General features: G+C 42.1%; 1 protein-coding gene across 2 annotated transcripts; it reads left to right on the forward strand.

Annotated features, from left to right (window-relative positions):
• The first annotated feature begins 34,157 nt into the window (after positions 1-34,157).
• RADX (RPA1 related single stranded DNA binding protein, X-linked) lies at positions 34,158-86,539 on the forward strand. Of its 2 annotated transcripts, none has more exons than XM_075835866.1 (14): positions 34,158-35,134; positions 45,029-45,171; positions 46,386-46,578; positions 55,057-55,165; positions 60,917-61,008; positions 63,083-63,205; positions 64,586-64,693; positions 67,649-67,816; positions 68,698-68,834; positions 70,331-70,518; positions 77,242-77,330; positions 78,469-78,759; positions 79,946-80,095; positions 84,314-86,539. In XM_075835866.1, exons 1-14 carry the CDS (start codon positions 34,588-34,590, stop codon positions 84,448-84,450), a joined length of 2,475 nt encoding a protein of 824 aa, XP_075691981.1. In that variant the 5' UTR covers positions 34,158-34,587; the 3' UTR covers positions 84,451-86,539. The 2 variants fall into 2 exon arrangements, with proteins under 2 accessions (XP_075691981.1, XP_075691980.1); XM_075835865.1 differs by having other exon boundaries at positions 34,160-35,134; positions 70,328-70,518.
• The last annotated feature ends 40,345 nt before the right edge of the window (positions 86,540-126,884 follow it).

Here is a 126,884-nt window from a genome sequence, read left to right on the forward strand (position 1 = left end):
CGTCCAAGAAAAATAAAAGAATGTTCAAAAAACGATGCCAATCTAAAGTAGACATATGGGAAATGTGAACTAGTAACTATTTTGGGTGGTATAACCGTCTGTTTTACAAGCAGATCCATTTAAATTCTGAAAAATGCAATTTTTTCAAAATTTTCTCTACATTTTGCAATTTTTCACCAATAAACACTGAATATATCGACCACATTTTACCACGAACATGAAGCCCAATGTGTCACGAGAAAACAATCTCAGAATCGCTTGGGTAGGTTTAAGCATTCCGACGTTATTACCACATAAAGTGAAATATGTCAGATTTGAAAAATGGGCTCTGAGCCTTAAGGCCCAAACTAGGCTGCGTCCTTAAGGGGTTAAAATGTGAAAGTCTTTTACCTTTATAACTATGTATAGCTATCATACACAGTTTACAGTCAGTATGTCATTTTAACGCTCACTCCATGTTATTCTATGAACCTCATTATATATTTGATGACATGTATGTAAAATAATTGGGTTTGCAGTCAGTAACTGAACTAATTTTTCCCAATACAGACTCAAATAATAAAAGCAAAGAAAATGGACGTTCTTAAACGGTAGATTCACTTCTGGCTACAATATTATGAGGTTGCTTAAAGAGGACCTGTCATCTGCCCCAAAAAGCTGCAGTTTACATCTCAGTTAGATTGTAGGCTCTTCACATATTCTGATGCTTTTAATTTTTTTTCTTGTAGCCCCCACCGTTCCTGAGATATTGGGGCCGTTAGTTCTGGTGTCCGATATGCAAATGAGGGCTTTAACTGTCAAATGGGCGGTTACACCTTATCAAGTGACAGGTGTTACCCGCCCACTTGACAGTCCAAGGTCTTATTTGCATATCGGGCACCAAAACTAACATCACCGATATCTCAGCAATGGTGGGAACTAGAAGAAAAAAATAAAAAGCGTCAGAATCTGTGAGGTGCCTGCAATCGAACTGAGATGTCAACTGCAGTTTTTTGGGCAGGTGACAGATTCTCTTTAAATAGCAATTCCCCCAATACAGTGTTACTATTAGAAATGTTCCCTTTAAATGCTGAAGCAATCTTAGGACACACAATTAGGGCATGTCTAATTCCCCTGACTGCATGTTCTACAGCTAAAGGGAGTGAGTTAGATAATGACAAATTATAATGGAATTTATATTTATGACATTCCCTAATATTCCCATTGGGAATCCACACTGCAAATGTAGCCTGTCAGCAGATTTGACCCCTGATAAGGTGTTAGCAACGCAAAGTAGGTCTGACTCTTGGAGTTCAAAAATCCCCATGTTCGCTCCGAAAATGCAAGCGTATTTGAGAAACTAATGTTTTATTCAAGCACGTGCCATATGTTAATGAAGCATAAGGAGTCCGGCAGCAGTGGCCTGGTTTATCGATAGCATCACCTCCCAAACCCCCTCTGCTCTTGATTGACGTCTCCTAGAAAGGACATCAGATGATGCAGAAGAAGTCAATCAAGATTGGAGGGGAGGGGGCTTGGGAGATTCTGCTGAAGAATGAACATCTGGCGGACTCTTTAGGCTTTATTAGTATACGGCGTGTGTAACATGAGATATATTTCTTTGCATGTATTTTTAGATATCGATTAAACAAATATTTCATATTTTTAAAGCTTTAGGTGGCAGAAATGCCCACCATTGCCTATGTATACTGTCTGTTTTAAACAGACCCATCAATTCCCAACACTATCTGCAGCTACATGAAGTAGACACACATTTCTTCTAACTGTTGTCATTATAGTATGTGTCTAAAGGTGTCCGCAGTGAGTGGACTGCAGTGTGAATACTGACTTGTGGAGCGTGAGCACACACATGATGATGTGGGGGAAGTTTGCGGCTGGAACCTTCTCCGCTGTGTTTTGTTTGTGTTCTGCGAGTGTGTGTTTCTCATTATAATAATGGTTCCAAAAATGAAAAACGTTACTAGATATGCCTTTAGTTGAAAGATGAGAATATATTCGTATTTGTAAGGGTCCTAAATTCTTCATATGGCAGGGATTCTCAGAGAATGTAAAATAAATGATTTGTGGAATTGGCTTAAAGGGGTTGTCCAGAATTGGAAAAACATGTTTGCTTTTGTCCAAAAACAATGCCACATCTGTCCATAGGTTGTGTGTGTTATTGAAGCTCAGCCCATTCACTTGGAGCCGAGCTGCAATACCGGTCACAACCCATAGACAGATGTGGTGCTGTTTCTGGAAGAAAGAAGCCATGTTTTTCTAATCCTGGACAACCACTTTAAAGTATAATGCTGGGGGGGGGGGGGGATAAAATATCAGTTTTTCCTTATGATAAAGGGGTTTTATGGTTTGTTGCCAATAGAGGTCATCACTGTGCAATTAAAGGCTATATAAACCTTTGAAAGGCAATATTTTTTATATATAAAAAGGTGTATCAGTGTGTTATGTGTAACTTTGTAAATACTTTTTATGATTTTTTTTACTTTTTTAGATACAGCTGCTCTGTATTCTCTATACAGAGCGGCTGTATCTATCGCTATTCACTGAATCCGTCAGTCCCGCGGACCTGACGGCTTCAATGTCGGCGGCTCCTGCGTTATGAGCAAAGATGTGATCGTTTAAAGTGGATCCTGCTTGTCAGAGACACGCAGGATATGCTGTCACTGAACCCGTCAGGTCCGCGGGATTGACGGATTTAGTAAATAGCAAACGCTACAGCTGCTCTGTACAGACTACAGAGCAGCTGTATCTAAAAAATATAAATGATATGCCTTTTTATATAAAAGAAAATGTTTTGCCTTTCAAAGGTTTACACAGCCTATAACTTACTAATGATTATCTGTCACTATGTTTGATCTCAAGAGGAACAATGTTTCACATTGGTCAAATGGTTAAGTCTACCAGCCCCGAACCTAATGCCCAGTGTTTTAGCGCCTCATGGATATGCGCCATTTCTCACATGACCAGCTAGAGCAGTGACACCCAAGACACCTTATTGTGCTTGCACAGTTCTCCCCATAGGGCAAAATAATGCTGGTAGCCAGTGGCATGAGGGGGGATATGTAGAGGAAATATGTAGTAACCATAAAACTAGGGTTTTAACCAAGGAAAGTACCTTACAGACATAAACTATAATTGCATAATAACAAATGGAGAAATGGCAGTATAAGTGAAATTGTTTTTAATTTAGTCATATATTACCAGGAGGAATAACAGAGGAATCTCAAAATGCATTTCTAAGAAAAAATGCTCCAGAATTGCTATTTTATGGGGAATGCAAGTATTACGAAGGCAGTCAGATGAAGTACATTTTTATTTTCTATAACCCAAATGCCAATGTAAAAAAGACATATGGCATACATTTGGAATTGTCTGTAGCATATACATTTATTTTATTCTGTTCAGTAACAAGACATAAACATGGTAAATGTATGGCACAAGGACACTCTTTTGACATATGTTTCCCCATAGAATCCATATGGGAACTTTGCATTATTCATTTGTGTATTACATTTTTCAGCCCTGTATTATACATAGATATACAGATGTATACCTCAGTCATACGGCCCAAACATGGGGTTAACAGGGCCTTAGGGTATGTTCCCACGTAGCGTAAACACAGCAGATTTTCGGACTGGATTTTCTGTCTGGAAATTCCGCAGGGTTGACAGTGGCAGCAAAGTGGATAAGAGTAAACAAATCTCATGTACATGCTGCGTATAAAACCTGCAGGAAAAACGGTCGGAATTTGACATTATAAACGGAATTAATTCCCCAGCACGTCAATTGTTACTGCGAAAAAGCAGCAGAATTTCCGTTTAGAAAATCCAGTTGAAAATTCTGCTGTATATACGCTATGCGGGAACATGCCCTACTGCCTCATGCACACGACCGTGTGTGCCGTTCAGCGAACATATCTTATCTTTCCACAGATAGGAGAGTCGGATCTATTTTCACGGACCCGATTCACCTGCTAGAGTAAATGGGTTCGTGAAAACGATTGGGTGCCGCTCGGATGCCGTGAAAAACGTCCCGAGTGGTACTCAGTCGTGTGCAACTGGCATTAGTGTGTATTTAGACAGGTTTTATTCATGTTTTTTGTTGCATTTTTCGTGAGTTTCATGGCAAAACTGCCTATATTATGCAATTTTGCAGTTATTTACATCAAAAGAAAAAACACCCTAACTGTATTTTTATACTTTGGCTCGAATTTACCCTTTAATGAATTGAATCTGCAATAATATAAGAACCATATAATAACCAATAATGGAATAGCACATAATAGCAGGAATGGTATGTGTATAGATTTATGATAGATAAAGGGAGGGACGTTTTGTAGAAAGTGACAGCAGTCAGATCAAAGTGTTTGTTTACTAGAATGAAAACGAAAGTTGAAGAAAGTGTAGGAAGATGGTGGATGATAAAGAGGAAGGATCGCTGGATCCTGAAATATACAGCTTCAAGAAAGTTTCCATATTTCATGATTTAGCTTAGAAAACGTGGTATAAGACAAAGTCGACTTGTCGATTACTACCCAAAATAGGAATGGAGACGCCCGAGTACTTAAAAATGGCACAGTTCCCAGTTACCCAAAATACTCTGTATTTAGTCATTGATCGCATCATGTTAACGGCCGGATGTGTGGTATGATTTTACTATAAGATTACATAACACTTATCTTGGAAATTACACCCTATAATGGCTGAATAATGGCAGTAACTTTACTTATAAGTAGTGCAGTCCGAGTCACTTTTATTTTGGGACACTAAATGTGCTTGAGCATCCAATGGTTCTCTATATGAAAGTTTCTTTAGCTATGCTGCCATCACACTTACTTTTTTTTTTTTGCAATATTTTAAATTATTCAGTAGGTTAATAACTTACATGTATTTAATTACACCTCCCTGGAACAATAATCTCCAGAAGTGAAGCTTCATCTTTCATTCAACTTTGGCTCTATAGGCAGCAAATGTATGTATTGTAGTGTGCTCAGTACTGTACAGGGGTTATGCGGGGGACCAAAAATTATTAGCAGTGAACTCACTGCAGTATGTGGGTACACTCGCTAATATACATTCCGGTCCCCCGTCGCGCTGATTCTGAGATTTTCATAGATTTTTATAGTGTTGGCGGGGGACCGGATGTCTAGTTGCAGTTTTCTTTGATGATGATACAACTCTTTGTCATGTGACCGACCCTCACCTCAAGACCATATAATTGAAAAAAATACAAAAAGTCCTTTGTTATAATCAAATAAACACATACAAACAAACACCATTAAACACAATAAAAACGTATAACCCTCGCAAGATGAAAGATGGAATCAGAACATTAACGCAGCGTCTCTATTTCTCGATAATCTGGGATGTCCATGCATTACATGGACAGCTCATTGATTTTTAATGGGAACTGTGTAATGATTCATTTCCCCTTTCGATAGATGATAAATGTTGTTTCTGGGAAAAACCCTTTAACGTAGTTAGACCTGGAAGTAGCTGAAAAAAAATACAAGCGAGTTGGACATGCCCCGACTTGTCCAGACACCCACACCCAAGTTTCTATCAGCATCAAAGTGCAACAGATTTAAAGGGGTAGTGCCAACTTAGAGATTTATGGAATAAGATGCACGTCCCACCTCTGAGACACGCACCTATATCGAGAAGGGGTTCACTCGAACCCTATTTTGTCTGGTTAGTGCTGCTGTATGTATTGACCTTGCTGCCAAGGGTCTACTAACATAATGCGGTAGAATCGTGGTTTATTTCGAAGATTTCTGCAAAACAGCAACACAACTTTTTTTGCAAAATCACGGCAAAACGACTTCATTTTGCCACAATTTTGTGCTAATCTCAGGAATAAACTACGATTTTATCACACTGTGTGAATAGACGCTTAGTTGTTACATAAAACAAAAAAAGTATTCAACAGGAGCGAAGCAAAAATTTTCCTGTGACTTTGGATTTGAATGTCGATAAGTATTTAAAGGCTATGGACAACTTTTGAATGTTGTTTTTATCACATTCAACTGATTTTGAGGTAAAATCATTTACCCAATAGGTCTTTATTAAAAATGTTGTTATACTTGTACGTACAGTCTGCATGTAGTGACATAGGGTACATTGCAAGCTACTCTGTCCCGTTCCCAGTCAAAACCGTCAGTGTAGTGCACTGACAGCTCGCTCTTTAGCCCACCTGTCTGATCTCCTGGCTTGCATAAACGCTCATTATATCTGAATTGTTTTTAGCACAACCTGGACCCAAATCAGGGGAGGCTCCTAATTGTATGTTTAGACGTTTAGGTTAATCTGCGTTTTTCAGTTGTGGTTTTGCAGGCATAAACCGCAGCAAAAAAGTTCATACAAAGGAATGAATTTTTTGTAGTTCACCGGTTGCGGTTATCATGTGTTTGTTTTTTGAGCTACGTTGTGTTTTGTTACAAAACTGCACGCTCTATCTGCTTGGTATTTACAAGATTATGCCATTTTTTTATCCCATAGACTTGTATGGGAAAAACCGCAACCACATTAAAATCTCAATTAATCTATTGTAATTTGGTAATCACTGCAAAACCGCGTTGTGTAACAACCAAAATAAAAATCGTGAAAAGAACTACTCATGTAAATGTACACTTACAACTAGATATTAACTGCTCAGGCAGTTTGGCCGTCCATATGTTTGGTGTAATTCTCAGCGTAGACTGTTATTGTAATGGCAGGAAGGAGGTGAAGGGAACAAGTGAGCCCTAATCTACCCACCGCCCTGTCCCTGCCTACTTGCAACGACCCGCCCTAGGCGACGGGGTACAACTTGGCGGTGGTCCCTACGCTGTCTAAGTGCAAGGGAGTACAAACAGGGAACACGCAAGGAAAGGGGCAGTAGCCCACGGAACGCCGCGAGGAAACGGAGCAGTGAATGAGTCAGTCAGGATCAGGATGAAGTGGAGTATACCAACGAGAGCACGGAGCAGGAAGCAAGCCAGGGGCAGAGCGAAGCAGGATAAGCGGGAACTGAAGCAAGGCAGAAGCAGGCTGGAGCAAGGCAGCAGTGGGGCCAGGAATCCAAGAAGAATAACAAGCAATGAGGAAGAGAAAACGGCAGGTATAAATGGACAGGGGGCGGAGATAACTCCGACTGACCAGGCCGCGATAGGCTCTCCCACTCCTGAGCCTGCCACCCTGGTTGGTGGGAGCCGGTGTCAGTCTAAGAGGTCTGGCCTCAGGTGTCGACTGATTAATCCCGGGAGTATACCCAGACGTAGTACCTGGCAGATCCTTTACAGTTATATAGAGTGATAGGCATAATACCATAATGTGACCACTGTTTTTTTTATTTTTTATATTACTCTTTATTACATAATGTGAAAGAAATATACACTCCAGATGATGTGACCGGTGTTAGTTTCCCTTATATCTTCCAAAAATACACTTGGAAAATTGTCGCCTGACCCTGCTGTGCGCCCAATAGATAAGATTTTCTCTTTTCTGTATGATTCTTCCCCTTTATAAAACAACATAACTTCCGCTTCTCTTCAGCACATCCTATGACACATGATTATAACTAACTTCACAGTCTATTCTTTTTATATTTAAGTATGCCAGATATTATGTAACAGGAAGATGGGGACAAGTCACAAGTAATTATAGATCATATCTCTACGGCATTACACTAACACAAAATGTAAAACCTCACAAAAGTGCTGCATATAAGAGGCCCTCTATCACAATTTGTAGGATTAGGTGACATATTTCAGATTTCTTCTTCTTTCGCACAATAGAACTTCTGTAGAGTTCTGCTCTTCATACTACACAGAGTATAAAGGCCTTAATAAACAGACCGATCATCAAGGGAACGGAATGATCATTGCCAATCGTCGTGTAAAAGGGCCCAGCCATCACCCGACAAACAAGCAAAAACCAGTTTTTCAGTTGATCACATCTTTTATGTGGCAGTAAAATTCATCGTTGTTGTTCGCACATCTCCCCATGTACACAGGAGAGGTGCTGACGGCAACTGTGCAAAAAGTCCAATGATTGATCCATGTAAATCCTATTGACGTTCTATATCGATCGGCGCGTGTTGCTAGTGTAAAACCACTCTGTCACCAGGGAAGCCTCTCAAAGAATAGTAAAGCATGTCACATATAATGTTATATACTCTATATTGGCTGCTTTTCTTTACTGAGCCCTCTTGAATATTCTGTAGTGCTGAAAGAGATCATGTGGCTCAGAGTCCTTCAAGTGTATATTCACATGTTGCAGGCATATCGTGGTTTTAGTCACAATTTTTACTAAGTCTTTGCATATCGTTACACTTTTGTTGTGATTTTGTGGAAATTGTGGAAAAAAACCCCACAAAATGACTGTGGTGTTTGAATACACTTGAAGGCTGGATTCACACATGTAGCTTTGATGTCGTTTTTTTAAATTAACCAAAAGTGGATACAAAAGAAAGAAAATTTATCAGTATTTTTACTTTACTTTCCTTCCTTTAGTATCCACTTCTGGGTTTTGCATAAAAAAATTCACCAGAAACTGCATCAAACCCTTTTAAAAAAAATTCCAAGGTGGTTTAGTGGAGCTCCTGGTTTCATATCCAACCAGGTCCAGGTCAACATGTACATGAAGTTTGTATTCTCTCAAACTTACACTACTGTGTAATGCATCATTTGCCCTGTAGAGGCACTGCAGAGGAATAAACACTTGCTGTCAGGTTCCCACACAAATTACAGCTGATCACTGTGATCAGCTTATCATAGGAGGACCTTCTAACCTAAATAGATTGTACAAGCCACTTTTTAGAGAGAGAAGTAATTTGATTGGGAGCCCCTCTTGAATAGGGACTTGTGTGAGATCATACTTTCTATATATTTCAGTATTATTGGTGGATTTTACTGACGCCTCAATTTTGGGGTATATTTACATGTTTTGTTTTTCTGCAACCACTTTCATCTTATGTAAACATACCCTCAAGGTACCTGTTCTGGATAGACTCCCTTTAAAGATAACATTTTCTAAGTTCATCTTCTGACATGTCAGAGGATTACATCTATAGACAGTCCTAGTTCAAAGACATTTGTTATCTTTAGACGTCATATGATGAATAATCAGATGAAGAATTTGGGTGGAATGTGCTGCTGATATCCAGAATCGGATGATACGCCAGCTCCAAGTGAAAGGATGTCCATACATGATCATTTTAATCCATGCTATAGTACATTTTACATACGAAGCAAAGTCCACAACATTTTAACAATGTATTTAGTTTGGTTTGCATAATTAATCCTAAACTTTTAAATTCAGGTTGCGGTCAATATGAAATTTTTTTTTTGCCGCAATTGCTGATTATTTTGCTGCGATTTTAGAAAAAAATGGCAAAGTGGCGCAGTTTGTACATGAATCATGGCAAATAAAGCATTTTGACCGCGACGTAATAAACCCAATCTCTAAGGAGATTTTCCGCTGCAGATTTTGCAGCAAATTTGTGGCAATTATGCAACTAATCTGCTGCAAAATATATGTGAGGGTTCATCCAGATGTGGCGGATTTTGCAGTGGGCTTGCCGCAGTTTTCAGCCTTTGCACTGCAAAATTGCTGAGATCCTCAATGAAGATCCGTGGCTTCTTCGCAACAGGCTGAGCATTCTGCGTAATGTAAATTCTGCACCGCAAGCTATTTTCCACACCATTGTTTTCTGTAACGTCTGCACTAAGTAAACTAAAAAGCAATAGAAACCAAAGAAAGAAAAATCTGCTGCGGATTTCCACTGTGGCCTGTCCGCAGCGAAATTCTGCAGTAAATACGCCACATCTGAGTGTGCCCAACAAGTGCTTAATAAATGTTCCAAATAGTGAAGCATAACTATAATTTGTTTTACAGTATTAGGGCTTTTATAGGATTTATAAAAATATATGTAAAAGCATTTACAACTGAACCTGCTGAGTAAGTGAATTTTGTAAAATAAGATTGTTAAATTAAACGCAAACAAAAAAAAACATTGAGTCCACGTTTCCTTGTGAGTTCTACAAAATTCCCTTTTATGACTGTCATTTATCTACTGTGACTTTATAACACAGAAAATACTTTGTGAAACTCTCATGTTCTATATTGAATGAAACAAGAATGAGAGTCAACCCAAAAAGTTAACTTTTCACCTACAGTATGACGAGCAATACTGAAATCTCACATCTTTTCTATCTTTGTATATTTAAATTGAACATATGTTCATAACACTTCTGAATTATGTGAAATCACTTCTCAATTAATAATAAAAGGATTCTGCCAAAAGCACATCTGCTTTGTGTGTTATTGTTTTCTTTCGGTAAGTGGCAAATATCCACATGGGCACTGCCTGACCATCAAAAGAAGAATATTTTTTTCTGCCATTGCGTTTGATTACTAACGACGCAACTTAATTGGCAGCGAAGTCTCATAGGACTCCACTATAAGCTTGTCTTTCAAAATGTGAATATTGGAAGTGGCTGCACTGTTTGTTTATTGTGGTAAAATACACTTTACACTATCTCATGGGAAACCGAATTAACTGTGCCTCAAGCTGCAGCTGTACAAAGAGGCTGTGGTGCGCCTTGGAAGTTGTCTGTACAAATGGTAAGAAATGTAAAGCATAATTTACATCCTACATGAATACACACTGCTTGGATTATAATAAATTTTCAAAAATAAAAGTAAAAAAACATGAAAAAAAATATAGAAAAGTGGCATACATAAAGGGCCATGGAGCATAAAACACAAAAAAAGGTTTCTCCCTACCCAGCTCACATTGCCCTGGGCAGGAAGGTCGACATTCGTTTGGCCCTCATTATACTATGTGGCCAAAAGTATGGACACCCATCCTAATTATTAAGTTCTGGTATTTCTGCCACACCTATTGCAAAATCCAAATCCCCATAGACAAACCTTGGTAGTAATATGTGTCGTTCTAAAAAGCTCAGTGACTTTGTAGACCACGGAGCTTTGTTGCATCACTCACTACAAAGTTCTAAACTGCCTCTGGAAGTGACAGTTCAAGCATCAGGAGCTTCATGAAATGGGTGTCCATGGTCGAGAAGCTGTACTCAAGCCTAAGATCCCCATGCATAATTCCAGGCATAAACTGGATTGGTGTAAAGCACACCGCCACTGGACTCTGGAGCAGTGAAAACGTGTTCTCTGATGTGATGAATCACGTTTCACTATCTGCCAGTCTGATGCATGAATCTGGGTTTGGCGTATGCCAGGGGAATGCTACCTACTGGAATGCATAGTGCCTACTGTATATACATCCACAAGGGAGAAAAGAAAACCTGGACTGCACATCCACTTGCTATTGCGGCTCGGCAAATTAAAATGTACGAACATGAGGTTCTTAGTAAACGTTTTGATCAAACTGTATAAGCCCACTTGCCACTTCACGGTGACAACTTTCGAGTTGGTCCCTATTCTACCAAGTGTAGTATCCCATGGCAACCAATGCCGCTGCAACACCGCACCTGCAGAGGAAGCAACCCAGAAGACCAACAGCACCCATGCTGCCAGTCTAAGCCACCTTGGCTATGGACCACGTTCCCCTACAGATACAGCACCACAGCAACAAAAGATACCACACAATACAACAAAAAAATGAACAGATGGAAAAATATATACTGTACATCCACAAGGGAGAAAAGAAAACCTGCACCGCACATCCATTTGCTATACTTGATCTATTACGGCTCAGGAAAAAAAAAAAAAAATGTACAAACATAGTGCCTACTGTACCTACAATTTGGTGGATGAGGGATGAGATGAAGCAAAAGACACGGCGCCACATGGTGCAGGTTACCCAGGTGAAAATGGATGGATGAGAAGAGTGATACTCACCTGGTAACGATGTTAAACAAGCGATGGAGAGAAAAGGTGCTGCTGCTGCCAGGACTCAAGGCCGGTGATTCAGAAGAAAGACGGCGAAGAATATGCTGGGTGAGCTGGAAAAGAGTCTACGAGGGCGCTGCTGCACATGGATAGGACCGAAAGGACAAAAACTTCGGAGTGATGATAATAAATAAAGTTTATTAATAGTATGACTACGCGTTTCAATGCCGTACCGGCATCTTCATCAGGTCATGAAGGAAAGCACACACATCACTGTTTAAATAGAATGTAAAAGATGAAAAAAACCCGCCAATGTGAACGAGGACAGGGCGTTCCACTGACGTCAGAGTTCAAAGGTTAAAAAATGACTGATAACAACGGTAGTAAGATAAGAACATATAGTAGAAATAGTTGCAATAGTAAAAAAGGAAAGATAAAAGATATAAAATGAGAAGCGATATAAAAACAATGGAAGTAATAGCAAGGAATGTATCACTAAGGCTACTGGAACCCGATGGATGGCTGCCCGTGAAATAACCAGATAAATATAGATGCTGGTGTAAATGATACATGTATAGATAAAAACCACACATGGATGCGTGGTATGGGAATATAATTTTTAGGTGCAGAAAGTGACATTTGAACGAAAGACAAAAAGTCGGCAACAGTTCTAAAACCACAAAATGCGAATGAAAGAGCTATAAAATGAGAATAAAAAGGGTGACAACATCCATGGACTGAACTTTGGGCATAGTGAGCAAGTCAAAAACGTAGAGTATGTCATATGGTATACACACCTATGTACATAATGTAGTGTAATGACTCAATACAAATTAGGACCGAATAGCAGAAAGTGAGAATGATTTTGAGGATAAAGAGTACAATATACAAAATGTAAGTAATCCACATATTAGCACAAATATCAGAAATGTCAGAGACGTGGTGAGAAATACCCTTATATGCTCTAAAGAACTAAGTCGGCAAAAGCCGGTAAATCATAATTAATGGCTCAACGAAATTAGAAAAACGTAATGTCTCATGTATGAAATTTATATTTAAAATGCAAAACATAACTGAGGGGGACCGGATGTCTAGTTGCAGTTTTCTTTGATGATGATACAACTCTTTGTCATGTGACCGACCCTCACCTCACGACCATATAATTGAAAAAAATACGGTACAAAAAGTCCTTTGTTATAATCAAATAAACACATACAAACAAACACCATTAAACACAATAAAAACGTATAACCCTCGCAAGATGAAAGATGGAATCAGAACATTAACGCAGCGTCTCTATTTCTCGATAATCTGGGATGTCCATGCATTACATGGACAGCTCATTGATTTTTTATGGGAACTGTGTAATGATTCATTTCCCCTTTCGATAGATGATAAATGTTGTTTCTGGGAAAAACCCTTTAACGTAGTTAGACCTGGAAGTAGCTGAAAAAAATACAAGCGAGTTGGACATGCCCCGACTTGTCCAGACACCCACACCCAAGTTTCTATCAGCATCAAAGTGCAACAGATTTAAAGGGGTAGTGCCAACTTAGAGATTTATGGAATAAGATGCACGTCCCCCCTCTGAGACACGCACCTATATCGAGAAGGGGTTCACTCGAACCCTATTTTGTCTGGTTAGTGCTGCTGTATGTATTGACCTTGCTGCCAAGGGTCTACTAACATAATGCGGTAGAATCGTGGTTTATTTCGAAGATTTCTGCAAAACAGCAACACAACTTTTTTTGCAAAATCACGGCAAAACGACTTCATTTTGCCACAATTTTGTGCTAATCTCAGGAATAAACTACGATTTTATCACACTGTGTGAATATACCCTTAGTTGTTACATAAAACAAAAAAAGTATTCAACAGGAGCGAAGCTTAAATTTTCCTGTGACTTTGGATTTGAATGTCGATAAGTATTTAAAGGCTATGGACAACTTTTGAATGTTGTTTTTATCACATTCAACTGATTTTGAGGTAAAATCATTTACCCAATAGGTCTTTATTAAAAATGTTGTTATACTTGTACATACAGTCTGCATGTAGTGACATAGGGTACATTGCAAGCTACTCTGTCCCGTTCCCAGTCAAAACCGTCAGTGTAGTGCACTGACAGCTCGCTCTTTAGCCCACCTGTCTGATCTCCTGGCTTGCATAAACGCTCATTATATCTGAATTGTTTTTAGCACAACCTGGACCCAAATCAGGGGAGGCTCCTAATTGTATGTTTAGACGTTTAGGTTAATCTGCGTTTTTCAGTTGTGGTTTTGCAGGCATAAACCGCAGCAAAAAAGTTCATACAAAGGAATGAATTTTTTGTAGTTCACCGGTTGCGGTTATCATGTGTTTGTTTTTTGAGCTACGTTGTGTTTTGTTACAAAACTGCACGCTCTATCTGCTTGGGATTTACAAGATTATGGCATTTTTTTATCCCATAGACTTGTATGGGAAAAAACGCAACCACATTAAAATCTCAATTAATCTATTGTAATTTGGTAATCACTGCAAAACCGCGCCATTTGTGTAACAACCAAAATAAAAATCGTGAAAAGAACTACTCATGTAAATGTACACTTACAACTAGATATTAACTGCTCAGGCAGTTTGGCCGTCCATATGTTTGGTGTAATTCTCAGCGTAGACTGTTATATAGAGTGATAGGCATAATACCATAATGTGACCACTGTTTTTTTTATTTTTTATATTACTCTTTATTACATAATGTGAAAGAAATATACACCCCAGATGATGTGACCGGTGTTGGTTTCCCTTATATCTTCCAAAAATACACGTGGAAAATTGTCGCCTGACCCTGCTGTGCGCCCAATAGATAAGATTTTCTCTTTTCTGTATGATTCTTCCCCTTTATAAAACAACATAACTTCCGCTTCTCTTCAGCACATCCTATGACACATGATTATAACTAACTTCACAGTCTATTCTTTTTATATTTAAGTATGCTAGATATTATGTAACAGGAAGATGGGGACAAGTCACAAGTAATTATAGATCATATCTCTACGGCATTACACTAACACAAAATGTAAACCTCACAAAAGTGCTGCATATAAGAGGCCCTCTATCACAATTTGTAGGATTAGGTGACATATTTCAGATTTCTTCTTCTTTCGCACAATAGAACTTCTGTAGAGTTCTGCTCTTCATACTACGCAGAGTATAAAGGCCTTAATAAACAGACCGATCATCAAGGGAACGGAATGATCATTGCCAATCGTCGTGTAAAAGGGCCCAGCCATCACCCGACAAACAAGCAAAAACCAGTTTACTTTTATGTGGCAGTAAAATTCATCGTTGTTGTTCGCACATCTCCCCATGTACACAGGAGAGGTGCTGACGGCAACTGTGCAAAAAGTCCAATGATTGATCCATGTAAATCCTATTGACGTTCTATATCGATCGGCGCGTGTTGCTAGTGTAAAACCACTCTGTCACCAGGGAAGCCTCTCAAAGAATAGTAAAGCATGTCACATATAATGTTATATACTCTATATTGGCTGCTTTTCTTTACTGAGCCCTCTTGAATATTCTGTAGTGCTGAAAGAGATCATGTGGCTCAGAGTCCTTCAAGTGTATATTCACATGTTGCAGGCATATCGTGGTTTTAGTCACAATTTTTACTAAGTCTTTGCATATCGTTACACTTTTGTTGTGATTTTGTGGAAATTGTGGAAAAAAAAACCACAAAATGACTGTGGTGTTTGAATACACTTGAAGGCTGGATTCACACATGTAGCTTTGATGTCGTTTTTTTAAATTAACCAAAAGTGGATACAAAAGAAAGAAAATTTATCAGTATTTTTACTTTCCTTTCCTTCCTTTAGTATCCACTTCTGGGTTTTGCATAAAAAAATTCACCAGAAACTGCATCAAACCCTTTTAAAAAAAATTCCAAGGTGGTTTAGTGGAGCTCCTGGTTTCATATCCAACCAGGTCCAGGTCAACATGTACATGAAGTTTGTATTCTCTCAAACTTACACTACTGTGTAATGCATCATTTGCCCTGTAGAGGCACTGCAGAGGAATAAACACTTGCTGTCAGGTTCCCACACAAATTACAGCTGATCACTGTGATCAGCTTATCATAGGAGGACCTTCTAACCTAAATAGATTGTACAAGCCACTTTTTAGAGAGAGAAGTAATTTGATTGGGAGCCCCTCTTGAATAGGGACTTGTGTGAGATCATACTTTCTATATATTTCAGTATTATTGGTGGATTTCACTGACGCCTCAATTTTGGGGTATATTTACATGTTTTGTTTTTCTGCAACCACTTTCATCTTATGTAAACATACCCTCAAGGTACCTGTTCTGGATAGACTCCCTTTAAAGATAACATTTTCTAAGTTCATCCTCTGACATGTCAGAGGATTACATCTATAGACAGTCCTAGTTCAAAGACATTTGTTATCTTTAGACGTCATATGATGAATAATCAGATGAAGAATTTGGGTGGAATGTGCTGCTGATATCCAGAATCGGATGATACGCCAGCTCCAAGTGAAAGGATGTCCATACATGATCATTTTAATCCATGCTATAGTACATTTTACATACGAAGCAAAGTCCACAACATTTTAACAATGTATTTAGTTTGGTTTGCATAATTAATCCTAAACTTTTAAATTCAGGTTGCGGTCAATATGAAATTTTTTTTTTGCCGCAATTGCTGATTATTTTGCTGCGATTTTAGAAAAAAATGGCAAAGTGGCGCAGTTTGTACATGAATCATGGCAAATAAAGCATTTTGACCGCGACGTAATAAACCCAATCTCTAAGGAGATTTTCCGCTGCAGATTTTGCAGCAAATTTGTGGCAATTATGCAACTAATCTGCTGCAAAATATATGTGAGGGTTCATCCAGATGTGGCGGATTTTGCAGTGGGCTTGCCGCAGTTTTCAGCCTTTGCACTGCAAAATTGCTGAGATCCTCAATGAAGATCCGTGGCTTCTTCGCAACAGGCTGAGCATTCTGCGTAATGTAAATTCTGCACCGCAAGCTATTTTCCACACCATTGTTTTCTGTAACGTCTGCACTAAGTAAACTAAAAAGCAATAGAAACCAAAGAAAGAAAAATCTGCTGCGGATTTCCACTGTGGCCTGTCCGCAGCGAAATTCTGCAGTAAATACGCCACATCTGAGTGTGCCCAACAAGTGCTTAATAAATGTTCCAAATAGTGAAGCATAACTATAATTTGTTTTACAGTATTAGGGCTTTTATAGGATTTATAAAAATATATGTAAAAGCATTTACAACTGAACCTGCTGAGTAAGTGAATTTTGTAAAATAAGATTGTTAAATTAAACGCAAACAAAAAAAAACATTGAGTCCACGTTTCCTTGTGAGTTCTACAAAATTCCCTTTTATGACTGTCATTTATCTACTGTGACTTTATAACACAGAAAATACTTTGTGAAACTCTCATGTTCTATATTGAATGAAACAAGAATGAGAGTCAACCCAAAAAGTTAACTTTTCACCTACAGTATGACGAGCAATACTGAAATCTCACATCTTTTCTATCTTTGTATATTTAAATTGAACATATGTTCATAACACTTCTGAATTATGTGAAATCACTTCTCAATTAATAATAAAAGGATTCTGCCAAAAGCACATCTGCTTTGTGTGTTATTGTTTTCTTTCGGTAAGTGGCAAATATCCACATGGGCACTGCCTGACCATCAAAAGAAGAATATTTTTTTCTGCCATTGCGTTTGATTACTAACGACGCAACTTAATTGGCAGCGAAGTCTCATAGGACTCCACTATAAGCTTGTCTTTCAAAATGTGAATATTGGAAGTGGCTGCACTGTTTGTTTATTGTGGTAAAATACACTTTACACTATCTCATGGGAAACCGAATTAACTGTGCCTCAAGCTGCAGCTGTACAAAGAGGCTGTGGTGCGCCTTGGAAGTTGTCTGTACAAATGGTAAGAAATGTAAAGCATAATATACATCCTACATGAATACACACTGCTTGGATTATAATACATTTTCAAAAATAAAAATAAAAAAACATGAAAAAAATATAGAAAAGTGGCATACATAAAGGGCCATGGAGCATAAAACACAAAAAAAGGTTTCTCCCTACCCAGCTCACATTGCCCTGGGCAGGAAGGTCGACATTCGTTTGGCCCTCATTATACTATGTGGCCAAAAGTATGGACACCCATCCTAATTATTAAGTTCCGGTATTTCTGCCACACCTATTGCAAAATGCAAATCCCCATAGACAAACCTTGGTAGTAATATGTGTCGTTCTAAAAAGCTCAGTGACTTTGTAGACCACGGAGCTTTGTTGCATCACTCACTACAAAGTTCTAAACTGCCTCTGGAAGTGACAGTTCAAGCATCAGGAGCTTCATGAAATGGGTGTCCATGGTCGAGAAGCTGTACTCAAGCCTAAGATCCCCATGCATAATTCCAGGCATAAACTGGATTGGTGTAAAGCACACCGCCACTGGACTCTGGAGCAGTGAAAACGTGTTCTCTGATGTGATGAATCACGTTTCACTATCTGCCAGTCTGATGCATGAATCTGGGTTTGGCGTATGCCAGGGGAATGCTACCTACTGGAATGCATAGTGCCTACTGTATATACATCCACAAGGGAGAAAAGAAAACCTGGACTGCACATCCACTTGCTATTGCGGCTCGGCAAATTAAAATGTACGAACATGAGGTTCTTAGTAAACGTTTTGATCAAACTGTATAAGCCCACTTGCCACTTCACGGTGATAACTTTCGAGTTGGTCCCTATTCTACCAAGTGTAGTATCCCATGGCAACCAATGCCGCTGCAACACCGCACCTGCAGAGGAAGCAACCCAGAAGACCAACAGCACCCATGCTGCCAGTCTAAGCCACCTTGGCTATGGACCACGTTCCCCTACAGATACAGCACCACAGCAACAAAAGATACCACACAATACAACAAAAAAATGAACAGATGGAAAAATATATACTGTACATCCACAAGGGAGAAAAGAAAACCTGCACCGCACATCCATTTGCTATACTTGATCTATTACGGCTCAGGAAAAAAAAAAAAAAATGTACAAACATAGTGCCTACTGTACCTACAATTTGGTGGATGAGGGATGATGGTCTGGGCCTGATTTCAGGATTTGGGCTAGGCCCCTTATTATTAGTGAAGGGTAATCTTAATGCTACAGCATACAGCAAACAATTTTATGCTTCCAGCTTTGTGGCAACAGTTTGGAGTTCGGACTTTTTCTGTTCCAGCATGACAGGGCCCAGGGCACATAACGAAACGAGGTCCATAAAGACAAGGTGTGACGTGTTTGGTGTGGAGGAATTTTAGTGAACTGAACAGAGACCTGATCTCAACCCCATTGAACACTTTTAGAATGAAAAGGAACAACGATTCCGAGCCAGACCTTCTCATCCAACATCAGTGCTTCACCTCACAAATGCTCTTTTGGCTGAATAGGCCCAAATTTCCACAGACACACTCCAAAATCTTGTGGAAATACATCCCATAAGAGTGTAGACGGTTATGGCTGCAAAAGGAGGCTCAACTTATAGTTTTGAAATAGAATGTCCAACATGCTCATATAGGTGTGAAGGTCAGGCGCTCATATAGGTGTGAAGGTCAGTTGCCCACATACGTTTGGCCATTTATTGTAGTTCCAATCTTCTGAGACCCTGCACAGATTTCTACCACCCATAGGGAGTTTTACACTTTGTCTCCTGGCCACAGGCTGGCTTATAAACTTATTACACTGTAATTTAGGTGAATACATTATTTAAAAAAAAAATAATTGAAGAACTTATTAACTGCTAGTAGCTGTGTTTGAATGGAAAGACGTATGTTGTATGGTTGTCTCTGCAAATGGAAAGTAAATACAAGCAGCAAATCCAACTCAGCAGCTTCATTTGTGACTAAAATCCAACAATGAGCCCCAAACATATGCATACAAAGGTGTTAAAATATGGAAGTGCCGCATTGATTCATTCATAGTAACCAGTAACAACTTGACAAGGCATTTTTATTTTGGTGCCGCATGCAAAACTCCCCCTTTATGTTTTCTATTTACACAATAAATACATTCCTATTTCTCCAGTACATAGGCGGAATATGCTGCAGCGGCTCTTATTCACGAGAAGTTGTATTTTCTGAATTCTAAGCAAAAAAAAATATGAATGAATAAATAAAACCTACAGACTGAATAAACGTTATTGTTATCTGGCTTTGCTTTTATTATATAAATGCTTTTAGGAAAATGTCACAGATATGGAAAATAATCCACTTAACATTTGCATTCATTTTGCCAAGGAGGGCATTTTTTGATGCATAACAGCAGTTTAGCTTTAAAAGCTTTTATAAATTTATGTTGCTTATACTTTATAAAGCTCTACAACCTTTTTTTTTTTCTGCTTTTCTTCTATGGTAAAGTAATGGGATATAGATGACTGTATTTTTGGGGGACACAACCATCCATGGGTACTGTGACTACCATATACCTACTAATGAGGAATTTTATGCAGCAGAATAGTAGCTAGAACCCACTAGTTTGTGCATTTTTGCAGCCATATAGCTCCAAAGTATATTAAATAGAAAGTGTAGCAGCTTTGTAAATAGTCTTGATCAAAAAATCTCCTTAATTTTTGTGTATACAGCTCCTATGCAGACCTGTGTGTTTCCATGGTAACATACTACAACGAAACTTGTGTGTAGTCTGATCTCAAATTATAAATAATAAGGAAACCCCCAAAAAGGAAAACATTCACCTGAAAGGACTCCCACATAGTGTTTTTTATTCGTGGGATTTTTTCCTGCATTTTTTTTTTTTGCTGCGGCCAGAAGTTGGCTGAAACGCTATAATAAAATATATAACACACTACAAACAATGTTTTTTTTGGCCAGTGGTGTTTTCTTAAAGATCGACTTACCTGCAAACGCTGATGCTGCTGCAGAATCAACTGAAGCCTCTGGTGCCGATGTGGCCGACACGATGCAGGACCTGTGAGTGAAGTCACAGATCTGCACTGCCAAAAGCTGGGCGTTGTGAAGAGAAGTGGATGATACTTCTCTTCAGAGCGCCCAGCTAGTAAAAGTATTAAAAACGCCCCGATGTACGCACATAATACACGCCCACTTGGACTTTTACTTTTAAACACACCCACTTGGACTTTTGCAAGCCTCATTTGCATAACTACAAAAATGGTCATAACTTGGCCAAAAATGCTCGTTTTTAAAAAATAAAAACGTTACTGTAATCTACATTGCAGCGCCTATCTGCTGCAATAGCAGATAGGGGCTGCAAAATCTGGTGACAGAGCCTCTTTAAAAACAACATGAAAGAGGCTTGAAATTTAAAAATCTGAAAAAATTGGTGTGGAGGAGGCCCTAAAGATATTTCCACATTTATAATACCCTCTTTGTTCCCATGCCGATGGTTCCCTAGCCCTTTGCCAGTCTTTGTGAACACCATAGCAGAGGTGACATGTGTCGTCCTGCCACATGGCCCAGGGTACCAATCACAAGTCGTCACGGTTACTTGTTGAGTTGACAGGTCATCGCTGTAGCATTGCTGCGAACCAGAGGACTCTCAGCGCAGGACCATAACGGGATTTTAAAGGTAAGTACATCATATTTTAGTAATTTAACCCGTTTAATTTTTTTTAGGAAAGTGGCAGAAGAATATGAGTTGGTCAGCACAGGAGGATTTGAAAGGTTAATATGTTATCTTTTATTTTAACCCACATACTGCTTTTTTTAAATAATTTACAAGCCTGGAAACCCCCTTTAATAAGACTACGAACACTGTCTGTATAAATCAGCCCTGCATATTTGCTCAGAGAATCAGCAATCTCATATTTTTTTCCACCACACATCGCTGAATAGGTACTTTCCCAAAAAGAAAAAAAACAGAACATTTTCATTTACGGCAGATGACTATAAGCAAATGGTTTGACTCAGAATATAAAAAGAGGTAAACATTATAGCTAACTAATGCTAGAAAGCATATAAAAAAAAAAATGTACAGCGTTACACAGTTGGAATGTTGAAAGATAGAAGATAGTTGTAAGGTCGCTTAATTGTAGTCATGTCCGCGATTTCACAACGATTTACTCCAATTTTCTGTCTCCTAAAAGTCCCAGCCGTAAAGTAACAGATGCAAAGCCTGAGACCACTGCTCTACGGGAAGATTCTGACAACAACATGAAAACATAACATTTTCTGTCAGGAGACCTTCATTACCATCCACATCAATGTCCACACATATACACAAATATTTGGCACTATTCAAGGCAGGTAGGATATAAATATTGATGTAGATAGTGAGGAAAATTCACACAAGGTCTCTATGAAATATTACCGACTGAAGGCCCCATGCACACGATCATAAAATTGCCCGTAATTACAGACCGACGGACACTTTCCTGTATATTTACTGGAAGGTGTCCGTGCCGTAGAAGCTTGCCGAAAAAAATAGGAAATGTCCTATTTTTATATTTTACGGATAGTGCTCCCATACTTTATAATGGCAGCACAGCCCGTAAATATGGCTGGCTATCCACGGCCGTCTGTGCCTGTAATTACAGGTCGTAATTACGGGCACGGTCGTGTGCATGGAGCCTAAGAGACCGATGAATCATTGTTTATGTTGTATGTCAATGTAATTGTCTAAAACATAACACTTGATGTTGCATACTAGTACCAGTGGTTTAACTTTGTTTAATTGTCCTGAAGGTCGGGCAGCGATGCCTGTGAGGACATGAAGGAGCAATAACCATAACATGGGGTAGTCAGGGACAGATTATAGGGAGGATACACAGGAACCAACTTGGGGACCTAAAGGGACCCATCCTCCCTGACCAGGCTGGTTCGTACAATCCTGTTAATAACATAACAACTGGATCGGGAGAATTGGTTGTCCAGCAGGTGCAAGGGAGCCCTCAGTTAACGGCTTCACCTTCCACCTGGTAGACTACAGGCTAATTTTATCTAGTAGTCTGCTAGGTGTCCTATTTCAATATTATTGCACCCGTCTACATGGAGCAGCCACTGGTAGTCATGATCCGTGATTACGGCATGGACGGGTCATGGGGTGTCTTCCACACCCCGTCCGCAATCACGGGGTGTGGTGCTATCAATAGGGGGCATGTGGCACTATCTACGAGGGGTGGCACTATCTACAGGGGGCACTGTGTGTGTGCTCCTTTACTTTACAGTGTTTGACACAATTATATTCGGAGGCAGAGTGTATGGTGCTATTATATTTAGGGGCACAGTGTATGGCACCACATGTTGGAAAAGTGAGGAGCCAAAGACATGAGTGGCAAATTATGCAGAAATGGGGCGTGGCCGGGAGAAGTCATCATGAGATGTGGACCAGATGGAGAAGGAAAGAGGAGAAAAAAAAACTACTAGAATCTAAGAGGATGTTCCCTGTGAGTCACTGGATTTATAGAGAATCTGTCTGACATGTTTATTATAAGAAATTCTTGTATTTCACAAAAATCTTATTAGTCAAGTCTAATACTCAAATGGGTGTTACCATTCCCCTTGTCAGGAAGATGTGCACAGTGTAATGATGTCAGCGATGGTTGGAGACTGTCAGTATGTAGGGACACAGCCCTTTGACAAGGGAAATCGTAACACCCATTTGTTAATGCTTGTGCAAAAAGGTGGTGTTCACTATAGACACGGCGCGGCGTAACAGCCCAGGGCCTATGGTCTACTTATCCGCAATTGCGGATAGTATGCGGCCACAATAATGCATGGTTTTGTGCATGAAGCCTTTATATTGGTAGGGAATACACTTCTCAGCTATGGGACCCTCACTACTCATGAAAACAAGGTTTCCCTGATGGCCTTTTACCGATTCTATCCTGTCAAGAAGAGGTGTCCACGCATGTGTGTGACTCTCTCCATTGAAGTAAAAGGGAGTCGCTGTCTCTATAACTTCTTCTATATGTGGAAATGATGGGTAACAGGTAGGGTCAAGAATGCCAGAGGTTGAGTGAAGGCCCTGACAAATCTTAATCTGGCCCTGGATGTAGTTACATAACTGCTTCGTCTATAGTTCCCTTTGCACGTGCGGATAAACATAAAAGCCCTTGAACTTTGAGTGAAACACATGCAACTAGATAGAATAGGAATGGTAGAAACAGTATTATATGCATGAGGGATACATCTGTTCTTTTTTTAAAAGACAAAACATCAGAATTGTGTACATTGTGACCAATGACACAAGAAATTAGCTGATTATAGAAACATGCACAAACATGCACAAACCATGGCACGCGGGAACGCCTAAAAGACGCCAATGCATGTCTTCGGCATGTTTTTCATAGGAGAAATATTTCTGTAGAGTAAGCAAGAAACAGTTTAATCACAAGCCGGATGCCCGGCGGGATCTGACTCATTGTACATTTTAATAGAAACTAGAGGAATTAGCTGTGATTCCCCTAAACGGATGCATGTATCACATTGCTGGGTGAGCTCACAAAATTCCCCTTTTCGAATATAAAAAGAGCTAAGTAATAAGTTAAATTCCTTTTGGATACCGGCAGCTTTGTTCACTCATTCAGTTCATTTTTGTGCTTGATAACAGTCCACATGATTATTTTTATTATCATCATCATGGCCTACTTATAGCATGCCAACATTGTGTAAAATTGTAGAAAAATGCGCGAACAAAAACGAAAAATGACAAATACCTCCATATCAGCAATTATGTATATACATAAAGCTCATTCTCACATCATAACAAAACCCTTGTAATGCTGTCCATAGACACAGATTTTCTTAGTACAGATCATGAAAGTTATCTGTACATATGTGGTTAATTCTAGTATCTAAGTATACAGGGTGTAGCACCGGATACCGCTGACGACCGGCATCTCTCTCCTTCCAGCGGCCGATACATGCTCATCGGTGTCTCCCTTCCCAGGGACGCCGGCGCACTCTGCTCTGCCTTCTCTCCTGCTCGGTGCCTGTTGGGTGCGCGCACTCTTGCTGCTTCTTAAATGCCCAGCGCACGCACTAGTAAAATTTCCCCAGTCTATCCCTGCACACCCAGGGCTTCATAAGTGAGCCTGCCACCTGCCCCAGTTGGACAAACCTTGTGTTATTCTGCGAATGTTCCATATCCTGTGTCTGTTACCTGTTGGTATCCTCTGTCCGTTACCTGTTGGTATCCTGTATCCTGAGTTCATTACCTGTCAGCATCCTGTACCCTGTGCATGCTTCCAGTAATCCGGCACCAGCCTGCTTCCAGTAATCCGGCACTAGCCTGCCTCCAGTAATCCGGCACTAGCCTGTATCCTGCTACCACCATCTACCCGTGTCTGCCTAGCTTCTGTTTGGCCAGCAGCTACTCCGCTGGGACCACCTCAAGAGGCAGCGATCTGGTAGTCTCGAAGACCAGATCCCTGTACAGGGCTTTAAGGGTAAAAACCGTGTAGGCTGCTTAGACAATGCCCTTAGAGGTGGCCCTACGCCAATCTGACGGAGTAGCCCAATGGGTCCATAAACTGCTGGGTTTAATATGCTGTTGTTGGGGAGTAATTTAAATGGCATGTAAAAGTAGGGGGTCCTTGTTAACTGTTTTGTTTTTTTAATTGATCGCCTATGCTGTGGCCCCCTGAACTCCTATTGAGGACCTATTTGTTTTCATAGAGCATCCTTTAAATTGGATCTGTCCTGTTTTCTGGGACCTAAAAATAATTAGCAAACAGCAGGAAAATGTATAAAAAAAACAAAAAAAACCATATACTCACCTGTTCATTCCCCCGCCACTCCAGCGCTGTCGCTTTGGTGGTCCCCCACAAGTCTCTATTGGCAAACCTGCAGCAATTACATGCCGGTCTTGGACGTGACCGATGCAGCGAATCACTGATCCTTCAATTCTTAAGATGTTTAGCTCTAGCAAATACCTCTCAAACAAAGGCATGGCTATAGGGTACACAGGTTGGAGACCACTTCTATAGGGGATACAGGGGCGTAGCAATAGGGGGTGCAGAGATGGCAGTTGCAAATGAGCACTGGAGCCTGAAAAAGGGTCTAGGAGATTCAAGTTATGCCTCTTAGGCTGTGTTCACACAGAGTTTTTTGCAGGAGGAAAATTCCTCTGGCAAAAACTGCTCCAGATGGTTTTTGCACAGTGGTTTGACAAAAACTCGTCAAAACACTCGTCGAGGCGTTTTTTTTCCTCTTTCTGACTGATTGAAATGGGGTTTTGGAGGCAGAAACCGCCTCAAGATGGGTCATGACGCTTCTTTTTACCGAGACGCTGTTTTTTTACTCGCGGTAAAAAAACTCGTCCAACTCCCATTGAAATCATTGGGAGGCATTTTCGGGCGGTTTTTGAGGCGTTTTGCGGCGCAGTTTCCACGACAAAAAACTCTGTGTGAACAGGGCCTAAGGAAGGGTTCACATGGAGTTTTTTGCAGGCAGAAAATCTGCCTCAAAATTCAGTTTGAATTTTGAAGCAGAATTGGCTCTGCCTGCACGCCGATTTTCGCTGCGTTTTTCACCCGCGGCCATTGAGCTCCGCAGGCAAAATATGCTGCAAAACGCTTTCTCTGCCTCCCATTGATGTCAATGGGAGGTCAGAGGCGTAATCGCCCGAAGATAGGGCATGTCCCTACTTTTTCCCGCGAGACGGTTTTTCGGCTTGCGGGAAAAAAACGCCTCCCATTGAATACAATGGGAGGCATTTTTGGGGTTTTTTTGGCGCCTTTTTCGCGTCAAAAAACTCATCAAAAAACCTCAGTGTGAACTCCCCCTTAGAAGATGCATCAGGGAACCCTACCAGCAGTAAATAATAGCAGTAATCTGACAGTAAATATTTATTTCTTCTCTTCTCTAATTTCAAACCCACCACTAAACAACTGGAGCTAGTCTCCACAATAACAAGGGGACGAGCAATGTGGAATCCCCTACTAGAAAATGATTTGCTATCAAGGGGTCCCTTTGGTCTAAGCTCACATTGCTGAACAACCCCTGATGTTTTAGTGTGTTTATAAATCATTCTATGTTGAATTGCATGAAAAATGCATTGCATTATAGGGATTCAGCCAATATGGTAGTGTCTGACAACACAGTGTTGTCTGATTTCAGGGAATTACGATGTTCTGTTCCCACGAGCCTTTATTTCACGCGTCACTGTCAAAATACGGCGTGTAAAAGGCTCGTCAAAAGAAGTGCAGGACACTTCTTGGGACGTTTTTGGAGGCGTTTTCATTGGCTCCATTGAAAAAAGCTCTGCATTTTCAGACGTTTCTGGTCACTGCGTGTGAACATACCCTAAGGGTATGTGCACACACACTAATTACGTCCGTAATTGACGGACGTATTTCGGCCGCAAGTAGTCGACCGAACTCAGTGCAGGGAGCCGGGCTCCTAGCATCATACATATGTACGATGCTAGGAGTCCCTGCCTCTCCGTGGAACTACTGTCCCGTACTGAAAACATGATTACAGTACGGGACAGTTGTCCTGCAGAGAGGCAGGGACTCCTAGCATCGTATATAACTATGATGCTAGGAGCCCGGCTCCCTGCACTGTGTTCGGTCCGGTACTTGCGGCCGAAATACGTCCGTAACTTACGGACGTAATTAGTGTGTGTGCACATACCCTAACAGTGGATACAATGGCCAATGCACCACCAGGCATCATTAAGGCAATAGACGACAAGGTATCAAAAGGAATCAAGCTGCTAACAACATGGCACCAAAGTATGTATCCTGCGGTAGAGAAATTAGATAAATTTTCAGTTTTGTGGATTCATAGAATTACACTATAGAAAAGAATGTGAAACACTAGCGTGTGGATTTACTAGTAATTGGCAAAGTTTTTACCACAGGAAATCAGCCCTAAGCACTGTATATACAACAGAACTGGGCAAAGATTTAGGCGTCATGCACATTACCATAAAAATCGTCCATAATTGCAGAAAGTAAGTACAGTCCGCAATTACGGACTCATTCACTTCTATTGTCCATGGACACCTTCCCGTTTATTTACGGGAAGGTGTCCGGGCCGTAGAAGTGTGCCGCATAAGATAGAACATGTCCTGTCTTTTGCGTTTTACGGGCCGTGCTCCCATACTTTGTATGGAAGCACGGGTTGAGAATGCAGGCCGCTGTTCGCGGCCATACTCGCAATCGCATGGCCATGTGCATGGGGCCTAAACCAGCAGGTTGCCTTGGGGTGGATACCATATAGTGCAGAAGATTAATTATTAACGTGTATGTATGGAACTCCAATAAAAGACATGAGAATGCAGGGAATGTTGGAGCTTGTAATGAATGACAATTTAATACATAAACAACGCAATTTGTATATATTAGAGTCATGAACTATTTCTTTAGAATCAAATACAATATGCCCAGTGTCTCCAAGTCTTGAATAAAGAAATACAGTTTCAAATAAACGCCTGTATTGTGAGTGAGAGAGCTGGACAAATATGATGGTTGACTATGACTAGTTTTATCGTAGTCTTATATAGGCACTAAAACAGACTCAACAGGCCAGCGCTCCATTCTTTTTTATGGGACTTCCGGGACCTCTGCCTCTGGCAGCCCCTTAGAAATAAATTGGCGCGCTGGTCGAGCATGCACACCAGAACTCCATTCTCATGGAGCACTTTGGGGGACTTTCGGTTCACCGTTCTCATCATTGGGGGTTCCCAGCGGTCGGACCCCCAGTGATCACACATGTATCCCCTATCCTGTGGATAGGGGATATATATGTTTGTGGGAAAACCCCTCTAAGTATGACAAAGGTGATAATTTTACCCAGGACCGGCCTTAGGTGTTTGCGACCACTGGCGTAGCTATAGGGGTCGCAGCGGTCGCAATTGCGACCGGGCCCAGAAGCCAGGGGGGCCCACGGCCCCCCGCACCACATCAATAAAAAGTTACTATAGTAACTCGGGCCGCGGGCCCCTGTTACTATAGTAACATACTTTACTTACCTTCCTGGTTCCGGATCGCTGCTGAGGTCCTGACGTCAAGCGCTGTGCGCAGCGCATGACGTCACAGCGCTATGCGCCGCACACAGCATCGAGACTACAGAACTCCCGCCGCGGCCGAAGAGGAAGGTAAGGTTAGCCCTGACTGGCGGGGTCCGACTCCCGGGACCCGCCAATCAGCTGTTTTGAAGGGGCCGCAGCACTCGTACGAGAGCTGCTCCCCTTCATTCCTGTCACTTCATTCCGGTCACACTGTGAATCGGTGTCGGCGATTCGCAGTGTGAGCGAGTAGTGAAATGAAGGGGAAGCCGCTCTCGTACGAGTGCTGCGGCCCCTTCAAAACAGCTGATTTGCGGGTCCCGGGCGACACATCATCTATTGATGGCCTATCCTGTGGATAGGCCATCAATGTTTAGGGACTGCACAACCCCTAAGCCTACGATGTATCAGGCTTAGGGGGCCCATGAGACAGGATCACAGATTGTGTGATCCTGTCTGCTGGGCCCTATATCTAAGCCAATCACATGGTAGGCTTAGATACATGGCCCATGCGTGATCCTGTCTGCTGGGCCCTGTATCTAAGCCTACCACACTGTAGGTTTAGATACAGGGCCCCAGTACACAGTAATCTTATACTGTATAAGATTACTGTCTGCTGGACCCTGTATCTAAGCCTACCTTGTGGTAGGCTTAGATACAGGGTCCCACAGACAGTATCACACATGGGCCCTGTATCTAAGCCTTAGGGTATGTGCACAGACACTAATTACGTCCGTAATTGACGGACGTATTTCGGCCGCAAGTACCGGACCGAACACAGTGCAGGGAGCCGGGCTCCTAGCATTATAGTTATGTACGATGCTAGGAGTCCCTGGCTCGCTGCAGGACAACTGTCCCATACTGTAAACATGTTTTCAGTACGGGACAGTTGTCCGGCAGCGAGGCAGGGACTCCTAGCGTCGTACATAAGTATGATGCTAGGAGCCCGGCTCCCTGCACTGTGTTCGGTCCGGGACTTGCGGCCGAAATACGTCCGTCAATTACGGACGTAATTAGTGTGTGTGCACATACCCTAACACATGTGTTACTAATCATATTTTGTGTGTTTTCTTACAGGTTCGGTCGTTGGACTACGGCAGATTCCAGGACTACTTCGATGACGGCTTTTTTTTTATTAATAAAATGGTTAATGAGGGCTGTGTGGGTTTTTTTTTTATTTCAATAAAATATTTTTTCTATGTCTTTGTGTTTTTTTTTTAAACTATATTACTACCGCCTTAGTAATGGCCGCCGGCTGATTGACAGCATCCATTGCTAAGGCGGGGCTTAGTGTTAGCAGGTACAGAGGCTAACACTAACCCCCTTTATTACCCCGGTACCCACCGCCACCAGGGGTGCTGGGAAGAGCCGGGTACCATCCAGTACCTGACCATCTGTAGTGATGGTCGGCCACTGGGGTGGCCGCAGGCTGGTATTATCAGGAGGGGAAAGGCAAAAACAGTGGCCCTTCCCATCCTGGTAATGCTGCCTGCTGCTGCTTTATTGTATCTGGCTGGTTATGAAAAATGGGGGGGACCCCACGTCATTTAAAAAAACCAAAAAAAAAATAATAATTGGAAAGAACGATTTCGGGTCCCCCCCAATTTTCATAAACAGCCAGATGCAACACAGCAGCAGCAGGCAGCATTACAAGGGTGGGAAGGGCCACAGTTTTTGGCCTTCCCCAGCCTAATACCAGCCTGCGGCCACCCCGGTGCCTGCCCGTCACTACAGATGGTCGGGTACTGGTTTGTACCCGGCTCTTCCCAGTACCCCTGGTGGCGGTTGGTACCGGGGTAATAATGGGGGTTAGTGTAGCCTCTGCACCGGCTAACATTAAGCCTCGCCTTAGTAATGGAGGTTGTCAATCAGCCAGCGGCCATTACTAAGGCGGTGATAATAAAGTTTAAAAAGATACAAGCACATAGAAAAAATATTTTATTGAAATTAAAAAACACAACCCTCATTAACCATTTTATTGAGAATAAAAAAAACGCCGTCATTGAAGTCCTCGAATCCGAAGTCCAACAACCGAACCTGTAAAAAAAACACAAACACAAAAATAATCAGTAACACATAAAGAAGCAAAATTATTATTCTTACCTATCCTGGGTCCAGCGCTGGAGCCGCAATGTCAACGAGCTGGGCCCTGTATCTAATCCTATCATGTGTGATACAGTCTGCTGAGCTGTGTATCTAATCCAATCATGTATGATACTGTCTGCTGGGCCCTATATCTAATCCGATCATGTGTGATACTGTCTGCTGAGCCACTGTATCTAATCCTATCATGTGTGATACTGTCTGCTGAGCCACTGTATCTAATCCTATCATGTGTGGTACTGTCTGCTGAGCCACTGTATCTAATCCTATCATGTGTGATACTGTCTGCTGAGCCACTGTATCTAATCCTATCATGTGTGGTACTGTCTGCTGAGCCACTGTATCTAATCCTATCATGTGTGGTACTGTCTGCTGAGCCACTGTATCTAATCCTATCATGTGTGATACTGTCTGCTGAGCTGTGTATCTAATCCTATCATGTGTGATACTGCCTTCTGAGCCACTGTATCTAATCCTATCATGTGTGATACTGTCTGCTGAGCCACTGTATCTAATCCTATCATGTGTGGTACTGTCTGCTGAGCCACTGTATCTAATCCTATCATGTGTGGTACTGTCTGCTGAGCCACTGTATCTAATCCTATCATGTGTGATACTGTCTGCTGAGCTGTGTATCTAATCCTATCATGTGTGATACTGCCTTCTGAGCCACTGTATCTAATCCTATCATGTGTGATACTGTCTGCTCAGCCACTGTATCTAATCCTATCCATAGTTTATAGGGTCGTAGTGCTATAGATATGCTATGCTGTCTCATATACACACTTTTTTTTGGGGCGGACACATATGTATTGGGGCTATTTCCCGGACATTTTAAGCCCTGAGGGTATGTTCACACGGCTGCGTCCGTTACGGCTGAAATTACTGTGCTGTTTTCAGGAGAAAACAGCACCGTAATTTCAGCCGTAATGGCATGTGCAGGCGTCTTTTGCTGCGTCCATTACGGACGTAATTGAAGCTGGTTTTCCATGGAGTCCATGGAAAACGGCTCCATTTACGTCTGAAGAAGTGACAGGCACTTTTTTACGCGCCGCCTTTTGACAGCGGCTCGTAAAAAAAATGACCGTCGGCACATCGTAAGACCTATTCAAATGAATGGGCAGATGTTTGCCGACGCTTTTGAGCCGCATTTTCGGACGTAATTCAATGCTAAAACGCCCGAATTACGTCCGTAAATAGTGTGTGTGAACCCAGCCTTAGTGATGCCCCTGGCTGCTAGTGCTGCATTGTTGGGTCACTTAGGAGACCCAGCGATGCAGCTGAAAGCGGACCGTCGGCCATGAGAAGTTTGTGGGGGGGGGCCCAGTAAGAATTTTTGCATCGGGGCCCATGAGCCTCTAGCTACGCCCCTGTTTGCGACCCCCTGCTGAGCATCACAAATCTTAATATTCATTGTCTAGCAGTTTTTTTGGACATTTTACAGCAATATTATTAGATTGCTTTATGTATTGAGCTGTTATTTGGTTACTTTATGTTGGTATTATTTGAGCACTGTATGGTGGAATGTACTTATGTATTGTGTGGCAGTACGACTTAGGCACTGTACAGTATATTATTTTTGCTGTGTATGGCTGGAGCGGTACTGTAAAGTAGGTTTTCAGACAACTGTATGAAATTGTTATTTGGGTTCTATACTGTATGGCGCTATAATTAAAGAGAACCTTTCACCTCCCCAAACATGTGCAGCTAAGTGCAGCATGTTATAGAAAAGGCTTCACAAACACACTCTCACTTAAAATTAGTTTCTAACTCCCTCCGTTATTTACATATCGGTGCCGTTATATTTCGTGCCCGATATGCAAATAAGCCCTTGAACAGTCAATGGGGCGTTTCTAACTAGCTAAAAGGCAAGGGGGCGTGATGTCTCCGCTCTGACACTGTCCAATCAGCTGCGGACAGTGTCAGGGCGGCTAGCGCTGTGTTCCCTCCCATGTTTTGGGAGGTGAAAGGTTCGCTTTAAAGGGGTTTTCTCATGACAGACATTTATGGCATATCCACAGAATATGCCATTAATGTCTGAAAGATGCTGGTCCCACCTCTAGGACCCACACCTATCTCTAGAACGGGGGTCTCCCAATACGACTGGTGAGGTGGCAAATCAGTGCAGAGGAGGACAGGATTCCGGAAACAGCCAAGCTCACTGACCTACGCTGTTTTTATAACACCTATAGAAGTTAATGGGAGCTACGGAAACAGCGTATCTTGCTCTGCTACGCTGTTCCCGGAATGTCCATTCACTTCTATGGGAGTTACAGAAACTCAGCTGTTCGCAGAATCCCATCCTCTAAACTGATTCACCACCTTACCAGGCAGGATGGGGTTGGGGAAACCCCATTTGGGAGATGAGTGTGGGTCTCAGATGTGGGACTCTTATCAGGCATTTATGGCATATCCTGTGGATATGCCATAAATGTCTGTCTTGAGACAACTTCTTTAAGCCCTGCACGGTTATTTATACACTGTTTGACAATACAGCATATGGGGCACCAACAGAAAGAAATGCACAGGGCATCATCTAACATAAGGCTGACCCTAGTTTTGCTAAATGCTTGTTTTCTGTGCCCCCTTTTATACCATTGCCAGGGTTGCAAACCGTCTGTAAATTTACGGACAGTCCATAAAAATAGAGAATTTTTGTATAATGTCGGCAATACAAATATAAATTAATGCATTAGTGATTTTTTTTAAGCTAGGCACAGCATTGAATCGTGCGCTTCTGCTGCGTCACTTTAGCGATCGGTGGGGTCTCAGTGCTTTTTTTTCTTTAATAAAACAGTATCAGTGTGATTGGTGCAACTTTCTAAATACTTTTTAAAAAAAATGATTTTTACTTTTTGAGATACAGCTGCTTTATATCCTGTATACAGAACAGCTGTATCTAGGGCTAAAACCTGTATCAGTAAGGTCAATGGCACTGACAGGCAGTGTCAGCGGGTTGGGGGGGTTTAATTGCGTGTGAGGGGGAAGGTGGGGGCCCAAGTTGTGTCAACAGCCCAGGGCCCATGCATATACCATTATACTCTATGGTGACAGATGCCACTGATCCGTCACGTTAGCTTTTCCCGACGTTCACGCTAAACTTATGGCCAAAAGGTGATGACACGGGGCCAAACTGCCAATTTCATAGGATCCCAATTAAAGGAGTATTCCGTTGAGAAACATTTCTCTATCCACCGGATAAATTATATATGTAAGATCCGGCGGGACCTCCAGCAAAAGCTAGAAAACTGTCCAAACAACGAGGTGGGCATCGCCGCCCATCATGTAATGCCAGTTACTAAGCTATGTGGAGAATGTGGCACTGGGCACCACGTACTAAACAGCGCCCACTTTCATCTACTTCTCATTCTGTTTCTGTTGATTGCTGCTGTCCGTCCTGAATCTGGGAGTTATGCGATGTTTGGCCCGGCCTAGTATGCTTCATCCTGCTTTGCAAAACAGTCTGAAGGTGTCTGTCACCCAGGGTTAAGCGGTGTTTGGCCAACCCAACATGACGTGCTATTTTCAAACGCTCTTCTGTACGACACTTGTTGGAGGAGACTGCGGTACGGTACAGCTGCCGTCACTCAGCTTTATGTGTACAGTTCTGGGAGAACATGTGCGAGCCGCTCTCTGAGTTTGATGCAGAGAGCCCCGGTCCCTCCGCTAGGCGATGTCCCAGTCCTCCGGCAGGACAGGCCTCAGTCTCCTGGCTGCTGCGTACCCGGGAACATCTATCACAGAGACTAAGAGTAGCGGTGCGGGAGCCGGTGCCGGTGACCGTGCTGGCCGTGCAGCGTTACTTGGGGGACAGCTTGGGCTATTGCTACGATGTCACCTTGTGGGACGGAGCCGAGCAGGACACTTGGCTTCTGTCCACGGAGCTCAGTTATCTGGTGCAGAGGAACCAGCTACACTGCGGCTGCACGGTCATCGTCCTCCGCTGCTCGTACCGCTTCTTGGAGAAGAAGGTGGCCAGCGGACTGGTGTGTATCGAGGAGCTGGAGCCCGGGGAGGAGGGGACCCCCTGGGATGTAGCGCTCCGGGGACCGGCGAGCCCTCTCTCGGGGCACAGGAAGCATTATCTGCCACTGTGGAATAACGAAGACCCGTACGGTGATATTTGGAGCAGACGCGAGCAGGAGCAGAACGTCAGTGTGGACGGTGAGACTGGCATATTGTCAGTGCCCCGGTGATGTCATAGTAATGTGACGTCATAATATAGCGATGGTTCTGCCACCCAGCAATGTATTTGTTTTGTGTATAGATCGCTATGGATGTGAAGAACTTGTCACTTCATAGTTTCGCCCTTGGGCTGAATTTGCACGCAGCGTTTACTTCGTATTTTCACGATGTTCTTTTGTATACTTTTGTGTATTTTTTTTCCCGCTGTGACAAGATAGAATATGATAAGCCAACGTACTCGTGAAGTTTGTTGTTTTTATCAAAGGGCCAAATATTTTGTGATTGGAGTTTTTCTATTTATTTTTCTCCATAAAGTTCTCTATAGAACTTCAAAAACGTCTATATTTAGATAATATAAATAAATAAATAAGAATGCATGGAAAACATGTCTGATATATTTTTACAAACCTTCTTTACATGTTTTAACGGCCTGAAAAGTTCTTAGTGGCCAGCAAATTTTTTTTTTCTGTTTTTGCCTTTTTTTTTTTTATTGACGTGGCTGTATGAGGCCTTGTTTTATGCGATAGAATTTATTTTTTTTATATTTTTTTTTCTTATCCGGTTTTGGGGTAGAAAAAAATTAATTGTGTAAGTTACAGCATTTTTTACGATGTGACTATAAGAAAGTGTTTCTCGGCGTTGTATTTATCCAGTTCATGTTTAAATCTGTTAAATTTAATTCTTCAGGTTATTACGGTAGTGTAGATCCCTAATATGTGTAGGTTTTTTTGTTTTTATGTAATGTATGGGCAATAAAACATATCTTATGCAAAATAATGCCTTTTTTTTTGCAACATTGAATTTATTTTTTTTGTTAACTTTTTTTTTTTTTTTTAAATCCCATTTGTTCCAGTTCAGTTTGACGCTGATTGTGACGTGGAATTCCTTCAGGAATTTTGAGGCAGATTTTTCTGCCTGCAAAAAAACCTCTGTGTGAACAGGAATACTTTATTTACAACTTTATCTGTTACTTCTAATGTATTAGCGTACTCTTGTATGCCAATACATTATACTGTGTCGCTATGACATCACATAGTGTGCCCTGAACAGACAGCCCTGGGGTCCTTCTACGACATTCTCCGGACTTCGATTGCGTTACCGGGTTTCCAGTGACGTGATCAAAGCGGAGAGTTTCCTTTGATCATGACGCGGTCACGGACCACTGTGATCAAAGGGTTAAGCAGCTGGGTTGGAATTTTATCTGATCCCGGCTGTGCTCAGGAGGCTGCACTAAGATCAGGAGCTTTAAGTTACAGCCCCTGCTTAGAGGACGAGCGCTCCCAGGAGCGCTCATCAGCCTCCTCTACAGCAACGCCAGAAGACGTCGCTGTAGACGAAGGACCTGCACCGCCTGCCATCTAAAGACGGTGGGCAGTCGTTAAGGGGTTAAAACACAGAAGGAAAAAAAAGTGTTTGAAAAACAAAGCATGCTTTTCTGGTGTTCTTTCCATAGGCTTTTCTAGAGGACGCAAAAAACGCCAGGACAGGATAAAACATGTACAAAATGACACCAGAAGAATGCCACCGAAAACTCCTTCACACACAGCACGCTTCTTTTGTAGTGGTTTTCTTTTCTGCGTTTCCTTCAGCAAAAAACAGTACGGCCAGATGTTAGCTGGAAGTCTATAGGGAAATATTGAACGCACTTCTTTTTTTTTTTTTGGGCAAAGTGTTTTTTCTTTTTCTTTTTGCAATTCTCATTAAGGCAACAAGCACACTTCAGTAAAATGCTTCAGCTTTTACGGATAGCACACTGCCCCATTCATTTCTATGGGGCCATGCACACTTCCGTTTTTTTAGTGGAACCGTTTGGCCGTTCCACCAAAAATAGCACAGGTCCTACTTCTGTCCGTTTTTTGTGGATCAGTCTCAGCCATTCTGTTTATTTGATCTGTTAAAACAACGGACTGCACATAGAAGCCATCCGTGTGCTGTCCGTGTTTCGCGGATCCGTGATTTGCAGCCGTATATTTGGTAACAGACGTGTGCTTGAGGCTTAAATGGTTGGTTTGGCATTTTTTGGCCTCTCTAAAAAAAAAAGGCAGAAAAAAATGTTTGGTTACAAAAAACTACACCCAATGAAAGCTTGTGAAATGTATGGCTTTTTTTTTAAAGGCTAGAACAAAACGCCACAAAGTGTGTGAAAGGCTAAGGCCCTGTTCACACCGAGTTTTTTTGATGCGGAAACCATGCCAAAAAACAGCCGAAAATGCCTCTCATTGATTTCAATGGGAGGCAGACGCGTTTTTTTTACCGCGAGCGGAAAAAAGAAGCGACATGACCTATCTTGAGGCATTTTCCGCAACCAAAACCCTATTTCAATCAGTGGGAGACTGAAATAAAACGCCTTGACGCGTTTTTGTCAAACCACTGTGCAAAAAACTCCTGGAGCAGATTTTACAGGTGGAATTTTCCTCCTGCAAAAAACTCTGTGTGAACATGGCCTGAGGTTGGGTTCCCACGGGTCGGATACGTTGTGTAAATGTCCGTCCTGTAACCCGCATTCCATCCAAAAAAAAATCGCACCACACCACAGAATTTACGCTGTGGAAGAAAGCGCTCATACTTACCTCCTCTAGTCCAGCTGGCAGAGACGGGACATGTCTCTACAGAAGCGGCAGGAGATTTTTTTTTTTTTATTTCTAGTTGCGATTTTTGCTTTTTACATGCAGCTATTCCGCAGCAAAAAAAATCAACATTTGCGATTTGTTGCAGACTCTAATTTTCTCTTTGAACTCCATGAGCAAAATCTGCAACAAATGCGCAACCATTCTGCAGTATAAATTGACATACCGTAAATTTCAAAATCTGCATAAGTGGTAAATTTCTGCGCCAATTTTTTGCAGCATGGATGAGATTTGATAAATTCTCATCCACTTTGCGGTTACTGTAATACACTTCAGACTTTTAGCCCGCAATTCCGCTATGTGTGAACATAGCCTCAGACTGGAATTATACATCTTTTTTTTTTTTTTTTTTGTGCAGTTTAGACAAGTATTTCATAAAAAGCTCTGTGGATTTCATAACTCCTATAGAGTTATTCTGCTCTGCACTGATCCCCGAGCCCGGATGCGGTGACCAGCAGCTGTCTCACTAGGTGGGTCAGGGAACCCCTGTTCAGGGGATAGAGGTAGGAGCCGCATCTATCCTGTGGGTATGCCATAAATGTCATGAGTCCACCTCTTTAACCCCTTAGGCCCCATGCACACGAACCTGCTTTTGCGGCCGCAATTCCCCCGAAAATCCACGTCCGCTGCCCGCCGACCCGAAAATCACGTCTGTGCACATGGCTACTGTTCTTTTTATTCCCTCTTAGGCCATGTTCACACGGGGCGGATATGCTGCATAAAAGCACGCAGCGTATCCGCCCTGTGTGCCAGAGGGAATTCCGGGCGAAAAAGCGCACCAAATTGTGGTGGTTTTTCGCCCGGAATGTCCGTTGCAGAAAACTGTATCCCAGGATTTAATAAGGTGACGTTTTTTCGACACCAGACCAGCGTCTTCGGCAGAACATGTACATAAAAAAAACAAACACAAAGTGGTTTATAAACCCCAAAAGACCCAAAATTGTCATGAGTGGCAGTTGCAACAGCCACTTAAAAGCGCATTAAACTAATGTATTTCAGAAAAGCTGTACAAGCAGTGATCTTAAGCTGTTGAAGAAATATATATTCTGTGCATAGAAATGGAGTGTTGTATATTGAAAGATGATACACAAATCAATATTTATAGTTAGTTACTTTATTTTAATTAACCACATTAACTAACTGTATCTGAAGGGGAATGTGTGCAGCGCTATTGAGCCGGCAATGGAGAACTGCCCGGCACGTTAGGTTTGCACAATGCCTAGAAATATCAATACTATTTCGATGCTGTGAACCCTCAAGTGGTTCAATATCGTCAATTCATGTATTTTCATACGAAGATGTGCGGCCGCACAACTTAGCATGGATGTAATGCAGCTGGCGCTGCACTAATGAGCGCCTGTACTGAAGACAGAGAACACGATGGGCGCACTGCAAAATGCCCCCATGTTCTGTCTTCAGTGCCGGCGCCGCCGCTCGTTAGTGCAGCACTGGTCACATCACCTTATGCTGACCGCACACACGCTTATTGTCAGGAGCAGGGCAATGGCTGTATTACACAGCCACAGCCCCGCTATAACGGCAGAGATCAGAGAAACCTCTGATCTCCGCTGCTATTCCCTTGAATGATATGATCAAAGCTGACCGCAGCATTAAAGAGGAAAATGAGAAGGGGATGCCCCTTAGATTGCGTCACAGGGGATCCCTGTGACTCGATCGAGGGACATACCATATATGGGCAGACAGCTCAGGGTCCATTGAAGGACCCCAGGGCTGTCTGACTATTTCCTGTTAGGACATACCCAAGTATGCCCTAACAACTACCTGTCTACTATCAGTACACAGGCTAATGTACTGGCGTATAGATATATGCCAGTACAATAAAGTTTAAAAAGTAAAAAACCAAATGTAATGTTAAATTTAAAAAAATACAATTTTTTTTGCAATAAACATTAAAATAAAAGTCTCAATGCATAAAATATACACACGTTCGGTATCGTTGCGACAGTAATAACCTGCACAACAAAATTATAGCGTAATTTATGATGTGTACGCGTTGGAAAAAAAATAAACTGCTTGCTTTCACTTCATTAATGTGAGGCACGAGGTGTTATGAATTTAATGCCTCACATTAATAGTAATTAACCCAATCATGTACCTCATACATTAACCCAATGTTGTCCGTTATGACTGAGAAACCTCATGGGGTTAATTACTATTAATGTGAGGCACATGGAGGTTCAAAATTCATCACACCAAGCACCTCACATCAGAAAGTGGCAAAGTATCGTTTTGGTATCGAGAATCGCAATGCTACACAAAGTATTGGTATCGAAGTCCAAATTCTGGTATCGTGACATCCCTACGGCAACATGGGAGCTAATTCAGACGTAAACCATAGAGAGAGAGAGAGAGAGAGAGAGAAGGATGGGGACCGCAGTTGCGGGCTACACGCAGAAGTTAAAACCGTATCTCAACTCTGAGATCAGTATATAGGAGAGCGCAGGGATGGATATCTCCTCATATCATTGATGCCAGTGTAGGTGAGAGGCAGCCAATCAAGAACCAGCAATTGGCCAAGCCCCCTGTTGCCTTAGTGCAGGGATGCTGGCTCCGCTAATACACTGAGAGCCAACCAATCAGGCGTAGGGGGTCTGCCGAGCCCCTGGTTACTATAGTGACAAGACGCTAACCTGGTGAAAGACGCTGATGTAGGGAGATAAGACTCGGACATAGGAGTAGAACTTTAGCATGGGGAATAAGACGTTGGTGCCCGAGCCATTTGTTATTGGGGGAAGGGCATGTTAATTACAGATTTTAGTCACGGGGCTAATCGCATGTCGACATCTTAAAACCACCAAAAAAAAAGGGGGAGTATACCCAAGGTTCAAAGACTATATAGCTCAATATCTTAACCCTTTCATGACCAAGGGTCATTGATTACCCCTGTGTCCAGGTCAAATTTTCCATTTCTGATATGCACTTCTTTAAACGATAATATCTTTGCAACTGCTTTGAATATCACAACTACTTTTACTTAGTTTTTTTTACAAGACTTATGAGGCTTTCATTTTTCTAGACTAGTTTAATTCCATGTTTTAAATTTTTATTCTGAGCAGACAAATCACTAAAAATGTGAAAAAAAAACCCACCTGTAATCTTATATATAATCGGGAAGGACGTGGTGTCCGAAGCACAGTTAAGGGCACCACGTGGTTTCCGAGGCACAGTTGAGAAGACCCATGACATCACGTGAGGGGCGTTCCAGCTATTCAGGAAGAGGTGCGGACGGTGGGAGAGAGCCTGGAAGTTGAAACAATAACACGTGGTGAGCCGCAGAGCGGGCCCGTAATGTATTGTATTGTGCTGTATGTGTTTGCGGTGGAGAGAGGACAGCACAATACAATACATTCCAAACTGGGTTGCGACTCCCTTGGGGGTTGGATGAAGGCCTCCGGGGGGGGGGGGGGGTTCGTGAGCCACTCACCAAGGTTCCTTTTCCAACCGTTCTCCTGGCCGCGTGGCTCCCACAGAAGTCTATGGGGCCGTGTAACGCACGGCTGTCACTCGTATGTGATCCGAGTGATGGCCGTGCATTCTGCCACCCGCTTACTCCTCCTCACAGTTCGAAGTGCATGTGAGGAGGAGGGTTTTTGTTGCTCCCTGTAGGAGCTGAATCTCTAATCCCTGGCCACAGGTTCAGCCGAGGCTGTGGCCGGGGATTCCCCTCCAGGAAAGGTCCCGGACTTCACTGTCCATATATGGCGCTGTGGCCTGTTATTCCGATCCAGGAGAAGTCTCTGACTTCACTGTCCCTATATGGACAGTGACGTCAGGGACTTTTGGAGCGGTCCCCTACAGGAAGGTAGAGGGGGAGTTGCCATCTATGGGGGGTGGCTATGTACAAGGATGCTGTGTGGCACTACCTACAAGGGTGTCTGTGTGGCATTATCTACAGAGGACAGGGTGTGGCAGAAAATGTACAAATAAAATTAATTCGTTTTTAAAACGGACAGGGAAACAAAACGGGTTAAAAACGAAAACCCGTAAAGGATGCAAAACGGCCGAAAAAAAAATTAACCGAAAGTGACGTTTTTATCGGCCGACACTTGGACCCTGTTGTGTGAAAAGAGCCTTACTTAGGACTGCAGGTAAAATCTTCATTATCTGTACTCTGTTATTACTGTGTTATCTGTGGTGTTACCTGCAGTTCTATGTAACATCTACTACATTATACCTCTACCCGCGTTTTTCTTAGGTTTAAAATTTTGGTAATTTTGGATTTAAAATCTTTTTTTTAAATTTATTTATTTATAATTTTTACAAATCTTTATCATTCCTTTTGCTAGCAAACCCGTGTAACGAGTTTTCTATACTAGGATGGCGATAGATAGAGAGATATATACATATATCTCTGTCACCCTGGATCGCTGTGAGCGGATAAGAGGGGTATAAGGCTATATTCACACAACGTGTAAAAAAGGGCAGTTCACAACGGATCAACTGTTAGTTTTTCAAGGCTGTCTCAAATTTTTAATCCATTTCCCGTCCGTCTGACCGTGTTTTACCAACATTTGCCATCTATTTTTCATGGATGTCAAAAAAATGGATTGATTGTTATTTTTTAGTTTTTGATTTTTTTTTTTTTGTCGCGGTCTCCTGAAAACACCACAGTGCTCATGTAGATAGTGATGCAATACCACTGTAGATAGTGCCACATAGTGCTAGTGTTTCCCCTATAGGTAGTACCCATATAATGCCATGGTGCCCATGTAAATAGTGCCACACCTTCTGTATGTATCAGCACCCACATGTAACTGGCACCCCCTTCCTGTAGATAGCTCACTGTAGGAGCGGAATCCATCTGGCCGGGGATTCCGCTACTAGAGGGAGCCCCTGATGTCACTGTCCATATATGGACAGAGATGTTAGGGGCTAACTCTAAAAGCGGAATCCCCTGCCTCAGCATCGGCAGTGCTGTGGCCGTGGATTCCGCTCCAGGATCACTGTCCATATATGGACAGTGATATCAGGGGCTCCCTCTAGTAGCGGAATCCATGGAACAGAGCGATCTGATACCCGTGATTCCGCTCCTGGTGGGTGTTTATGTGGCACGATCTACAGGGGGGTTGCTATCTACAAGGGGGGCACTATTTACAGCGGGGATTGAGAGACGTCGGGGGCTCCCTCTAGGAGCTCCTAAAGGGAGCTTAGGTAGCGCTATCTGCGGGGACTTTTGCGCTATCTACAGCGGGGGGATGTAGTCCTGGGGCTCTTAAAGCCACGGCAGACATGAGTTCAGCGCTGCTCGCACTGAAGCAGCACTGCACTCATTAAACCCCGTTCAAGGCTGTCAACGTTTATACACGTGGCAACTGCACGGGACATCGGCAGTTGGAACGTATATAGCCGTATGGAATTCATGAAGTGGTTAAAAGCTGAATTACTACTAATGAGCTTGATGACCTCTTATCTTGATGAAGTAGCGCTATTTAGCTTCCCATTTTTCTCCTGTTTATATGCTAATTGACGTAGAAAGGTTAAGATGTTCCCCCCTAATGATTTCTGTCGGGCGTTGTTGGTGTCCATCATGTGACAGATCCAGCTCTTAGGGCTGGAACAGAAAAAACTAAATCACGCAGGTGTGATCAGAGCCTTATATAGTGGCAACCAATCCCTGGCCATAGTGGTGACGTCATCCATAGTAAATTAAGTAGTACATTAAAGAAAATGATTTTATACCAAAACTATGGCTGCAACTTTATTTGTGAGTACTTTCTTTTTTTTTTCTTACATGGAATTGACCTTTCTTTTAGTTTCATTGTGGCAGAGCACATATTACAGCCTAGTATAAAGGAGTGTGGACACTAATCCTGCGCACGCAGTACGAGATAAGTATGGGATGTGGAGATACCATAATCATTTATTATAGGGTTAGTTGACCATTGCCTTGGATGACATGTCTGTCTAGGCTACTATTTGCTTGCAGTTTGTACACTGATCTCTACATACCTGACACATCCAAGTTAGCGCCTTTTGGAAAAACTGGCCTTCAAGATCACTCTCGACTATCATCTTAAATTTGAATCCACGGGGATGTACCAAAGTATAATCAGAACACTTATCTGTGAAGAGATGAATCCCCCTTTTAGAATGTCCTGACCTCAAAATCTGTGAATTGTTTGGAAGCAGGCCGATCAAGTGAGATGAATGGGAACTGAAACTGTATTGTAAATTGGGATATGTCAAGCACTTCCTATGTGGCATGTAGGTCTGAAGCTACAGAAGACGTCTAGTTGAGATTACAGCCAATGATCCCCTCCTTAGTAGATGTATAAGAGGCAAAATCTTTCTTCCACCAGTGAAGCTTATTATTTAAACCAAACCGTTATATAAGACCAAGTCCTTAATATTAAGCTCGATGTTTGGATGGGGATGATACGTGAAGAAAGGGGTAACTTGTGGTTTTAGACCCTGTTTTTGTGTTATATTCAAGGTCTGACTAAAAGTCCTAACAACTGTAGTAGTTTCCTTTTTGTTTCGGGCAGATAAGGGTCAGTTTTTTTATTTTTTTTTGCCGGTGAATTTAGCACCAAAAAAAACGGCGCAGCCCCCTTCTCCCCCCCCCCCCCATTGATTTCAATGGGAGGCAGAGTTTTGTTATTTTCCCCTGGGTGGCTTTTGGCCACTCACAGAAAAAAATGCAGCAAGCTTGTTCTTCAGGCGGTTGCCTTCTCTGACCTCCCATTGAAATCCATGGGAGGTGGAAAAAACCTGTGGTGTTCATTCAGGGCTTTTTTTGCGGCGTTTTTTGTTTGGGGTTTTTGCATTCGATTAAAAGGCCACAGGCAGAAAATTCTTCAAATAAACACGAAAAGGAAAGCTGGCAAGTCAAAGGCCCTGTCGTAATTTTTTTGCTGGCAGAAAAAAGCTGCCTCAGAATTCCTTCAGGAATTTTTAGGCAGATTTTCAACTGCCTTCACTTCTCCTTGTGTTTTGCGATTTTTTTCATCCACGACCATGGTAGCTAGTGCAAGGACCGCGGGCAAGAAACGTTCAGAAACTAGCGCTACAGGGAAATAACAAAACACTTCCCTGTCTCCCATTGAAATCAATGGGGGGAGGCAATTTCGGGCATTTTTTTTTTTTGGGTGGCTTCCGCGTCAAAATCCATGCCAAAAAACTGAGCAGGGCCTGCCTGCAAAAACCTCTGTGAATTTATAATTCGTGTTTTATAGAAGCAGTGTTGGTTATTATGACTAATGTCACATTTTCTGTTTCCTCATAGTCACCAAAGTATGCTCATTACAGAAGCTGGAAATGACAGGGCGATCAAAAATAACCTTACCTCCTCTGCTTGTACGGGTCATGTCCAAATCCAGACTTCGCTACTTTGGCAAATCTGAGAAGAGAACGGACTACCCTTACCAAGTAAGAAAGGACCTCCTGTCGACCTTGAGATGCAAACTTTACCAAGACCTGTAGTAAATGGTTAAAAGGCCTTTTACACAGCATATTTGTGGTCCATGGTCCCTCTGGATACTTTTATTCCAAAAAAAGGGAACAGATTGCAGTAGAGGGAAGTAAGAAAATCCTGACCCGAAGGGAACGTTTCCAGTCTTCCCTTTTCCTTGAGATTTGTTGTATTATAAAATAATGTGGAGGAAAGGTGGACCCCAAATATGGCTGTGTAGATGAGCCCTAAAAGGCTGGATTCCCACAGGATGGAAATGCTGTGGATTTTTTATGTGGAAAACCTACAGCGGATTACAGTCCCAGCCATGTGAATCTGAGCATTCTCATCCGCATGCTGCTGAACGTTATCTGGACAAAAATAAGAGCGTGCTGCGGATATTCAAAACCACAGCATGCTCATTCTGTTCCGGATATCTACTGCGGATTTAACACTTTCCAATGTAGGAGGGGTGAAATTCGCAGCAAAATCTGCACGTGTGAATCCTAACAATGTATTTTTTTTATTTGAATGTGGGACTTATATCCATTATGTGCAAATTAATTCACTTAGTATTTCAACTCTAGTTAGTGTTGAAAAGAACGTATAATCAGGAAATAACCTATTTAACATTCTAAGCATTTTTACACACTTTTTGTTGGGTTTTTTTTGTTTTTTTTTTATACGTGCTAATCTTCATACTGGACACTAGAGCAGACACAAACTGATCTTTCCTGTTTTCTGTAGCTGACTTGTCTAGATTGGGACAGGATGAGAAGAATCATCTCATCAACTTTAGAGGGTGGGCGAGTAAATGACCGCTCTACTGTGCTGCTGGAGACCGGACAGTGTAGGTGTCTATAAACCTTAGATAGTTGTCGGCCAAATGTTTGACCGGCTGCTATTCGATCTGACCCCCTCAAGAAACGCATGCTCGGCCAAGTGTGCATGTTGTCTAATTTGGAAGAGCTGCTGCCATACACCTCTGGAGGCAGGCAGCGGCGTGCCCCTTTATGCCATCAGGAGACTGAAAAAACATAAAACTGCTTAGAATACTTCTTCTTACCAGCCTTGCTCAGGGACTAATAGGTGAATTAAAAAAATTGTAGGTACCATGATTCTGTTGGATTTTTATTTATTATTATTATTATTATTATTATTATTATTATTATTATTATGTCTTTGTTTCTAGGCTTATTTTGATGTTGCTGATCACTCTGGTATGATGTCTCTTGTGCTTTGGAATTTTCTCTGTCCAGAATGGTACAATACACTCCAGGTTGGCAATGTAGTCTTGTTGCACCAGTATGCTGTAAAGAAGAGTTTTGTCTGCAGAACGCTCCCAACTCCGGGGAATTCGCAGGTGAAGAGACTGCCTTCTCTTGGTAAAGTATTTCTGCCATATTGTGGTATGTGTCAGTTGAATATGTGAGGGTAACGGAATGCTGCAAAATGCAACAATCGAGCTACGTTTCCAATGCCTAAGGATATTTTCTATGACTGTATCTATGTGTGGATTGGTGGCCATATGTGGTTTTAATGCAAAAAAAACAAAACAACAAAAAACTTGCATTTGCCTTTATAATTGTTGGAGCAGGTGAAACTTCATTTTGTATTTAAAAATTTAGCAAAGTATGACAAAGCAGTGTTAAGATGGACATAGACCTCTGAGAACTACCACCCCAGACGTGTGTGGTAAACGGACTGGACTAGATGGATTATAACTCGTCCAGTCCTATTATTCCCCAGAGATCAGTAGCACCAGTGATAGCTTATCTCTGCCTTCCTGATGTAGCGGGTCTATGATGGAGTTTAGGCCCTTTTTACACGGGCCAATGATCGGGCAAATGAGCATTCCTGATCATTGCTCTGTGTAAGCAAGGCAATGATCAGCCAATGAATGAGTTTATGCAGCACCAAATATTATCTTTGTTGGCTACACATCTCCCTGTGTAAACAGGGAGATGTGCTGCCGACATGATGGAAATGCATGGCGACGAGCGATCAGTGATTTTTTTTTTACTAATCGTAGCCCCTATGAAAAGAGCAAATGAGCGGCGATCAACGAGCTGTCTTGTTGATCAGTCCTCGTTTTTTAGGGCCCAAATTGGCCAGTGTAAAAGGACACTTAGGCACTTGTGTCATGTCTGACAAGCTAGCTGTGGGCCTTAGGCCTCTTCACACGTTCAGGATTCTCTACAAAATCTGTTCCGTGTGAACGTTTACTAAGGCCGCATGCACGCGGCCGTGCAGTACGGTCCTCCTATTATAGGACACATACTAACTTATGGGCCAATTCACACGTCCGTGATTCTCGCGGTCCGTACGTTGTCCGGGAGCCCGGACTGCAAAAAAAATCGGATAAGTCATTTTAAAGGCCGCATTTGCTGTCCGGGCTCCTCAAAGGCAGTGCACATCTTGTGTGTGCACGGTCCGTGATTGCAGCCGGCCCGTGGGTGACTCTCTTCATCCCGCCCGTGCTCTAATCTACGGTCGTGTGCCTTGTGAGGCCTTACAATTCTAATGAAGTCAATCATCCGTTTTATTTTTCAGTCCAGGACCCTAGAGAAAAACCATTATGTTCTGTGATCATGTTTCAGCAAAAATGTGACTCATGATGCAGTATGTCTATTTGAATGCTATTCCGTTAATGCCATTCTATAAATGCATGTAATAGGAAATATTTGGTGCTTGAAAATACACGACCTACAAAGCGGTCATGACTGATGATTCACCCGACCACTGGGTGAGACTATAATTTGACTGCCCAATGAGCCTTGAATTGTAACCGTTTCACGCCTTAATTTTTCATTTGTTTCTGGTATTTGTGTTTTCAATCAGAGCAGCTATAAAAGAGTAAAAGTTTTCCCTGTGTCGTTCCCTGCCCCTCGGGCCCTGGACTGGCTGGATCAGTTTTGCCCTGAGTGTTACTTTAAGTTGTTAGTCTCTTTGTTTGCTGGATACTGTAGACACATTCTTGGTTAATATCACATATCCGTCATCTTGGGTTCACGCCATATTGCTGTTTCACTGTACAGAGCTCTGTAAGTCTGAGGTTCTCCCATCCTCTGCTCACGAACTATCGCCTGTTGACAAGTAGATAGGATTTGTTTCTGTTTCCCTGTATGAGCTAAACAAATTACTTGTCAGAGACTGATGGATGAGTCAAGGGCTTTATTACAGGGAAGGGGCTGACTGCAAACCGCCAGGGTGCGACGCCTCGCAATGCAGCTAATATGATCCGTAGTCTACAACTGGCAGAACTCATATTTTCTGCTATTTGAACCGCATTTGGAGCAGTTTTGCCTTCGATCATTGAAATATTCATTAATGAAAACCAAATGTAGGCTTTTCAGATCTGCCTTAATAAGTGCTCCTTCCTGTTACTTCTCTTTATTTCCTCCATATTTCATCTTTTCACATAATAATGTTGTTATTGTCAGTCTGGCTCTTTTTTTCTAATCTGCCCGTACAGATTCTTATAGACATATATAATATTATTCTCTCATCCATCTGCGATACCTTTCTCCCTCTACCTGAACATGCCGTCCTCATTAATCCAATAAACCCGTATAGTAAAACCACGTAGTGACAGCATCCGAGCGTGCTCTGCTTGTTTCTACGATTTGTCTCGGGAAGCAATTATTGATTTATGATCCTGGGGTAGAAAAAATAGAAATTGATATAATTGATTTTTTTTATTTTATTTTGTAGAACTGAAAAGTGGATGCTTATTTGCATAGCTGTAGTCCGTTGGTAAATTACTTGTTTATGGTTTCTCGTGATATTACAATAGCATGTCGCCGGAAGAAAAAGGTCTATCAAATACATTCCACGTGAAGAGCTTGCTTGTATTCACATACAAAAACACCCTAAAGCCAGGATCTCTCACACCGTTTTGATGCAGGTTTTGGCTCAATTGTTTTAGCCCAAGGCACAAAGCCATAAGTGGATCTAAAATGAAGTAACTGTATAACCAAAAGGCTGAGTCATCTCCTGTTTTTGTGTTCACTACTGTCTGTGGCTGAAAAAAATGCTATCAAAAGTGTGTGTGTGGTGTGATCCTGGCCTGCGTCATCTTTTCTCTCATTACTTTTTATTTTTTTAAGATTAATGAGAGAATACAAATTACACAAAGCATAGAGTACAAAAATTCCTGCCTAAAGACATGGAAAATAGTAAATTACAAGAATAGTAAGTAGCAAGCAATACAATTCTTGCACTATTTTTAGGGTTAGACACACCCTTAGGCCGGGTTTCCACAGGTGGGATATGCTGTGTAGAAATCACGCAGCATATCGGACCTGGAACCCGCTGCACCTTCAGTCGGAAAAATCGCACCAATCCCTCCTGTGACGTCTGCTCTGGACTCCTACAATGACGTTGCAGGCCATGTGACACTGCAGCCTGTGATTGGCTGCAGCGGTCACATGGAATGAAGCGTCATTCCAGGAGGCCGGACTGCAGGAAGGAGAAGGGCGGTCTGGGTAAGTATGTTTTGTTTTTTTTCCGGATTTGTGACTTTTGCGGCGTGATCACAGCGATTCCGCCGTAAAAATCGCAGCCCTTGGCTTTCTGTTGCGGGTTTTGTATTGAATTCAATGGGGGGGAAAACCCGCAACTGAAAATCAACAAAAATGCAGTATAAACTGACATGCTGTGGAATTAAATTCGCCCTGCTGGTCAATTAACGTTTAAGTTGCGGTTTTTTGGGGGTTTTTTTTCTGGGTCGTGGGCATGAGATTTACTAAATCTCATCCACTTTGCTGCTACTGTAAATGCTGCAGGGAGTTTCTGCACACAATTCTGTTGCTGAAACTCTGCTACGTTTACTCTACGTAGGAACCCGGTCTTAGTGTTGAAAAGGGGTTTATCTGGTTTGGACATCCCCTGCTCTAATTGTAGGGGAGTGGTCTGATGCCTTCTGTAAGGGAATTGACTGCAGGGTGAAGAAAGTATCTCAATAGGACAACTTTGTAAGGAATTGGCGCATGCTGTCCTCCAAAGTGAAAACCAATATTTGTTGTTGCCTTCTGACGTAGCAAGTAGTATTGGTACACCTCACCTGTTTGCTTACCTTTTACTGTAGTAGGGGATATGCATAGGGGTCGGCTAAAGAAGATGAACCCTTTAAAGTCTACTGGCTTGTTAAAAAGCTACGGTTATCCGAGGTAAAAAAAAAAAAAAGATACAGTTTTTTCCCAGAAATAGCAGCACTCTTGTCCATGAGCCCATTTACCTGATTGGGCATGAGCTGCACTACCAGACACAGCCCATGGAAGAGAGTGGCATTGGTTCTGGGAAAAAAAAACGCAGACTCTTAAAGTCAGAGCAATTTTTTTTACGTTTTTCAACCGCCGCATTCAAAGAGCTGTAACTTATTTTATTTTATTTTTTTTTTTTTTTCCGCCGACCTAGCTGTATAAGGACTTGTGTTTTTTGTTTTTTGCGGGACAAGTGTTATTTTTTAATAGCACCATTTTGGGGTACTTAGAATTTATTGATTAACTATTAACTATTTTTTTTTTTTTTTTGGCATCTTAAATTTACACAGATTACTGTGTTTATAAATAACACAAACTTTATTCAGCAGGTAGTTACGATTGAGACGACACCAAATTTATCTAGGGTGTTTTTAAACTACTTTTACACAGTAAAAAACACTTTTTTTTTTTTTTTGTTTTTTTTCTGTGTTGCCATATTTTAAGAGCCATAACTTTTTTTTTTACATTTTTCTGCTGACCGCTGCATGAGATTCTTTTTTTTTTTTTTTTTTTTTTTTTTTTTACGGGACGACTTGTAGTTTCCATTTATTTTTTACTTGGGACATTTATTTTTATTTATTTTATTTATTACAAACCTTATTAAACTTTTTTTATTTTATTTCTTAGGCCCTCTAAGGGACTTTATTATGCGATATTTTGATCGCTTTTATAATACACTGCAATACTTCTGTATTGCAATGTGATATTGCTTGTCAGTATCAAACTCACAGGCATCATGGCCTAACAGGCATTTACTAAAGGCAGGCCTGGGGGCCTTTGTTAGGCCCCTGGCTACCATAGAAACCATCGCCACCCTGCGATCGCATTGTGGGGTCAGTGAGGGAGCCACCTCGCTCTAAAACCACTCAGATTTGGCGGTCGCTATTGGGGGGGGGGGGGGTTAAATGATCAGAGACCACTGCTAGTGTCCATTCCTGCTGCGGAAAGTGGACTGAATTGCTGTGTTTTTCAGAGATGTCTCCATCTACCAGCATTGAGAAAAACGCAGCAAAAAGAGCACCGTTTTATGCAGTAAAAAAGTGCAGGAAATGATGCAGGTTTTCCACAACAGAGTTTCTGCGGAATTGCGGCAGAAATTTTCTGCAGCAATTCTGTTACGTGTGGACAAGCCCAAAGTGATTCCGCTATGGGATCAGTTCAACACCGGTGCAGAGTTTGCTCCAGGATGGCAGCAGGCAGGTGTCAGCGCATCTGCGCGCACAGTGAGGTGAAAGCTTTTGGAGGCTGATCTGATGTCAAGAAGGGCAGCAAAGAAACCACTTCTCTCCAAGAAAAAAAAATAAAGGACAGACTGACATTCTTCAGGAAGTACAGAGATTGGACTGCAGAGGACTAGGGTAAATACATTTTCTCTGATGAAGCCCCCTTCAGACTGTTTGGGACATCTGGAAGACTGATTGTCCGGAGAGGAAAAGGTGAGCGCTACCGTGAGTCCTGTGTGATCCAACAGTAAAGCATCCTGAGACCATTCATGTGTGGGGTTGCTTTTTATCCAGGGGAGTGGGCCCACTCACAATTTTGCGTAAGAAGACTACACTGAATAAGGAATGGTATGTAAAGCTCCTCCAAAAGCAACTTCTCCCAAGAATTCCGTAGTAAATTAGTGATGAACAATGCTTTTTCCTGCATGATGTAGCACCATGTCACAAGGCAGAAGTGATAACTAAGTGGCTCGGTGAACAAAACATTGAAATTTGGGGTCCACGGACAGGAAACTACTGCATGTCCATCCCATTGAGGTCCTTTGGTCAATCCTCAAAAAGCGGGTTGGCAGACAAAAACACAGAAATTGTGATAAACTCCAAGCACTGATTAGACGAAAATGGCTTGCCATCAGTTGGATTTGGCCCAGAAGCTGATACCCAAGTCTTGAAAAAGAAGAATCAACATTGTAAATATTGAGTCTTTGCATAAACTTGATTTATTTGTCAAAAGTATAAAACTTATGAAATTTTTATAATTGTACTTTAGTATAGCATAGAAACATCTGACTAAAAGACCTAAAAACACTGAAGCATTAAACTCTGTGAAAACCAGAATTTATCTCCGTCTCAAAACTTTTGGCCAGGACTGTATGTTCAGCATTGCCTGACGAAAATATATGTAGACACCTGGCAATGCTTATCTACGGGGAATACATAAGATACAACCGGAAAATCCAAACAATCTGCCCCATCCTTAGGCCTCATTTACACAAGCGTAATATACGTGCGTGCTTTTCACGCGCGTCGTACGCACCTATATTACTCTATGGGGCAGTGCAGACAATGCGTGAATTTTTCGCAGCGCGAGTGCTTTGTGTAAAACTCACGACATGTTCTATAATCGTGCGTTTTTCGCGCATCACGCACCCATTGAATTCAATGGGTGCGTGAAAACAACGCATGCCGCACGGAAGCACTTCCGTGCGAACTGCGTGATTCGCGCAAGAGCTGTCAAACTGAATGTAAACAGAAAAGCACCACGTGCTTTTCTGTTTACAAACATCCAAACGGAGTGTCAGAATTTAGAGATGAGCGAACCGAACTTCACCGGGTTCGGCCGAACTCGTTTTGACCGAACCCGGTAAAAAATTTTCCGGTACGCGACGTCAGGAGACAGTCACTCTCCACGGTGCTGAAAGAGTTAAACTGTTTCAGCACCCTGGACAGTGACTTCCGATCACAATATACATGAACGTGTAAAAAAAAAAAGAAGTTCTGACTTACCGATAACTCCCGGCTTCTTCCTCCAGTTTGACCTCCAGGGATGACAATTCAGTCCAAGTGACAGCTGCAGCCAATCACAGGCCAAGCACAGGCTGCAGCGGTCACATGGACTGCCGCGTCATCCAGGGAGGTGGGGCCGGATGTCAAGAGAGGGACGCGTCACCAAGGCAACGGCCGGGAGACCGGACTGGAGGAAGCAGGAAGTTCTTGGTAAGTATGAACGTCTTTTTTTTTATTCACAGGTTGCTGTATATTGTGATCGGAATTCACTGTCGAGGGTGCTGAAAGAGTTACTGCCGATCAGTTAACTCTTTCAGCACCCTGGACAGTGACTGACGTCGACTAGCCTCATCTCTATGATGGCGGCTGCGCGAAAATCACGCAGCCGCGCATCATACACGGATGACACACGGAGCTGTCAAGTGCCTTTTGCGCACGCAAAACGCTGGGTTTTTTTGCGTGCGCAAAACGCACACGCTCGTGTAAATGAGGCCTTACCTTGTTTAACTGTTGGCAACAGTCTGCCAAGCCTCTTGGACATTAAATTGTCACATACCGCCTTCCACAATACCTACTTATTAGAAGGGTCCTTTTGACAATCGGATCACAAAGTATCCCCTGCTAGGACCACCAGCGATCAGCTGTTATCTGTGGGAAACCTGGCAGTAAGTGCAGCGCCACCACAGGTGAAACTAAGCATTACACAGTTGTTGCTCATTTCAATGTGTTGTCTGCGTAACATAGAACAGGACAGGTTCACGCGAGGACTTCTTTGTAACCTCTCTCCACTCTGGCCTTAGAGATGAGGATTTCAAACAGAGGACCCCCCTCTATGAGCTCAGAATTCCCTAATCGGGTTAATGAAAATGGATTTTCTTAACTGGACACCCCCTTTAAGACAAAAGCCTAGCTAGACAGGCGGTTTTATTAACCCCTTAATGACCGGGCTTGAAAAGACCTTAATGAGCAGCTAAATTTTTCTGTTTTTGCCTCTCTGCGTTTTAGCAGCCATAACTTTTTTATTTTTTCATTGACGTGGCTGTATGAGGCCTTGTTTTATGTGAGAGAAATAGTAATGTTTTTTTACGGCGTGAATATAGGAAAAAGCGATTCTCGGATTAGTTTTTTTTGTTTTTTATCCCGTTCACGTTTCACACTAAATAACCCGTTAGATTAATTCTTCAGGTTATTACGGTCGTGTAGATACCTAATATGCGTAGGTTTTTTGTTTTTATTTAGTGTAGGGGCAATAAAATGTATTTAATGCAAAATAAAGACTCTTTTTGGCACTTTTTTTATTTATTTGTTTTGTTACTTTTTTTTTTTTTAATCCCATCAAGGGATAACTTTTATTTGTAACTTTAATTTTTACTTGTAATGTATTAGCATACTTCTGTACGAACAGCAGGCACACGGAACAGACAGCCCTGGGGTCCTTTCTAGGTCCCCAGGACTGACTGCAGAGGGATTCCCCGGTGTTTGATCACATCACTGGAATCCCGGTGATGCGATCAAAGAGGGAAATTCCCTTTGATCATGCCGCGGTCACGGACCGCGGTAATCAAAGGGTTACACAGCTGGGGTCCGAATGTTTGCCGACCCCAGCTGTGTTCAGGAGGCTGCTCTAAGATCAGGAGCTGTTAGTAACAGCTCCTGCTTAGAGGATGAGTGCTTACACGCACGAGCGCTCATCAGCCTGATCTGCAGCGACGCCAAAAGAAGTCTCTGTAGATTAAGCACCCGCACCGCCTGACGTCAAAAGACAGTGGGCGGTCGGGAAGGTGTTAATAACTAATTCATAATCTAAGTTTACTCTGTGGAAATCCAAACCTAGTTCATTCAAAAATATTTTCTATACTTTAATTTTTAGAAATCAGCTTGAACGCCAGAGATCCTCCACCCAGAATTGCTATTCTCTCCGAAAGTAATGTGAAGTCTGAGTGGAATTTGCCAGCTGTGAAATATCAATTTGTCACAAGGTACTGAGTCATCATTGTTTGTGAATCCCCTTTACATTTTTGATGTTATAATATAGAGGTATTTTTTTCCTAGTACCTACAGTTTGTAATTTTATTTTTTTCCATGGTAATGTTTGTTTTTTCCGCAATTTTCATTTCGGAACCACTGCAGGTTTTGCAAAAATGTTGTGGATTTGCCACAATGGTGAAAATTGCAGCTAAAACTCACAACAAAAACGACTCCTGTAAATACAGCCGTACAAGACATAGCTTCCTGCTGTTAAAGGGATATTCCAGCCACAAACACTTTTGGATAGGTGATAAATGCTAAGCCCTTTTTTACAATGCGTTTTAGATACACATTTGACATGCGTCCCGAAAGCTCCCAGCTCAAACTTCAAAGGCTTACGTTAATTCCGATGGAGCCAAAAGTGTGTTATCCGTCGGACGATATACGTAGTGTATAAAGGTTTCTGGCCTTTTTCCTGTTAGAATTGCATAGTTGATTATGCTATTCTATCCAGAGGCATCCAGCAAAATAATTTATACCACGCTGTATACATTTTCTTTATTTTATTTTTATCATGGGAGCGTTATGGGTGACTCGCAGTATGCTTATACTTATGTCATTCGTCACTGGCGTCCGTTTAACGGATACACCATAAGCTTTTCAATATCTTTTCATGACGTACCGGTTACACCGTTCTAGTTTATGGGTGACTGATATGTTAAACGGATGCTTTCATTGGATTCAGTCACCCATAAACTATAATGCTATCTGTCATGAGAAGGATCATGAGTTTATGATCGGTTTAAATCTGAGTATCTGTTTAAATGGATACCATTCGAGTCTATGGGTGATGCATGCCACTGTTAGGCATCAGTTACAGCCTCCGTTTAATGTTTACATTGGGAGGTTTTCTTGCCGTATACGTCAAACAGACTATAAAACGCAGTGTGAAGGGGACCTTAGATCGGTGTGGCGAGGAGAAGTTTGAATGGAGTGGCAGTCGAACATAGGTCCATCTACTCCATTCAAACTTAATGGGAGTTTTGGAGAAAGCCAAGGACAACTAAAGAGTATGTACCCCTTTGCAACCAATGGTATTTTCTTAGTAAAATTACATATGAAGCAACTTCGCAATAGTTTTCTAAAGCTCCTATTTTTGTATGCATAACATTAGTCTCCATGGTTTCAGACTACAAACACATCCTGTGTAGTCTAATCCTGCAGTTGTACTGTGTCCCCTACTTTTTGCTTTCAGTATGTTTGCAAAAAGTAGTGAACAGGTGGAATAGAGTGACTGTAGGATCAGACTACACAGATTCTGTTTATAGTCTGTTACCATGAAGGTCTGCATAAGAGCCTCAAAGAAATCAAGAGAACTTTTTGATCGAGACTTATTGCTAAACTGCATTTTAGATGTGTTGAGGATTTTTTTTTTCTTTTTTTACAGAAGTGGACATAGCCATCTAATAACACTAGGTCTCTAAGAAAACAAGAATGAATTAAAAATGTAAAAAAAAACAAAAAAAAAAAACTTACCTTACCAAACAAATCAAATAAGTATTTTATCCTCTCACATCTTTGGAATCCCTTTAATTCAATATTTAACCCACGACATAAAATTATAGAAATGAACCCTTTCACGGCTATAAATCTACATCGTGTAAGAGTATTTAAATATGGCGCCCGCTCACAGGCAGAGCGGTTGCCATAGCTGCCGGGTCTCTGCTGTGTTGCACAGCAGGGACCTAGCGGCAGTGCTTGCGATCAGAATAATTTCTGATCGCAAGCATTTAACTCCTTAGATTCCGGTGTCAGATGTGACTACCGATATCTGAGGAGTTTTTACGGCCCCTTTCACTTCGGGGCCGTCACCAGCTCCTGCGAGGCGACATTGCGGGAGCTGGTGTATTCCTCTAGCAGCTTAAGAGCCTTGTGAACGCCCCCAGCCCTGCTATAGGAAGATTGTGATTGAGACCTGCCTGTGGCAGATCTCAATAGCAATACACTAATTTTGCCATAGACTGCAATATTGTGATATTGCAGTCTATGGCATAAGCGATCCAATGATCGCAGGTTTAAGCCCCCTAGGGGGGCTACATAAAAGTTTAAAAAAATGTAATTTTTTATTTATTTTTTTTAAAGAAAATATGAAAGTGCCTGAACTATAAAAATATAAAAAAACTTATCCAATACGGTGAATGCCATAGCAGGAAAAAAGGTAAAAATTGCCAAATCGCTGTGTTTTTGCCATTTCGACTGTAATAAAAGGTGATCGAAATGCCCAACGTTCCCGCAAATGTTATTTATAAAAACTACGTCTTTCCACATAAAAAAAAGACTCCTTACACAGCTCCGTACACCGAAATATAAAAAAAAGTTACGAGTGTCACAATATGGCAATGCAAGACATTTTTTGTTTGATTCAAACTTTTTAAAAAATTTTTTAAAGGTACTAAAATACAAACACTATATAAATTTGGTATCACCGTGGTCGTACTGACCCGCAGAATAACGTTTCATTTTCACCGGGAACTGCTGTTTTTTTTCCAATTCCACCCCATGCTGAATTTTTTTCCAGCTTCCCAGTAGTACATCACACATAATATTAAATAGTACCATTAGAAAGTACAACTTGTCCCGTAAAAATTAAGCCATCATATGGCTGTGTCCACAAAAAAATAAACAAAAAGTTTATAACCTTTTAAAGGTGGGGAGGAAAAAAGAAAACCCTAAAAATGAAAATTGGTCTGGTCCGGAAAGGGTTAAAGCCCCCATACAGCTAGATGAACAAAAAAACAATGGTAGTTAGGAAACAGAAGCATCTGCCTGATCAAATACAACACCCAAATTTTCATCTGTGAGAGGCTGAAATCTACTGCTATTCCATGTTAAAAAGTATTTTAGAGTCTTTGCTATTCTGCAAAACAGCCGAGTATTGCACAGTGGTAATACAACAATTCAAACTGGTGTTCTACAGAAAAAAAAAAAAACCACTTCCAGGAATACAAAACTAGCCACATCCTTGGACTTTGCTTTTTTGGAGTTTTACCACCCCCCCCCCCCCCCCCCCCCAAAAAAAAAAATCTAGTCGCGGCTATCTTCTGTTTTGTCACTGCACCCATATATGATGCAAGTGCCTAGATATCCGTTGCATATAACTGTAGCTAACCTAATACAGACTGCTGAATATTTCATAGATGGACTTGATGTCTGTAAGTTAAGGATCCGGTTTCTCAGCTTTCATCTTGGCAGGAGCCTGGAAGTGGATATTTTTATTTATTTACATTTTTCTTTTTTTTTTTTTTTTTAATGTATTTTGGAATGCGAGAACAGCCCTTTTCCAAACCAGTGTGGATTTAAAAAAATTTCCTTTTGAAAATAAATTTTAATAGCATTTCCTTATACAGTTGTGCATTCCATACTTTGTCAAATACATGAAAATAATTTCTAGCTTTCTAGCACACCACTAGCCAAAGAACTTCCCGCAGAAATTTAACATTCAGTATGTATATGTAGGGGAAGCATTGACCATTTTAAAGGGGGTTTTCCCATACAACACATTTATCCCCTATTCGATAGGGGATACGTGTGTGATCACTGGTGGTCTGACCGCTGGGACCCCCTGCGATTGAGAACCAGGCACTGAAAGTCCTCCAAAGTTCTCCATGGGAAGGGAGCGCTGGTATGCATGCTCAGCCAGTGCTCCATTCATTTCTATGGGACTTTTGGGAATGCTGTCTCCGGCAGCTCCATAGAAATGAATGGAGCGCTAGTAGAGCATGCATACCACCACTACAGTCTCATAGTGCACTTCGGGGGACTTTCGGTGCCCCGTTCTCATAGCTGGAAATCCTAGCGGTCAGACCCCCAGTGATCACACATTTATCCTGTGGATAAGGGAATACGTGTGTTTGTGTGAATACCCCTTTAAACAGCTTTTTCTTTAGCATTCTGAGACTAGACATGGACTGCACATCCAAAATATATACTTAGATCTATAGCTGCTAGGCATAATTTATAAACATGAATTTGAGATCCTTTGTTAATATTTTGATCAAACTGTATAAGCCCACTTATCACTTCACGGCGACCTCTTTTAAAGTGGGTACCTACTCTATCGGTTGCAGCACCGCATGGCGGCCACTGCAGCATTGCACCTACAGAGGAAGCAACCCAGAGGCCGAAAAGCACCCATGCTATCAGACCATGCTAAGCCTCTTTGGCTCTGGGCCACGTCCCCCCACAAGTGCAGCACTACAGCAACCGATACCACCCAAAGGCTTTTGGGCAACTAGGTTGCTCCCTCTGCAGGAGCCATGCCGCAGTGGCTGCCATGCGGTGCTGCAACCGATAGAGTAATGCTGTTCCAGAACTGGGCTGGCTACTTTACTAATCTGGCCTTTCTATTTTTGGGGCTGATAAATGGTTTGCTCCTTGTGGTGAACCTCTGTATTTGCTATGTGAAATCTTCTCTTTATTGTAGACTTAGATCCTGATTATACCTACTTCCAGGAGAGTGTTCTTCACTTGGGTAGATGTTGTGAAGGGGTTTTTCTTCACCATGGAAATGATTCTGCGATCATCCACCACTATTGTCTTCTGTGGACGTCCAGGCCTTTTGGAGTTCACCAGTTTGCTCTTTTTTTTTTTTTTTTTTTTTTTTTTTTTAAGAATGTGCCAAACTTGATTTGGACGCTCCTAACATTTGTGCTATCTCTCTGATGGATTTCTTCCTTTTTTATTTCAGACTAATGATGGTCTGTTTCACTTGCATTGAGAGCTCCATGTTGTGCGTTCACAGCAACAGCTTCAAATGCAAATGCCACACCTGGAATAAACTCCAGACTTCTTACCTGCTTAATTGATGATGGATTAACGAGGGAATAGCCCATGCAGCCCATTAAATAGCTTTTAAGATAATTGTCCAAATTACCTTTTGGTGCCTTGAAAAAGAGGCAGGCACATATTAAAGAGCTGTTCTTCTTAAATTCTTCCTCAAATTAGGATGTGAATACCCTCAAAATAAAGCTGAGAGTCTGCACTTTAAGCCCATATTGATTATATAACTGTATATTCAATATGTTTTGGTAAAATACCAAAACCTGTGTCACTGTCCAAATAATTCTGGACCTAACTATGTCCATTTCTCTCAAAAATAAGGTAATGAAATACCTTCATTTAAACCCCTGCAATGTCCATTTTTGTTTTGGTCAAATTACGATATAATCTGTATTGTCTTGGGTGATTGGGGCAGATATGATGACAATTTGGGTTGGTGCAGGCTATGTATGTATCCTTTCCAAAAAGTAAAAGGGAAAATTATATTTTTTACAATTCACCGTAACTAGGTATAAGTAGGAGCCCCAGTTACAGGGAAAACAGCCCCTCTGGTGTCATCAGTGGGGGGGGGGTGAGTTACAGTCAAAACAAGCTGAGAAGGTGGTCTCCGCTATACTACTATGCTACTGCAGAGGCTCTGCTCCTTCCCTGACAAGCAGGGTAGAAAGCTATATCTATTGGCTATGGTGCAGTGAATACTATGTAGATAAATGTCAGAACTCTTCACTGGATCGTTTTTTTAACAGCATGTAAATGGAAAACATTGTTTATATTTTTTTGTATTTTTTTTAATGATCTATACATTGAATGATATTCAATAATTGGACAGCCCATTTTAACAGTTTCAAAAAGTGAAGTCAAATAGTCGAAATACACTTTTTTTTTTTTTTTTTTAAATGATTTTTAATTTTTTTGAGTTTTAGATTGGAATTTAATGACCTACCTCACAACAGAGTCTGTGATGTTATAGGACTTGTGACCTATGTTGGAAGATGTGAAAGAGTACGAAAAAGAGGTAAGTCAGTGATATGCAGTCAAATTGTCGTGTTGTGTTTTTTTTTTTTTTGTTTTTTTTTTTAAAAGTGACCTCTGTCCCAACTTTGATCTCAGAGGGGTTCTCCAGGACATTGTAAATAAAGTTGTTTGAAGAAAGCATTGTATGTACTCACGCTTCGTAATATCTTCTGCAGCGTTTTGGACTCTGTATGCAGATTTCAGGGGCCTCCTCTACAAAGACGGCACTGTTTCTTATATACAGCATGTATCTAAGTCAAGGTATGTGTGCATAGAAGACTATTTATTTATAATGTCTCGGAGAACCTATTTAAGGCTACGTCCAAGTCTGTTCACTTTCCTTAGTCCACTCTAATGATCGAGTAGCCAGTTACCTTCTTCAACTCTGCAGGTACCCGGCAGGTTTTCCCTTCGATGATAAACCATAATTTTCAGGGATTTTGACAAGTCTCTGACACTCATTTAAACCGATATGCATCTGTGACACTTTACTTAGCTTTATATGCAATGACTGGCTGCCCATCAGACAAACATTTCCTTATTCATGGACAGTAGACCAGTGGATTAAATTTAGAATTTTTCTGACTCCATTAGGACACCATAGATGAAAACATTATTTAATTAATTTAAATTGCTGTCAGAATAAATATCCCATTTATGACCACCTTTTAGTAATTTTGATATACACCGTTCATCCTCCATGTTAAAACCACCCGCCTAATATTGTGTAGGTACCCCTCCTGCCTCCAAAATAGCTCTGACCCGTTAGGCCATGAACTCCAAAACCTCTGAAGGTGTCGTATTGTATTTGCCATCAAGATGTTCGCAGCAGATCCCTTTTAAGTCCTGTAAGTTGCGACTTGGGGGCCCCCATGGATCAGACTTGTTTGTCCAGCACATCCCACAGATGTTCCGTCGGATTGAGAATTTGGAGACCAAGTCAACACCTTGAACGCTCATATTTCTTGGCCATTCCTAAACAATTTTTGCAGTGTGGCACGGAGCATTATGTTGCTGGAAGAGGCCACTGCCATTATGAGATACTGTAGCCATAAAGGGTGTACTTTGTCTACAACAGTATTTAGATTGGTGGCATGTCTCAAAGTTACAGACACATGAATGCCAGGACCAAAGGTTTCCCCAGCAGAACACTGTCCAGAGCATCACACTGCCTTCTCGGCTTGTCTTTTTCCCATAATGCATCCTTGTGCCATTTCTTACCCATGTAAGCAACGCACACGAACCCGACTGTCCACATGATGTAAAATAAAACGTGATTTGTCAGACCGAAAACCTTGTTCCAGTTCTGATGATCACGTGCCTATTGTAGGCACTTTTGGCAGTGGACTGGGGTCAGCATGGGGCACTATGCGCGATCTGTTGCTACGCAGCCCCAAATGCAGCACGCTGTTGGTGCACTGTGTGTTCTGACACTTTTTTTCTATCATAGCCAGCATTTACTTTTTCAGCAATTTGTGCTACAGTAGCTCTTCTGTGGGATCGGACCAGATGGACTAGCCTTTGTTCTCCAAATGCATCAATGATCCTTGGGCGACCGTGAACTTATTGTTGCGTCACCAGTTGTCCTTCCTTGGCCCACTTTTGGTAGGTACTAAACACTGCATACCTAAAACACCCCACAAGACCTGCTGTTTTGGAAATGTTCTGAGCCGGTTGTCTAGACATTACAATTTGACCATTTTCAAAGTCTCTCAGATCTATACGCGTGCCCATTTTTCCTGTTTCCCCACACATCAACTTCAAGAACTGATCGTTCACTTTGCTGCCTAAAAATATATCCCACCCTTTAACAGATGACCAATGTTTTTCACTTCACCTGTCTTTGGTTTTAATGTTATGGTTGAACGGTATATATGTATATGATCCTGTTGAGAGAGAGCGAGAAAAGGCAAAACCTTTTCAGCAAAGGTAACACTAGTTTTCTTGTTAACATGTTTATGTAAACCCAGTATTTGGAGATGTAGAGCTGCGTTATGCGTTGATCTAATATCTTGAGACCTAAATTTTGTCTTCATTGTGAAGTATGATTTCATTGTTTTGTCTCCTTCCTTCAGATGACTGGGAAGATTTCTGGTTATATCGTTGGGTTCACGTAATTGATGGGACCTCAGACCAGCCATTTCTACTTGAAATTTTTGCTACCTCCCAGCCGGATATATTTGAAAATATTTGTCCAAGTATGTTATGAATGATGTTCTTGAATAACCTTGGTTTTTCTAGTTGATATGATTCATTACTAGAGACTTTATTAAGCAATGAAATTGATATTTGACCAAAATACCTACCACAAGCTGTCAATTGGTGATTGACCTTAATACACATGTACATTCTTAATTTTATACCGGTCTACTATTCAATGTTGGATGCTTGCCCACCCTGCCTTCCTTATGCTTTACACACTGCAAGCTTATCCCTAGCAAGCAGCAAGACCCCTGAGATGAGCTTCTGGCAGGGGGACCTTTAAAAGGCAAAAGTCTATCCACATGCCTAAGGTATACTGAGCTAGGATAGAAATGTATTTCAAATTTACATATTATAGAAATGTAGTTTCCAAATGCCAAAGATATATTAGATTTGTTTGTTACAAGGGTCTCTTCAGTCTTCTGCATGTAGCGTGCTGTTTTTACAAACCCTTGTGATATTTATGTTCTCTTTAACCAAAGTAATTTGTTAGAAAAAATGACCTAATTTTGATGTATGAGTCTGTAGCCCCCAATGTGGACCTTAATTTCCTTGAGAAGCAAATCGGCCTGGTAAGTCTTTCCTCAAAGCTTGATGCAGGTTCAGAGAATATCAGAGTCTTGTATATAAAATCTGAGCCCTCAGAGTCCAAATTAGTAGGGTCTTTAGTGACCAGGTGTGGAGGCCATTGTGTAATGGAGGTAGCTGAGGGTTTAAAGCGGAGGAAGGCTTGGGACATGCGGTTCAGGTGGCCGGCCAGAAGAGTTCTCGAGTTTAGCAGCAGTGTCGTTTATTTATTTTCTAAAGGTGTGTGTGTGTGTGTGTGTGTGTGTGTGTGTCTTTATGCATCCATAAGGAGTTCAAAAGTTAGTCTACATAGCTGACGTGAGCCCTCAGGCTTGTTCTTTATCATATAGCAGTAGAGAATCTTTTAATTTACCTAATGTTCGGTAAACACCTTTTAACACGTATAACAAAAAACGTTTTCATCCTGTAATGTGTAGTTTGTCACATTGCTGTTGCAGATTATTTTTTTTGCAGAATAGCAATAATTCAGATGCGCTGGTAGGTTTTCTTGTTTCACATGCTCCTTTCACGCCATATCTATATACTGTGGCAGCAAAGCATCCCTACACCGTCACACTACTGCCACTGTATTACAATTGGTAGATATACCATATGGCCCATTTGTAGCATTATTGTATCTGCATAATGTGGTCATATTGGACTTTTCTGAATCCCCTTTTGTAACATTTATCCTTTTATTTTCTTTAATATCGAACTGATATGCTGAATATGGACCATTTTAAAACATTAATGTATTAAATTATGTTTTTTTTTTTTGTTTTTTTGTCGTCCCCCCCCCCTTTTCCTAGTGTCTTATTTGGTCTGCACTCAGATGCGCTTTATCCAAGAATATCCTGAAGATATCTCTTACAAAGCTTATCTTACAACTACCAATGAAAGTCAGGTGTTCATAACTGGTATGTCATGGATTGCTAGGAACTTGTGGAATAAAACCGTATCTAAGTTATCATTGTCCTCTTGTGAATCTGAGACATTGAACCTGTTGGAAATATATATAATTTATTTTAATTTAGTTATTTCTCATTATCTATAGCACGGTTATATTCCACAGCACTTTGCACAAAATATATTCATTCACGTCAATCACTGCACAAAATTTTAATTAACTATCTCCCATGTTTGGACTTGGGCAATGCCTTTAACCCGTTAGTTATAGACAAGGAGAAAAAAAACACCCGGTGCACATCGTGCATCATCTCTTGTTTAAAGTGACAAAGGGTCGGGGGTAGGCGGTTGTGCTTACCTTGTGGTGTTGTGCTAGGAGCACAACACCCGGAAGTGCCTGTATGGTCTCAATGGACTGCAGCTGGTAAATCAGTGCAGGGGCTGTCAGGGCTCCCTCAGTAGAATGAGATAAATGGAGAAAAAAGTGGAGAAAATTCTCCAGTGCTGTCCAAATGTTGTGTAATTGAAGGATTCAATCCAAGGCAAGAAGTTTAAATAAGATATATGTTTAATGGATAAGAATACTACGCGTTATAAGATCGAACCGATCTCTTCATCAGGCAAAGAAACATACGTTCGTGATCACCCATAGGCGTTTTTACGGCGGCCACTAACGGGCTTTATTCTGATGCAGTAGCCTTTTTACGGCGCTGCATCAGAATAAATAAACAGAGCAGGGAGCCGTTAAATATCCCTGCTCTACGCTACCAGATAGATATCCATATCTATCTCGCCTGTTTCACCCCTCTGATGCGGTGCTCAATAGCGAGCGCTGCATCAGAGTGGTTTTGGAGGGAGGGGGCTCCCTCTCTCTCCCAGGGCCCCAACAGGGCAGTACTGGTGGTACTGCCGTCAGGGGCCTGGCCACATGGCTGAAAAAAAAAGGGCCTGCCGGACTGGTGCCCCCCCCCCCCCCTCGTCGCGGGCCCCCTGCAAACTTGCTGTAACTTCTCCCTCTTCTGGCAGGCGGTTGGGAGAGGCAGAACGGTAATAGGAATAATAAAATAGTAATCTCTATCTTTCCATGTGTCTCTCATCTCTATCTCCTATAGATTGTTTTATATAGTATAGTTCTAGGCTGGGGCTACATGACGACTTTGGCCACGACACAGGTCCCATAGTCAAAAATCGCTTTGTCCAGTAGCCTACATCGCAAGTAAAATGACTGTGACCACAATCCCTGTCATTACTTGACATGTAGGCTACGAAACGTCGTAATCTTTGGCCGTGCGACCTGTGTCGTGGCCAAAGTCGTCGTGTAGCCCCAGCCTAAAATTATACTATATATCCTTATGACTTGGATAGATATGGCTTTGATAGAAAATCCAGTGTCTAGCAGTACAGGTGGCTTTGGGTGCAGGCCCAGGGGAAAAGACCCTCTTCCCATATATACCACGCAAAAAAACAGGCAACACTATGTAGGAAGTGAAAAAAAAATCAGGGGTACTTTATTACCCTCAGTGGAATGTTTCAGCTCCGTTCACTTTCTCTTGAGAAAGGCTCCACTGGACGGAGCTGAAACGTTCCACTGAGGATAATAAAGTACCCCTGATTTTTTTTTTTTCACTTTACCTACTGCCTGTTTTTTGCTTTATAGATAGAAAACCGGGAAACAAGAAAAAAATAAGACCAAATACATGTAGGTTGGAAGAGTTAGGCTTCGTTCACATCTGCATCAGGGTTCCATTCTGACGTTCCGTCTGAGCTTCCCGTCCGAGCGGAACCCTGACTGAAACAAATGGAAACCATAGGTTTCCGTTTGCGTCACCATTCATTTCAATGGTGACGTATCCGGTGCAAATGGTTTCCGTTTTGTCCCAGTTGTGCAATGGTTCCGTTGTTTTGATGGAATGAGTACCATTTATGGACAGTGACTTCAGGAGTTTCCCCAGGGCCATTCCTCTGGCGACTTATCCTACTGTAGGCCATACAGTGGGATACGTTTTGGCTGAATTGAACAAAATCCAGGACATTAACCGGTCACGTGCCTGACACATGGTTTTGTTCACTGTAAATGACATCAGTACGAAAATAAAGTTAACTTTCCGTTGCCCAACCCTCAGTAATGGAGGAGGGCCCAGACTCCTTGGTTGTATGGGGCCCAGATATTCCTGATGGCGGCCCTGGTCTCACCCCACCAGCACCATGCGTAAGATTGCAGCGTACCGGTGTCTTCTGTGGCAGCCGTGGGCCTAATAAAGCCCCCCAGGTCTGCCTCTAAATGGTTAACGCCTGCTAGGCCATGCCAACACCGAATAATGCTAATAAAAATACAACTTGTCCCGCAAAAAACAAGACCTTATACAGCTGTGTCAATGCAAAAATAAAAAACTTAAAGCTCTTTGAATGCGACGATGGAAAAACGTAAAAAATAGCTTGGTCATTAAAGAGGCTCGGTCACCACATTATAAGTGCCCTATCTCCTACATAATGTGATCGGCGCTGTAATGTAGGTAAGAGCAGTGTTTTTTTTATTTAGAAAAACGATCTATTTTCACCGAGTTATGAGTGATTTTAGCTTTATGCTAATGACTTTCTTAATGCCCAACTGGACGTGTGTTTACTTGACAAAGTATCGGTGAGCAGGTTGCTGGGAAGCCGGGGACACTAACACCGCTGGCGTCAGTTCTATGCTGGCAGAAGCAGAGGACTAGATTCAGGTCGTGTCTTCACGTGTCATATGCGGCTAGGATGTGAATCTACAAATTGGCAGCATGAAGGGGTTAATATATAATATGTATAGTCTCGGGTGATTTTTAAGAGCTGATGACCATTGTGGTCCTATTTAGTGCTGGTCATTTGCTTGATATGTCCATTTTCTCTTCTGCTAGAGGAGATGTTGATACAAATCTTGCCTTTGACTTGTCATGTGGTGCAATTTGTGAATATAGCATTTTTATTTTCAGGTCATCATAAAGGACAGCCATATACAAGTGATGAGAAAGTAAAGAACTTTATCAAATGGATGAAGACTCAAAATGAGGCTGAAATTAAAAAGAAAACGAAAATTGGAGGCTATCATCCTTATCCACAAACCCCATCCACCTTTGCCAAGTTTTGTAATGAACGGAAAAGTTAGTGTTCTATTTATGTGAGCTATGCACCCGTGTGTCCATCACCGGACCAGGACAGATTTGTATCACCTGGAAGTAAATCGATAGAAATGACAGCCAGGTGCCTATCAAATGCCCAGGTCTGTCTTGGATGTGAGCATGTTCGGCCTAATAGGCTGCCTGTCCGTATATAACACTGGCCAGCATAATACACTGCACGACATAAGTAGTGCAGTGTATCATCTAAGCGATCAAACAATTGTACGTTCAAGTCCCCAATTGGACTATTTAAACATTATTATTTTTTTTTCTCTTTACATTTTTTAACCCCCCCAAAAAAACTTAAAAAACTATACAAAATTGATATAGCTGATTGCGTAATAATAAAATCACGTTCTTTATCCCATATTATGAATGCTTTGAACAATTTAATAAATGGGTATGAACCCCAAAATTGTGCCTTTAATAAATATAACTCTTCCAACTTTTAAAATGCAGAGGTGAAAAGACAAAAAATCGCTGCATCCTTAAGGCCCAAACTAGACCGCGTCGGTAATAGGTTCAGAACAATTCCCTGAACCATGCAGTCGTAGCTTGGCTTTCCTTCACACGGGGCAAAGATTCAGTTTAACCTTGTATCTAAATCCCCTGGCCAAGGCATAGTAGCTTGTTTGCGCCCCCTTTACTTACACCACTGAACCGTGTGCTGCTTGCAGGAGGATAAGAAATGGGGAGTTATTTGGCAGGCATCCTCCTCTGACACACTACATGACTTAATATTACTCGTGTATATGTTCTGTTTATAATTGAATTATTTTTAAATTTAATGGAAGAAATATGATACCATTTGTGTCTGTTAGTAATGTGAACACATCAACTATGGAAAATATTTATTTTTGCAGCAGAAGAAATCTTAACCACAATCGGGGAACTGAAGGCGATCGTTGAGAAGCTTCATTACAGGGAGCACAAGCGTGTTGCTGTTCAGGGTATTATTGCTGCTTGTACATTTGTGGAAAATGCCTCTAAAACAGAGATGGTATGTATATATTGTCTGATACTGAAACTATTTTAGGACAAACGTACCTTTTGAGTATAAAGCATGCCAAACAATTTAGCCTTCGTTCACATCTGCATCCGGACTCAGTTCATGGGTTCCCGTGAGATCTTTCAGTCAGGGGAACCCATGAACAGAAACCATAGGTTTCCGTTTGCATCACCGTTGATTTAGATCAGGGGTCTCCAACTCGGCGGGGTAAGTGGCCGCATATAGAAAAATGGGAAGTTGACGGGCCGCATTACTTTCAAATTTGATACAATACAAAATTATTGTTAATCAATTAGTTATTTGAACTACTATAACACTATATTACTATAATAATATTACATTACTATAATAATACCGCTAGGTTTAAAATTTGAGATTTCTCCACATGCTTATTTCAACAATCCAGTTTTCCAGTTTGTGTCCCTAAATGCAGTCCGGCGGCTCATTTGGCAGACACACATGTCAAGATTAGGCAGCCCCTTTTTAGATACTGCCGCAGTGCCCTCGGTGGATGCTACCGCAGTGCCCTCGGTGGATGCTGCCGCAGTGATGTCAGGGGCTTGCCCAGAGCTGGAGTCCCGGAGCAGAGCCGCTACTAGCACTCTGCCTGGGATTCCAGCTCTGCTCCTAACATCATTCTCCATATATGGACAGAGATGTCAGGGGCAACCCCAGAGCTGGAGTCCCGGGCAGAGCGCTAGTAGGCTCTTTCTGGGACTCCAGCTGTGCTCCTGACATCACTGGGACTCCTGCTCTGGGAAAGCCCCTGACATCATTGTCGATGTATGGACAGCGATGTCAGAGGCTTCCCCAGAGTCCCAGAGCAGAGCCTATACTAGCGCTCTGCCTGAGACTCCGGCTCTGGCGAAGCCCCAGACATCGCTGTTCATATGTGGTCAGCGATGTCGTGGAATTCCAGAGTCTCAGAGCCGCTAGTATAGGCTCTGCTCCGTGTCCCGCGGGCCGCGTGCTTGAGAACCCTGATTTAGATGGTGACGGATCCGGTGCAAATGGTTTTCGTTTGTCACCGTTGTGTAAGGGTTACGTCGTTTTGACGGAATGAATAGCGCAGTCGACTACAGTATTGAGTCCATCAAAACGACGGAACCCTTACACAACGATGATAAACGGAAACCATTTGCACCGGATCCGTCAACATTGAAATCAATGGTGATGCAAACTGAAACCTATGGTTTCCGTTTGTTTCAGTTTGGATTCCGTTCATGAGTTCCCCTGACTGAAAGCTCTGACAGAACCCATGAATGGAGTCCCGTTAAAGATGAAGGAATGCAAAAATATATTTACCCACACACAAGAGGAAATAAAATTATTTATACACAGGCAGTATGTGTATGCTATGGTTGCTAGCAAGCACTAATATAACTAATCGGAAAATAAAAACACCACATAGACTACGATCTTTTAATATAATTTTATTTTACTTGCCTATAGTGTGTTTTTTCGATATTTCTGTCTTTTTCTAGCAGGAGGAACGCAATGTACCAAACATTAGAAGCACAGAGCCAAGCTGTGAAGAGCAAATTCTCATCAGGAGCCCTGAAGTAGCGGAGCACTCCGGCAACAATTCAAAACGTTTTGCAGAACAGCTCACACCTCCGATGGAAACTTATGACCGGGTAAAGAGAAGGAAAAAACCAGACTCTAGAGTAGGCCAGTAAGTGAGGCTCTTTCTCTGTGAAATGTGCACTTTACTTTCCTAAGAGGCACTTAGTTGTACATTTTATTTTTTGGTATGTCTTTGGATTTCAGCCAATGCTGACACCCGAAACCACTTTTACATTTTATGATCACATGCAGTTATATAGCCACAAGTACATTACAATTAAAGATGTAGCTGGGGTGAACTTGTTACTGGACAGTTTCTTTTCCGCATCGTGTTGAATTCCTGAATTAAGATAAGAAACCACAGGTAAAATATGATCATCAATCGGAGTTGTGGGATGATTAACTCTGCTCTTGTGCAGTAATACAAATGACCTTGCTACCTCAGTGAAAATGCAGCATAGCTACGTTTATTTACTATGTGTAGTGATTAAAAACTCTCCTGAACTTGCAACTGGCATGACATAGCAGATTGTTACATTTCAGTGCAGTTTTGTGGTGCTAAACCAGAAAACTAAAATGGGAATTTCCCACATTTTGTTATTGCTCAAAACCAGAAAGCTACTTGGCCGCAGAGATGCCCTAACTTTAAACTCAACGCTCAAAGCTTGGTGATTAATTTCAATGTTCATAGTATGCATACATTATAGTAAGCCAGGTTGTACATGTTGTCATAGGAGGTTTATTATTTTTCTTAAGATATGCTCATGTCTTTAAAAACATTGTGCTCAGACCCATTTGCATATACTACTACTACTCATTTTGAATGCTAGCCGATCCTTAGCCATGTAGTTAAAGGGGAAACTGTGCAATGAAGAAATTAGAATTTCTATTTTGACCAGTCCAATGAAGCTTTACTTACAAATCACACTATTGCAGATCGGAATTTCCTCTGGACATCCGCATGACCGCACCAGTCGAGTGCAAACTCCGATCTCTAGGGACAGGAAAACACATAGAGGTTAAAAACTCCCCTTCTCCAGTGTTTGTGTCTGTACAGGACAGGTCTCAGAAGCTCCATAGAGGATCTCTCGAAGGGGGAGGCTCTGCGGTTTCCTATGGGCAGGGGAAATCTCCTGTGATGTGCAGCCATACTCGCTGCATTGGAGCTGGCAGGGGGTGCGTGGCCCTTCCCCCTTCAAAACCCTTCCTCCCCCACCCGGAATTACTTAGTCGGTGGGAGTGCCTAGTCCAGCATCAGGACGTGTGGCTATGCAATGTTTTTGTCGAAAGGTCAGGAGCATGGCTGCATCCTTGAACACTTCCTGCACCACCACTGTGCTGTCTGCGGTGCCTCAAGGGATATGGATAGACAGCAAGAAGGAAAGATGAATCACACTCACTCTGCTGCGACCACACATGATTTCAGGAGTCCTCTTCTATGTATACTTAATGAAAAAAGTGTCGGGTGTTTTGGCACCAGAATTGAAATTTTAAAAGCTCCCTGGGCTTTTTTTTGTCTCTTTGGTGTTTGTCTGCTACCTTCGTTCCTATAACTGACCCAGACAAGAATCCTAGCCCTGACTATGGAGCATGGCTCTGCTCCAGGCCCAGTAAGTTTGATGGCTTCTTTGGGCATTTTCCTTCTGGCATTGGGAATGTTGGTTGCCGGTCTTGTAGAATGCGTCCTTGTCCATGCAATAATTACAAGACTCCACAAATTGTATCGTAAATGTGGCGTCCGGGAAAAACGTCTGCTTGACTCTTGCAATAAGTCTAACAAGATGTCGATCCTCCCTCGGAATATGAATATAGTCTGTGTTTTTTTTGTTTCATTTGAATACTCTTCTCAAAGCCATTAGAAGTACTATGAAAATCAAAGAGGTGAATCGATCCCATACAATCCAGGATGAAATGTTTTGTGAGTCATGGAGCAAGACCCAAAAAAAGGATGTCCTATCCATAAAAATGTGATTTAAAATGGTTAATTAGGAATCTGCTACTCCAGAATTAAGTCTACTTTCCTTGGCACCTTAAAATACCCTCTTCATTTGAAAAGGAAGCTATTGATAACTTGGAGACCATTCAGAAAATTGATGTAGCAGTCGGCAAGGTTGCGAAAAAGACCACCTTACCATTTCCAGATGATTCTCAATTACAGGACCTGTTGGACTGACAGCCCGAGGGGATCCTGAAGATAATTTGGGAAACTTCTACAACTGTAATGCGGCCTAATGTAGCCAGGTGCCTGTTTATATGGCTGAACTGGTTGGAGAGACATTTAGTAGAGAAGACACCCAAGGAATAGATTGTGGGTTCTATTCCTTTGATTAAAATGGCAGCAGAGTTTCTAACAGACTTTTTTGTGGAAATGGTGGAGTTGGCAGCCAGATCAGCTATTCTACTGAAGCGGGGAGTTCACATAGGGTTTTTTTATGCGGAAACCGCATCTGAAACTACGCCAAAATATGGCTGAAAATGCCTCCCATCGACTTCAATTTTTTTTATAGCAAGCTATTTTAGCGACCTGCCCTATCTTCGGATGTTTAAGTCTCCCATTGACCTCAATGGGTGGCAGAGGAACAAGTTTTTGCTCCGTTTTTTGCCCGCGGCACTTGATAGCCGCGGCTGAAAAACGCTGCGAAGAACTCCGCAAACCGCGTGAAGGCAGATTTTTCAGAATTTTGAGGCAGATGTGGCCGAAGACTGCTAGAACAGCCCTGTGACTACAGTGTTGGTCAGGAAATATTGGTGAGGATCTTCTCGAAATTTCGGGCAGAGATGGTGTGGTCTCTGATTCAATATATAGCTATAATCCCTTACCTGAATCATTTTCTTTTAAAGGGAACCTGCCACATGTTTGGTTTGTATGCAGCTGAGATTTAGTGTTTTAGATCTGCCCTTGTCAAAAACAGACATTTCGGGAATATTTTGTAAAGAGGAGTCCAATGGCATTGGACGCATTGCGCACATGAAGCCGATGACCGTACACATCACTTCACTACTCGCGTGCAGTGTACGTTCCGCTACTTGTGCATGCCCCCGATGCCGTTCCCGGACTCCTCGGTAAATTGTAAGTTACTTTACTAACTATTCCCATAATGCCTATTTTTGACGTGGTTAGGTTTGGAATACCAGACCCCAGCTGCATAACAGCATGCTGGTGATTTAGTGGCTCCAAACCTAGTGCTATATAGGTTCCCTTTAATTTCAGATGATCATCAATGATGAATACCCATCTTCAGAAAGTCTGCTGTCTCTTCAGAAGATTGGCGTGGATCATAAACACAAAAAAGTCAAATGTGATCTCTGTGTTAGAAGATATTCTTGCAACTCCTTGTTGGACATGTCTTCTCTTTGAAAAGTCAAGATCGACTTAACAAGCAAAAGAATATCTTCTTTCCAGTCAAAGAAGAAAGTTGCTATCAGAAAGCAATGATCATCCTGGGCCTTACCACATCTCGTGTTCAGGCCCAGACTCATTCCAGACCTCTTCAACTCCAAGTTCTGTCACTTTAGGACAAGATCAGACATTTGGACTTCAAGATAACGATCTCTTCAGTGCTCAGAAATTTTCTAACATGGTGGACCGTCGCAAAGAATCTAGAGAAGGGCCTTTTTTTCAGAATCCAGCCCCATCCTCACGTTAACCACAGACTTAAGTGCTTGGGGTCACATATTTTGGAAGCCTCCTTTCAGGGGAGATGGACTTCAGACCTAAATAGCAGGTCTTTTAAATACAAGGAGAGCCTTCAGGGAAACAGGTCCTCTGTTGAGAGGGAAACCATTCAGAATTTTCTCATTGTAGCAGCAGCATCTTTTATCTTCAGACAAGGGGGGGGGGGGGAGTAGCTGTTGCCTGCTAGCCTTTTCCTAAGTGACCTGCCAATAGGCAGATTTGAATCTACAATCCTTGTAAGCTATTCAACTCAAAGGCTCTCTGAATGTGAAAGCCGGCTTACACAGACTAGATCAACGAGGGAGGTCACCAAAAGTGTTCGGCCATATTGTGAATCAATGGTGTCTGCTTCAGGTAGATCTTTTTGCTTCAAAGAGGGTTTACAAAGTGAAAGCCACCTTTTCCCTAGATCGAGAAGGGGCAGCGAGGGCAGATGCTCTTTCTTAGCCCATTCTTGGACAAAAGAGCTCTCCTATGCCTTCCCTCCGTTAACTCTGGTCTCAAACTCACGAAAGAGCTACACTCTTATTCTGGTGGCCCCTTATTGGCTGCGCAGAAGTTGGTTCAGACTTCTGAAGCAGCGATCAGTCCAACACCCTCTACCTCTTCAGTGCAGTAGAGATCTGTTATATCAGGGGCCCATTACTTATCTAGATCCAGAAAGTCTACAACTGAATTCTGAGGGGGCGAGACTAAAACCAAGGATTTCTGACTGGGTTAGTTCCACCATTCTGTTCTGTTGTAAAGCGGTCACGTCAAAAAATCTATTGTAAGGTTCTGAAAACTTGATCGAACTGAATTAGGGTCATAAAAATGCTCTCATTTCTGCAAAACTATTTAAAAAGGTGCTAGACAGAAGACCTTTTTCCAAAGTCCAAATTTAAGCCATCCGCTCCATCCGTGAAGTAAGACTTGTGGACTTTTCTTGGGTTAAAAAGTTTATGAAACTAAAATTTTAAAAACTTTTGACGTGTCATAGTGATATGTCTAAAGTTTTGATCAGTGGGAGTCCAATCACGGAGACCCCCACCTATCGCTAAAATGAAGCAGCAGAAATGCCCATGAGCGATGTGGAGCTACATGCACACGTGTATTTTGCTGTGTAAAGTATGTAGCAAAACTGCAAGAAATTTGCAGGAAAAGAACGCACCCGAAGGTGCGGTTTTTGGTGCGTGTTTTACATTTTGCTGCGCAAATAGCTGTGTTTTCATGCTGCATATTTCTTTAGAACTACAGAGATAGAATTTGCAAGCGGAATCACCAGATAAATTGACATGCTGCGGTTTCTAAAATACGCACCCGCGGGTCAATTACATACTGTAAAATACTGCAGCGTGGACATGATTACCTAGAATCTCATACGCTTCCTGGTACTGTATTATGCTGCGGTTTTGCTGCATGTGAATATGCGTGGCAAAACTGCACGTAATACACAATGTGTGCATTCTGCCTAAATGTAAGAATCCAAGCACATATCCTCTCTAAAGGTGGTTTTGCATAGGAAATAATCGCCTGTGTTTAACCACCATCAATGAGCGCCTGTTTGAAAGTACAGCTTGTCGATCAGTGCTCGAATTATCCATTCACAAGAAGCATTGATCCTTAAGTATGGAGACGAATGATCGTTGTTCCGTTCATTCCCATGCATCATATCGGCAGCACATCTCCCTATTTACACAGGGAGATGTGCTGCTGTTTAGCGACCGTTATTTTGCCCGCATAGAAGATGCGATCACCGATGAACGAGCATCTGTGCGATCATCGACTGATCTTAGCCCTGTTTACACAGGGCAATGATTGGGAATGAGCATTCGTATGAACACTCGTTAGCCCATGTAAAAGAGCCATTATGGTAAAGATCCTGCATCACCCCCTGGGGTCACTGGAATGCTGTACAGCAGGAGAGATGACCGTAACAGGCTGTTATTCCATATTTTTTTTTTTTTTATTTGTATTTTTTTCCTGTAGCACATTCATCCGCACTTAGGGTAAATACTGCGAATTTTCCACAACCGATTTTAGTCGTGGAAAATCTGCAGCATAATACAGTAGCCGCAGAGTGAATGAGATTCGAACAAATCTCATCCACACGTTGCGTAAATGATCAGCGGAAAAAAACGCTCAAACTGACCTGTGCTGCAGTTTTTTAATTGCAATTGTATTTTGCGTAATCGCTGCTTTTTGGTTTCGGCTTTTTCCCCATTGAATTTCAATGGGGTGATAAAACCCACAACAAATAGCAGATGTTGCGATTTCTGCGGTGAAAAAGCTGCGATCCCGCCACAAAAATCACAACTCAGAAAAAAATAAAAAATCTTACACGCAATTCTGTGCTGCTTTGTCCAGCCCGGCCTCCTCGGATGACGTTTCATCCCACGTAACCGATGCAGCCTGTGACTGTGTATTAAGATGTGTTATGAACAGAGCCAGATGTTTTCAAATGCTTTCCTTTTAATGTGATCCATTACTGTTTGGCATTTCAAAAAGAAATGGCTATGCTATTGCCCTCTGCTGGAATCCATTTCTGTTACAAAATATATGGAGGGAACACCGACCATAAATGCAGCTGTATCAAGATATCACTTGATTAATAATGGCGCCTAACTGACTTTGAGCTCTTAGAAAAAGTTGTGAAAAACTCTTTGAAGATCCACCATTTCTACAGCCCTGTTGTATTACAGGGATTCACAAAATGATCTTCAATGTCTCTCCTTTTTTTTCTAAAGTTAGTTGAATGTAGCATTTTTTTCACTGAATTAAATGAAGGCCTACTCCATAATATAACATCTAATAACTCTATTCATCTCCGATTCAGAGGTTCAGTCTTCATTTCCGTCCAATTAAAAAATAATAAAAGTAAAAGCGGATGCCACTTTGAAGTCGATAAGTGATCAGACATGGACGTGCATCACAATTCTTTGGCAGAGCAACTTTCTGAGGTTCTGAGGTTTGCCTCCGATCACTCTGTATAATTCGTAGAATATAATATCTCAAACTGGCAAACCTATAACGCTTCAGAGTTGTATATAGCATCTGGTTAATAATGAAATAAAAACCGTAACTAGAAGTGGTGACATTTTTCCAAGACACAGCTGGGAGCATGACCAATAAATGTATTTATATTCAATTTGTATTAACTTTTTTTTTTTTTATAAGTACGGTTTCTGAACCAGAGAATAGCCCAGTCATGCAGCACTTAGGCCCATGTGTGGACATCCGCTCTCGGGAATCGCAAAATTTTGAAGGTAATTTTGTCTCCATTGTGTGTGTGACACAACTTTAGCATAGGATTCTGTGTAGGACATACCGGTAGTTCTTTCAGATTAATCCTTACAAAAATCTAAATTTGCCCATTTTTATTTGTGCATCACTTTGTATGTAAAGAAAGCTGTTTGACTAGCTACACATCTGTGTAAGGCCCCATGCACACAACCATAATTTTGATCCGCAATTACAGATCCGTAATTGCAGATCAAAGTATGGATCCATTAATTTCTATGGCCCACGGACACATTCCCGTATATTTACGGGCCATAGCAAGCAACTGAATAAAATAGGGACATTTTTAGATTTTACGGATCGTGCTCCTATACTTTATAATGGGAGCGCGGGTAACTGTCTGCAGGGTCGTGTGCAGGGGGCCTTAACATTTTTGGTTCTGACAGATGTTTTTAACGGATCAAAGCAAACCTAATAGACTTAATGGGATCCATGAAGCGGGTTGTTTTTTTTTTATTATTTTTTTTGTTTCTTTGTTTTTTATAGTGTAACAGATTGTTATTCTGTATGGCAAAAACAAGATGGAACGGAGGCCAACTGGAGCCAGTTTATGGCATTCGCCATCAGAAATGTCCATGGGGACATTAATGGAAAATTATACTTTAAAGAATCCCTCTCCTGAGGGGTAAAGCTTGAAGGGGTATTAAGCTGCCACTTGCTATGGCCTGATCACTAGGAGATGCTAGTCATTGGACGTCCGACTGCTGAAACCCCCACCAGGGAACGAAAGTGACATGAAGCATTCAGTGTTTTCTCTGCACAGTGCTGCTCCCAGTCAGGATGTGGCACTGTGTAGGGGACATTTTAGAAGGAGCTGTGGTGCTCCATAGAAGTCCCAGCGCTTACACCTCCACTGTTTAGCAAGTCACTTGTTACGGCCAGAATAGTCCTTTAAGAAAACACATTCAGAAAGCAGGAGTCTGTAAAGAATATAAGCAAAGCAATTGCCCCTTTGTGCCATGTGATTGACAGACAGATTGTTACCATCTTCATGCAGGTTAATGTTATTTCTCAAGTGGTCCATGTTCAGAGATGTTTCCTATGTATAGTGACCGATTCCTCGACTAACCGTTTGTCTTGCATTATTTTTCTATACATATGCAGATCAAGGCATGGGAACTGGTCTAACAGAAAGTGAAAAAAGGGGTGAAACCTCATGTCCTAGATTATCCTGGGAAAATCCCTTGTGGTCTGAAGTTAAGCACACTGTAAAGGAACATCTATACTACAGCAAGTTCTATCCAGAAAGCTTGGCTAAAAAATTGGATTACAGAAACAAGGAAATTCTGATGCAGCAATATAATGTTTATCCTGCAAAAGTCACAAACCTAATAAGACCTTGCCCCAGCTTTACCAGTGACAGCAAGCTTGGCCACTATGAACTGACCATACTGGGTAAGGCATAAAACCGACTATACAGTAAAACTGTCCTTTTTTCAGTACAGATTTTTTTTTATGTTCATTGCTTTTGTCCAGTTTTATTTCAGGATTCATTTTAAAATAAGTTTACAGTATTTTTAATTCAGCATCAATGGGATGGATGGATTATGAAGTCTTCTACTCGATCATGAATGTGGAAAATTGAAGGCGCTGTCTAATTCTAGTTGATGATAAAGTTTTTAATAGACCGCAATCATAAACACATAGAATTATCTATCTGTATGTATGTGAGATCTGTGAAATCATACTGCACCAATCCCACCTACTTTCAGCTGCTCAGCTTGTAAACACTGGGCACAACATAGCGGTAACCAGTACAGAATGAGGACGTTTTTTAAATTTTGACATCATTCTTCCTATAATAGAGAGAAACGTGTTCATTAACATTGGGCGGGCAGAGGAAGCTCATAAATATGCCAAACTCCAAGCTCACATCCTACTGCAACAAAAAGCTGTAAATTGATCAAAACTATAACCTATTTCCACATAGAAAATCCTTTCTAACCAATCAGCAGCACTGACCGATGCTACCTGCTGTGACTCCAGAGAACCAGGAAGTGCTGTCTTTCCAGTCCCGTTAGGCACTTAGGAGATTGTCTAGTGGATGTCCTTTTACCCACCAGTATAACTTTATTAGGGTATTGTATTGATACTCTTATTTTAATAGGTCTGTCATAGTGACTGGTTCTCTTTAAGATTCAATAAAAGGGTGGACTAAATCCCTCTAAGGCGGAGTTCACACGAGCATGTTACGTCCGTAATGGACGGAACGTATTTCGGCTGCAAGTCCCGGACCGAACACACTACAGGGAGCCGGGCTCCTAGCATCATAGTTATGTACGACGCTAGGAGTCCCTCGCTGCAGGACAACTGTCCCGTACTGTAATCATGTTTTCAGTACGGGACAGTAGTTCCATGGAGAGGCAGGGACTCCTAGCGTCGTACATAACTATGATGCTAGGATCCCGGCTTCCTGCAGTGTGTTCGGTCCAGGACTTGCGGACGAAATACGTTCCGTCCATTACGGACGTAACATGCTCGTGTGAATCCAGCCTTCGAGTACTGCAGTCTCTCTTCTCCTCAGATTACACTTATGAGTAGATTTGTAATGTTAAATGATCCTGTGTTTTCTTTTCTACAGGTATAAATCAGAACATAGCAATAGATGTATCTTTACCAATGTTTGAAAACGTCAGTGTATTTGGTATGAACTGTCTGCCGAATCACCTCCAATCTCCTGGATCAATTAATAATGATGAAATTCATCACCGCCATTGGCTTTCTCTTAGAGGTAAGACTGTCTACTTGTCTTATTGGAGCTATTTAAAGGAACAGTGTCACGAAAAAAAAACATTTGATATCAATTTGCATTTAGTGTTTTATTATAAAATCTTTTATGTGTGTGTGTTTTTTCTTTTTTCTAACTTTTACTTCACTATGGGGGCTGCCATGTTGTTTTTCATCTCTGTATGTGTCGATTAACGACACATACAGACATGGAATACGGCAGCTACAGTCCATAGGAGTCAATGAACGGGACCCGTCCCATTGACTTTGCACTATGGCTCTGTCCTGCGCAGACGCAGGTCAGAGTCACACAGAGCAGAGCAGCTGTTTGCAGGGAGAGAGCAGGCGCCATCTTGAAGACCAGCTGCACTGCAGGTAAGATGTGCGTCTCTGCATGTCCCACTCTCTCTCTCTCACAGACCCCCGCTCTCGTGACCCCCGACGGCCCCCCCTTGTGTGAAGGACACATGAAGAAACTGTTCTGGGAAAGCACTGAACGATAAATCTCTAGTTGTGCTGAGACTGTTTGGGGATGTGACTAATGAACCTCTCAGTCTCAGCACAACTAGAGAGATTTATCATTCAGGGGTCTGGGAAAGCTGGGTGACCACCATTACCCCTCATACTGGAGTGTGAGAGGTTCATTAGTCACATCCCCAAACACACTCCACTAGGAGGGGTAATGGTGGTCACCCAGCTTTCCCAGACCCCTGAACAATAAATATCTCTAATTGTGCTGAGACTGAGCGGTTCATTAGTCACATTCCCAAACAGTCTCAGCACAACTAGAGAGATTTAGGGTATGTTCACACGGCCAAATTTCAGACGTATACGAGGCGTATTATGCCTCGTTTTACGTCTGAAAATACGGCTCCAATACGTCGGCAAACATCTGCCCATTCATTTGAATGGGTTTGCCGACGTACTGTGCAGACGACCTGTTATTTACGCGTCGTCGTTTGACAGCTGTCAAACGACGACTCGTAAAAATACAGCCTCGTCAAAAGAAGTGCAGGACACTTCTTTCAGACGTTTTTGGAGCTGTTTTCTCATAGACTCCAATGAAAACCGCTCCAAAAACGGACGTAAAAAACGCCGCGAAAACGGCGCGAAAAACGCCGCGAAAAATTCGAGTTGGTAAAAAAACGTCTGAAAAGCAGGGTCTGTTTTCCCTTGAAAACAGCTCTGGATTTTCAGACGTTTTGGTTGACTACGTGTGAACATACCCTTATCGTTCAGGGGTCTGGGAAAGCTGGGTGACCACCATTACCCCTCCCACTGGAGTGTGAGAGGTTCATTAGTCACATCCCTAAACACTCCAGTATGAGGGGTAATGGTGGTCACCCAGCTTTCCCAGACGCAGATATAACCAGGAAAGGGCTGGATGGACGGGCTGAGGGTGCACAGGGTTTTTGGTGATCCCCCTCTGTCATGTGATCGGACCTAGGTTACCGGTTCATCAGACGGGGTTCATGTGACTATAACTCTGTCCATAACAAGAGACAGTGCACTCAGGACAAGCCCTGCCCTCATGCCGTAGTTGTGGTTCTGTCTGCAGTGATGTCGGTGGGTGGCTCTGACACCCGCCTCCCCCGTTGGGTCATCTCAGGACAGAAGGGGTGTCTGGACTGGAGACACAGCGCCGCACCTGTCCTCAGGTCGTGTCTGGTATTGCAGTTCACCTCCATTGAAGTGAATAGGACAGAGTTGTAATACCACACACGATCTGAGGACAGGTGCGGCACCATGTTACACCTCGATTTACGCCTTAAAAGACGGCTCCAATACGTCGGCAAACATCTGCCCATTCATTTGAATGGGTTTGCCGACGTACTGTGCCGACGACCTGTAATTTTACGCGTCGCTGTCAAAAGACGGCGCGTAAAATAACAGCCTCGGCAAAGAAGTGCAGGACACTTCTTGGGACGTAATTTGAGCCGTTTTTCATTGAATTCAATGAAGAACAGCTCCAAATTACGGCCGTAATTGACGCCTCACAAAACGCGAGTACGAGCAATTACGTCTGAAATGACGGAGCTGTTTTCTCCTGAAAACAGCTCCGTCATTTCAGACGTAAATGCAGTTAGCGTGTGCACATACCCTAAGAGTATGTTCACTCACAATGTTTTCAGCTGAAAAATCGGAAGCAGAACGCCTACAAGCATCTGCCCATTGGTTTCAATGGGAAATACGGCGTTCTGTTCCGACAGGGCGTTTTTTACGTGGTAGTTTTCCAAAAACAGCACGTAAAAAGACGCCCGACCAAAATGAAGTGCACATCACTTCTTGGGACGTTTTTGGAGCCGTTTTTCATTGACTTTATAGAAAAAAGCTCCAAAAACGGCCGTTAAAAAACGCGAGTTTGATTAAAAAATGGCTGAAAATCAGGAGCGGTTTTCCCTTTGTTTAGTAAGCGTGTGAACATACACTTAGCCTTTTGGTGTGTCCTAGAACACACCCAAAATGGCTGACGGACACTGCTTAGGAATTTGAAGACACCTTTACCTGGCTTGTGAGAGGGGGGGTGAGGTTCCCTCCCACATTTACAGCAGCTGTGAGTCGGGTTGCTTTGCCTTATTCACCTTGCTGTAATTCTGGGAAGTGCTCCCCCTGGTGGCCAACATTGGAAAACATGTCAAATTATTATTTAATTTTTAATACTTTCCACCATACGGAAAAAAAAAAAAAATACAGCAAAAAACTTAAAAAATATAATAGAAATAAGTAACGACACTTAAAAAAAAAGGTTTAATTTGCGACACATTCCCTTTAAGGAACGTCTGTCACCAAAATGCCCCTGCTCTGTATTTGGAACAAGAATTATAAAATGATAAATATATTCAGTGATTATGATACATACGAATGCTTGTTCCGGATTTTTGACCCGTGTAAACAGGGTAACTATCAGCCGATGAACAAGCAAACACTCGTACAGACTTCATTGTATCTTTTATGCAGCTAAAAAAAATGGTTGCTGGTCGGCAGCACACCTCCCTGTGTAAAAAGGGAAATGTGCTGCCGACATGATGCAAGTGCATGGGGACAAGCAATCCTAGCAACAATCGTCCCCCTACTAAACAATGATCGCTCTGTTTAAAGGGAGCAACGAGTGTAGTTTCTATCAGCCCTCGTTTTAAAAGTGGTAAACACATGCGATCTAATAACCTTTTAGGCCCTATTCACACAACAGGGATTCCCAACCATGTAACAGCCGTTTTTTGAACGGCTGTCACACGGCTGCAGTAAGAACAATAGACCCCAAATAGGGCTATTCACACGGCCGATTTTTGACGGCCTGGTAAAACGGGCAGTCAAAAGATGGAGCATGCACTATTTTCAGCCGTTCTCCCGGCCGCACGGCTCCCATAGAAGTCTATGGGGCCGTGTAAAGCACGACTGTCACTCAGATGGTGCAAAGAGGCGCTAAAAAGGTAAAATATAGTTTTTACTTGAATGTTCACAAGGGGAATACTTAAAAAAAAACTTTAAAGCCCCAAAAAATGGTAACCGATGCACTTTAAATGCCCAATAACTGAGTGCTACATTACCCAGAAAAGCAGACACACAACTTTAAACTGTAGAGTAACTTTATAGATGCATTGCCCAGTGCTGCATTTACTATACTGCAGTCTTTATGGCTGAAATCTTCCAGCATTATTTGCCCGGTCATTGTCTGCACAGATCTTGCTCTAGTGATTTATATTGTAGGAAGTATAGAGCACACTAAAGTTTTGTATGTTCACAGAAGGTAAAATACACATATAGAAATAAATACTTCCTTAAAAAAAAAAATTGTTAACCTGTAACGGTAAAAATCTGTACAATATAGTTAAAGGAGACCTCTTCATTCCGTTCCATTGGAGTTATAGAAACTGCAAAGCGTGCTTGTTTCCATACCTCCCATGGAACACAATGGAGAGAGCTGTAGTGTTATCTCTCAATTCCTTCTCCGCCTGGATTTGGAGGGTCAGGCCCTGGGACCTGCACCTCTTACACATTTATGCCATAAACTTGTGAGTTGGGAATACCCATTTAAGGCCCAAATTGGCTTTGACCTGATGGTGTTCAGTAATGATTGACTGGATAGGCAGAGATGGAGAACTCGGGAGCAGTCGGTTTGAGTGAATTGCCACTTACGAAATGTAGAAGTGCTGCAAGAAATTGTTAGTTTTTCACCAATGCTTTATTACTACACTAAATGGTTGCACTTATTCCTTTTCAGGTGAGTTAGCGGAATATGAAAAAACACGGGACAGACTCCATGTCATCTGCATCTTGGACATATGTCATCTTGGAGGAAGCAAAGTGGAAGTTTGCTTAAACCGTGCTTACTATCCCATTGTAAACAGCAGTGATTAAATTCTATACAGCATTACTATGTTGTTTTCTGATGCACTTTGTCATATATCATTTTGAATACTTGATAAATGATTTGTAGGGATTTTATTTTGTAATAATTACTGCCCTTTTTTAAATCTATTTATGGTGTGATGTGGATCATTATCACCTCAATTTTTATATTAAAAAGTCCCTGAAATATCTTGGTTTTTTAAATGTATTTTTGATTCATTTTATAGTTTGTTTGTTTTTTTCAAGCATGTTGCGGACTCACTATTTTAGTAAGCCTATTTTAATGTATAATCTTTATTGATGTGTATCTAACTTTATGTTTATTTTCTAAGAAACTTGATAAGGTTATGGCGCTCTTTAGTACATGGCACCATTCTTTATTCCCTCATGCACATACTAGGGGGAGCTGCACACATATTTATTTATACAATTCACATTAACTTTAACTGGAATCTTTATAAATACGCTGTGGCTTTCTCTAGTGTCCGGATACGTCTCTGTAAGCCAGAACGGAGAGTGTCGTTTAAATGCCACCGCATGAGAAATGTTTGGCCAGATGTGACTTCCCGTGGCCATAAGTCGCTGGGACTTAGAGAAGAGGTTAGAAAAATCACTAACCCCTATAAAATTATATTATGAAATTATTTAGAACAGAAGTTTGGATCTATTTAAATAAAACAAAACGACTAATCATTACACTAATCACTTCACCACACTTGACCACCAGGGGATGCAGCCGTCAACCACTTTACTGCCCAAAATCACCATGTATTAGTGGCACTCGGCTAACACTGTTTACAGTAATCACAATAAATACTGGATGTTGTTGCGTACGATGAATGACACCTTAAACTCCCATTCGGGGAACATTGAAGTAACATAGTGGTTGTAGCATTGGTCGGCAGGCGCCATAATTGGCAAACGGTGTAAGCTGTTGAACAGCAGCCCTCTTCATTAAAGGGGTCTTTCTAAACATAGAATTCCTATAGAAAGGTATACTGCTGGCTATAATGGAGCTGTCATTGGGTGCACTCTGGCTGACATATGGGCGTGTTATTTGTGTAATGTATAGTGACGTAATGTATTTGTACACTATGACGGTTCTTTACGTACTGTTTGGCGCTAGTTATGTACAGTATGGTGGCATTGTCTATGTACACTGTATAGCGATATATACTGTACAATATGGGCACTGACAATTGTCTACCATTGCATCTATTTATTTGCATATACGCACTGCATACCCGTACCCATGAGCCCCATCCCTTCACAAAATCATGTGTATGCCCTTGAAAGAAACTCTGTAGCCTTATCAAGAATATTAAGGAAACGCTCCAAATTTGTTCTTAGAAAAAAATGTGTAAAGATTTATTTTAAGTAGTAAATTACAATACAATTTACATTGTATTACCTTTGTACTATATTGCATATTGAGTAGATAGTCTACCTTTTTAAGCTTCAAGTAGATCACCATCATTAAAGCCAAGCTCCATTTCTGGGTTACTTTTGACGACTGTGTGGCACTTCAAGAATATAGGTACTTTGCACTAAATATCCTTTGCCTCTATTGGTCCTGTGGCTCTGAAGTCGACAGCAAAGGCACTGGCCGTAACAGCCAAGAAGATGTGATGTGCTTCCTAACTGAGGAATTGCAGTTAGTTTTTATTAGTCGGCTCCTGAACATTTCTGTTCAAGCTTGTTGCCGCCAGGATTCAAAGTAAAGTTTCATGATTCTTTTATGTAAAGTGCCTTTATTGAAGATTAAAAAAAAGTGGTGACTTTTTTTTATATATTTTTTTTTTATCACATATTTACATTGATATGTCATTTGCTAAATATTTATGTATTATTTATTGGACACTAAAAAGTGATGTTTTTTTTTGTTTTTGTTTTTTAAATAATAAGTGATATTTCCATAAATAGGAATTTTTATCACTTCTAAAAAAAATGGTGCAGGTTTTTTTTTTGTTTTTTTTTGTATGCAGTAAATTTATATTTGTTATGTATTTCATCTTTTTTTTTTTTTTAAATTTTGTAGTCACTAATAAAATGGAGTTTGCCGACTGCTGCCAATAAAGTGTTGCATAGAAAACTACAATTTTGTGATGGCTCTTTTTCCCAATTGCTAAGAATGAATTTAGAGTTACCACAGACCAATACAAAGCGAGCTGAGCTGGGTCCACACATAATGATCTTGTTTCTAGTCAGACCAAGTAAACGGGTCTGTATACTTTATACCCTGCAGACTGCAAATGTCATGATCTACTGATGGGCGTTGTCAATGTCTGAAAATTTTAAGGCTACATACAGTGACCTTTTCAGGGGCCCCAGAGCCCCCTTTACTATTTGTGTTCTGCTGATCCATGCATAGAACTTCAAAAATCGAAGTGACCTGAACCATTTATAAGATTGAGTACATAAATATGGAATATAAAAGATTTATAGTTGCCTAGGTTTGAAAAAAATGTTTCCATAAGGTCCTTCCTTTTACAAACCTAGATGTTTTATCCAGTGGAAGACAAAACAAAACCCTGTAAGATTTTATCCAGTTTTGCCTTATCGGGAAATGAGAGAAGGGGTCCTAAATGGGTCGTCCAAGGAATTTTAAAAAACGAAAACATTTACGAACATCGGGAAAATAGATTTAAAAAATACCTGTTCGATTACCCGCGCTCAGGTGGTCCTGACTATCTCTGTTGATTTGCAGTGATCGCATGCTTTTCATGCACATAACATAAGATTTTGGTGTGTATCTGTAGGTATTATTGTCCAGTCACCCAGAAGACCATTTGTGAGGTCAGACACTGATGTTGGAGGTGAGGGCCTGGATCGTATTCTCGGTTCTAGTTCATCCCTAAGGTGTCGGATGGGATGGAGATCAGGGCTCTGTCTAGGCCAGTCAAGTTCTTCCACACCAAACTCATCCAACCATGCCTTTATGGACCTTCCTTTGTGCACTGGGGCACTGTCCTGCTGGAACAGAAAAGGACCAAACCTCAAACTGTTGCCACAAAGTTGGAAGCTACTATTGTCCAAAAAGTCTTGGTGTGCTGAAACATGAAGATTTCCCTTCACTGAAACTAAGCGGTCCTAGGCCAAACCCTGAAAAACAACACCATAGCATTATCCCTACTCCACCAAAATTTACGGTTGGCACAATGCAGTCAGACCGGTAACATTCTCCTGGAATTTGCCAGACTCCTCCATCAGACTGCCAGATAGAGAAGTGTGATTCAACGCTCCACAGAACAGGTTTCCACTACTCCAGAGTCAAGGGGCGGCGTGCTTTACACCACTCCATCTGATGCTTGGCATTGTGCTTGGTGATGTAAGGCTTGCATGCAGCTTTTTGGCCCTGGAAACCCATGCCATAAAGCTACCAGGGCACAGTTTTTGTGCTGATAATGCCAGAGCAAGTTTGAAACTCCGCAGTTGAGTCAGAAGGCGATCACTACTTTTATGTACCTCAGCACTCTGCGACCCTGCTCTGTAACTTCACGTGATTTAACACTTTGTGGATGAGTTGCTGTGGTCACTAAACTGTTGCACGTTGCAATAATATCACTTATTGTTGATCATGGAATATCTAGGAGGGAAGAAATTTCACAAACTGACCTGTTGCAACAGTGAGGTCCTATTACAGTACCACACTGGTATTGAGTGAGCATTTTCGAACGACCCAAGCTTTCCCAAATGTTTGGAAAAGCGACTGCATGGCTGGTGTCAGATTTTATACACCTGTGGCAATGGGACTGAATAAAACACCTGAATTCAATGACTAAGAGGTGTGTCCTAATACTTTTGTCCATATAGTGTATATTAAATAAATGGGGGCCTAGGTGCAGCTACACTTTCTCTACTTATGTGCCTATGAGACTGCTTAGGCTGGGTTCACACAACCTATTTTCAGGCATAAACTAGGCGTATTATGCCTCGATATACGTCGACAAACATCTGCCCATTCATTTGAATGGGTTTGCCGACGTACTGTGCCGACGACCTGTCATTTACGCGTCGTCGTTTGACAGCTGTCAGACGACGCGTAAAATGACTGCCTCGTCTAAGAAGTGCAGGCACTTCTTTGAAACGTAATTTGAGCCGTTTTTCATTGAATTCAATGAAGAACAGCTCAAGATTACGGGCGTCAATGACGCCTCGCAAAATGCGAGGAGGAGCATTTACGTCTGAAACAACGGAGCTGTTTTCTCCTGAAAACAGTCTGTAATTTCAGATGTAAAAGCCAGTTATCGTGTGCACATACTAACTCTACAAGGGGAGGAGAAGCAAAGTAGGAGGCATTTGATTAAATCTGAGCACTGTGCAAAGCCCTAGCCTCACACTAGGAATATGTATTTTACTGCAAAGCCATGCAGGGAGATGTAGAAGAACCAAAAAAACACAACATATCTGGCTGCACTATATTCAACATACACTCCCTCAGGCAGCTGTGGTTTTTTTTTTGTGTTTGTTTTTTTTAATGATCGGTACACATTAACGTTGGAGTTCACACATATTTGCTAAACTTGCAGAAACAAACCCTGTATACTATTGTCGTGGAAGTCAATGGCTCAAAATATAGTAGACTGAAATTTAGACGAGTGTTCCAACAGACGCTCACGGCAGGAACTTTATCCAGCATCCTAATCGTGAGATTTCATATCGATTTATTTTTGTAAATGTTTTTTTTTATATTTATATATATATATAAAACACAGATGCTGCTGGTATGCTCAAAATACTCCTCCTTGAGGTTTATTGCCAAACTCCATTATAATATCATTCAAAAAGGGTGTAGGCTTGAGGTTAACTAATCAGACAATGTGACAATATATCATATTCAGCCAATAGCAGACCATAAGAATATTTAAAGTGCATAATTATAATTCTTCTTTAAAATGCTGACATCCGGTAACACCTGGAGGCAAGCATATAATGGGGTGTTAGTGGTTTGTTCTCATGGGGGAATTTGTTGTGATAATGAGAAATAGTTGCACTTTATTTCTGGGCGTTCAGCCAACCCACTACAATGGGGTATGAAGGACATATTATGAACACATGAAGATAAGACATTTCTTTGAGAGTCCTCCAGAATTATAGAGGAAAGGTCATTACAAAATGGAGAATACATATCTTAGTAATTCGGCATCCTGCTTGATAATGCATAATGTCATTTAATACAGAGAATATAAGCAACTAAACCATCCTTCACAAACCCCCCTTTTTCTCATATTAAATTACAGAAATTTATATATTATGATTATAAACCTCAAACAATATATCAATAGGGCCACAACTAATAATATAATGCCATCACCCATTAGGTTTGAGTATAGGGTCCCACCAGTGCATTAACAAGTCCTCCACATCGTCATACTCTTCGGTCTTCTGCTCCTCACTGACTGTCGCCCTTAGGGTAACCCACACAATTATGGTGTCGACTGTACGGTGGTGTCCAGTGGGGGATTTATTATTACCCTCCTCCTGGTCACTTACTTATTAAAACACTTGGATGCTGCTAACGGGTTCACTCAGTTTTTTTGGTCTTTGCTATACTTTGACCTTTGCTGATGTCATCAAGACTTGGCTTGGTCCTTCTCATCTGTCAGACACACTGTCTCTTTTTGTATACATCACTCGGCTCTACTGTGAGCCTGGGGTGAGTTCCCACGTAGACGGATTAGCGGAGGTTTATTGTGACTACCACAAACCCTCTGCATCTGTCCTCTTCCTCCGGTAAGTTGCTTGTCTGCACGGCTGCTTAGAATTGTGATACTGCCATCCGTTCAGGACAAGCGCGTTGTATTGGCTCAGGCTGCGCCTGCCACATCTCAGTGATGGAGTTCATGTTAAAAGTCTTTTAGTTCATGTTTACTGGCACTTTCTGGGGACCCTCAACCCTTGTTAATTGTTAAAATAAATGCTAGTCTGGTGATAACATTTACATAATATAAAAATTGTACTAAGTACATACAATAACAATGTCAGGCCCTTAAACTAAATCAAACACACACCTTTATATAAGAAAAACTTCTCTGTCCCAATGGACAGGGCACCTAGAAAATGTGTTAGGGGGGGGGCCGTCGGGGGAGGGGGCCCGTCGGGGGTCACGAGAGCGGCGGTCTGTGAGATAGAGAGTGGGACATGCAGAGACACAGACTTTACCTGCAGTGCAGCTGGTCTTCAAGATGGCGCCTGCTCTCTCCCTGCAAACAGCTGCTCTGCTCTGTGTGACTCTGACCTGCGTCTGCGCAGTACAGAGCCAGAGAGCAAAGTCAATGGAACGGCTCCCGTTCATTGACTCCTATGCACTGTAGCTGCCGTATTCCATGTCTGTATGTGTCGTTAATCGACACATACAGAGATGAAAAACAAAATGGCAGCCCCCATAGTGAAGTAAAAGTTAGAAAAAAGTAAAACACAAATAAATAAAATTTATTTTAATAACATACTAAAAGCAATATTTAATAAAAAGAAAAAATATTTGCGACACCCGTCCTTTAAGTTCTCTTCTCTTTGTGGGAATGATGATAAGGTTGGCACCGGTCTGCCAGGACTGTTCTGTAGGCAAATCAAACAGCTCTAACAGAATTTAGCAGCATCCGCTGTAAAGCCTGGGACATACCAATTAGATCTTACCAAATCGATCCTAGCAGTCTTGGGGGCATATGTGAGGCCACACACCATCAATGCAAGCGCTATCAAGAGTGCCTTGGGTGCTACCGGTTTACCTTCCTTATCCATCCACATTCTCTTAGAATCTGGTTTTCACGGCTTCCGCTCCCAGTTGGACACTTCCTGTGGAGAACAATCTTTTACATTGCATAATCATTAATTGATCTTAATCAGATAATTCAATTGAAGAAAAACATTAACAAATAACATCTTTACATTAAACATTCACATTGAGCAGTAACTAGAAGTGATACATGCAAACTGATTTTTCTTCTTTATATACATACTTCACAGAATTTTCAGCTCTAAAATTTTCCTTTCACATCAAAAAATGTTTTCAAATGGGAATATTCTGCTGCTGTACCTTTTATCTGACGCATGCCTCCAATAGTCCAATGCTAAGGCATGCTGGTCTAGAACTTTACATAAAACGTAACCTCAGTATTTAATATTCCCACAACACTTCTTGAATACAGTTGTTAAACAAATTAACTTTGAGATAAAATCTGGAGAACTGCTGATATCTTATTACTTTTCCATCGTTGTCCCTTTGTCCGCAGGTTGATATCTTTGTCAGGTTGGTTACTGATGAACTGAGAGACTTGAAAAATAATTTCAATGATAATTTAAGCCCAGGTGAACGTAAGGCGTTAAAAGATCTTAAACATATGAATGACATTGTATTTAAACCTGCGGACAAAGGGGGCAATATTGTAGCATGGCCAAGTGACATGTATGAACGTGAGGCAAAGAGACAACTGAATGATGTTCAAACTTATAGGGTCCTTGATCACAATCCAACTTTTTTATTTAAAAACAAACTTGAAGCAATCCTGGATAGGGCTGTTATCAAGGGAATCATTACCAAGGGTGTGTACGAGGGATTGATGGTGAAGGAACCAAAAATTCCCACCTTATATCTTCTGCCAAAGGTCCATAAGGATGTTAAATGTCCCCCGGGTCGATCTATCATCTCCGGGATAGGGAGTCTATGTGAAGCTTCGTGCAGATTTATAGACTACTACCTTAGACCCCATGTTGAGACTCTTCCGTCCTATACTTGTGACTCTACTGACATTTTGCTATCTCTAGTAGGCTTGAAATTTGAACATGACCTGTATATAGTCACAAGTGATGTTGAGTCCCTGTATACCTGCATCCATCACAACCATGGCCTGCAGGCATGTAAATTCTTTCTGCAGGCTGGGAATCTGGCACCTGATCTTGCTGAACTTGTCCTTGAGCTACTGGAATTTGTGCTTTGTCATAATTTCTTTGTTTTTAAGGATAAGTATTATTTACAGAGCCGTGGCACGGCTATGGGGGCCACGTGTGCCCCATCATATGCCAACCTTTTTATGGGTTTGTGGGAACGGCAAATGATCTTGAGTGATAATAATCCTTATGAATCCTCTGTTGTTTCATGGAGGCGATTCATAGATGATGTGCTGTTTGTGTGGCAGGGTTGTGAGCGGGACTTGATATCATTTCTTAACTATTTGAACGACAATGACATGAATGTCAAACTTGTCAGTAAGTATAGCCAAACTGAGATAGAATTTTTAGATCTCAAAATTCGGATAGAATCAGACGGTCGGGTGGTGACGGATATATTTAGGAAGGACACTTCCGTAAATTCCTACTTGAAGGCTGACTCCTCACATCCAAAGCATGTTATCAAGGCTATACCTAGGGGACAATTTATACGTGCAAGACGCATCTGTTCCTCGGACACATGCTTTGAGAATAGATCTAGGGATCTAACTGACAGATTTCTGAAACGAGGTTATGACAACACTCATGTCAAACGGGAATACGAGTATGCAAGGACTCTTAAAAGAAATGACCTTCTGAAAATTAAAACAAAGAAACAACCAGATGATACCACTGTGAGATTTATCTCCAGATTCAATAAAAATTGGAATTCGATTCGCAATATCTTCCAGAAACACTGGTCTATATTGCTTACGGATAAAAGATTAAGGAAGATACTGAATGATAGTCCAGCTATGACACCACGTAGAAGCCCGAATTTACGGGATATGTTGGTTCGTAGTCATTATGTTCCCCCTGTGAACAAATATTTATTTGGATCTAGGGGACCCCGATGGGGCAATGTACCTTGTGGATCGTGTGGTGCTTGCCCAGTAATGGAAAGGACGGATTCTTTTTTGGGGTCAGACTGTGCGAAATCTTTTAGCATAGTACACTTCATCAATTGTAATGTGCGGAATGTGCTCTATCACGCGCAGTGTCCCTGTAATAAAATCTATGTGGGCATGACCACGAGGGAGTGCGCGTGATGGAGCACATTCGTGACATTAAGGGCATTGCCAATGGTGAGCTTGATGAGGGTTTTGGTGATCGTAACAAACCTTTGGCTAGACACTTTAGGGACTACCATGACAAAAATTGGAGGCAGCTTAAAATCAAGGGGATTGATCGGATTTATCAGGGGAATCGTGGTGTGATATCTTTAGGGACCTTTTGCGGAAGGAGACCAAATGGATTGTGATCTTGGATACTATGTCTCCTAAAGGCCTAAATGAATCTCAAAGCTTTGCATCCTTCTTGTAAGTATTGTTTTATGTTTTTAATATATATTTTTAATCTATACTTTTACTACTCTGACTAGATTCCGTTTGACTGATTCTGATATGAATCCATTTGCCAACGATTTATGCATCTGGGTGATGATACTATGGAAAAGAATATCGATGATGAGAAGAATTACTACTATGAAATTCATACTATTATTTGGTTTAATGTAATTTTCATCTGTGAATTCTACCTGTCTTTTGACAGGATTGACATCTGTACTGTAATTCTAATATAATGTGCACAAATTGATGTAATGGATGGGCAGTTGCCTGACATATATGTCTGCCCTAATGATGTTATGCTGTATTTATTTTTCCATTGGTATGTATATGTATGATACTTATTGGGCTTGAATGTATATATATAATACAACATGTTTGTGGAACATCTAAGAAGTTGTTATGCCCATGATTCTCATATACATGTGTGGATATATTTGTTTATTATATTTTTTGTGGTTTTATTGATTTTGTTTCTATTTAGTATTCAGATATACTTATAAATTATTTGTGGATATATGCTTGAAACCACTTAATAGTGGTATATAGTATAATATATGCCCATAATATACACAACTATATAATTATGATTTATTTATATACTTATGATTAAGATATTTATTTTATGTATTACACATATATATAATTAAATTTCTCCTGGTGGTTTCTGATGGCTCTGGCGATCGCCTGGATGTCCGGTGGGCGTTTGGGACCCGGTACTTTTCTGGGCGGAGGGCCCCCGCCTGGTGGGTGTCCCGGGTGACCATCGCCCATTGGGCTTTCGGGTGTTTCGTTGAGGCATTCACTTTCTCACCAGGGAATTCTTCACACTTTTTTGTTATAATTTTTTTCACATTTTTTTCACATTTTATACATTTGTATATCTTATATATATATTTTCTATACACATATTATTATTTATAATCTGTCATATTAACTATGGCTCGTTTATATATCACTTATGTGTTATATATGGATTTTGTGTATTATCACACTTTTTTATATGTATATATATACACACATTAGTTTTTCTCACATATATATCTTTTATATTTATGTATTTTTATTTTTATTCTATATATATATTTTTTATTATTATTTCTTCTTTATTTATTATGAGGTATATGAGTTTTAGTTACCTAAATACACATATATATGCTATCATTATATATTTATATTTTTATTTTTATATTTATTTATTTTTTACTTTTATTTATTTATATTTATTTTCATTTATATTGTTTAAAGGCATGGGATGTTTAGGATAATCATGTATAGTATCGCCAACTGTTTGCACACTGCTAAAATACAAATTGTATCACATCGAGAAATATGTATATATATACATGTTTCTGGTAACATATTTATATGCATCGGATAATTGCTGATGTATACTAAAATGGCACTGTATGGATTGGTATTAATATAACACTAATAAACCAATAATTTAAACATCTCCCCCCTTTATTAAGGAATTCCTTATACATGAATCAGGTCTGTCGTATGCTCGCGGCGCTCTCCTGCACTTACCGTCCTCGGACCTGAAGCTGTCTGGATTATGACGGGCATCTCTATTACGCTTCGCGTTCTGAGGTGCTCGTCTTGACGCTGACGGGATGACGTCGGTGGGTGTGAGTGATGCGCGGCGCGCTATTGGCTACAGGGATCCCCTGACTGGGGATTTAAACAAAGCTGTCAGAGTAGCTACTACACCTCCTGACGAAGGTTGCGAAATGCGCGTCGAGGTGCTCGGTGTCCAGGTGCCCTATATCATACATCACATATTTACCATGTCCTCCTCAGGTATGTTCAACTACTGATTATGGTCATTCCTTTGAATTATCGTGCCATTGCTCGCACTGCCTTTAGCAGGGTTACCAGCATGGTCATGTTGTTTGGAGCTATTAGCACATAAACCGACTGCACTGTGACTTAAATTGCCATGGTGATCGTGCTTTATGAATATATAAGTGCTATTCACTTCACTAGAGGCATAGCTTTGCACTTATTATACCATTTGTAGTACCAATAATATATATTTTTTTCATACTGCTTTTAGCACGGTTACCAGCATGGTTATGTTGTGTGAGTTATATGGCTAGTAAACTTACTGTACTGTGATCTATATTGCTATGTTGATTGTGCTTTACGATAATATAAATGCCATTCACTTCATTTGAGGTGTATCTACATTTCATGAGGAGTCATTATTATTTATGACATCATAATTGAGGTCATCTGGTTTTCTTTTAAAATAATTTTTATATGTCTATAGTATATACTTGGGAAGGGGGGTTATTTTTGTATTTGATGTATATTGTAAAGTAATAAAATAAAAATCTAACTATTTTGATAAAATATTTGTACGATTTCAAGATCTCTTTTTTGGTTTAATATATATCAATATTATGAAATCTTGAGTATGATAGATTGGCAAGAAATATATTTATATAGGTGATGATATCTTATTGTACAAACACCAGTTCAATACTTGGGATAAAAACTATTCCCCTGTCACTACACACAACTTCTGCATTGGGGAAGGTACTGGCCAGGCTTCAGGCCACCCTGAGAACAGGTCTACACATACGAGCACATTTTCATACACACCTACCTCAGGTAGTTGTATGTTCTGCAGTCGCTGGGTGCACTTTTCATAGGTACCTTTGCTGTTTTACCCATGTCACGCCGTGCGCACATCATGAAGGCTGCTACAAACCTAGTGGTGGCATTATTGTATCCAGGGACAAGCCAATTTACTGATACCTGGCTGCACATTCTCTTGTTGTCAGGTCTGTCATCTCTTGCTCTCTCAATTGGCTTACCCGATGATCCAACAAAGGTCCTTCTACCAATGGGCCCATAATTGTGGGCGATGCCAAAAGCGTGCCTTGAGTCAGTGTAAATGTCGGCCGTCTTACTTTTTGCCAGGTTACAACCCTCAGTGAGCACCTCCAGCTCGGCTTCTTGAGATGAACAAGAAGGTGAGAGTGGTTTCTGGATGATTTACCTGGTGCACCGTATCCGGTCTTGTACATCCTCTATCTGATAAAGTATCTCTACATTACAAACCCATATCGCATATAGATAGACTATTTCAAAAGGATGGAGTTTTATTTTTCCACATTCATCTGATAATCCAGAACACTTGTAAATCCCACCCCCACCAGGTCCTGTAAATACCTGATTAATACAAAAACAAACACATTGTTGCTTTTATGCCAGATTTGAGTAAAATAATGTTCAGACAATTTGTTTTTTTTGCCTCCTGCCATTCTAAATCTTTCTGAGCTCTTTCTGAGCTTGGTGGTTTAAGTGGCTTGTGAACTAAGTGGAGTTCTAAAACCGGAGTTGAAAAGAGGAGTTGAAGCCCCAGTAAGTACTCTTCTTTTCTTTTACTTTGACAATTGTTCGCTGTTTTGGTGTAACTTGGATAATGGATAGCAAGATTGGAGGTTTTCTTCAGTGCACAGTTTGCCCTATCTATACACGACTGGAGCCGGAGTTCCAGGGTGAATATCTCTGTGGCAGATGTGAGCATGTTGTTCACCTGGAAGCTCGTATTAGAGATCTGGAGGAGCAGAATGCAACACTGAGGAGGATAGACAATCTTGAGCTGAGCTTGCTGCTCACGGAGCATGCAGTTAGTGGGTTAGAACTGGAGGGCGAAGACATGGGTGAGCAGGATCAGGTAAGTAGCTGGGTTAATGTAGTTAGGGGCAGTAGAAAGGGGTCAAAGACAAGGAAGGCCGATCCGGTTTCTGGCATTCCAAGCAAAATTGCCAGGTTGGGTGATGATGCGAGGGTGTCAGTCTCAGAAAAGGCAGCCCTAGTGGATACTGATCTCCCTAACAGCTGGGAGAACAGCCCAGCTAGTAGTCGGCGGGATGGTAATGCAGGTAAGCCAAGACAATTGATAGTTGTAGGGGATTCTGTAATCAGGAAGACGGATAGAATAATTTGTCGCCAAGACCGCCTCAACCGAATGGTTTGCTGTCTCCCTGGTGCCAGGGTTCGGCATGTGGTGGAACGGGTGGACAAATTGCTGGGAGGGGCTGGTGATGATCCAGCTGTTGTGGTCCATGTCGGTACCAACGACAGAATAAATGGTAGGTGGAGGAGCCTTAAGAATAATTTTAAAGAACTAGGCTACAAGCTGAAGGGAAGGACCTCCAAGGTTGTATTCTCAGGAATACTGCCTGTGCCATGCGCATCACAGGAAAGACAGCGGGAGCTCAGGGAGTTAAATGCATGGCTTAAGTCTTGGTGTAGAGGAGAAGGATTTGGGTTCCTAGAGCACTGGGCTGACTTTTCATTGGGGTACAAACTGTATTCTGCAGATGATTTGCACCTAAATGGCAGGGGGTCCGCTGTGCTGGGGGAGAGAATTCTAGCTGGGGTGGCGGAGTGTTTAAACTAGGGCTGAGGAGGGAGGTCAATGTAGGAAATAAAGGGGTAGTTAGGTTAGAGAGGGGTCAGACTATATTGGTGGGGGGAGAAACAGACGGTGGGGAGAGGACTAGGCAACAAGATAAGGAGATCCTTTCGTTACAAAACAGCAGTGAAAATAAAAAGGCCCAAATGTCAAATAATCACATTTCTGATAGTGAAAGTGAAACATTTAAAGGCAAGTTAAAGTGTATGTTCACAAATGCCAGAAGTCTAGCAAGCAAAATGGGGGAGCTGGAGGCCTTAATACTGGAAGAAGATATAGATATAGTTGGTGTTGCTGAAACATGGCAGGACTCTTCACATGACTGGGCTGTAAATCTACAGGGTTTTACACTGTTTCGGAAAGACAGGGCAAATAGGAAAGGTGGTGGTGTATGTCTGTATGTGAGAAGCGATATGAAGGTGAGTGTAAATGAGGCATTAGAGGGTGAAGACTGTGAGGAGGTTGAAACCTTGTGGGTGGAATTACAAAGGGAAGTAAACACTGAAAAAATTACTTTTGGTGTAATCTATAGACCCCCCAATATAACTGAAGAGATAGAAAGGTCAAATATATAAACAAATGGAGCGGGCTGCACAGGCGGGTACTGTTGTGATAATGGGAGATTTTAATTATCGGGATATTAATTGGTGTCATGGTTCGGCTTCAACTGCAAAGGGGAGACATTTCCTCAACCTGTTGCAGGAAAATTTTATGTGCCAGTTTGTGGAAGACCCGACTAGAGGTGAAGCTCTGTTGGATCTGGTCATTTCTAATAATGCAGAGCTTGTTGGGAATGTCAATGTTCGTGAAAACCTTGGTAACAGTGATCATAATATAGTTATATTTTACCTATACTGTAAAAAACAAACGCAGGCTGGGAGGGCAAAAACATTTAATTTTAAGAAAGCCAATTTCCCCAGGATGAGGGCGGCAATTCAGGATATAGACTGGGAAGAACTAATGTCAAATAATGGGACAAATGATAAATGGGAGATTTTCAAATCTACTTTGGGTAATTATAGTGCAAAATGTATTCCTACAGGTAACAAGTATAAACGACTAAAATTAAACCCCACATGGCTTACACCTTCTGTGAAAGGGGCAATACATGACAAAAAAAGGGCATTTAAAAAATACAAATCTGAGGGTACATCTGCAGCCTTTGTAAAATATAAAGAGCTTAATAAAATCTGTAAAAATGTAATAAAATCAGCAAAAATACAAAATGAAAGGCAGGTGGCCAAGGATAGTAAAACAAATCCTAAAAAATTCTTCAAGCATATAAATGCAAAAAAGTCCAGGTCTGAACATGTAGGACCCTTAGATAGTGGTAATGGGGAGTTGGTCACAGGGGATCAAGAGAAGGCAGAGTTACTAAATGGGTTCTTCCGCTCTGTATATACAACAGAAGAAGGAGCAGCTGATGTAGCCGCTGCCGGTGCTGTTAATATATCAGTTGATATAATGAATTGGATGAATGTAGATATGGTCCAAGCTAAATTAAATAAAATAAATGTACACAAGGCCCCGGGACCAGATGGGTTACACCCTAGAGTTCTTAAAGAGCTTAGTTCAGTTATTTCTGTCCCCCTCTTCATAATATTTAGAGAGTCTCTCATGAGTGGTATAGTGCCAAGGGACTGGCGCAGGGCAAATGTGGTGCCTATTTTCAAAAAGGGCTCTAGGTCTTCGCCGGGTAATTATAGACCAGTAAGCTTAACATCAATTGTGGGGAAAATGTTTGAGGGGCTATTGAGGGACTATATACAGAATTATGTGACAATAAATAGTATTATAAGTGACAGCCAGCATGGTTTTACAAAGGAAAGAAGCTGTCAAACCAACCTGATTTGTTTTTATGAAGAGGTAAGCAGAAGCCTAGACAGAGGGGCCGCTGTGGATATAGTGTTTTTAGACTTTGCAAAGGCATTTGACACTGTCCCTCATAGACATCTAATGGGTAAATTAAGGACTATAGGTTTAGAAAGTATAGTTTGTAATTGGATTGAGAATTGGCTCAAGGACCGTATCCAGAGAGTTGTGGTCAATGATTCCTACTCTGAATGGTCCCCGGTTATAAGTGGTGTACCCCAGGGTTCAGTGCTGGGACCACTATTATTCAACTTATTTATTAATGATATAGAGGATGGGATTAATAGCACTATTTCTATTTTTGCAGATGACACCAAGCTATGCAATATAGTTCAGACTATGGAAGATGTTTGTGAATTGCAGGCAGATTTAAACAAACTAAGTGTTTGGGCGTCCACTTGGCAAATGAAGTTTAATGTAGATAAATGTAAAGTTATGCATCTGGGTACGAAAAACCTGCAAGCATCATATGTCCTAGGGGGAGCTACACTGGGGGAGTCAATTGTTGAGAAGGATCTGGGTGTACTTGTAAATCATAAACTAAATTTCAGCATGCAGTGTCAATCAGCTGCTTCAAAGGCCAGCAAAATATATTGTCGTGTATAAAAAGAGGCATGGACTCGCGGGACAGGGATGTAATATTACCACTTTACAAAGCATTAGTGAGGCCTCATCTAGAATATGCAGTCCAGTTCTGGGCTCCAGTTCATAGAAAGGATGCCCTGGAGTTGGAAAAAATACAAAGAAGAGCAACGAAGCTAATAAGGGGCATGGAGAATCTAAGTTATGAGGAAAGATTAAAAGAACTAAACCTATTTAGCCTTGAGAAAAGACGACTAAGGGGGGACATGATTAACTTATATAAATATATGAATGGCGCATACAAAAAGTATGGTGAAATCCTGTTCCATGTAAAACCCCCTCAAAAAACAAGGGGGCACTCCCTCCGTCTGGAGAAAAAAAGGTTCAACCTGCAGAGGCGACAAGGTTTCTTTACTGTGAGAACTGTGAATCTATGGAATAGCCTACCGCAGGAGCTGGTCGCAGCAGGGACAGTAGATGGCTTTAAAAAAGGCTTAGATAATTTCCTAGAACAAAAAAATATTAACTGCTATGTGTAGAAATTTTTTACTTCCCCTTTCCCATCCCTTGGTTGAACTTGATGGACATGTGTCTTTTTTCAAGCGTACAAACTATGTAACTATGTAACTATGTAACTATGTAAATCTGTAAAGACTCATCTGTGGGTGATGTCACCTCGGCCCCATGTGCAGATTTGCTGGAGGGGTACGGTCTATTACACAATACCTCATATTGGGTGTATACTACAGCACAGCATACCCTGTGCCATATTTACCTTTCTGGAAGGATCTGGAACCATAAATACAGAAAAAACTCAAAATTTAGGTTACTGTCATACACATTTAATCTGGATTACTCATTGGGGTCTCATACACATTTTGCAGACCTAGAACCAAATTCATTAATTCAAAACAAAACAAAATTGTACCTGATCAGTCTCATCACTACTTTCTCCTATTTGGACTCTGCGAAAGTAATGTAGCAGGGCTCAAAACTACATATCTCAACATAATAAGGGTGGGCACTCTATCTGGGGGGGCACTAGTTTGGCCCCTTGTAATACACAATAGCCTGGAACAAAAATTACTTTCTCCTGACAAAAATACATTTTATCTTTAAAATAACTTACAACCATTTACCTTTAAAACATCATACATTTTCAAAAATAACATTTAGGCAGTACTACAGCACTTGCCTGCATGTGTGAAAACAAAAATAACAATTATAATTATTTATTTAATAAAATTATATATCTGCTAATATTTATTACTGCAAACCAATAAACTATATGTGAGAATAGCGAACAGTAGGGGTACATGCATTTTCAAGACCCCGTGTCTCACAATATCTGTATTTTAATTCATTTGAATTAACTTCAAAACATTACAACATTAAATCTTATCACATCATAACACATAAATATGCAACATAACTTTTATCTTTTTGCAGACAAATTCAGCCGGCTGTAATATTTTTTTCACTTAGTACTGATGGACAACAGCGCATGCGCAGAGATAAGAAACATTCCTTTACACAGAGGAGAGGAACTGATTTTAACCCCATACACAAAACACGGCAAATTTTTTTTTAGACCGTACTGCTGTTAAAAATAAGAACATACAATATAGATCTGCTATATTGTGGCCACTAGTTTCAAACTTCACCCATGTTACATTACACACATGTCTCACACATCACACAGATGTCACATCACACCCGTTCACATTACACTCCCCCCGTTCATTAGTCACTGCAATGTACCTGGCTGCTCCGTTTTCTTCACTCTTCCAATCCAAATTTACACCTGTATTCAAATTGTTCTGTCTCACATCAACTTTCTTGTAACCACCTGTAATCACTTATTTTGTCATTTTAACATATGCCTAGTTAACAGAGTTTAACTCCCCTTTTCAACTTTCCACAAACCATTCTATTTATCACATGTAAACATCCATCTTAACGCTGCCAGCCTCTTCAACAATTCTTTTACAGTGTGTTATTTTGTCTTCACATTCTTCCAGCATCACAAGATCCAACTCCCATCACTCTTTAACATTCTTTACAATTACAGCCTCATCTTCTTTTGCTCATTCTACTGTAATGATGGCCGGGACCATTGCCCCAAGGCTGTCCCGCAGTTTTGTCTCACTTTCTCCTGACCCCATGGTCGGAGAGCAGTAGGGTGATCTCCGGTATATCCCCCACCTCCAAGCAAACTGGCCACGTCTGCCGACAGATATCTCAGACCAGTCTATCTCCTAGACTGTCTTACCAATACTATATCAAAAGTCGTTCCTCCACACATTCTAGCAGTAGGGTTTCATTTCCTCTGATCCCTCACTGTATTGAACATCAAGAACAGACAAAATGCTGCCAGTCAACAATTGCAAGAGCAAATTCTTCAACACAATCGACATTCATGAACCTCCATTGAATCAAACAGAAGTTGGTCTCATTCATTTCAAACATCTACAAACCCCTCACTGCCGGGGTATAACTTTTGGTTCATACACCCTGTGATGTATTTTGGTGATAGTTTCTTTAGTGGTCCTTGGTGTGAACTAATACCAATGTCTTTCACTGTAATTTGTGTAGGTAGTTATTCTACTGCGACACATGTGGCAATTGGGGTAAGTGTCAGGGTCATTCACTGAATACATGATATTATTTTACAACGATATTCAAGCCGGCGGTCTGATGTTATACCACTACAGACTGACTGACTATGGATGTTATACTACATCAAAAGTCCATGCCGGATTATCAAATGCATGCTAGAAATCAGTCTGTACTGATTCCCACCTTATGCCAGTCTGAAAACGCAAACAACTGGTGGCTGTTAAGGACCCTTACACAGAGTATTACAAGCTGGCTGTGTGTGCTAAAAGTCTATCAATGATTATTCAAAAAAACATTCAACGTTTTCCCTGTTGCACTGGATTCTCCATTATCGGGACTTAACCATTGAATCCCTTGTACTACAGGATATTACTCACAAATATCCAACTTTTCTGTCACCTACAGACAGTCAGTACCTCCCAGCTATTATCTCAGCGCAAACGGGTAACAGAATAACTATTAATCCTCAACGATTTTACACAACAACTAAATAACAAATGGCATACTACAACGGAGCAGCACAAGTTTTTTTTGTTTTTTTTCTGTACTGTCCTAACTACAAATCCCTTTATTTCGAAAACTTCACATGTGAGTTACAACTTCTCTCCACCATGCGCTACATCACAGCATTCCAAAGGGGGGAGGTCATCACTTCTCCTAACTTTTTTTGGTTAACAATGTTATTGCCGGCAAAAAAAATTATTATCTCATGTTTTTCATATCAACAGTTCAAGATCACGTACGCACCTGCAATCTTTCATCACACAAAAATGTCAACATACCTTTTTGGATCCATCCTTTCATACCATTACTGGATATAGTGCCCCACCCAGAAGATGTGACGTCATGACAGCTAAATTCCAAGGCTTACGCAATACATGTGTGAATGGTGTAAGAATAAGTTCCTTACCTAGCGCGGTTTTTTGTAAATCACAGATGTAAAGCCAGACCTCTCTAGCGACAGCTATCAGACATGCAATCTCCTGGGTTTCGGCACCATTACTGTCGTGGAAGTCAATGGCTCAAAATATATTAGACTGAAATTTAGACGAGTGTTCCAACAGACACTCACGCCAGGAACTTTATCCAGCATCCTAATCAGGAGATTTCATATCGATATATATCGAGAGAGGAGAAATAACTCACAGATGCTGCTGGTATGCTCAAAATACTCCTCTGGAGGTTTATTGCCAAACTCAATTATAATAATATCATTCAAAAGGGGTGTAGGCTTGAGGTTAACCAATCAGAGACAATGTGAGAATATTTCTTATTCAGCCAATAGACCATAAGAATATTTCAAGTGCATAATTATAATTCTTCATTAAAATACTGACATTAGGTAACACCTGGAGACAAGCATATAATGGGGTGTTGTTAGTGGTTCGTTCTCATGGGGGAATTTGTTGCGATAATGAGAAATAGTGGCACTTTATGTCTGGGCGTTCAGCCAACCCACTACAATGGGGTATGAAGACCATGTTATGAACACAATATTATGAACACATGAAGATAAGACATTTCTTTGAGACTCCTCCAGAATTATATAGAGGAAAGGTCATTACAAAATGGAGAATACATATCTTAGTAATTCAGCATCCTGCTTGATAATTCATAATGTAATTTAATACAGAGAATATAAGCAAATAGACCATCCTTCACACTATTGATCATAAAACCTATCTCAGACCATAGTACCTTCTGGTGGATCATAACATGGATGCTAACTTACAGCTTGTTTTGATAATGTATCACAAGGATTAAAAACAAATTGTCAGCATAACGCCAACCATCTATTCATACAGCTATTGTGCTCTGATCTCTTTTTATGAGTGTATAGACAACCTCAGCACCTTGTGCTGAGGTTGTCTTTGCACTGATTAAGGGGTTATCCAACCCGAACCTCTCGAGCACTAGAATTCTCACCACAAGGACTGCATCCCATCTTACTTTTCTCCGATCTCTTTTATGCTCATGTCAAGTTAAACTAACTTTAGACTTTTGTCAATTAAATAAAATTAGAACTGTATTAGCTCGGCATCATGCTGCTCAGCAATGGCTTAATGGCTTATAATAACGTTCAGTTATATATTACTTGTGCATTTGGAAATGTCCTAGAAGTATATAGAGATCAGTTATTCCCAAAAGTTTTCTCCCTCCATACCTTTAATTAAATTTTGTTATTTTAATGCTTTTGCAAAAAAAAAATATATATATATATGTCTCGGTTGATAATGTGTCAATGTTGCGTTTTTACATGCTTCCTTTAGTTTTGGTGGATAAACTCCTATGTCTCTCAATAATAGTTGATGAATCAAAACAAAAAACGCACAGTGTGAACCCAGCCTTAAACAATTTAAGGAAAGCTGGAATGTGTATAATAAGATCATTTTTTGTGTTTCGGACAGAGTTTCCATGTCAAGACATTAAAAACAATATCATTACGATTATAATACTATTGTTGACCCTCTAAAATGAGGTTGTCAAAGCCTTACTCCTGTCAATTATAATTTCTCAGGCAAAATGGAAAAATGTAGTTTTTTGAACTGAGTGTTTGACCCACACCCACCACCTCCTCCATTAGAGTGAACCACTTCCATCTCAATACGGCTCCTACCCAACATGTATGCATATCTACATGCAAGCAGACCAACGCTGCTGCAGCAGATTGTTGCCCTAATAAGACGGCCTAAGAAATACAAGCCCTTAGGTGCTTCTGGGTGCAGGAAACGATAAAAAAGCAGGGAATGGAAGGGAGAGTGTTATGAAGATAAAGGGGATGCTGTAGGGAGTTACAATCTCTTAAGAGTCACATTGCAAGGGACTTCCCATGGTAGGAGAAGTATCCACATTGTACTGGAGTTTACTATATGTTTCTGGATTTTATGTGATGAAGACAAAAGTAGGGCTCTTCCGGAAGTACGATGGAGTTCCATGTGGTAAGGTCTATGACCCCTGTGCAGAGGGCGCTCAAGACAAAGAGGTGCTCCTATATGTTAGTTTGTCAACAGCAATTAATATGTGATAATGGCCCAAGGAAAGGTCATAATCTGGTGTGAAAAGGAGAAGTAGGTCTATAAGGTATCGATCACATGTTGGTCTCCAGTTTCTGAAATCATGCCCAGGTTAATGATGCAAAAGGGAGGTAAGAGAAGAGATCCGAGGGTAACCAAATGTGTCCACAACCCCACCGTACCAGAATATCCATTAGCTGACAAGGTACCACATGGTATTTTGAGAAATGTTCTTGTGCTCATGCTTGTGTGTGATTTATATTCTGTGACAGTTACAACACTTCTAAAAATGTTCTAGTTCTCCCTATACTCAGTTCATTCTGCATAAAAAGAAATGATGACTTCTCCAAAAATGAACATAAGAGGGCCTGGAGGAGTTCATGTATGTAATTGTTTACTTGGCATCTTATGTGTCATGCATAGCCTTAGCCTAGATCACATCTGTTAGTAGTATAAACGTGTTTTAAGATAGGAATAGAACAAGAGATTCTGTCTCTGTTGAGGGATTTGAAGGGGCCATTTTCGGAGTACCAGAAGATCCTCTCGGTGGCCCAGGCCCTAATACAATAATGAGCCTCAAAAAGGTAAAGTAGAAGACTGTTGAGAGTTGATTCACAAACTATTAATGCCTGATAGGTGTGAGTATCACTTTTGTGACCCTCACCTATCAGGAGACCTGGTGATCTCTGGTTCATGGATTCCTGGCTGACACATTTTCCATATACTTAACGCAATTGTATAAGGCCCTCTCTATTAAAGTCTATGGGAGCTACAGAAAGGCAAGCAAGCAGCCCAGGGGCAGAAATACCATTGGTGCAACCTGTGTAGTTGCACAGGAGCCCAGTAGGTAAAATGACCCACTGTTACCTTAAAAAAAGCTTACTTCTGTCTATTAGATTGCATGTAAATGCCTGTGCTAATGAATTTTCTAGCAGACATAAGGGGGTCATCTATGGTGAGATACTGCAGAGCAAGGGGTCCATGTACTGAGGGGCTCTCAGCTGTCTGTGTCCATCCCTGTAGGAGCCCTATTACAAGGCAGCAAGCAGGCAGCAGTATTACTGGGGAAATCAACACATAATCCTAGGAGAGGTGCAGGGACATCATATTCCCCTCTGCTGCACCTTCAGACACTAAAGTGTCCTTCTGCCATAGGGTAAATTAAGCCATGAAGAGATTAACTTGGTCGGCCACAATGCTTAGGTAAGCCCTACTTTCAAATGTACATCCACAGCTATCAGAGGACCCAGGGTGTTCCAAGAAAACATTCCCCACACCAGTGGTGGGTAATATGACACCCTTTGTCTACTTTGACAGTTAGAAACGAGCTGCTCATAGTTAATTTCCTACCCAGAAACAATTATTTGACCAAAAGCAAGGCTAAAATAGGAATCTGCCTTTAAAAGGGTTGTTTTATCAGAGCCGCCATAACGATCATCTGATTGCCTCAAGTCCGGCTACCGGCACCTCAGGTAATGTGGTATGACATCGCAGCCATTCAAATTAAGTGTGAAAGGCATGAATCCGCCAGAACTGGAGTAGCTTTATGACATCCATATACCCTAATAGGCCATATGAACAAGGGTCGTCTTCATGAAATAACTCCTTTAAGCCTTAAATGGGGTAAATACGGCTTTGCAAGGCAGTAGCAGGAAAGTTTATTATAAGGTTGCGATTGCTAGTATTCTGTTAATGAGGATCTGTCACCTCTCCTGATATGCCTGAATTAGTTCATACTTGTATGCCTAATAATCTAACAATTTTAGAGCATCTTTTCTTAGTGGTGCATTGAGTTATCATACCTCCCAACATTCAAGTATTGCAAAGGGGGATAACCGCAGCAAATTTTTTTCCTTTTAAGCCCCGACGCTAACTCCGCCCAATCCCTGCCCATACACACCCGATTCAGCCCACATAGTATAATTCTCCCATGGTGCCTCCCAACAATATAATGCCCCATAGAACCCCCACACAGTATAATGCCAAATAGCTGCCCCTTGCACAGTTTTATGCCCCCCATAGATGCACCCATACAGTATAAAGTCAACACAGATATCCTCATGCAGTATAATGCCTACACAGATGCCCCCAAACATTATAATACCCCATAGCTGTCCCCATTCAGCATAATGCTTCCATACAGTATAATGTCCCCATAGCTGCCTCCAAACAGTGTAATGCCCACACAGATGCCCCCATACACTATAATGCCCCATAGTGCCACAATGCCCCTGTAGATAATGCCCACATAGATGGTGCCAGTGCCACAATGCCCACTAGATAGTGCCACAGTGCCCACATATTAAATGCCACAGTGCTCACATATTAAGTGCCAGTGTCCACATTGTGAAACAGTGCCCATGTAGATGTGCCCATATAGTGCCACAGTGCCCATGTAGATATTGACACCCCCCTTGAAGATAGTGCCAACCTGCCTGTAGATAGCGCTAACACCACCCTGTAGATAAGCCCATTGGGGCTCCCTCTAGGAGTGGAATGCCTAGCTAGAGCATCGGCCACGGTCCAGGAGGAGCCCCTGATGTCACTGCCTATATATGGAAAGTGACTTCATAGGCTCTCGCTAGGAGTCGAATCCCCCGCCAGAGCGTCGGCAATGCGCTAGCCAGGGATTCCTCTCCAGGAGGAGCCCCTGACTTCACTGTCCATATATGGATAGTGACGGCTGGGGCTTCTTCAGGAGTGGAATCTCCTGCCAGCACGTCGGCAACACACTACCCGAGGTTTAGCTTCAGGAAGAGCCCCTGACATCACTGTCCATATATGGATATTGACGCCAGGGGCTTCTCCAGGAGCGGAAACTCCGGCCAGAGTCTCAGCAATGCTCTGGCTGGGGATTCTGCTCCTGGAGGGAGCCCCTGACGTCACTACAGTGATGTCAGGGGCTCCCTCTAGGAGTGGGATCCTGGCCAGAGCATCGGCAACGCTCTGGCCGGGGATTCCGCTCCTGGAGAAGCCCCTGACGTCACTGTCCATATATGGACAGTGACATCAAGGGCTTTTCCAAGACAGGAGTCCACGGCCAGAGAGCTTGCGCTGCTCTGGCCCGGGACTCCAAAGTTAAATGTCGAAGCAGGGAGCCGACGGTTGGATTCAAGCATTGGATTGAACTGTATCTGCATCCTGAGGAAAGAGTTGAAACCGGGACATACCACCGGCCGCCCGGGACACCGCCCGGAATCCGGGAGTGTCCCACTGAATCCAGGACGGTTGGGAGATATAAAGTTATTACTTTTAGAAATGTATAGATAAGGGTCAAGGTTGTATGTCCTGTATTCATACATTTCCAGACGGAATAACAACAGAGAAACGACACAACCCAGAGTTCTAAGAGAAGATGCTCCAGCATTGCAATTTAATGGGGAATACAAGTATTTACTAAAACTTACATGTCAGGAGAGCTGGCAGCTCCTCTTTAATGATAGGGAATTGCTAGTCATGCAGTTCCCTCATATAATTATTAAAAGTACAAAAAGGAGCATAATAAAAGTCTAATAACAACATGCTGTCTGAGTGCCTTTTCCTTCAGAACACTCTAAAATACTAAGAAGGTCTCAGTAACAGGTGTAAAAGTAATTTATTTGACTTATTTAAAGCACCACAGTCAATGCGGCAGATTGTATAAATATATAAACGAACAGCAGGTAACACAGTTTAATATCGATGTAACAAGCAATCAAACTATATAGTCGGGAAGGAGATTTAGACATGGATTTTCTTGCCGGCATCCTGCCGTGTTTGTTGTAATGATTAACTACGGGATACATTTTTGTTTATTGTAGGACTTCTTATTTCTAGGTCTACAGAAGAATCCATAATCAGTATCAAACAGCCAGGGGCCCGTTTTCCATATTTATCTAAGAAAATTATCTAAATTTTTATTTCGAGCCAAGTTCACAGTTTTACAGTGTTATTTTTCATATAAAGGTCATAAATTATGTAATCACTTCCTTAAGCCGACAAAGGGAACCTGCATAGCTCTCTTATAGAATATATTTCCACGTAAAACATTTCTAATTAATCCACTTTAAATTAGGTCACCAAACTACATTGCTTCAGATTGAAATTTTTCATTCTTGTTTAGCCCCCACAAATATATAGCTAAATATTTTCCAAAGAAATGTACAATTAAAGAGGATCTATCACCTTTCCTGACATGTCTGTTTAAGTAAGTAATTGTATTCTCCATGAAATAACAATTCTGAAGCATCCTTTCTTAGAACTCTACATTGTGCCGTTTACTCTGTTATTCCTACTATAAATGTATGAATAAATTGACAACTGGGGGTTACAAGTTGGGGGTGTGTCCTTACACAAACTCTCAATGTCCAATCAGGGCTGACAGAGTGAGACTGTGTAGGACACACCCCTTGACAAGGGAATGGTAACACCCAGTTGTCAATTTATTCATAAATTTCTGGGACTAATAACAGAAGAACGGCACAATACAGTTCTAAGAAAATATATTTCAGAATTGTTATTTCATGGGAATACAAGTAATTACTAAAATATACATGTTAGGAGAGGTACGCTTTGAATTCATTTACATGGGACCCTGTTTATTTATTTTTTTATGTTTTTTTAAGTTAAAAAGTTTGTCCAGGATAAGAAAAAGCATGACTGCATCATACCTGTCCACAGATTGTGTGTGGTATTGCAGCTCAGCCTCATTCATTTCAATGGAGATGATCTGCAATACCAGATTCAATCCATGGACACGTGTGGCTCTGTTTCTGAAAGAATGCAGCCATGTTTTTCTAATCCTGGACCTTTAATCTAAAAACTTCCCACAGTGGAGTTTATTCGAGCAAGCATAGCCTCCTCTGGTGACACCATCTTTATAGAGAATTGTGAACAAATTAAAAACAGATTGCGTAATAGAGGCAATAAAAAAAAAATGGATGTTTGACAGAGTATCCAGATTTGCTGACAGCACAACATAGGAATCTTTAATTTTTTTTATAATCAGAAACAAGAAGGACAAGTCCAACTCCCTTGTTTTTACCACAGCATACAGTGTCTATTTTAATGAAATAAAAAAATATTGTATTAAAATTCATACATGTCTTCATTCAAAACACTGTTTTGGAAAAAATATTTGAGGGAGGATGTAGTTGTATTACTACCTGCAAGAACGATTAAGAAAAACAACTATAATTTTATTGAATATATATTTAAAATGGGCTAATAGCCAAAAAAACTCAGGTAACAGGCATAAGCACTTGGCATCAAGGTGAATGGGAGAGTGCTAGTGACAAGGAGCATCAGCAAAGGTTCACAAGTATCTAACAGCCCCTCTCATACAACAATATAGTAATGATGCAAACTGCCACTAAAAATTACACCTGCCTAAATAAACAGTGTCCCTACGCGTTTCTGCACTCTATTTTATTAAGAGTGCGTCCTCAGGGGTCACAAGCAACCAAGCACTCCTCTGATGTATTTTAGGACTTAGCCCAGTTTCTGTATTTTAAAGTCAATTATTGTAATGCCGGACAGCACTGAAAAGTGCTGTATCGTGTCTCCCAGCGTGCGAACAACACTGATATCTGGCCGCTCGCGCGCTGGGAGAATGCCGAGTATAAATGGACTTAGTCCCGTCCATAGAATCAGCGTCATCGGGGGACCGCGGCCAATCACAATTCAGGGCGTCATACATGAAGTCCGTGACCAGGGACGACCCCGCTGTCAGTGAGCCGGCAATAGAGTTGGTAGGACGTCTTAGCGTCCCTGATCACCAAGGAAACCAAGGCAGCTTGTTTATATTATTAACTGGAAATACCAACGGAGCGGAAAATGAAAAAACAGGTCGGTTAACACCTAGGTAAAGGAATGAAAGTACACATGACCCACACTATAGAAGAAACCATATAGTAGATCATGCATATAAGTAAGGGGAGGAACCTTCCAGAGGGGATTAATAACTACGTCATAGAAATAAACTCAGAATGAAAGGGATAATTAGTATGCTACATCATGGTACATAAGATATCCAAAGGTGGAGGCATTGAATGTACACCTATAGAGTGTACTGACCAGGAGGAGAATAAATATAGGATGATATCTATATCATCAAACTAGTGGTACTGGACAAAAGAGGTCCAGTCGGGATAGCACTAATATATATGTAATGATGGGGGTAGGGAAACAGACAAGTGAGCCCTAATCTACCCGCCACTCAGCCCCTGCCTACATGCAACGACCCGCCCTAGGCAACGGGGTACAACTGAGCGACGGTCCCTACGCTCAATAAGTGCACGACAGACAAACAGACAAGGGTACACAGAAGCAAGGGGAAATGGGTCAGTTGCCCACAGCAACACCGTGAACAACAAGAGTGGTGAACGAGCCGAGTCAAACCAGGAGTGTACGAGGTACAAAACGCAGAGCAGGAGAGTAGTGAACAAGCCGAGTCAAACCAGGAGTGCACGAGGTACCAAACGTAGAGCAGGAGAGTAGTCAGCAAGCCAGTGTCATATGAAGCAGGGTCAAATAGTACAGAAGCTGCAGCAGGGCTAGGAAACCAAACGAGAAGAATCACAAGCAAGGAGGAACAGTAAAGGCAGGTATAAATAGACAGAGGGTGGGAGCTAGCTCCGTCTGGCCAGGCTGTGATAGGCTCTCCCACTCCTAAGCCTGCCATCCTGAGTGGTGGGAGATGGAGTCAGTCTCACAGACATAGAAGCAGGTGCAGACTGATTACCTATGGGTGTAGACACAGAAGCTGTGCCTGGCAGATCCTTAACAGTACCCCCCCCCCTTTTATGAGGGGCCACCGGACCCTTTCTAGATGGACCTGGTTTATTGGGGAAACGAAGGTGGAACCTCCTGACCAATACCCCAGCGTGAACATCCCGGGCGGGTACCCAAGTCCTCTCCTCCGGCCCGTATCCTCTCCAATGGACCAGGTACTGGAGGGAACCTTGGACCATCTTGCTGTCCACAATCTTGGCCACCTCTAATTCTACCCCCTCAGGGGTGAAAACGGGGACAGGAGGTTTCCTCGGGGGAGCCAAGGACGGGGAGCAGCGTTTAAGGAGGGAGGCATGAAACACGTCGTGTACTCGAAAAGATGGGGGCAACTCCAGTCGGAAGGAGACAGGATTGAGGACTTCAATGACCTTGTACGGCCCTATAAACCGGGGAGCAAACTTCTTGGACGGGACTTTAAGGCGCAAGTTCTTAGACGATAGCCACACCAGATCCCCGACCATAAACAAGGGGTTAGCAGAACGTCTTCTATCTGCCTGAGTTTTTTGTATGCTCTGGGATGCCTCTAGGTTCTTCTGAACCTGGGCCCAGACTGTGCACAGTTCCCGATGAACGACATCTACCTCGGGATTGTTGGAACTACCAGGTGAAACGGAGGAGAACCGTGGATTAAACCCAAAATTACAGAAAAAGGGGGAGACCCCTGATGAGTTACTGACCCGGTTATTAAGGGAAAATTCGGCGAGGGGAATGAATGAGACCCAATCATATTGACAGTCAGAGATAAAACACCTTAAATATTGTTCTAGAGACTGATTAGTCCTCTCGGTTTGGCCAGTAGTTTCAGGATGGAAGGCAGAGGAGAAGGACAGATCAATCTCCAACTTTTTACAGAAGGCTCTCCAAAACAAAGAAACAAATTGTACCCCTCTGTCAGAAACAATATTGACAGGGACTCCATGGAGACGCAGGATGTGTTTGACAAACAAGGTAGCTAACGTCTTAGCATTGGGTAGTTTCTTGAGGGGCACAAAGTGGCACATCTTACTGAAGCGGTCTACTACAACCCACACCCCCGACTTGCCTTGAGATGGAGGCAAATCGGTGATAAAATCCATGGAGATATGGGTCCAAGGTCTCTGGGGAATGGGAAAAGAACGTAGTAAGCCCGCTGGTCGGGACCTGGGAGTCTTGGACCTAGCACAAAACTCACAAGCGGCGACGTAGGCCTTAACGTCTTTAGGCAACCCAGGCCACCAATAGTTTCTGGCAATGAGGTGCTTGGTACCCAGGATGCCTGGATGACCAGATAGTGCGGAGTCATGATTTTCCCTAAGTAACCTTAGCCAGAATTGCAGGGGAACAAACAGCTTGTTCTCAGGAAAGTTCCCGGGAGCTGAACCTTGATCAGCAGCAATTTCAGAGACGAAATCAGAATCAATAGAGGAAATGATTATACCTGGAGGCAAAATGCAAGCAGGATCTTCCTCCGAAGGAGGGCTGGCCATGAAGCTACGCGACAGTGCATCAGCCTTAATATTTTTAGACCCAGCCCTATAAGTAACCAAAAAGTTGAATCTGGTAAAAAATAACGCCCATCGAGCTTGTCTCGGGTTTAGCCTCCGGGCAGATTCTAGGAAAACAAGATTCTTGTGGTCGGTAAGGACCGTTACCTGGTGCCTAGCCCCATCCAGGAAGTGGCGCCACTCTTCAAATGCCCATTTAATGGGTAAGAGTTCGCGGTTGCCAATATCATAGTTACTCTCAGTGGGCGAAAACTTCCTGGAGAAGTAGGCACAGGGACGGAGATGGGTGAGGGAACTGGTACCCTGGGACAAGACAGCCCCCACTCCCACCTCGGACGCGTCAACCTGCACGATAAATGGCTCCATTTGGTTGGGCTGAACCAGCACCGGGGCCGAGATAAAGCACTTCTCAAGGACCGCAAAAGCCTGGACAGCCTCAGGAGGCCAGTGGAGGAGATCAGCACCTTTGCGAGTGAGGTCCGTAAGAGGCTTAGCGATGACCGAGAAGTTAGCAATAAATCTCCTGTAATAATTAGCGAACCCCAAGAAACACTGTAACGCCTTCAGGGAGGCAGGTTGGACCCATTCCGCCACAGCCTGGACCTTGGCGGGGTCCATGCGGAATTCATGAGGAGTGAGGATTTGACCCAAAAATGGTATCTCCTGCACCCCAAACACACATTTTTCGGTCTTCGCAAACAGTTTGTTTTCCCGAAGGACCTGGAGCACCTTCCTGACATGCTCAATGTGGGAGGACCAGTCCTTGGAAAACACAAGTATGTCATCAAGGTACACTACAAGAAATACCCCCAGGTAATCTCTTAAAATCTCATTTATGAAATTCTGGAAGACCGTGAGAGCATTACACAACCCAAAGGGCATGACGAGGTATTCTAAATGACCTTCGGGCGTGTTAAACGCAGTCTTCCACTCATCCCCCTCTTTGATGCGGATAAGGTTATACGCCCCCCGTAGATCAAACTTAGAGAACCATTGGGCCCCCTGAACCTGATTAAAGAGATCAGGAATCAAAGGAAGGGGATACTGGTTCCTTACAGTGAACTTATTCAAGTTACGGTAGTCAATGCATGGCCTAAGACCACCATCCTTCTTCCCTACAAAGAAGAAGCCAGCACCTACCGGAGAAGTAGAGGGGCGAATGTAACCCTTGGCCAGGCATTCCTGGATATACTCTCTCATGGCTTCACGTTCGGGACAAGAGAGATTAAATATCCTACCCTTAGGGAGTTTAGCTCCTGGTACCAAATCGATGGCACAATCGTATTCTCTATGAGGAGGTAACACTTCGGAGGCCTCCTTAGAGAAAACATCAGCGAAGTCCTAAACAAACTCAGGTAGCGTGTTCACCTCCTCAGGGGGAGAAATAGAATTAACAGAAAAACATGACGTCAAGCATTCATTACCCCATTTGATAAGCTCCCCAGTATTCCAGTCAAACGTGGGATTATGCAACTGCAACCAGGGAAGGCCTAAAACCAAATCGGACGATAATCCCTGCATCAACAGTACAGAGCACTGTTCCAAATGCATGGAGCCAACAAGGAGTTCAAAAACAGGGGTATGCTGTGTAAAATAACCATTAGCAAGAGGAGTGGAGTCGATACCCACTACCGGGACAGGTTTAGGCAAATCAAACAAAGGCATAGCTAGAGACATAGCAAATTCCACAGACATGATATTAGCAGAAGACCCTGAATCCACGAAGGCACTGCCGGTAGCAGACCTACCACCAAAAGAGACCTGAAAGGGAAGCAAGATTTTATTACGTTTCATATTTACGGGAAATACCTGTGCGCCCAAGTGACATCCCCGATGATCACTTAGGCGCGGAAGTTTTCCGGCTGCTTATTCTTACGCCTAGGACAGGTGTTCACTTGATGCTTGTCATCCCCACAATAGAAGCAGAGACCATTCTTCCTGCGGAACTCTCTACGTTGTCGGGGGGACACGGAGGCCCCAAGTTGCATAGGTACCTCCGACTCTTCCGTGGAAGAGCGAAGCAACGGAACCTCGGGAGGCATCAGAGGGGAAAACACAAAAACGTTCAAGTTGTCGTTCCCTGAGCCGTCGGTCAAGTCGTACCGCTAAAGCCATAACCTGGTCTAGGGAGTCAGAAGAGGGATAGCTAACTAGCAGGTCTTTGACAGACCCAACCTAAACTGGCACCTTAAGGCAGGGTCATTCCACCGAGAAGCTACGCACCACTTCCTAAAGTCAGAACAATACTCCTCCACAGGTCTCTTAACCTGACGTAAGGTCACCAGCTGACTCTCGGCAAAGGCAGTCCTGTCAGTCTCGTCATAAATGAGTCCGAGAGCAGAAAAGAAAAGATCAACGGAGGAAAGTTCAGGGGTGTCAGGAGCCAAGGAGAAGGCCCATTCTTGGGGCCCTTCCTGGAGCCGGGACATAATTATACCCACCCACTGGCTCTCAGAACCTGAGGAGTGGGGCTTTAAGCGAAAGTGGAGCCTACAACTCTGCCGAAAGGAGAGAAAGGTCTTCCGGTCCCCTGAGAACCGGTCAGGCAACTTGAGGTGGGGTTCAAGAGGTGAGGTGAGGGGCACTACCATGGTAGCATCAGGCTGGTTAACCCTCTGAGCCAGGGCCTGGACCTGTAGGGAGAGACCCTGCATTTGCTGAGCCAGGGTCTCAAGGGGGTCCATAGTAGTGTGAGGGACCAGGGTAGACTAGGTAAAGGGCTTGTGATTATGTAATGATGGGGGTAGGGAAACAGACAAGTGAGCCCTAATCTACCCGCCACTCAGTCCCTGCCTACTTGCAACGACCCGCCCTCGGTGACGGGGTACAACTGGGCGACGGTCCCTACGCTCAATAAGTGCACGACAGACAAACAGACAAGGGTACACAGAAGCAAGGGGAAATGGGGCAGTTGCCCACGGCAACACCGTGAACAACAAGAGTGGTGAACGAGCCGAGTCAAACCAGGAGTGTACGAGGTACAAAACGCAGAGCAGGAGAGTAGTGAACAAGCCGAGTCAAACCAGGAGTGCACGAGGTACCAAACGCAGAGCAGGAGAGTAGTCAGCAAGCCAGGGTCATATGAAGCAGGGTCAAATAGTACAGAAGCTGCAGCAGGGCTAGGAAACCAAACAAGAAGAATCACAAGCAAGGAGGAACAGTAAAGGCAGGTATAAATAGACAGAGGGCAGGAGCTAGCTCCGTCTGGCCAGGCTGTGATAGACTCTCCCACTCCTAAGCCTGCCATCCTGAGTGGTGGGAGATGGAGTCAGTCTCACAGACATAGAAGCAGGTGCAGACTGATTGCCTATGGGTGTAGACACAGAAGCTGTGCCTGGCAGATCCTTAACAATATATAGACATGCATCGAGGGAACAAGACCTAAAGTCCCAGAAAGTGAAAACTAATACCTCTAGTAGTCACTATGGTCAAAGAAGACATGTAAATGAGATTTGTTCATTTAAACCCAGTGATTTCGTCGTCTCCATTCTGAAAATCCACTGGGCCTCTTTTTGGAGAATACGTCTGTCCCAATTTCCACCTCTGTCAGGTGGGCGAACCTTTTCTATTCCTTGGAACTTGATCAATCTGTGATCTCCCTGGTGAACATCCCACACATGCCGAGAAACAGTGGTATCATGTTCCCTAAGAATATCACCTACGTGATCACTGATACGTCTCCTAAATTCTCTAATTGTTTTTCCTATGTATTGGATATTACAAATACACGTTAGGAGATAGACCACACCTTTGGTTTTACAGTTGATAAAGGACCTATTTTCATAGGTCTTCCCGGAAGAATTACTCTTAAAGGTTTTGCTCGTCAGAATTGAGTCGCAGACCTTGCATGTCCCACATCGATGGGTGCCCTTAGTAGACGAGGTCAGCCACGTTGTCATTTGGAGTGGAGTGAGATGACTATGTACCAGCCTATCTCTAATATTACGCCCTCGTCTAAATGTAATCGAAGGGTATTCTCCTACTTAGTCTCCCACATTAGGGTCAGCCCTTAAAATCCTCCAGTATGTTTCTAGGATCTTATGGATTTCCCAGGTGGCTGTATCATACGTCCCTATAATTCTAAGCTGGTCTTCCCGGGTCTGCTTTTGTTTAGGGTTAAGTAGTTGGTCTCTGTTACAACCTATGGCATGTTGGTATGTACTCTTTAAGACTCCCTCAGGATAACCTCTTCTTTTAAACCTCGCTTTCATCTCCTGGGCCGAAGTTTTAAAATCGGAAATCGATGAGCAATTACGTCGAGCCCTTTGATATTGGCTCTTGGGTATCCCCTTCTTAAGGGCTGTTGGATGACAACTCTCCCATCGTAACAGATTATTCATAGCAGTATCCTTCCTGTGCATATTTGTCCGAATAAATCCCTGTTCAGTTTTCAATTTTTAGTGGCAGTTGCATCATTACTATATTGTTGTATGAGAGGGGCTGTTAGATACTTGTGAACTGAGCTGATGCTCCTTGTCACTAGCACTCTCCCATTCACCTTGATGCCAAGTGCTTATGCCTGTTACCTGAGTTTTTTGGCTATTAGCCCATTTTAAATATATATTCCCTAAAATTATAGTTGTTTCTTCTTAATCGTTCTTGCAGGTAGTAATACAATATATCAAATTGAACGTATATCACATATCAGCATTAGGTGGAATTACTTACAGGATGTAGTTGTGTAGTGAAAAATATCGAAAATCTTTGAGATTCTATCACCAAGCCTTTTGGGAGCTACAAAACATTTACTAAAGTTTATAACAGGGAAACCAACAGTTTTCAGTTCTATGGAATCAAATGAGTGCAAAAACAATTAAAGGTGACAATTGGAGAAGGTATCTTCTGAGCAAGGAAGCCTGTTAAATTTTACGTTTAGATACTAGATTTCCCCAATGTCTGAATTGGAGAATGTTTGTTGTATATTAATTACCGTAGTATAATTTTGCATCTATTGATGGGAACTTTGTTTTGCTAAGTTAATATCTGTACTTATTTGCTCCCTTCTCATTGTTTAACGTGATTGGTTCACTTGCCACTAGGGTCTATTTTGTATAGGTTCATTTGCAAAACACCTTCTAGGCCTCATTGGTATGTCCTGTGTATACAATGAAAACAACAAAGTTTACATTGCACATGTTCTGTAGATGGGCCCTCAAAATGATTTCCTCTGCTGGGCCTAAGGAAACCCAGTTTAATGCGGAAACTTTTAGACTATTTCTAGGTGTCTCAGGACTACTACACATAAGTTAACTGTGCCAAGTCTGAGCTAAAACAGCTTTATAGAAAAAGCTGCTGGCAGAGCCCTCTGGTAGAGGCTTGTCTCCCGCAGGAACAAAATATTGGGCATGTTGAAATCCAACCTGCCCCATATCTCTTTCCCTGAATCTGCCATTGGGGACAGTCAGCAGATCATGGGCTAAACTGTCATTATCGGCCGGTTCGGACAAGTTTTCCATTTCTTGTATGGCCAGCTTGGTAATTTAGTTTTGTACTATTATAAAATGTTTCAACCATAAGACCATTTAAGGTTTTTTTCCTGGATTTACATTTGTCTGCTTAGTCATGTGTCATACACAGCTATGTATGAAACCAGAGTATACCGGATTTTGTTACATGTGAAGGTGGCGCATCAGAAACTAGAATTCCATTAATCTGTACATAGGTGTCAGGTTAATCCTTAGTCTACCATTTGAATTACTTTTATACCTCATGTGTATTTACATGACTAATAGAAAGTAGGGTCCATTTGTATGCAGTTTCACCACCAGATATGAAGCCGGTTGTAATGAAAACTATTCTGCACGACAACTATGTTTGCAAGTTTTCACACAAGTGGTGTAACTTTCATTGAATTAGTCTATTTTGTGTTATAGACCATCACAGTGTCTGTCACTCTCTAATTAAATTAGATTTTATTTCAATGTGAAGCAGAGTTCAAGTTCACATATCAAAACATTTAAGAACATGATTACTTTTCATTCAGTTCTATACACTGCATGCAGACATAGTATCTTCTATTTTATCTGGATCGTTATAATTAGGACATGCATCATCTCCATGACAAAATTACATTTGGGCAGTAAAGTTGGCTGGGATTTACCTGGACATAGAATTACACCCAAATGTTCCTGGAAGATGGTCAGGGTAGGTAAAAGGTGGAAAGGCCATTGCCTTGGGTGATTGGTCTTAAGGTCAATTGCATGTAATACGTTACCTACTTTAAGTTGGAATGTTTCTTTATGTTTCCTTAAAGGAGATCTTCTTTAAAGTCCCCTGCCATTCCTTTCCTGTCCCCCGACCATCTATCACTAAGGATTACATACCTAGAGATCCAAGCTCCAGCCACCAGAGGTGCAATAATTGCAATAAGCACCACCAGCCTTCCTGAATTACATTGAGTGAAACATCAACAAGAGCATGGAGATCCAAATTGCTATGTGACAGCCAGGGCAATTTTGGGGTGACCAATATGTGCGTTTGCACAGGGTGCATTAGCTGTCACCAATGAAGGGGCACCACTGGCCCTAATGACCTGGTAGCTCAGAGATTCCCTAGTTTATGGAATGAACCTTCCAGCAATGTTGTTTCAGGCACTGTATGATTGTATTAATTGGACACTATAAGGTACACCGACAGACATTTCTTGTAATAACCCAAACATATCTGAGCTCCTGTTCGGCAAATAGAATGGATAAAAACATTGACTAGTAGGTCTGAAGGTCTTACTAATGAATAATTACATAGAGGAATGTGAGAGTATGTCATGTTAAGCATTAGCCGAGAATACTGCTCGCCATGCAACATTGTTTTATTTTGACTACAGCAACCAAAAATTCAAGGTATGTTGCAAACTGGCAGTGGTTGCACATTTTTTAATCAAGTGTCCAATTTTTTTCTCCTATTACTGGGTAGAAGTCACTGATAGTAAAAAAAACTAAAACATTTAGGCATCTATACATTTATGCATCGGACATGTTTGGTGCCTGGATACATTATAACGTTCTAATGCACTATATTTGTTCTAATTCAGAATAACTCTAGGTTAGTAATGTATGAATAGATTTGCAGAATAGCTTAAACTGTAGGTCATATAGTTTTTTTTCCCAAACCAGACTGGCATAAGCGTAAATTATGATCAGTAGGTTTTTTGGAAAATACTTTTGAATTATCTTCTCAGAAACCTTTTCAACTGATATTTTTACTATCAATTGCTTAGAAGCTTTTTTAAAAGTGACAACAGGTATGGCCAATCATCCTGTTGCCACTTTTTCAGAAATGTCGACCACAACGGAATAGAAAACTGCCAACATCTCCTGTAAAAAAGGAAACATAATTACTAAACTTTTACTACCATTCTACTATTTACCTTAGGCAGAGGCGTAGCTAGGTTCTCCTGCACCCGGGGCAAAGATTCAGATTGGTGCCCCCCCCCACAACTTATTTCCCGACATCTCCTTCCCCCTCGCCATGTTTTCTTTCCCTACCAATCATTGAGGTGTAATTTTTTTTCACAATTTTTTTAATGTAACGCGAGTATAAAAGCATTTCTACATTTTACAAGCGATATAGTTCTATAATGTAATTAACATAAAAATAAATTAAAAGCAAATAAATTAAAGAGGCCACACACAGCCCCCCTTGTAGATAGTGCCACACACAGCCCGCTTCCCCCCTAGTAGATAGCGGCACACCCCCCCCCCTTGTAGATAGTGCCACACACAGCCTGCTGCCCCTTTGTAAATAGCGCCACACTCCCCCCCCTTGTAAATAGTGCCACATTTCCCCGTTTTAAATAGCGCCACACTCCCACCCCTTGTACTTAGCGCCACACTGTGAACAGACCGGTGAGCGGTAGCCTACCGCTACCACTCTCCGCTCTGCCTGGTGTGACTTACCGGAGGAGCCGAGGAGGTCATGCGGCGCAGGCAGCGGCGGAGTTCCTTCTGACTAGAGTTGGTGACAGCCAGGGCCGGCCTTAGCTTGGATGGCGCCCTGTGCGGGACTCTCTATTGCCGCCCCCTACACAAACCAAAACGTAACCACATATATGGACACACTAGAACATATATACTGTACATACAAAAAGATAGATATTTAGACATACAGGCAAATATACATACACACATTCTGGAATACATACATACAGGTAAATATATAGACGTACAAACACATATACACACACACACACACACACACACACACACACACCGGCAGATAAATACACAGACAGGAACATATACAAATACATAAAAGGCACAAATATACAAGCACAAAGACACATTCATAACACAGACCCATATATATGCACACAGGCACATATGTACACAGCACAGATAATGTAGTAGTGTTACCTGCAGTCCTATGTAACACCACAGATAACACAGTGATAATTCTGAGTACAGATAATGTAGTAACTGCTGCCTGCAGTCCTATGTAACACCACAGATAACACATAGTGATAACTCTCTGATTACAGATAATGTAGTAGCTGTTGCCTGCAAGTCCTATGTAACACCACAGATAACACATAGTGATAACTCTCTGAGTACTGATAATGTAGTTGTGTCGCCTGCAGTCCTATATAACACCACAGATAACACATTGTGCTAAATTACAATCTCAGCTCTGCTACACAGTACAGATAATTTAGTAGATGTTACCTGCGGTCCTATGTAACACTACAGATAGCACAGTGATAACTCTCTGAGTACAGATAATGTAGTAGATATAAGAGACAAACACATGCAGAGACACAGACAGACACACACACACACACACACACACACACACACACACACTGTAACATATACACATACAAACACAGAGACACACACTGTATTCACACTACACACACAGACACTCACCATGTCTCCTTGCTGACAGGTCAGGACGGGCTGTGGGCGGAGCTTCCTCTCTGCTTCCCGCAGAGCACAGAGTAGAGGCAGATGCAGGGAGGCTGCAGCACGGGAGTGGACCTGTCCCCTGACCTGAGTCATCTGACCTCATGTCACTGACATGAGGTCAGGTGACAGGTAAGGTGACTGGACTGGTCCACTCCCTGGCCGTCACAGACCCCAGTCAGAACGCCCTTATTTCCTGGCTCTTCCTAAGCTGCTGCAGGTGTCCGACATACGGGGCGCCTGTCAGCAGCGATCAGCTTCTCTTCGGCGCCCCCCCTTCCCTTGCGCCCGGGGCACATGCCCCGCCTGCCCCCCCTAGCTACGCCCCTGACCTTAGGTCAGTTTCACAAGAGCGTAATACAGGCAATTTATTTCCCCTATGATGTTTATAGTTTAGGTCATTAGGCGTGCAGTGAGGATTTGCTGCTGTATAAATGTGCCCTGTGTAAAACCGGTCATAAGAAGCTAAGTGTAATGTCCGTGGCTGTCAGCTCCAACCTCCCCCTGACAGCCGCAGCCACGAGTCGGCAAGCGCTGGCCCTAGCTTCCTCCTCAGGAGACGCCAGCGCTCGCGTCCACTCACCTCTGCCGGATCCCTTAGGGCGTGAGCGCACTCTCGTGCCCGCTCTTAAAGGGGCAGCGCGCACACCGGACCTCATGGACGAACTTTGACCTGTGAGTCCCTGACTATAAGAGGGGTCCAGCGCCCTAGTTCTATGCCTGAGTGTTGTTGTGTTCCCTATAGTTTGTCTATGCAAATGGTCCCCTAGTGTTTCCTGCTCCCAGTGTTTCCTGTTCCTGTAACCTGTATCCTGATCTAGTGCCGTGCTTAGCTGTAGTCATGCTGTGCTGGATACCACGCCTGTCCTGCTTCTCCACGCCTGATGTCTACCTGCTGCCTAGTTCCTGCCAAGCTACTGTCCGTGCTGCCACAGGTACCCTATATAACTATAGACTCTGACCTGGGCCCTTTTGGCCAGCTGCCTTACCGCCAAGACGTTATGGCCCAGTGGGTCCACAGACCCTTCGGGACACTACGCTCAGGCCATGGACCCCGCTGGTCGGTTCAAGACTATGATGACGACACAGGAGATGCGAGCGGATATGCTTGACCTCCGGTCTTGACAGGACCAACTCCTCCAGGCGTTGAACATTCTTGCACGTCGGCAGGAGGCACAAGCTGCCGTTCCTCCTACTACACCTCCTGGCAATGTGGATCCTCAGTTTACACCTCTTGGCAGTATTGACCCACGTGTTTCTTTGCCACTTCCTGACCGCTATGATGGAGAAGCAAGTACCTGTCGTGGTTTTCTTAATCAATGCCAGATCCACTTCAGCTTGTATGCTAGGACATTTTTGTCTGATGGTGCCAGGGTCGCTTTCATCATTTCTCTCCTCACCGGAAAGGCTCTTGCATGGGCGAACCCTATCTGGGAGAAACAAGGACCAGAGACCCGTGACTTCCATGTCTCCCTCCTGAAACCAGTGATCCTGAACCGCTATTCCAAGACTCCCAGCCCTGCGGTTGCCTCCAGCGGCCCCTCGGACATCTTTGTGGTCAAAGAGATCTTGGACACCAAGAGTGTGAGAGGAAAGACTTTTTATTTGGTGGATTTGAGGGGGTTCGGTCCTGAAGAGAGGTCCTGGGAGCCAGAGGAGAACCTCAATGCCCCTACTCTTCTGAAGAAGTATCTCTCTCGCTCTGGTCCCAAAAAGAGGGGGCGTACGAGGGGGGATACTGTAATGTCCGTGGCTGCGGGCTGTTAGCTCCAACCTCCCCCTGACAGCTGCATCCACGAGTCGGCAAGCGCTGGTCCCAGCCTCCTTCTCAGGAGACGCCAGCGCTCACGTCCACTCACCTCTTCCGGATCCCGTAGGGTGCGCGCGCACGCTCGTGCCCACTGTTAAAGGGGCAGCGTGCGCACCGGACCTCATGGACGAACTTTGACCCATGAGTACCTGACTATAAGAGGGGTCCAGCCCTAGTTCTATGCCTGAGCGTTGTTGTGTTCCCTTTAGTTTGTCTATACAAATGGTCCCCTAGTGTTTCCTGCTCCCAGTGTTTCCTGTTCCTGTAACCTGTATCCTGATCTAGTGCCGTGCTTAGCTGTAGTCATGCTGTGCTGGATACCACGCCTGTCCTGCTTCTCCACGCCTGACGTCTACCTGCTGCCTAGTTCCTGCCAAGCTACTGTCCGTGCTGCCACAGGTACCCTATATAACTATAGACTCTGACCTGGGCCCTGTTGGCCAGCTGCCTTACTGCCAAGGCAGTACGGCCCAGTGGGTCCACAGACCCTTCGTGACACTAAGCTTTCTTTCACCCGGGGCAAAGATTCAGTTCGGCGCCCCTTCCTCCACAATTAGAAAATAACTTTACAAGATTTTTTTTTCTACATGCCTTTTATAGTAACAAAAGCAACAGAGAACTGATTATTGCACAAGGTCGTATGACGGCTTCATTTTGTAAGGTGTCATAGGGCTCCAGTAGAGGAAACCGGATACCTCCAATTTTATGTGGGAACAGAGTTGTTTTTTCCTGTTGGATTAAGTACAAATCTGGCAAAAACAATTGTGGCATGCCTTATTGGGTGGGGCAGGGCCGCCATCAGAACAGTAACAGTGGTTCTGCCGTATGGAGCCCGGCCACAAGTCTTACAAAAAGGGGCTTTCCACCAGTGCCTGCCAATGCTGCCCACTGTTGCAAGCCAGAATCAATGGTGCCAATACAGTGTCATCTAGGTCAATAGAACAAGCTAAAAACGTCATGGCGCCCGTTTCTTTAACCTAAGTAAAACTAAATGGGCCCAAAATAACAGTCAGGGCCTCCCTCATTTCTTCTGGTTCCTCCTGCCTCTATCCCTCTCTCCTGCTCCTCACAGTGACGCGACATGCATCTGCATCCATGTGAGGAGGCAAAGCTTTCTTTCTGGCGGTGGTAATCCAGGCAGCAGAGCGCATCAGTGAGGACAGCCTGTGAAGCAGGATAGTCTCAGGTAGGAAGACTACCTGGCTGCCAACACCCTCTGGCGGCCTGTCATCTACACTCTTCCCTTTGCTCCCCCAAAGAACCTCGACCACCTTCTATGCCCCTCTCCTCCTGCCCCACAGAGCTTGTACCACCATCTGTGCCCAACCACACTTAATGAGCCAAATCCTCTTCTGTGTCCCCTGCAGCCCCCAGAGACCCCTCTACCACTTTCTGCTCCCCACAGAACCCCTACCACTTTCTGTGCGCCTTCCCCTTACAGAGCCCCTGCTCCCCTAGCAAAGCCCATGTCCCTTGTATTTCCTGTCTGGCACCCTCACAGAGCGCTGACACCATATCACCCCTCACCCCTAAAGAGCCACTGTCACCTTCTGCCCCCTCTTACAGTGCCTGTCTCCTTCTATCTACCCTGTTCATGCTCCCTTACAGAGCCCCTGGCACCTTCTGAACCTTTTCCCTGAGTCCCTGTTTTCTTTGGTCTTCCCTTTCCCACCCTTTTACAGAG

This window comes from Rhinoderma darwinii, chromosome 8, assembly GCF_050947455.1.
Source record: "Rhinoderma darwinii isolate aRhiDar2 chromosome 8, aRhiDar2.hap1, whole genome shotgun sequence".
Classification (NCBI taxonomy): domain Eukaryota; kingdom Metazoa; phylum Chordata; class Amphibia; order Anura; family Rhinodermatidae; genus Rhinoderma; species Rhinoderma darwinii.

Bases quoted from the DNA above. Each gene is read 5' to 3' on its own strand.
- RADX (XM_075835865.1), top strand. From the start codon at position 34,588: ATGTGCGAGCCGCTCTCTGAGTTTGATGCAGAGAGCCCCGGTCCCTCC. The intron at 61,009-63,082 runs GTAAGTCAGTGA...TCCTTCCTTCAG, and splicing joins TGAAAGAGTACGAAAAAGAG to ATGACTGGGAAGATTTCTGG. The intron at 78,760-79,945 runs GTAAGGCATAAA...TCTTTTCTACAG, and splicing joins CTATGAACTGACCATACTGG to GTATAAATCAGAACATAGCA.